The sequence below is a fragment of the Teleopsis dalmanni genome, chromosome 2 (genome assembly GCF_002237135.1).
Source record: "Teleopsis dalmanni isolate 2A chromosome 2, ASM223713v2, whole genome shotgun sequence".
Taxonomy (NCBI): Eukaryota; Metazoa; Arthropoda; class Insecta; order Diptera; family Diopsidae; genus Teleopsis; species Teleopsis dalmanni.
The window spans coordinates 160,348,861-160,493,039 of NC_051847.1; the positions used below are offsets into that span (position 1 = coordinate 160,348,861).

At 29.1% G+C, this 144,179-nt stretch overlaps 12 protein-coding genes across 20 annotated transcripts in view; 8 read left to right on the forward strand and 4 right to left on the reverse strand.

Moving 5' to 3' along the window:
- Nucleotides 1-11,913, forward strand: part of LOC119681083 (E3 ubiquitin-protein ligase hyd) — a 14,604-nt gene extending 2,691 nt beyond the window's left edge. For 2 of the 3 annotated variants that reach the window (XM_038094155.1, XM_038094156.1), the window contains 13 exons: nt 681-4,043; nt 4,112-4,259; nt 4,346-4,579; nt 4,964-5,430; nt 5,486-5,681; nt 5,943-6,635; nt 7,295-8,254; nt 8,309-8,382; nt 8,441-8,769; nt 8,825-9,031; nt 9,418-9,565; nt 11,277-11,507; nt 11,567-11,913. In XM_038094155.1, coding sequence (XP_037950083.1) covers nt 681-4,043; nt 4,112-4,259; nt 4,346-4,579; nt 4,964-5,430; nt 5,486-5,681; nt 5,943-6,635; nt 7,295-8,254; nt 8,309-8,382; nt 8,441-8,769; nt 8,825-9,031; nt 9,418-9,565; nt 11,277-11,507; nt 11,567-11,779 — 7,263 coding nt within the window. In that variant the 3' untranslated portion in view covers nt 11,780-11,913. The remainder of the gene's footprint in view (nt 1-680; nt 4,044-4,111; nt 4,260-4,345; nt 4,580-4,963; nt 5,431-5,485; nt 5,682-5,942; nt 6,636-7,294; nt 8,255-8,308; nt 8,383-8,440; nt 8,770-8,824; nt 9,032-9,417; nt 9,566-11,276; nt 11,508-11,566) is intronic. The other variant, XM_038094157.1, reaches the window with a different exon arrangement.
- Nucleotides 11,914-17,717: 5,804 nt separating this feature from the next.
- On the forward strand, nt 17,718-23,845 carry LOC119681297 (E3 ubiquitin-protein transferase MAEA). The gene is made up of 7 exons (XM_038094450.1): nt 17,718-18,161; nt 18,227-18,332; nt 19,395-19,670; nt 20,513-20,637; nt 22,972-23,114; nt 23,173-23,245; nt 23,301-23,845. Exons 1-7 carry the CDS (start codon nt 17,793-17,795, stop codon nt 23,397-23,399), a joined length of 1,191 nt encoding a protein of 396 aa, XP_037950378.1. The 5' UTR covers nt 17,718-17,792; the 3' UTR covers nt 23,400-23,845.
- A 7,748-nt stretch (nt 23,846-31,593) lies between these two features.
- Nucleotides 31,594-57,280, forward strand: LOC119677898 (protein unc-13 homolog 4B). Of its 2 annotated transcripts, XM_038089472.1 has the most exons (14): nt 31,594-31,737; nt 37,421-37,673; nt 44,824-45,164; nt 45,228-45,275; nt 47,689-47,848; nt 47,900-48,714; nt 48,783-48,997; nt 50,536-50,816; nt 51,955-52,113; nt 52,168-52,533; nt 53,973-54,233; nt 54,302-54,471; nt 56,916-57,094; nt 57,155-57,280. In XM_038089472.1, exons 1-14 carry the CDS (start codon nt 31,661-31,663, stop codon nt 57,244-57,246), a joined length of 3,417 nt encoding a protein of 1,138 aa, XP_037945400.1. In that variant the 5' UTR covers nt 31,594-31,660; the 3' UTR covers nt 57,247-57,280. The 2 variants fall into 2 exon arrangements, with proteins under 2 accessions (XP_037945400.1, XP_037945402.1); XM_038089474.1 differs by lacking the exons at nt 31,594-31,737; nt 37,421-37,673 and adding an exon at nt 43,080-43,364.
- A 902-nt stretch (nt 57,281-58,182) lies between these two features.
- LOC119679593 (dnaJ homolog subfamily C member 16) lies at nt 58,183-82,230 on the reverse strand. 2 transcript variants are annotated; one of them, XR_005252412.1, is made up of 12 exons: nt 82,041-82,230; nt 74,637-74,811; nt 70,723-71,120; nt 70,527-70,673; nt 68,233-68,413; nt 66,192-66,403; nt 65,478-65,638; nt 64,627-64,875; nt 61,317-61,542; nt 59,324-59,706; nt 58,570-58,851; nt 58,183-58,510 (listed from the first exon to the last, which is right to left on the reverse strand). XR_005252412.1 is itself a non-coding variant. In XM_038092041.1 (11 exons), the coding sequence occupies exons 1-11, from the start codon at nt 82,048-82,050 to the stop codon at nt 58,633-58,635; spliced, it is 2,361 nt and encodes a 786-aa protein (XP_037947969.1). In that variant the 5' UTR covers nt 82,051-82,230; the 3' UTR covers nt 58,183-58,632. The 2 variants fall into 2 exon arrangements, 1 of the variants encoding a protein (XP_037947969.1); XM_038092041.1 differs by having other exon boundaries at nt 58,183-58,851.
- A 2,114-nt stretch (nt 82,231-84,344) lies between these two features.
- LOC119681727 (60S ribosomal protein L15) lies at nt 84,345-85,549 on the forward strand. Its single transcript, XM_038094993.1, has 3 exons — nt 84,345-84,451; nt 84,687-85,015; nt 85,202-85,549. The coding sequence occupies exons 2-3, from the start codon at nt 84,707-84,709 to the stop codon at nt 85,505-85,507; spliced, it is 615 nt and encodes a 204-aa protein (XP_037950921.1). The 5' UTR covers nt 84,345-84,451; nt 84,687-84,706; the 3' UTR covers nt 85,508-85,549.
- Nucleotides 85,550-86,197: 648 nt separating this feature from the next.
- LOC119682615 lies at nt 86,198-87,823 on the reverse strand. Its single transcript, XM_038096101.1, has 2 exons — nt 87,486-87,823; nt 86,198-87,413 (listed from the first exon to the last, which is right to left on the reverse strand). The coding sequence occupies exon 2, from the start codon at nt 86,683-86,685 to the stop codon at nt 86,257-86,259; it is 429 nt and encodes a 142-aa protein (XP_037952029.1). The 5' UTR covers nt 86,686-87,413; nt 87,486-87,823; the 3' UTR covers nt 86,198-86,256.
- A 28-nt stretch (nt 87,824-87,851) lies between these two features.
- LOC119682617 (glucoside xylosyltransferase 1) lies at nt 87,852-89,526 on the reverse strand. Its single transcript, XM_038096104.1, has 4 exons — nt 89,038-89,526; nt 88,736-88,984; nt 88,641-88,680; nt 87,852-88,590 (listed from the first exon to the last, which is right to left on the reverse strand). Exons 1-4 carry the CDS (start codon nt 89,154-89,156, stop codon nt 87,934-87,936), a joined length of 1,065 nt encoding a protein of 354 aa, XP_037952032.1. The 5' UTR covers nt 89,157-89,526; the 3' UTR covers nt 87,852-87,933.
- A 2,737-nt stretch (nt 89,527-92,263) lies between these two features.
- LOC119682618 (protein lin-7 homolog C) lies at nt 92,264-93,748 on the forward strand. The gene is made up of 4 exons (XM_038096105.1): nt 92,264-92,513; nt 92,622-92,888; nt 92,945-93,078; nt 93,519-93,748. Exons 1-4 carry the CDS (start codon nt 92,477-92,479, stop codon nt 93,666-93,668), a joined length of 588 nt encoding a protein of 195 aa, XP_037952033.1. The 5' UTR covers nt 92,264-92,476; the 3' UTR covers nt 93,669-93,748.
- Nucleotides 93,749-95,530: 1,782 nt separating this feature from the next.
- LOC119682616 (putative uncharacterized protein DDB_G0282133) lies at nt 95,531-106,889 on the reverse strand. The gene is made up of 13 exons (XM_038096103.1): nt 106,339-106,889; nt 105,787-105,962; nt 105,582-105,731; nt 105,386-105,510; nt 105,074-105,252; nt 104,349-104,713; nt 102,219-102,316; nt 102,106-102,164; nt 98,903-102,041; nt 97,421-97,804; nt 96,966-97,246; nt 96,720-96,906; nt 95,531-95,872 (listed from the first exon to the last, which is right to left on the reverse strand). Exons 2-13 carry the CDS (start codon nt 105,960-105,962, stop codon nt 95,610-95,612), a joined length of 5,406 nt encoding a protein of 1,801 aa, XP_037952031.1. The 5' UTR covers nt 106,339-106,889; the 3' UTR covers nt 95,531-95,609.
- A 7,385-nt stretch (nt 106,890-114,274) lies between these two features.
- LOC119684608 (protein MEMO1) lies at nt 114,275-118,661 on the forward strand. 2 transcript variants are annotated; one of them, XM_038098685.1, is made up of 7 exons: nt 114,275-114,410; nt 115,434-115,515; nt 115,568-115,636; nt 115,697-115,809; nt 117,892-118,003; nt 118,060-118,279; nt 118,346-118,661. In XM_038098685.1, the coding sequence occupies exons 1-7, from the start codon at nt 114,362-114,364 to the stop codon at nt 118,583-118,585; spliced, it is 885 nt and encodes a 294-aa protein (XP_037954613.1). In that variant the 5' UTR covers nt 114,275-114,361; the 3' UTR covers nt 118,586-118,661. The 2 variants fall into 2 exon arrangements, with proteins under 2 accessions (XP_037954613.1, XP_037954614.1); XM_038098686.1 differs by lacking the exon at nt 114,275-114,410 and adding an exon at nt 114,482-114,500 and having other exon boundaries at nt 115,568-115,619.
- A 3,681-nt stretch (nt 118,662-122,342) lies between these two features.
- LOC119685728 (eukaryotic translation initiation factor 4E type 2) lies at nt 122,343-142,926 on the forward strand. Its single transcript, XM_038100093.1, has 4 exons — nt 122,343-122,557; nt 122,746-123,202; nt 142,500-142,648; nt 142,799-142,926. Exons 1-4 carry the CDS (start codon nt 122,526-122,528, stop codon nt 142,818-142,820), a joined length of 660 nt encoding a protein of 219 aa, XP_037956021.1. The 5' UTR covers nt 122,343-122,525; the 3' UTR covers nt 142,821-142,926.
- Nucleotides 129,159-132,566, forward strand: LOC119685726 (syntaxin-1A). Of its 4 annotated transcripts, none has more exons than XM_038100089.1 (3): nt 129,159-129,433; nt 130,499-131,457; nt 132,536-132,566. In XM_038100089.1, the coding sequence occupies exons 2-3, from the start codon at nt 130,586-130,588 to the stop codon at nt 132,546-132,548; spliced, it is 885 nt and encodes a 294-aa protein (XP_037956017.1). In that variant the 5' UTR covers nt 129,159-129,433; nt 130,499-130,585; the 3' UTR covers nt 132,549-132,566. The 4 variants fall into 4 exon arrangements, with proteins under 4 accessions (XP_037956017.1, XP_037956019.1, XP_037956020.1 ...); XM_038100091.1 differs by having other exon boundaries at nt 129,159-129,394; XM_038100090.1 differs by lacking the exon at nt 129,159-129,433 and adding an exon at nt 129,977-130,089.
- Nucleotides 142,927-144,179: the final 1,253 nt, after the last annotated feature.

The following is a 144,179-nucleotide window of genomic DNA, read 5'->3' on the forward strand; positions in this document are numbered from 1 at the left end:
ATCGTATCTTGCTTTCAATCATATTCTTTATCTCAGAACATTTTCAAAATGATGAAATCAAGAATTTCTTAGGAAATACTATACTACTTGTTTTGTCAGTCAACTTTAATTTGTCGGAATATTATATTTCTTATTCCTTTTTGAATATTCTGTCAGGGCTGTCCAGACCAGATGCGATCGCGGGCCTGTACAAATCACTATACAGAGTAGAGGGCCGCATAAACAAATACATACGTTCATAGTTGTTTTCGACAAAAATAAAAATACAATTATAATGTTAAATTTAGTTTTATTAATTTAACAATTTAAATTCATTTATTTGGTACACCATAAAAATAAAATAATAAGTTTTACCAGTACACTAAAAGTAGATTAGTAGATTAAAAACATGCCGCGTGCCGCATAAACATTATCAAAACAATCCTAGGACGTTAATTTGTTGTGTAATCCTTTTGAGGATGGTGAGTCTAGAATGTGGACACATCCACTTCAGTAACCAAAACTTCTACAGTTATATTCATCTTTATCGATACAGAATCTGTTAATTGCTTAGTTGCATTTTTTTTGTTAAATAATAGCATGGACCGTACTCTATTTTTAATAAAACGTTCGGTGAAATAAATGAATGTTTTACTTAGTTTAATATTTAATTAAACCAACAATTTTTCTCCTTTATTTAGGTTGAAAATGTTTATCACCCAAAAACTTTACATTTAAATATAACTGAAAAAATTGAGTTAATATCGGCAAACTTTATCCGATGTTCAGTAGTTACTGAAAGCAATCGCGTAGCTACTTGGATGGATGAACAACTTGGATATTTGGGTGCAAAGCTAGAACATGCTTCAATTGCATTCACAGAATTTATTATGGATCCAATAGTATCAATTAATGTATGTTCTTTATATACAGCTGTTCGAACAGAAAATAATAACATTTATTGGTGGGGAGTACTTCCATTTGATCAGCGACGACATTTGTGGGATAAAGTGCGGACAAAGGCTAAAAAACCATTTAAAACAGTTGCAACTGATATATTGATTGGCTCACAAGTTATAATGAAAAAATGTCCAATATATCAAACTGGATCAATTGGATTTACGTGTAGTAATGGAGTACCTAAAGTTGGACAATTACTGAACTCTGTGTGGGACTTCGCCGATGTGTGTAGATTTAAAATATTAAATATAAATACATCATTTTCGTCTGAGAAAAGTTCAAGTAGTACCACCAATAATTCTAATTTAGAAAAGGAAACTTCAAAATCAACTTTGCTTGCCTCTAGCATTCAAACAACTACCAACAGTAAAGGAAATTCATCAAATACTAATAAAGAAACGACAGACCGGATAGACATGCCACCACCACCCTCACCAGCATCTAGTACATGTAGTGATACCGGCAGCGTAACATCTCATAAACGACCCAAGAGAATGACAGCAAAAGAAGATAATGAAAATAAAAAAGATGAAGAGTTATGGCAACTTAAAGACGTTGTATTTGTTGAAGACAAAATTGGACCAATTGGAAAAGTTTTGAAAGTTGACGGTGATTTTGTAGCTGTTCGGTTTCCCATTACTTCTCAATCAAGTTCTACTACTTCAGGCAATGTGAGCGAAGGGAAAGATGATGATTGGCAGCAGTGTCGCCTATTAAGGAGAGAAGATGTTCAAGTTTATAAAGCTGCGATAACATCTCGTGGACCTGATTGGCTACAAAAATTACCTAAAAAGATTAATATAAATCACGGAAATGATCCGATAAATTTTCAGTTACTTGCTATAGCTGTCGATACGAGAGGAATACATGTTGTAAAAAAAATGTCTTCAAAATTATATTACAGTCTTTACAACCTTCACAGTAGTAAACAAGAACAAAATTGTCAATTTCCAACCGATAGTACTTCATTCCTCGGATCGTCTTTAAATAATATTAGTATGATTTGTAACAATGATGGTAGTGGAAATGCAAGTACAATAGTTCTACGAGACGGTAACTGCGCAATTTATCCACTTGCTAAAGATTGCTTGGGGTCTATAAAAGATCCTCACTGGCTTGATCTTTCCCCTGTTAAAAATGTATCCATGTCGACAATCGCATTACCCACAATAAGTAATAATTTAAAGTCTAAAGTATGTATGGCAGCTCTGCTTTTTGAAAATCAGAAAATTATGCCTCATATTTTACGATGCGATATTAAAAACTCATTAGCTATGCTAAATAGATTGGAAAAAGATTGTTCTGATTTTCAAAGTTTAATAGACGAACGATGTGATGGATCTAGAAATATATTCCATGCATGTACAATAATGTGTTCACCTACTTCAAACAAAGATCCAGAAGAAAAAAAAGTAATAGGAACAACACGTAATACATCTGCAGGAAATTCAACAAACAATACAGTACCTGGAGGAATAGATAGCCCGAATTCTTCATCAGCTATAGGATTATCTACAAACTTATCTACAAGTCGTGAAGGGCGTACAATAAGTCTCCGAGAAATGATGAATCGTCTTGTCAATAATGAATCTGATCATTCTAGTGCACATAATGCATCTACAAATAGTAACATAGAAAGTTATTTCTATATACCTCCATGGTCAATTGATGCCAATGTTAGCAACAACGCTGGTATAAATGATGTGATCATGAGTAATGCTGAAGAAGACATTTCAAAAATAATATCAACTCCATCTACTAGCTTTAATATAGGCAATAAAATTTCTTCACCAAATTATACTTATGATCCTGTTCAAAGGCGAGAACACGCAATTTTAATTCTACAACACATGTGTGCTAATGCTTCCTTACGACCGTATCTACAACAAATGTTAAGTGCAAGAGATGCTCAAGGGCAAACACCATTTATGTTGGCTGTATATTGCCGAGCCTATGAAGCAGGATTAATTCTCTTGAATACAATTCTTAGTATTGTTGAAAAAGATCAGACAGCAAAAGATGCTATGATATTTCCAGCTGGTTCACCACCAGATCAATCACCTTTGCATGTAATCTGTTATAATGACACGTGTTCTTTTACATGGACAGGAGCTGATCATATTAATCAAAATATATTTGAGTGCAAAACTTGTGGTCTGACAGGTTCATTATGTTGTTGTACAGAGTGTGCACGTGTGTGTCATAAAGGACATGATTGCAAATTGAAACGCACATCGCCGACAGCATATTGCGATTGCTGGGAAAAATGTAAATGCAAAGCTTTAATTGCTGGAAACCAAAATAAACGTTTTGCGCTTCTATGTAAACTTGTACATTGTACGGATTTAGTAACAAAATTTAATTCTAAAGGTGAATCTATATTACTTTTCCTTATTCAGACTGTTGGTAGACAGTCTTTAGAGCAAAGACAATATCGTGCAACTCGTGTACGCAGTGTGCCTAACAACAGTGGTAATAGCGTACCTGCAGCACGAAAAGCTGCGTCCATTGATATAGATGCGGACATGCCAGAACATGACTTGGAACCACCAAAATTTGCTCGAAAAGCTTTGGAAAGATTACTTGTAGATTGGTATGCTGTACGTGCAATGATTATGACAGGGGCAGAAGACTTAGAAACCACACCTGGGCCAACTTATTCAGGTGATGCAACGAAGAAGGAAAATTATAAATATGTTCAAAAACAACACGGGACAACGTTATTAGACAAATTTACGCACAATTTATTTGTAAAAAGTTCAAGTGATCACCTCGAAGCACTTTTAATGACTTTAGTGCATGAAATGCAGAATGTTGCTATTCCCGGAAGAATATCGGAAGCGGAAGAAGTGGCTCGTCGGTTTGTTCGGTCTGTGGGGCGTGTTTTTGTTATATTTAATCTTGAAAAATCTCCTAGTCCTGAACGGCGTAAATCGTATATTAATTCCATTAAACATATACAAAGCTGCATTAAAGTTTTTCAAACTTTACATAAAATATCAATTCAAGAACTTTGTGAAGTTTCGGAAGCATTAATAGCTCCTGTCCGACTTGGAGTTGTACGTCCAACTGGCAACTTTCATACTTCTCAAACAAGCATAGATGTAAGTACCATCCAATCGATTATATAATCAGTTTTTTTTAAATTACCTAATGTACTTTTGTATTTTAGAATTCTGATGAATTATTTAGTGTAGAACCTCTAGCACCTACTTCAGCTAATGAAGTGATTGTAGAGCCTGTAACTGGTCACGAATCTTCTAGAGACGAAGCTTCAGGATTTAACATACAATCAAACTACAGTATAGATGGAATTGAAGGTATAAATATTTATTAAAATATAAATTCATATAAAATTTTTATAAAGTATTTATAAAGAATTTAGTAATAATTTATGATTATTAAGGGTTACGAGAGATATCTGAGAACGAAGAGATACCCACGAGAGACAATAACACACACAGTCAAGATGAGGATGTATTAGAAACCACACGTAATGATGAAGGTGTTCAGGATGATGAAAGCGATAACGATTTTACCTTTAATGATGCTGAAACTGAGTCCGATTCTGATGATAATCAAAGCAATCAAGACGCACAACGAAGTGTACAAACTGGGGCAACAGTTGGATCAGAAACAGGTGATTTATGATGTATTAAAATTATTGTTAGTTAAAAAAAAACAAACAAGTGATATGTCAGTAGACCTATATATGTACGTTTATAATGCAGTAGGTAGTCGTTATTTTACAATTGGTTATAATCATTCGTCATTTTTGAAAGCTATGTTAGGTGAATATCAATTTATTTATAATCTTTATCTTTGTTAGAACTTAAATTTCAGAAGCTTTGGTCTGACAATAATCTACTATATTTTATTTTGGTATTTTAATTCAATTGCACGTTGAAATAATTATCTTTTAAGTGATTAACTGATTAACCTTAATTTTTTTAGTTTACATTCAATAAGATAAAATAATTATTGGATAAAAATTATAATTATTTACATATGTTTTAATTTTTAGATATAGGTGTACTGTTTCTTGAAGATGAATCTGGCGATTCTTCTCCTGAAGATGCTTCAGAAGAGGGAGAAACAGATGAACATTCTGATGAATTTAATTTCGCTGATCATCAATTAGAGCGACGCAATACTAATTCAAGCGTTCGAAATGATTTAGCACCACAATCAATGCAGTGGGCTATTCGGGGTCGTGATGTGGTTCGGTCTTCTGTTCGAGTTCCAGCTGGATCCAGTTTAGTGTTTATCGATCCACTGGCTTTAAGGCGATCAACGATGCCTGCTACCTCCACTGTAACAACGACACCTTCAGAACAATTTACAATGGCTTCGACAGCTAGTAATTTAGCTAGAGCATTTGGTATTATTATTCGACAAATTGCAGAACTTTTAAGTTATTTATCGTACCATGTTATAAATGAAATTGAGTTGTCTTTAAAAGTTAAATACGAAGACATAGTTGAATTACAGGTAAAAAATATATATATATTTTATTATTTGCTGTTAACTGTCTTATATATTGTAGGATTCTATTGAATCTCGGCTTCAAGTCACTTGGGATTGGATGCTATCTGTTTTAGATAGTACAGAAGCTCAGCTAAAGTTCGGGTCATATTTATCGGAATATGCTGATCCAAGTCATCCTTCGCATCCACTTAATCTAAGTACTCAAGGTAGTTCCAATCAACCAACCACTACACCTGTTGGAGTAAACGTATTAGGTATTTGATAGACGAAATACTCATAGATAGGTCACATTTATTTAAGACTCATTAAAATAGGATATAATTAAAATACATTTAACTTATACATTATTAATCTCATGTTTAAATGAAAAATTTACTTTTATCATTACATAATAACAAAAAATATTTATTTGATAAACATTTTAGTCATATCAGACAGATCTAGATTTTTAGTTTTTCTGTACCATAACTAATCTAATAATACATAATCATATTTTTTATAATTTATGTAATTAGGACCATCAGCACGACGAGATTTCTTCTCTTATTGCCTTTCACTTATGCGTTCACATACTTCAGAGCATCGGGACTCTCTTCCTGTGTTAGATGTAACAGCACTAAGGCATATTGCTTATGTTGTAGATGCTTTTATATTTTATATGCGAAGTGATGTACATTTGTATGAAAAAAATGATGCTGTGTCTAATAATACTAACAGTTATACATCGCTCACATCCGAAATTGATGATACAGATGATGAACTTCCTAATATAAAAATGTACGATCAATTTGCGGAATCAAATGGATCATCTGCCATACTTGTAACTGAAAATAATATGCGACGTCCTTCATTCTTTATTAGATCTGATTCTACGTTAAGTCTCGGTTGTCTACCACCTGAAACTTTGGATAAACCTGTAGAAGCGGCTTTACCTCTAGCTGATAAACCTCATCTACTACAACCTAATTCAAAACGTACTGATTTATTTTATAATATTCCTGTTAAAGATACAATCAGTAAAGATACTCAAAATGTATCCGACGCCATTGTTAATAAACCATCGCCGAGACTTGGATTTTCCAAACATATTAATCATTCTAAACAATTTGAAGTCAAAGATAAAGATAACTCTGAAAAAAGCACACCAAATGTTTATGTTCAACTGAAAAAGAAACAACTTTCTGAAGACACAAAACCACATGCAGAAGGTAAGTAATCTGTTGTTATATATGGACTTTTTTGAAGGTTCGTAGGTTTTAGTTATACATATTGATTAAAACTTACATGAACAAATTAAAGTATTTGTAATGCTTGCGGATCTTGAGTATTGTTATTATATTTCATGTAAAAAGAAGTATACATTTGCCATTTAATCGAACATGATTGAACGTGTTCAGACTATTATATAGGCATGTCTTTGTAAACGCGGTTAATATTATAAATTTTCGAAATAGTAATAATAGTTTTAGTAATTTCAATGCATTGCACACGCCTCTTGAATACGATTTACATGTTCAGTTACCACAATTCGGGAATGTCTTAATAAATTTATATAATTGCTTTATAAAAAAAAAAAAATTTGTCTAAATGTAGCAGTTTTGATATACTTTTTACACGTAAAAACAGCTATATATAAAATAACTGTATTTTAAAAGAATTAGCTATATAAATTATTTAATAAATTGTCTAATTTTTTTTCTACTCAGTGTGACTCTTAATATTATTCCAATAAAATTAAATTACTTTGATATAATGTATTATAAAAACTTTAATCCTTCCTTAAATTCCTTTTAGAATTTTTATATTAATATATTATATGATGCAAATCAATTAGTTTATATAACATAAAAAATTAATTTGATTTCAGAAATTTCGAATAGTATTGATAAAATTTTACAATTGGATATGAACATGAGTGAAAATGAACACATTACAAAATGCAACGAAGTATTAATGGTGGCTAGACCAGATGTTATAGTTTCCCCAAGCAAGTCTCATCGGGATAAAGATAAAAATATTAGTGCTACTTCTACTTCTGCTACTCGCAGTGTAATAGTTAGAGCTGGTACTTCAAAAAAAACTGAGGAAACCATGGATTGTACGAAATGGTCTGAAGTTGATGATATTAAAAGCGGTCGAACAAACACACCCATGTTTTCATTCCCTGCTAGAGGATTACACTTCTGTAAAAATTCTATGTCTGAGTTTCCATCATGGAATTTATTACTTAATCGATGGAAAGAAGTTCTTGATTTATTTGGTAGAGTGTTTATGGATGATGTGGGTATGGAAAATGGTTCTATATTACCAGAGTTACGTGGCTTCCCAGTCAAGGAGGTTCGTTTTCGTCGTCACATGGAAAAATTAAGAAATGGTCAACAGAGGGATTTAATATTATGTAAACTGGAACGAAATCGTGATAATTTAATTCTTCAAACATTTAAAGAATTGAATACTCAGTTTGGTAATCAAAACCGCCGCATAAATCCGCCTCTTACTTTTAATCGTGTTAAAGTAACTTTTAAAGATGAACCTGGTGAAGGTTCAGGTGTGGCCCGCAGTTTTTATACGTCTATATCAGAAGCTTTATTATCTATTGAAAAATTGCCTAATTTAGAATCAGTGCAAGTAGGAAACAGTAATAAGTATAATGTTCCGTTCTCAAGTATACTACGAAAGCATGGACCAAATCATGGATCAAATCGTGATCCACCTGCTGTGCAAAGGCGCAATGCTACTGGAAGTAAAATTTTGTGGCGAACTGCAAGGGAACGCAGAATGTTAAATTTTGAAGCTAGGCCATACATACCGTCAACTAGCAACAATGGTAAATAAGCTAAAGTATATAGATTTATAAGTTATAAACAATTTCATTTTTTAGATAACTTAACTGAAAACTTAAATGATCATTTATCGGTTCATTTACAACAACTTGGTGATCGACTTTATCCAAGGGTAAATAAATAATTAATTATTAAAATTAATAATGAATTAATTAATAATTTTTTATTAGATATATTCAATAAATCCTGGCAATGCATCTAAAATCACTGGCATGATTTTGGAGATGCCGACTCCTCAACTTCTCTCAATATTGTCTTCAGAAGAAACTTTGCGCCAAAAAGTTACGGAAGCTCTTGATATCATTACTTATAAACAGAAAGCGGAAATAAACAATTCATCCACACATTCAAAAAAAGTAGTACCAGTTGTTTTATTAGATCAGGGACCGTTGGATGATAATGAACCATTATTCTATTCACCTGGTAAATGTGGGTTTTACACACCAAGGCAAGGACTTGCTTCATTTGAACGCATAAACGCGTTTAGAAATATTGGAAGGTATTCACAAATTAGTATAATTAAATCCATTTTATTAACAATTATCTTATTATAGATTAATCGGTCTGTGTCTTCAACAAAATGAATTATTACCATTATTTTTACAGAGACATGTCCTTAAATATATTCTTGGTCGTAAAATAAAATTCCATGATTTAGCGTTTTTCGATCCTGTCATTTATGAGTCTTTTAGACAATTATTAAATAATGCTCATTCTAATGATGGTGAAGAAGTTATTAACCGAATGGAAATATTTTTTGTGTAAGTCGAAAATAAAACAAAATTTGATTTTTATAATTTGTAAAATTATAATCATTAACATATTGTTATTGATTTAATTTTATTATCTACAATCGACATTTTTAATTCAAATTATATCTGTGATAATTAATATAGATATCTGTGAAAGCATAAAAAGCACTACAGTCTAATTTTTAACATTTAAAACGAAATAATAATTAATTAAAACATTAAAATTAAAGTTTCCCATTTTTATACAAAACTGCAAATTTATATAGGTTATGAGCTCTTATATAATTATTTATTTTTTTTTTTTTATATAATAATTATTATAATTAATTAATAATTATTTATAAGAACTCTAATTTATAGATTGTTTTAATATTTTGTGTTTTTTACTTTTATAGCATTGATCTAATGAAGGAAGAAGGTGGTGAAAGTATAGAATTAGTCGCAGGTGGACGAGAAATTCAAGTTACGTCTAACAACATATTTGATTATGTTCGAAGATATACGGAATATAGATTGATTAAATCACAAGAAAAGGCTCTTGAGGTAAGTAACTATATGTAAAAATTAAATTTCTCCAAATTTAAGGTTTTTTTTATTCCAAAGTTAAAACCGTTTTTATAGGATTTAATAAATTACTTAAATTGTAATTACTCGTAACGTTTGAGTATACCAGTATAACGAAAGTATTAATAAATAAAATATATGAAAGTTTATATTTCAAGAAAGTTTATATCTCAAGAATAATTAAAATTTAGGAAACATGTCTGTTGTACAAAATGTTTTATATCTTAAGAACCACTCGGTATTCATTTTGTTTTAGCAGTGAAACTCAACCATATTTTACGGACCATTTCTTTTAAAATACATGTACTAAAAATATTTTTTTTTTATTTAAAAAATTTTATTTTTATTTTATAAAATGTATATTTAATTTTAAGATAAATTATTTCCAGATATTTTTTATCTAGGACTTTGTTGTATGACAGTGTATGCTCATATTATGTTACACTGAATATTTTGAAAACATATACCAACTTTAATCACTTTTAGTCTTAAATGATGCATACAACAAGCTCTTTCATCTCAGTGCCGCATAATAGATTTTTTTTTTTCAGTTTATTTTATTCTTCAAGCAAAGTAATATTATTTTAATAACTGAAACATAAGATTTCAAAAACTATAATATTTATAACCGCTTATTTTATTTTAGTAACTGACCTACAAGATACTAAAATAAAACCATGTCTCTTTCCATCCTACATTTTTTTTGTTTTTAAAAACAATGGCTTATATCAATAGCTTTTCAATATTAAAAATGTTTTGATATAATGGATACTATTATTACATTGAAATGATAAATTCTTAGCAATGGCATACGTGTCCATCATTTGGCTTTAATAGGTATATGCAGAAACCATGTTATCTATACGAGATACCTATGTTATGCACCTATAATATAATTATGTATATAATAGTTTTAAATATCGACTTACGTTAGAAGTCACCTTAAAATGAAAAAAAAAATTTTTTCTCACTAATAGTTAAAAACCTAGTATTCTATCGTAACCATCAACTTTATTAAAAAATACAATTATTGATAAATTGACATTCACTGTTGTTTTGTAACAGATTGCACTTTTATAGAATATGGTTGTTTTCATATTAATTATTAACAGAGCTTAAAATTTAAAATTTCGATGCCGCTTGTAGACACATGATTACTACACAGCCATTTCACACAAAGAGGAAGTCGCAAAAATAGTAGGGACTTATGTAATAATGACTAAAAACTAGAAACTGAACGTAAAAATGTTTACATACCGAGTAATGCAAGAATCTCATGGAACAATAATAATGTACCTAGTCAAAAATTGCGGAATTGCTATTCAAATCAATCAACAGATTTAATAAGGTCTGACAAGTAAATGTTCTGGTCTGGTCTTTTAATTAAAAGCGCAGCAAGGCAACGATAAATTTTAAATACTGTTAAATGTAATATATTTATTTCTTGACAGTGGTTAACACAATACTTTAGTATTAAGCTTCAGTACTAATCATAAGCTGAAATAAGTTGATAATTTTATTTGAAAGAAGTTAATCTGTTCACAAGTTATGAAATTCACAATATCTCATAATTTCGTCACTTCTTATTTATACAATCTTTAAATAATGATAGATTTGAAATTATATAAATTTACGATTACATTTTTTTAAATATGTTTGCAAATTTTAAGTAAAATAAATGTGCTTATAGGCTCTTAAAGAAGGAGTGTATGACGTTCTACCAGATAATTGTATGGGTAGTCTTACATCAGAAGACTTTCGATTACTTCTCAATGGAGTAGGTGATATAAACGTTTCTACCCTTATATCATATACCACATTCAACGACGAATCGAGTCAAGGATCCGACAAGTTAATCAAATTTAAGCGGTGGTTTTGGGGCATTGTAGAAAAAATGAATACATTGGAGCGGCAAGATCTAGTAAATAATTAAATATATATATAAATTGATGGAATAAAATAATTTTTTTATTTTTTAAGGTGTACTTCTGGACGGGATCACCAGCTTTACCAGCATCTGAAGAAGGATTCCAACCACTTCCTTCTGTAACAATTAGACCAGTAGATGACTCTCATTTGCCTACAGCAAACACATGTATATCAAGGTTATATATTCCTTTATATTCTAACAAATCAATTTTACGTAGCAAATTGCTATTGGCCATTAAATCGAAAAATTTTGGATTCGTTTAAACGTAAAAATATATTTAAATTACTTTTTTAATGTTATTATGTAGAAACATATTTAGTACCAGATTCAAAATGAAAGTTTGACATTCCTGAAAGGTATATTTGAAATTGCAATAAAACAATATTTTTAAATTTAATACGTTATTTGACAATAGATTAAATTTTGAAAAGAATGGTAGCCAATTCAAATTCTCCATAATGTATTGTTATGAATTTATTAAATTCGAAAAGCTTTTTGAATAAAACATTAAATAACATACATTTTATTATTTAACTTTTTTTTATAAAAAATTTATAAGTTGAAATATAATAATGAATATTAATCTTGCTATGTTTTAATACTCTAAAAAGGTCTCTGTGTTTTTTTTTAAATATTATTATTTAAATACATTATGTAGTACACTATATCTAATTTTTATTAGCTTCCATTTAAATGAACAACTGTAACAAGTTACCAAATATCTTCCTTCCGGTAGGAAAATATGCCTTCCGAATTAGTCATACGCCTGTAAAAGATGAATATCAAAACATATTTGATTCCTTTGTGTTTTGCAAATAAAATTATATGTCGCAATTACTGCATTGAAATTTTATTTGCATTATTCTAAATAGATATAATAAATTAAAATAATTATAAATAAATGCATATTAAGCATTTTCTTATATGGAATATCGCATATTCAGGTGCAATAAATTTGTTTAAATAATTGAAATTTTGAATGAAATAATTCACTTCGAACTAGTTCGAAATTCAGTCGAATCCAATCTTTGAATTTTATTGACAAGATAAGTTGCAACAATAGCTTGTATTCCAAAGGAAAATCTTGTCTAAAACTCATTGTAAGGTAATTTTAAGTATTTAACACGGACACATATATACATTATATTTTACTACAACAGTACATATTTACCGCATACAATAAGCAACAACATTATATGACAATTATAAACATAATTATTACATGGCGATTTTTATAATCTAACCTGTTAAGATTATCACCGATTCTGAAAATCAAACCGGCGAACGTAATGAACAACCGACAATACTGAGTTATGCGAACAACTCTCCTGAAACTGTATCCCAAAATGATCGACTACATTTATTACTGAATTTGCGAACGCAAAAAAAAAACTACTACGTATACGACAAAATGTTCAAAATTATAAAAGTGTGTCACACAATCTTGGTATACAAAAATAGAAATACAAAAACAAAACAAATGCGAAATACAAAAAATAACCAACCAAAAAAGGAAACGCAATAACTTATAAAATATGTAAAATCAAAATGTATATCGACCCAAGCAGGTATCGACTCTAATTCATAGAAGAAATTCGTAGAAGAGCAATTAATTCTAACTCCTGTAAATAAGTGAACAATAATGTCTTAGACTTAATCTTACCTGAATCGACTCTAATGTTCAAATATATAAGTATAAGTAAGTCTATAAGTAATTAATAATGTACATTAGAAGTAATATTAACTGGGTATAAAATTTGTATTCTCTATACTTTTAGTTAAAATAATATTTATAAAAAAAACCTACAAAAATAATTAATGGTAAAAGATATAGATAGTATAAGTATATCCATAAAAACTATACAAGGATATTTAAAGAAATCTTGAAAAAGAAATATATATAGGAATCTTCTCTAGCTTTACTGCTCATATTAATGAGATTTTAGAAAAATATATGAATGACTCAATTCGACATATTCAGCTATATCAAGTAAATCAAGTATATAAATGAAGACAATAGTACCCGGTGAACTTACAACAATTTTTTTTTTAAATCATGCGCTTGAAAGCTCTCTGCAAACATTCTATCTAATCTTTCTCTTAATGATAAAACAATTATTCACAATATAGTAGTAATTACCAACCAAACAAACGACCTTATATAGAGAAAACAATATTATAAGACAAAATTATAATCCACGTACTAGGTAGATTGATAATTAGCTGACTTCACAATAGGTTGCACTGCCAGACAAAGTCAATTACATTTTGTATATCTGGCAAGTTTTAAATGATAGCTACAAAAGTTTCGACTTCATCAGATATTTGGTTAGGTTTTTGCAAATAATTGAAATAGTGCACCTTAGTGATTTTTTATAAAATTGAATATCGTTCAGCAGTTAAATTCTTCAATTTGAAAAGAATAAACAATGATGCATTCAAATTGGAAATGGATTCTGTTTACGGCAATCTTTCACCATCGTCAACAATAATAATATATTGGAAAGCTGAATTTAAACGTGATCGTACGAGTATTTTTGATGAAGAGCGTTAGGGTCGTCTAAAAGATTTCACAACTAAACAAAACAGTGAAAAAATCCAAGATATTGTGTTGAATGATTCAAAAATTAATTTGTGTGAGATAGAAAAGATGACAAACATATCATATTTACGTGTATCGAATATTTTGCATGACTATTTGGGTAAGAAAAAACTTTCGGCAAGATTGGTGCCGCGTTTGCTCAAAAACGACAATGACTTCGTCATTCAAAACATTGTTTGGAAATGATTATGCACAATGTTATGCTGACTGCGATGGTCGAGTTGTGGCAATTGATGAAAAATGGATCCATTACTTCACACCTGGGATTTAAGTGAAATAATTATCATAGACTATTTGGAAAAACTATTCAAGGAAAAACAACAATATCACACTACCATTGCATATTACTGGCTAAATTAAATGAGGAAATTAAGAAAAAAATGATCACAGTATAACGCACCTGTTCACACGTCAGTGAGAGTCATGGCAAAATTAAATGAATTACGGTACAAATTGCTTCCTCACCCAATGTATTCTTTAAATATGGCCCCAGTGACTATTACTTGTTTCCAAATATAGCTCCAAGGAAATAGATTGAGATCAAATGATGAAGTGGAATTGGAAACTGAAGTATATTTTGGAGGACTTGATAAATCGTATCCAAATGTTAAAAGATCATTGTACTCGGTATGTCAAGCTAAATGTAGACTACATTATATACTTTATTATATATAAATATAACTATATATTATGCATAAAATCTTATTTTCCAAAATAAAACTAAGTAATTTTTATTACTTGAGCCGGATATTTTTCAATTCAAAACAACTTCTAAAGAAGAGAACAATGCCAGTCCAGTATAAATGCTATTTGGCAATCCCTTAAATGTTCCACGACCCTTACTGGTAAAATTCAAGCATAAGTCTGGTGAGGTTTTATCAAGTGACTGCACTGAAGCCTGTCTAATGTTAGGTCGCCGTGTGGGTTGACCGATTTATCTGCCCAACAAATTAGCAAGTATGACGTATTCATCTTCAGTCGGCGCGTGAGCACAAATTAGAGTGATGTTAAAGAACGTTCTCTTGAAGAGGATTGTAACAAACCTTTCGTTTACTGGTGTGAATCAGAGAACTGCGAATCATAATTTACACATTCATTGCGCACTCGTAAAAAACCAAATCTAAAAGCGTATAAATATTTTTCTCACACACTACTTATATGAATTCACATTCGCCACAGAAGTGATTCATAAGTATTTTCGTTAACGAATGCGGGTGCTAATGAATCAGCTTCATAATAATAAATATGATTCATGAATCATAGCATATACTCAGATGACTTGATGACTCGAGTGAGTGCTGTATGAAATTTTGTGTAAGCGATGTTGTTGTTAGCATTGTAATATGTAGCATTGCATATGTTTTGTTTGCGTCAATGAATATTTCTTGTGTATTAAAATAGGGGTTATTTCAGGTGGAAATTATATTTACTTTTATTTCAGGTTAATATATTTTTCTTTAAAAAAATCAGGTATAGTTGTAAGTTAGAACAATAAACAATTTAAATAAATTACAGGTCGATTTCAGGTACATATCTATCTTTCAACACTGAGTATTAATCCTAATTTTTGGAAATATAAATATATAAATTTTATGACTATATTTATTACACGAAAGTTTACTATTATATTATTGTTAAGCAGTTTTGAGGAAAATAATTCCTGGAATACTTATACCCTTTAATACATAGTAATGATTTTCTTTGATTAGTTTTAGCAATAATTATATTGAAGACTTACTTATTATTTCCTTGGCCTTAGCAGAAACGATATTAAAAGCTACACTGTACTTCTTACAGGACACTGTAGACTTAATTACCACATGAAGATTATAGGTGTGCTAGAAAGTGACTCCTGTGGACTCTGTCATGAGGAGAAGGAAACATCAGAACATGTTCTATGCAACTGCCCAGCGGTGGCAAGACGTAGACTCGATTACCTTGGAAGTGAGATCTTAGTCCCAAGTCAAATAGGTAAAATTAAGCCCACAGCAATTACAAGATTTATAAGTAGTCTAAAATTATCCTAGTTGTGCCTTTAGGCGCACAATAAATCTTTTAGGTCGGGGTGCTTTAATAGCCTATTACTTAAATAAATAATAATACTTATTATTATTATATTGTAACTCATAATTAGTTGCTTTTATATAATAAATTCCTAAAATCATATTAGTTTTTAAATGCTTATTTATTTATCACAGAGTTTTTCGTAATAATTTTTCACGAATGTGACGTAATACTTATAAACGATTCATGAATCACTTGCATCATTTTCGTGTTGAATTTTGGTATTTATGATTATCATAGAGTATAAGTCATTATAAGTACTGTCAACTATATGTATATGAACTATATGAATCAAGTGAAGTCAAATCAACGAAAAAGAGAGACAGAATGCGTATAAATGAAACAGTTAATGATTCGAGTGTTGAGTATTCATTGCAGTTCTATGGTGTGAATCGCTGGAAAAATTTTGACAGTCTCTTGCTAACCATAAAATCGCATCTAAACAAATGTCTATTTGCGCAACTGATTCTACCTTAGGAAATCAACGTACAAAACATGTCGTCACATTATTTATAATAACTTTTAAAATTATTTTATATGTTTCTGTAATTAAGAAATAATAAAATTTACTAGGTGATTTTTTTAATAATTTCAAACTTGGTTGCTTAATATCATATGGGTGCTTAAGTATTCGTACCCCGTTAGATCTTCAATATTGTTTCTTAAGGACTTGTATAGCAATTTCATCGATTTACTTTTCGACTAATTCCTGGCTAAATGATTAATTTAATATTTAATATTTTTTGCTATAATTATTTTAGTTAAATAGTCTGCGGCAGCATATTGATTTGTCATTTTTGTTGGAGCTGGGTTGTTGACATTGTGTTAGTCATCATTAAATCTTCACTAAAAAGGGATACTATAGTAAGGGATAGTAGGCGAGGAAATTTTAATTTTATGTTAATTCTAATATATTTTGATTTCAAATTTTTTTTAAAAGCAAATAGTGAGTTTTAATTTTAATCTGAGAAAATTCTTTGAAATATATAGATTGTTCATACGAATTATCATCAATTTGTCTCAGTATTAATAACTAAAACATTTTAAAACTAAAATCAGGTAACAAAACAGTAAAGTATTTTATTTAACATTTTTTAATATTTAATTTTTTTCAGTTTTTGCTGACTTGTGTATGTATGAGTAGCAATATATGAAAAGCATATACTTATTTTCTATAAGTGTATTTCAGATATTATATTTAAATTATGACTTTCATTCATCATATGGCTGTCAGCTTATAGTTCATGTGATACAAATAGTCATGTCCACTTCATATGTAAAATTATTGTTTTAGATACGCATTTTTTTGTGTGAATATAATCACACATGAAAATAATTATCTTTTTATTTTATGCACAATCGAAAAATACTAATTTATTAAAATGTTACGAAATTAAAAATGTGTTATGGCTCTCTGTATAACATCCTTTTTGTCATTTCCAATTTAAATTGAATACATTTTGAAGTTATGTGTACACTTAATTTCAACAATGTTTGAAGATGTATAATCGTTATGCATATTATTATTGCTGTATAATATTTGTTTTGTTTTATTTTCATGTGTAAATGGTGCGTAGTAGTCGTATATAATAGCTTAAAAGATTTTTAATATGTCGGAGATAAAGTCAATGGAATACTCAACATTAAAAGTTCCTTACGAAATTTTAAATAAAAAGTTTCGTACTGCACAAAAATCAGTAGATAGGGAACTGGATCAGTTACAAAGTGTAACAAAGGATGTTGAGAAAGCTTTGCAAAAGGGAAATTCGCCGCAAACAGTTGCAGAAGTTTCGAAAATGGTTGGTTGTGTATTTCAGCGTTTTCAAATGTTAAAAAGAAAATCTGAGGAATGTTTTCAAGATGAATATAACGCTAGTTTAGAATGCAAACGTAAGCTTGAACACTTGAAGTGCGTATCATCACCTAAACATGCAAGCAAGTTTGAAATTTGGCAAGCTTCTGTGGACCAATGGAAAAGGGTATGGTGAACGTTAAATTTCTATATTTTCACTTGCAACTCACATGTACAATAACTAATCTATAGGTTCGAATGGATCGTTTGGTTATTGAACATTTATTACGGATGGGATACTATGAAACAGCTGACAAATTAGCTAAACGCTCTGGTATACATGATTTAACAAATTTAGGTATGTAGAACATTTAGCAAAATGTAGGAATAAAAATAAAAATCTATCACATAGAGAGAATTCATTATTTTTTAGATTATATTTATAAGCCTAATTTGTATAGTATGTAAGGAACTAACTTATAAAATTTATTTTTATTGTTTTGTTTTTAAATATTAATTTCATTTAATTCAGATTTATAATACATTCGTAACGCTTGCTTAATGTTGACAATATAATATCGGTAGAATAAAATGGTTAGCTTGAAAAATCGATCAAATCGCATTGTTCAATATTTCAGACCACGAGCTATAGTCTCCTAAATTCTATAGCTATATTACTGACTGTTAAATATTGATTTAAAAGTAGTCCATAATATATGCTTTTTTCAATTTCGTTGTAATAAGTGTGTATGCATGTAGAGGACATAATTTCAGGTTGTGAATACCACTTATTTGCAAGAATTGGATCGATTCTAATCTACAAATTTGTCTCGTTGGTGCAGTAGCTGATCAAATGAAAATGATGCGAACAATTTTCTCTGCTCTATTTATATCAGATATAAAAATCAAATTCCTAAGATTATATTAATTGTAGTTGCGTTATAAAGTTTCCTTTGGGCCTTTTTAAAATAACTTGGAATTATGTTGAGCCCCAGTACGATTAAATAAGAAACAAATGTCTGTTATATTCGTAGTATACATCGTATATATATCATATACATATATGATATTTACACAGTTTGGCTTTACTCTGATTTATAAGTTGTTCAGAATACTAAACTCAGAACGAAGATTATTTAGGAGTAAGAATAGATTGTGTGTGCATTCAACTTAATTCCAACTGTGAGATATAGTAAAACAATCTACATAATATCTAGGACACACACACATCTAAAATAAAATACCGTTTTAATATTATTTTATCTGTTAGTTGCGATTATGTTTATAGTCTTTTCTAGCTAATCCTAGTTTCTTAGAATATTTATCTTATCACATGTACTTACTTAGAAAATTATTGTGTAAATTATTGAAATTATTTTTTTTTTTAAATAAAACATAAATTTATTTAAATTGATTACAGATACATTTCATACATCTCGTGAAGTGGAAAATGATTTAGCTAAACATAAAACATTTAAATGTGTTTTGTGGTGTATTGATAATAAGTCCAAACTTAGGAAAATCAATTCTAATATCGAATTTAATCTTCGTGTGCAAGAATTTGTCGAACTAATTCGAAATAATCGACGTTCAGATGCAGTAAAACATGCTAGAAAACATTTTCCTACATTTGAAAAGACGCAATTGACTGAGATTTGTAAATGTATGGCATTACTTGCTTATAATCCAGATACAAGTAAGTGTGGTAATATTTATTGTTTGTTTTTTAATATAAGTACAGCTAATTTATGGTACAAATTTTCTGTTTTTGCTTTAAAATTTTTACGAATTATTCGAAAGTCAATAGTGAAAAAAAATTAAAATCTAACCAAAATAATTTTTTTTTCAAAACAAACCGATTAACTAGAAAAAAAAAGAATTTTCAATGCAAGTATCTCTTATAGAATCGGTGTTTACACTATGTAGTTAAATCAGCCATTAATGCCAAATATCTTCAAATAGCTGATTATAGATGGAAAAATCCTGTAACATACAAGATTAATAGGACACTTTAGGTTGGTTACAATATCCTGTTGGAACGGAAATAGGAATAGTAACTTTAAATACTAATAGTAGTAATTACTAGCTTCTAGCCCATTGGCCAAAATGGGAATTCCTCACAATATTTATGATAAAAGCTGAAACTAGACAAGCAAAAGAAATTATTTTCAATTTTCTCCGTACATGACGTCCTTTTTAGAATACCCATTGTAACTACCCTAAATAAGTTGCTATTTAATAATCTTGGAGAGATAGTGTAAAATAATTTTGACAAAGTTCAAACATTTCTTAACTGCACAGACTTGATTAAATCGTGCACATAACTCTGGGAAATACTAATTGGATTCACGGGGGTTACTACTTATTGGTATAAGATTCATCCAACTAAACGTCATGAAAAAATCTTTAAAAACATTATGAAACTTTTGTAACAAGTCTTTCCAAAGGGCATGAAATTATATATATGTATCTTTTTTGAACACTTAAATTTTATTAATATATAATAATATTAAACATTTATATATTAATTTTTTTTAGACATTGAACCATATAAAAGTCTCTTTGATCTAAAACGGTGGGATCAACTTATCTTAAATTTTCGCAATGAAAATTATAGACTATTTCAACTTTCAACACAATCATTATTAAGTGTTGGTATTCAAGTGAGTACAAACATTATTTAATAATTAATTTTATTGAACCAAATTTAAAATGCATATAATCTTTCTAATTTATTATTAATTATTAATTAATTGAATTATATAAACCAATTAGAAATATGGGAATATGATAAGAATGAAGATAAGTAACAGGGTACATACATTGGTAGACTGAGTCCTGGTCGAGATTCAGTTTAATTTGTTATTGTGACAGCGATTAGTTAAACAATAACGTTATAATGCGTATATCGGCGTTGTTTTTAAAAATACTTTTCCGATAACTAATAAGAACTGCGTTTTTATAATGATCCATTTTCAAATACGCGATTTTTGTACGTTCAGTTCGTTTTTGAAATTATTCTTAACAATATTCACAAGTTTTGATATGATAATTGTTGTAAATTGTCAGTTGGCTGTTAATTCTAGAGTGAAAAGCAAGTATATTTACACTTAGACTATCGTAGTTTAATATAGTTATGTAGGATATATGATTTCATTATAATAAGATAATTATGATGGAAGAATGTGGTTTAAAGGAATGAAGACTAAATGTAATCCAATTCAAGATTCATGTATATTGCTACTGTAAGCGACTTTTTCCTGTTCCCGAAACTCAAATTGCCCCTTCGTGGTAAGCGTTTTGAGTCGATTGAATCGGTAAAAGAGAATTCGCCGAAGAAACTAAAAGCCATACCTGCACTGGCCTACGAAAAGTATATGGAAGATTGGGTTAAGCGTTGGCATATGTGTATCGCTTCAGAAGGAGCATATTTTGAAGGAGATAAAATAAATTTGGAATAAAATTTAAATTTATGTTTTATTTACAAAATCCGGGTACTCTTTGAGCTGGAGGTATGCCAAACGATTGTTATCTCAGAACCTTTTGTCTTTAAAAACTGTACTGTATGAAAAGTTGAATTCACATGCAAACTGATTGGGCCTTATAAGTGCAGTTTTTTGACATTGATCAGATATTCACTCTGCAACAAATTCTGTGAGAAATTCACGAACAGCCAATAGTAAATCAACTTTCGATAGCCACATAATATTTCGCGTTTACGCTGCAATGTCTGAGCTCGGTATCAATTAAGGTTAATACGACTCAGAATAACTTTGAGCAGTACCCGTAGCTCCATTAAAGTACGATTGAGTGTGTTCGAATTTTTTGATACGGTTTTGATATTGAAATGATCTTGTGCAGGAGAGGTGTTAATTGGTAATAGCACAATATTCTACAAATATGTCGAACTTTTACCTACAACATCGACATTATTGGGTGTAGCAAGCGCGATGTTACTGCTGGCTCTGTTACTACAGAAAAAGAATCTGCAAAAAGAATCCTAGTGATGAATAAGATTAAAACTAAATATATACCGGCTATTGACAGAAATATGTATAGTAATAAAGACGGCCTAAAAATGAATGGAAGTATTACCATTTTTAATATGTTATACTATGAATTCAGTAGCAAATTAGTATGTAGAAGACTCTTTCGACCGACAAAACTTACACTCTATCGCTTATCCTACCTGTGCTTCTGTGTATGACATTATCATAAAATAATAAAACAAACTGAGTTTTCGAGAGAAAGTTGCTTGTAAGTCCTTTGTTCCTCTAAGAGTTGACGACGACTATCAGATCTCAATGAACCACGAGCTGTACGGGCATTATCATGATATTGATATCATTCAGTGAATTAACATTTAGAAGTTTTGCTGGGTAGGTCTTGGCGTTAGAATGAATAACGATGCTCCGGCGAAAAAAGTGTTTAAAGCAACAGTTGGCGGATGCAGACATAGTGGTAGACTATATCGTTGGTAAAGTGATGAAGTTTATAAAAAACATAAGATCGGTTTTGTAATTACAAACAAAAATAAAATGAACTCTTACACCCAAATGCGATTTATTTTCCTTTTTTGGTTTAAATGAATAGTCAGGCAAGTTGTTTTCGGTTTTGGAAAATAAGTTACAAACAAGGAGTTTTATTTTTGAATACGAAAAATAATATTTAATTTTGATTTTTATGTTTTTAAGACAAAAATAATGATTATTTTTACATCTCAAAGTAAACATCACGATGTATGAATTAATTATTATTATTTTTAAAAAATATAATACATATAATAATATGCATTTTTTTAAAGGCAAATGACAAGATGTATAGGTGATTTTTATTTTTTTAATAACAGTTACTGTCTCTGGTGATAAAAAAAAAATTTCAAAAATTAATATTTTTATGTATATGCACTATTTATGTAATGCTTAAATGAGCGCTGATATATTGCAGCTATTTAATTATAAAATAATTTTCATGCACTAATGTATTTACTGTTTAAGGCTGGTTTATCTGCTCTAAAAACTCCCCAATGTTATGCACTTACGAGTAAAAATTTGAATTGCCCTGTATGCCAAGAAGACTTTAATCATATTGCCAAGCACCTCTCATTTTCTCATTGCGTTCAAAGTCGGCTAATTTGCAGGTAATTATAAATAGCTATGCATAATTAATAAAACTCATTCTTTGATTATTTTCTACAGAATTACTGGACTTCCACTAAATGAACATAATTTGCCGATGATGCTACCAAATGGTCAAGTCTTTGGTCAACTGGTAATGATAACGAAAATAAATATTTCATAAGATTTGTATATTTTTGTTTTTTTAGGCTATTCCTGAGATCTCTCGAGAAAATGGTACTGTTGTTTGTCCAATTACAAATACAAAATTCTCAAATCCTAGAATTGAAAAAGTTTTTGTTATGTAATCTTGAAATTATATTCAGCTGTATTTAATGTTTTGGATTAATATTAATAAAAAAATATATGCTATAAGCTAATTAAAACTTACTCAATTATGCTATAAAGAAGTATTTAATTATTATTTATTAATGTCACACTTGAATAACCTAAATTAATTATTCAATGAGCATATAATTCATACATTTTTTTCCAGTTTTCTAAATTGGAAAATAATAATAGCAGTATGATTTGAGACTCTTTATACATTGTCTATTTTAATTATTACAATTTTAAAAACCAAAATTTTTTTCTAACAATTTGATCCATTAATCAAATTCTACAACAAATATTTTGAATTAAATCCTAAGATAATTTAATATATTTTTGCAAAAAAGTTTAGGAATGTATAATTTTTATGTATTAGTTTGAATTATATAAATGTACAACTTATTAAAATAAAATATATACATATACACAAATTTATATAAAGTATTCTCTTACACTGTATCAATTTTGACTTTGATAAAAATTTATTAAACAAATAACATTATACCTGATGTTGCATTTTGAAGTATGGTTTCTTTGATTTCAATAATTGACTATTATTTCACAAGAAAGAAACTGGTTATTAATTTTTATTGATTGTTTTCACTTTGTATTGTAAAATTTATTATTATATGATAAAATAATTTTTCATATTAAAGTATAACAAGTTATCTACAAAATAATTCAATAATTTATACAGTATTATTCCCAAAATATAATTGTTATTATGAAGAGTAGATAAATCAGATTGAACTGCAAACAGCTAGATTAAGTTGAAACATTTGTTCTGTTTTCGAGTTTGACGTGTGAGATACAATATCTTCGCAGTAGACTGTCATATTTCAGTCTCCCCTGCGGTGAGGGGTTAGAATATTCCCGAAGTAAGGCATGCCTGCCGTAAGAGGCGGCTAAAATCCCGGCGCCGCGCCGACATTTGTGCAAGAAGTGTGCATGGTAGTCAGTGTTCCACCCCACTTGACTAGAAGTGTAAATCTGGTACCTCGGGGGTCAGTAGCCCCCAGCTTCGGCTGCGCTGACGACTTGTGGTTGTGGTTAATACCCAAACTTACATTGGTAGATTGGTTCATTCATTCGGCGTGGAGTGCGTATTTATCACCGGGTGTTGTGATCCAAAGATCAGCAGAGGTATTGGTAGGTCTCGCATCAAATCAAGGTAGAAGTCATTTCTTGCACAAGTGTCAACTACAATAGAATGAAGTACAAAACTGACGAATCAAATAACACTTTGAAAAGATATAATGAACACTAAGAGTAGCCGCTTGTCTATATAAGCATCAATTTGGGTAGCAAGTAAAACAAAATATTATACGCGCTAGTGATGCACACCTTAATGCCCCCGTTGTGTCCACGTATGCTAATATATGCAGCCTCGTTAACCTTTGAACAATGTACTGTTTATTTAGCGAGGGCCACCACACAAGGCATCCGTGTATGTTGCCGTATGTACGACGGTTATGTACAGCAAGAGAATTACTTTAGCCTGCTTACCATACACCTTTTTGCACGCGTAGAACACGACACCTGTTTTTAAAAATCTTTCGTCGATGTTGGCCCTCTAATTAATCTTTGTATCAAGAATTACTTCTAAGTTTCAAGCATTGATGCGATTTGTCGAGTGATGCAGGTCGATATGTTCAATTCTTTGAGAGCTTCTTGAATATTCTTCACCCTGACCTCATTGAAAGCCCATTCTATATCTAAGAAGGCAGCTAAGATAAATTGCTTACATCCTAGGGATTTTTCCATTATGGTTACTAGTTTATGTAGAGCTGTTTTTGTAGACTTCCCTTTAAGATAAGCTTGTTGAATACCCGATAAGTTCACGAAATTAAATACCGATCTGATATAAGCATCGAGCAGTCTTTCCGATGTTTTAAGCATAAATGATCTTATGGTGATCTGTAGTGCTGGGTCGTGTTGTAATCTGTTCTACCTGGCTTTGAAATAAAAACTGCTCTAACTTATCTCCAATTTACGTGACATGATTGAGTGATAGGCAACTGCGGAAAATCGTATATAACGAATTTAAAACTATATCTCCCAGAGATTAAAGCATAATTGGTATGATCTCCCCCGGACCTTGACCTTTATATGAAAAAAGAGTCGAATGCTCATTCTTAAAGCTATCACTGATTGCATAGTATCACCAGTGTTGGCCGAACGATGCAGTATTGCCGTTGTTGGATCATCACAAGAAGCGGGAAAATGAGTAACTACTAACTGTAGAAGAGACTCAGGTAAGGACTTAACTGGGCTTTATGGATTATGAAATAAGGGAGGCTAAAATGGTCTTTTGCTAAAAGTTTAGATAACCTGGCTGATTCTTTCACACATTCACTTTAGAGACAAAGGGAATTTCAGGACATTTTTGTGAATTCTCTAAGCACTTTTTTATATGCCCTTAGAGCACATTTGTATGGAAGCCACAGATGGTGTTATATTTTCGCTGAAATCTTTTAGTGCATTTTCACGAAGCACAGAAAGCTTTCTGTTCCACCACAGTGGACGACATTTCTTCGCATAAGAACGTGGGCACAATGATTCAAAAGTAGATAGAAATTTTTGGGTGAATGAATTAGTTCTGTTCTTCAATTCCCTAATCGATTTCATTGGAGCCAGGTTATCATCAACTTTGCTATTGAAAAGCGTACTGAATGTATCTCAGTTTGCCATTCGAGGATTGCGCTGAGACTGTTGAACTAATCTGGGAATGTCCTTCACAAGCATGATGTACATATGTTCAAAGGACTGCTTGGCTGAGACTTTCATTGATCAGTAAAGAAATGAGAAATCGATAGAAAGGGTAATATATAAAACCTCTTCCCACCCTACATGTTTATGCGTACTAGGAAAATCAAATGTTACAGTGTTGTCCTTATTGCAAACCTCAAGTTTAGATTTTAATATAAAATCGAAAAGAAACTCATCTTGTGGAATAACACGATTAATTGTAGCTTCCAATGTGCCAGGCACAAGCTCTAAGCCTGGCACTTGCAGTCCTAACAAATTATATACGAACTATAAACTAATTAAGAAATTTAAATATTTCCTACCGCCACCGATGATGAGTATTTGGCAATACTCGAAACAGCGTAGTATGGTCAGCCAAATCTCAATAAATTATTTAAGTTTTTGTTGTTGTGTTTTCTTTTCTATTCGAACCCTGCTAACTTTTAAAAAAAAATAGCTTCTTTGTCGACATAAAAAGCGTAGCTTTCTTGATAATCGTTTTTTATTTTCGGAATAAAGCGAACCGTGTTCATTAATATCTCGATAACAACTAACTTACAATTTTACAGTCTTGATTTCCTGAGCCAACGAAGTTTTTATTAATTGCAGAGTAGACGGAATTTAGAGCATTTGAAGTTTCTCACAAAAACATGATCATCGGCAATGCATGTGTGAAACAATGAAACCGATGTTATTTGCGATCCATGTAGTAAACAACATTAATTCTTTCCATACTTGAACTTGGATTGGACACGTTTCGACCAGTTAATGTCATCAAATAGTGTTTGTGACTTAATTTCTTCTCTCTATGTTTGGACCAATATTCTGCTATTGTCACAATTACTATGAGTAAAATAATAAGCTTCCAGTTTTGCTTTTGGATACTAATTTACGTTAAGTTGAGAAATGATTTCTATTTTTAATATGGTTTATGTGGAAAAAAATTTCAAATTTAGGGGCGTGTGGTTCTATATTAATATTTTGCTCTATTTATTGTCCTTTATTCGAAGGCTTTACTGTAGTCTGGATACTTTAGAAATATACCCTTATAGCTCAATACTTACTTTATTGGTCATCACAGCCCTTTATCGGCGTTCGTCCCAACACAGCACTCCTTCCCAGGTGAATCTGCTGCGTGCGCATCTTGTTACATCTAGTACAACGAGTGCGATTTAGCCCTCCTCAATCTGATCACTCCACCAACGACATGCTCTATCTCCATGTCTGCATCCGCCAACTGATGCTTTTAACACTTTTTTCGCCGGAGCATCGCTATTCATTCTTACGCCAAGACCTACCCAGCAAAACTTCTAAATTTTAAATCGCTGAATGATATCACACGTAGGATAAGCGATAGAGTGTAAATTTTGTCGGTCGAATGAGACCTCTAATTTGCTACTGAATTCGTAGTAACACATATTGAAAATGGTAATTCTTGACATGATTTCTAGGCCGATATCGTTGTTGTTCGTGATAGTTGTTAGCCTATAAAATATATTCATCAGCCAGCAGCTCGACTTCCTTACTATGCATTTTTCTGTCAGTAACCGATATATACTTAGTTTTAATCTTATTCACCACTAGGCTTATTTTCGCAGATTCTTTTTCGATAGCAACAGAGGCAGCAGTAACATCACGCTTGCTACACCCAATAATACCGATGTTGTCGGTAAAAGTTGGACTTATTTCTAGCATATTGTGCTAGAAATATATTTCTAGAAATTTGTCAGAAATCTCGATCGTATCAAAATGGAGTAAAATAAAAATGGAGTCTCGATTGTGCCTTAATGGAGTTAAGAGTACTGCTCAAAGTTATTCTGAGTCGTATTAACCTTAATTGATACCGAGCTCAGACATTGCAGCGTAAACGCGATATATTATGTGGCTATCGTTAGCTGGTTTTTTATTGACTGTTCATGGATTTCTTAGAGAATTTGTTTCAGTATGAATATCTGGTCAATGTTGAAACGGCTAGGTCAAAAACTGCACTTATAAGGCCCACTCAGTTGACATGTTTTAATTTAATCTTTATTTACATAACTTTTAATTTAATATAATTTATTTGATTGAAAAATATATTCAAGAACCATCGTTTTTCCGTTAATCCCATATTCTCGCTTTTTGACATTCGCTGTCACTTATATCTTGGGTGACCACATGTTGTTTGAATTTTAAAGATGACCAGTTGTGCGTTTTAGTTGTTGGTTTACACAAGTGATTGTAACTTGTCACACAGTACAGTTTTTAAAGACAAAGGGTTCTGAGATAACTTCGTTTAGCATATTTTCGTCACCAGTCCTGAACAATTTAGCCAGACTTATGATATGATATTTTACTCCCGCCTTGATCTTGTTTCTTCTGTTTGAAGAAGCGACTCTTTTCTTGCCTCACCTTCCGATCATACCCGTACACGACTGACGTAGCTGTAAAGGACCCTATCCTTTCACGAGATGCGTTTTTCGTAGTAATAGTGAGGAAGCACTAGTCATACCAATGATTTCATCGAGGGAACATATCTTGGTGTTACATCGAGGACCTTATAATCTGGTGCCACATACCACCCGTAGCGAAATGAACTTCAGATCATTGTTAGAAGTGGATTCAGGTAGGCGAAATTTTTTTCTTTTCTGATCTTTTAGTTAAATCCACCAATAACTATTTGAATGTCACGACCGGGATGGTTTCTTTGGTTAAGTCGTCATTTTCTTGTGTCAAGTAATATTAAAAATTGTTTCTGTGATGCAGATAGTAGCAAATCTTTCGTGCGTTCTGTGCGATCAGACATATTGCCGAACACAACACAAAAAACAATTTTTGTGCATAATAACTCCAAAACAAACAGGCCGCATTCATGTGTTTCAGTGTTGATGTTCGTTTACTGCATACACAATTTTATTTTAATTAAAATTTTGTAGAAATTTGCTATGTTCTTCTGTTTGTATACTATGTCCAAGAGAACTGCAACTCAAATCGTTGACTGTATTTCATTTATATGCATAATGACTCTTTTTTCATATATTCGACTCTGCCTGATTCATACACACAGATGATAGCACTTATAATGATTTATACTCTCTTCATATTATATTTATAAACACCGACATTCGATAAAAAATTGATGCAAATGATTTATGAATTATTCATGAGTATTACGTCTCTGTCGGGAAAAATTGCCTTGTTATTGTTTACTGTGCATATGATTTGCTACTAAAACAACCCCTAATTTTATGCGCATGAAATATTCAAGAAAATTAGAAAAAAAACAAAATAAATACACTCACAATGCTAACAACAACAACACACGCCAAAAGGATAAAATTAAACACACACAAATTTTTTGCTTAGGAAATAACAGCGCTAACACAAAATTTTTTCGGATGCTACAAGTAATCGAGTCATTCATTTTCGATGAGTATATTCATACTCACCTGAGTATATAAATGTGTACGCATTCTTGCGAATTCATTGGCACTGGCATTGGTTAAGAATATACTTATGAATCAATCCTGAGGCGAATGTGAATACATATAAGTAGTGTGTGAGAAAAACATTTACACGCAATTATATTTGGTTTTTTATGAGTGTACTCTGAGTGTTAAAATTATGTTTCCTTCAGTTCTCAGCTATGTACACAAGTCACTTAGACTATGATATAGTCTAAATATTTTTTTTAAACTGTTTGTTGAAATTATAAGCAAATCAATGTACATAGGACGTTTTTGGTGACTTTCAATTTTAGCAAATAACAGCAAGTTGCTGGCCTATATTGGCTGAAATGAAAGCAAAACAACAATACTATTTTTTTGATCTAAGTCAGTAGTTGTTTACTGGCCAAATACTTCGGTCCGTAAAGAAACAAGTGTTACCAACGCAATAAGCGAACTATTGTGAACCTTTACTGGAAATTCTAACGAATATTGCAATTATATGTCAAAAATCATATAAAAATTCAAATATATGTCAAAAATTTTATAAATTTGAAAATTGGAAAAAAATAAAGTTTTAGTGTTTTGTTTTGAAATTTCATTTTAATTTTCAATTTTATATGAATTATTTTTCTTTACACAAAATGTTTTTTGCTTAAATTTGATGTTTGCCAAAATATTTCACTTGATAGATTGTAACAGTGATGTCAATGTCTCGTTTAACAAATATAGACCAGCATGCGTTTTTTGACACACTATTAAGCCGCCGAAAATGCCTATAGCTATATTTTAATATGCCACATATCTATAAAATATATATATAAAATAATATACAATAACTTAAATTAATATCTATAATAATTAATAATATAAATTCAATATTAGCTGTAATTTTGTCTTTGAGTAGCAAAAAAAATACCCGCAACTCACGAAAGTAAACGTATGAAATAACAACAAATCTCTTAAAATCTACAGTTTGATTTTACTTGCAAAAAATTATAAGTCTTACGTTTCAATACAGTCAAATTCAAGAATCAGTCTATTATGAGGGTTCACGGGAAATATGTTTAAAATTTCAATTATCCCTTAAAATCATATGAACATATCATTTACTAATAAATTCAAACACATAAATACATTAATTGAAGTATGTAAAATAAAAATGCTTATCATTGTCTTTATAATATTCATTTTGTTTTCTTTTATTTAAATTAATTACTTTTTAGTGTTTACAATTTTTATATTTTAATTGCACACAACACAACAAAAAATGTCAAAAAAAGTATATAACATATTTTAAAAGTGATGCCAATTTGTTTCAAATAGACAATGCTGTTTTTCTACAACTCTGAAAAAAAAATTACGGCTATTATATCATTGAATTAATATATTATCAAATTATCATTATTATTAATCAATATATTATCATTATATATATGTCAATTTTGTGTGATTCTCTTTAATAATTTATTTTTATTATTATACGACTTTATCACTATGGCGATCAACCTGACGATCTGGTATTTTGACTATCATGAAACGGTGACAATTCACACTAAGGCCGAGTTCGAGTAAATTGATGGTAAATTGAGAGAAATAGTAAATTCTGTCGGTATGGCAGCGAATGTTGGTATTTACCAGAAAATTAGATAAAAATTAGGAAAAAAGGTTTTACCATTGATAATTTTATAAGATGTTTAATAAATAAATAAATAAATTTGAAATATTTATTTATAAATTATAAATATTTATATAAGTGCAGTGCAAAAAATCCCTAGGAAATTTTAATTTACTTTACTTCAATTTACTCAAACTCGTACACTGCCTAAAAGTTCTTTTTGAATTTAAGCATATTTAAACAACATAAGAGCCAAAGATTAATGTATGCTTTTTGTTAGTGTTTTCATTTCGGATAATACGGCGCATTTAACTTAGCGCATCTTAGAAAAACCTTGCTTAATAGTTCAATTGTTAAGTCGGTGTGATTCATTTCGTTTCTTGATTTTTATTTATTTAAACATTTATATAATAACTATTTATTTTGTGCAAACATAAAATATATCATAATGGGTGAAGAGGTAATATTAAAAAAACTGTTTCTCCAAACGCAACAAAGTGTTCAGAATGCATTCAATGAAAACAGGTAAATAGAATAAATATATGCAGCATTTATCTATGGTGCTTTAATAGGATAATTTTTTGTTTACATTATTAAAAGTATTTTACGCATTTATCATAGTTTTGAACTTTCTAAATTGAGTTTTTATTCAAATGTAATATGGATTTTATGCATATTTTAAATTCCTTTAAAATGCATTATGTGTAAGAACGTTCTTTCAACGAATTGAGTCAAACTGGCTGATGTCAACCAGTGAATCATTAATTTTAAATAGAAATACGTAGTTATAAGCATTTGTTTGTTATATATTAATAAAAATATGGTGACTTTTATTATTCAATAGTTTTTAAATTAATCAAGCATCTGGACCTAAAATAGTTTTCATAATACGATATGTTGTCAAACATTGTTTGATTCGAAACTGAACTCCTTACATTAAAAGTTAATTAATTTAAGATTTATAAAATGGAGCTTATTATGTAGTTTATATTTAAAAATTAGTACATTATGTCACATTTATTTAATATTTTGCGTTTTATTTATTTTAATTACATATAATACTTTTTATTATATTAGGAAATTAATATAATATTGTTTGCTTTGTGTCACTTAAAGTTCGACACGATGTTAGTTATAATCTTTACTAGGTTGCAACTAGGCAACTTAAAGTATTCAATGAAGTAAACTCAAAGTCTAAGTTGAATTTAAATTTATTGATTAAATTTACACAGTATTTATACTTATTTTAGACCAAACACTAACCTGTCTGAATATTATGTTCTCCTAATATTTTGCATAGAAATATGCTTATTATGCATTTTAATTAATTTTAAATAAATTTATTTTATTATTTATAGATTTGGGCTAAATGAAATTCCAATGCAAGTTAATGCACTTTAAGAATTTTATTTGCGCAAAACAAAAAGATCATATTACTTTTCTTTTTCGCTTCTTCACATTGCACGTGTGTGACCAATGCAGAAGGCAGGTCGTTGCTCTTGGCATATGCCGGTACATAAACTTGTATTTGCATTTTTTAATATGCGTGGGTTTAGGTTTGAGGTAGAAAAATTATTTAATAGAATTAAAAATAAGAATTAAGTCCCAAATTGTACATAGAGTCATATATGGACTCGTCACGTCATTTTTAAGCATGTCTATTATACCGTAATGACGGGTCCTTGATCATTTTCTATATTGTCCAGGGACGTTTATAATTATCTTACAACGTTTATTCCTTTTGTAAGGGAAAGACTTGTAGTCAGTGGCGACCTGTGCCCTATCTGGAATAGTGTGCGACCCTTCTACAATGTTGTTTTTACATGTACTACTTAAATTAAAAATGATAAATTGGAATATATAAGATGTTTTATTAATGGTAACTATGTTACATTAGGCAACAATATATTCACAATATAACATTTAATAATTCATTAACAAAATAACATTAAATAAATAATTTATATATAAGTTTAATATTATATCAATATGGAATAAATACAACTTTTCACATATATCTTATAACATCAAACCAACTTTTTTCAAACAAAAGAGTTTGTATTTAGAACCATACATGTTTATGCAGTGATCAAACACAATCGAACACACTTGCAACGTATAAATGTGCGGCCAGCTACTCCGCACACAAAGTGGTAATTATTCGCTGAGCAACAGCTAAAAGGGGAGAGACGAAATTCGAAAGAAATGTATGGTGATGTGAGCTGCAAACTTTAGCCGCACATCTAACCGCTTCGGCAAGTCAACATGTTGGATTCTTATACATGCAGTTGATATTCGAATAAAACAGAAAATTACTCTCATACAATTCCCAATCTCTATTTCTTATATTTTAAGCTAGAGCACACGGACATTATTTTGTTCATTCTATTTTTGTGCACACTTATGACAGAAATTTATGAATGCAATTGCGTAAAGGGACTATAGTAGATAAGAGAAGCAAATTAATTGAGTTTTCATAGACAATTATATTTAATTGTTTTTGCTAAAACTTTAATCTTTAAAAATATATATATGAAAATGTAATTAATAATATTAATTCTGGATATAAAGATATTTAATAAATTTATATATATAATTTTTCTCTATAATTTTATATATATACATATTTTCTCTTTATTTTATATTTATAATATAAATTAAAAAATTACTGTATATAACTTATAACTACAGAGACTACTTGGGGACTGCCACCTTGACATGTTGAGGAGGCACAATAGTTACGTAGAGTCTTCGTGCGAAGCCGGCGTTAGCATGCTACTGGTAGGGTCTCCCTTGCCGGTACGTTTTGTTCCCTTCTTTAACTATTTTCTAGAAATAAAGCATGAGTCTAAACCCGATGGTTTTTCAGTCTCCAAGTAGTACTCGTACATATACGGCAAATCCACCTGCTTCGGCAGCTCTCATAACGGATTTGGAGGGGGCGAAACTCACGTTAAAATAGAATCTTTTCGTTAGGTACAATTGTAATCACATGACCCAATATTCCCTTAGGAACACAAAAGAATGAAGAATATTTCTCTCAATAAAAGTTTCGATAAGTATCCTGAATTTCAGAGTAAACGACTCCAGACTTTCGTATGCTCCTCTTACTTTAATGAATTAGTGGCGCTCTTTTAAAGTCTTTTAATTTTAGGTTCCTATGCTTTTAGTGAATTGGTAGTTATTCTCAATTTAAAATATGGGGTCTGCGACCAATAATGATAACTTCGTTGTACAAGACCGTAATAATACCAATAAACACCTATATTTCCTTGGCATGGTGGCCAAAGGTAGATCAGACGAAGGCTGCTAAGATGACCCTTAACATGATTCATCGAATAGCCTATCTAAACGGAACGGGAGCAATGCATATTAATTACAGAGTGTAGTGCACTCTGCAAATTAAATTGTTGTCTTTATGTTAAAAAGACGCAAAAGGTTGAGCTCAATATGAACCTCAGTGAGAGAAGTCTGAGATTAAGGCCCCAGGTTTTGCTGTGGAAACTTCTAACATACAAATCCAACTAACGAAAGTAGCGTTGCAAATTACGTTTTCGAAATGAATGTTCCAGTTGAGCCGTTTATTTACTGTATTTATCTGCTCCATTTGTTATATATATGTAGTGTACATATACATACTGCTATAATATAAAGTCTTTTTTGCTTGTTAAAAGTGTTTTACGAGCAACATTATATCAATATTTTGATTAATTATGAAAGTTTCTAATTCATGACTGTAATACAGATCATTTACATTTCATATTCCTAATTTTAATGTTAACATACCTAATGTTATTCTAGAGACGAGTGTTGTTAATATATTTAACAATCTGTAAATGGGGTATAAAAAGGTTCTCAACATGTCTTTTAATACAAACGTGTTATTGGAGCATTCAATTGTTGGTTTCGTATTTTGAGTTGTAGTTAAATCTTTTAATGCTTGGCCAACATAGACATATGTAGGGTGTAGTTATATCTTCACTGAAGTAAATGAGACAACATTTTTTGCTTGACTAAGTTGGTTCTGAAGTGAAGCACGATGGACAGAATACATTTTTTGCTGCAAGTAAATAAGGGAACATTTTTTGTTTGTCTGGCTTAATTCTCAGGTGCAGCACGATGGACAGAATACATTTTTTGCTTCAGGTTTTCATTAGTTGTTCAGCCATTGTAATTAGGTGCGTGTTTATGTAACTATTTCCGAATTTCGAAGATTAATCTTATATGTATGTAGTTTATACCTGTTACTTAATTGCTAATGTTACAATTATTTCTACGAGCAGACTTATGTTATATGCTAATTTTACATTTGTGTTTTTGCCCGTCTTAATTATTTATTTTATTACTCCAAGAAATGTTACTTAATTTAAAATATTAAATGATCTGCAGATGTAACTTTCCTACGCATATATGTGTATATACTTGTAAACATACATAGGTATATACCACCTTATACATATATGTATATGATGGGATTTTAAAGGGTGCGGGATTTGAAATTTGGAATTTATGACAAATTTATTTTGGTTGGATGGCATATACAAAAACAAAATAAAAATCTATTCTAGACCTGTCACTCAATACTTACAACAAATGCTGGAATCGTTATTGACTTATCCAATATGATTCCAAATATTCTAATAAAATTAGGAGGCTAGATCATCCCTATTTTGGAGGTAATATACTTATCCAACATTAATTTTAATCATACCATCAGTTTATAATTTGAATACGAACAACACTGTTAATCACTATATATAATTTTGCAAATGATTATTATTTATGTAATTAATTTTATTTAACTATGTAAAAAAATTTAGATATCACATAAAATTTTACTAAAGAGGGTTGATCTAAAATAAAATTAAATAAAATAAACTGAATGTTTTATTTATTTATATTTGTCGATAAGACTTACAAGAAAACTCAAGACTGAACACAAAAACAAAAAATATATAGTTTTTATTTTATTTATTTTATATACATTACTTTCAAATAAAAATTTGCCAGCGTTTTAGTTCTATTTAACTACTTCCTAAGCGTAGCATTTAATAGGTGTCTTGTTGGGATAACAATGTTGTCTCTTTGTCTGTTGTATTTCTGTGTTCATATACCTAATATGAGGATTATTTCTATTTACTATAGAAAATTGTAAATTTCAAATTTTTGAGGTTGTTTGTTTTTCACTCAATGTAGTAATGTTTTCTACTTGATTTTTCTTTGGGTTAGTTTTGTGATGCATCAAAAAATTTGATAAGAGGTCGATAATTCTCTCAAGTGAAATTAGCTTCTCATACCAATCAAATTTCCGTTTAGTGCGTTGTTCCAATACTAAGTATATGTAGTATGTTATGATGACAAAAGACTGAATATTAGATAATGTCATTATGTTTGAAATATCTGTTGTTCTTTAGATAAAAACTTGAAAACTTTAAAATATCGTTTATTGCTAAGTTATATATATTATTTAAGTATGTTTACTTATGTCTTTTTTATAAAAATAACCATTAATCTGCAAAACAAAGTATTTGTTTTTATTTGAGATTCAACGATAAGGGAAGTTTGGAGTCTTGGTTTTTGATGTTTATCAAATTTTTAACATTTTTTTTATATCATTGAGATATATATTGTTTCGTGTTAAGATCCTCGTTTATGTGGTTTTGTTTATACAGATCATTCCATCTTTTGTTACTTTCTAATAGTAACAAACCATATTGTTTTGTATGTGGTATAAACTGCCCCAATATACAGTGTTCAACTCAAAATGATCAAATAAATAAATTTTGAAATATTTCACTAATTTTTATTTATTGAAATATCAATATTTAATTTATTTAAACATTTTTTTTATTAACAATTCTTTAAATATTATGTAAAAGAGAAAAGCAGGCTCGATTTAATTACTTTTCGAAAAAGGATTTCGCGAATTTATCTTGTATTGTTTTTATAATAAATAAATTTACTGTCAGTACTTTAATAAGGTTAACTAAAGAAAAAATTGAGCTGGAGCAAAAAACTTTCTAGTCCAATAATCCATCACTAATACTCATAAGCATGCATGATATATTAACTTACGTTAACTTGTTCCTTTATTTTAATGTTTAAAGTATATCACTTTTTAATATTGTATATTTCTATTTTGATTTAGTCTCTATGTTGTTTTATTTACATTGTTCAAATGTTTGTTTTTTTTATTATATTAAATTAGATTGCAAAATGAAGACGGATGCTTTTTTGAAAAATTTGGATCACTCTTGGGACAAAATTTCCCAAAAGAAAACAATGATTTAATGTCAAATCTTTCTTTCGAAGTCAAAGAAGATGAAAATAATTTAGCAGAATCAGCAATTTCGAATGCTGATTTGTATATCGATTACGACTTAAAACTTCAAAGTTCCGAAGATGGATCCTTATCGTCAGAACAAACGGATGAACTCGTAACAGAAGCTTGTGGCATGAACGTAAGTCAATTAGATATTACCATATACATTTACTCATTTAATAACATATATGTATTTAACATATTTATTTATTTACATATTTAAAGTATAATATAAAAAAAAAATTTAGTTATTAATTAAGGTCAACATTAACTGTTAATGTTGATATTTTATAGTTTTAAAATATAATAAATTCAGTATCAGTAACAACTGTAGACATTTTTAGACATTATATTTCTTCAATTGAGTTGGTTACATCTTTAATTCACAGTAGATTAAGAGAACTTTTCTATCGAAGTAGATAGAATTATCGATAGAGATATCTTAAAAAAATGTCTATACAATATTGATAATTATATTTACATCTTAACAGTTAGTCACATTAAGCTATAAATATCTATTCCCATGCAATACAAAGCAATTGTACTAAAAGCAAGAACCGAAAATATCTTTCCTAGAGATACGTATTTTAAGAAATTCCTAATTTCTAAAGAAGTTGATTGGGTCTTTTCTGCAAACACTAAACTTGCTGCCAAAGAAAATTGTCGTGTTCGGATATTAAATACAATTGAACACGATGTCACTCTTAATAATTAGATTTTTACAAACCGTCCTTTGAGACATTACAACAATATCGAAAGGAAACATAAAATAGAATATACCCCGGAACGATTACAAGAACTTAGGAAAAGAACACAAATATAATGATGAGACACTTATCTCATTGGTATCTGAATATCAACATATTTTTCTGATAGGAAAACTTTTATTATGCAATAATTTTGAAACGAAATACATTACCGCTAGAGATTTTCATCAAAAACTAGGGATTATAAAATACTCAAAGAATGACATCACGATGACGTTATTGAATTTGACAAAAGCTTAAAATATCATAAAATTAAAAACAAAATTCTTTAAGATTGAGCGATTATAATCTCAAGCTCTATCCTATAATATAGAACATTCTAAAATACGAAGTCACATATCTATGACATTTGATTACAGAACGTACTGTTAAGACGAACCCCACAAAGCACAAAGTCATACAAAAACACACAAGCCCACAAATATTGAAAACTGCGATATATGTAATCAGTTTTTTACAAACATTTTATTACAGGCTGCAGATAAAGCAAAATTATTAAATTAATAAACCATTTCTTATAACAACGGAGGCCATTGATTACATACTTTGTGCAGTCATTTCTCAGAATGAACTTAGTTTATATTTGCCAATATGTAACGTAAGTAAAAACTCTATGTAAATAATTCAGTTATTGAAAATAATTCTTGCGATACATAGGGCAATAAATTGTTTTCGTCCACATGTCTATGGTAAATGTTAGACCCATGTTGTGAGCGTGTGCCTTTAAGCGACAGTGTCAAGGAAGTTTGTGCAGTTCAAGGAAAAACCTAAATAGATTTGGTAAATTTCTGTTGGAGGCCTTGCCGTCTGTCCTTCTTGTGTTCGATAAGACATGTCAAAGGTAATATTACTTCCTTCCACACTTTTATATCTAGAAAAATAGAAGAAATTAATATTATATTATTTTCGGGTTCTCGTGAGTCAATGAAAATCTTATATATAAGTCCATTTGCAGTAGGTTTTGAATGATCTTTCCTCAAGTTCCGTTTCATTGTTCATTTGCAGCATCATTTAACCCGTAGTGCTCTGTCGTTGAACATTTTCTCATGTACAGTATCATTATTCATGAAGCCATTTTCTTCAGTTGAATGAATGTTGAAGTTGTTTTTTTTTTAGTTTTTGGTACGTAGTATAGTCTTTAACATAATAGGAAAGGTGCTATTAAAATCTGGTAGTTTGCTGGTACTTTGTATAGGTCAAATGAGTGTGCTCCCAATTGCACTTTCTTATTAGTTGTGCTGGATACTGTGCGTCTATTACTCATCATCCATGCAGATAAGAATGGGTATGCTATGTTTGTAATGACAACTTTTCTGGTCATTTTCAAAAAATGACGCGAATTCACTTGTTTTATAAGAATTGTTTTAGAAGAATTTATTGAATAAGATGTGTGACACCCAGGAACTCACGAAACTTTAATTCTTATCGCAGATCCAGTGTGATTTGGGTATCCAAGTATGCTCTTTAAGACCTCTATACATATTTCTCAGATGTGTTTGTTATCAAAGAACAACATTTATTCCAGCACCATGTAGTCTTCTAAGTAAGAGTCATCTTCTGAGCACGCTCTTCTCTAATACGTTTCGTGTGGTGGGTCCAACGTTTTTAGGTTTTACACCGCTGATCGCTATAGATACCTAACTTATCTATCGCTATAGATAAGTTAGGTTAAAAGAAAAATTGTACTAAAAACTCACTCCACTGCAATGTAGTGTAATAACAAATTTATATATAATCTATATTTTTTTTGATATGCATTAATTTTAGCAGAATTTTAAACGTCTCCCTACTGTAATTAATTGCATTCAATTGTCAACACAACTAGGCCTGACTTTGGAATCGACATATGTTTTATCAGAAAGTTTTTGTCTTGGAAATTCAGTAAGGTGGTTCTCCCTACAAAACTTGCTAGCGTTTTACAAACTTATATATTTTACATAAAAACTACAAAAAACAACTTTTTACAGAACATTGTAATGAAAAACGATTGAATGATTTTTCGTTTATGTGTACGGAAGATTCAGCAATTAACAGCAAACATCATTTGCCGTTGTTATTATTCTTGCCCAAATTATCTTCTGTCTCTACTGTTGAAGTAGTTCCATTGTTACAAGTATATACAACGCATTATTAAGTCAAAAATTATGTGGGTTACTGAGCATAAAGGCATTAAAGGAAATTAACAAGCCGAGAGAACTGCACATTTCCAGGGGATATAGGTAAATGCAGGAATTAGTCAGGTGTGGAACATTATTTTGTGAACTTTGGCAAAAAATTTTCGAAAACCACAATACCAAAAAAATATTGGATGAAATGCCATTAGAGCATGGATTCGATTACGTCTTGGAAATACAATTTTCACTCATCCACACTTACTTTATTCTAAATCTAGAATAAGGATTTATTTATTATGCCAATTTTCACACACCATTACTTGCTTTATTCTAAATCTACTGATTTACTACAGAACTATCTAAAAACAAGAATGGTGTACTCTTTTTATGATATGACAATTCCTCAACTAATCTCCAATTCTAATAACACTGACTCCGAAACTCAGAGCTATGTCCATAAACAAATTATACGACTTCTTACGTACAGTAAATAATAATCATCTTATATGCGACTTACATTGGATATAAGAGATAAAGTTATGCGAGGCTTGACAGCTAGACTCGTGTATATTGATATAAGCTTTAATTAATTGGTAGTTTTCAAAAATAAAATGAATATATTTTCAATGTAGGAAAAAAAAAACAATAAAAGAAATATAAAATAACATAAAAATAGAAAAAAGAAACAATTTTTGTATACGACGTGTGTAAAAATGTTTAGCAATTGCACATTAAATTTTTTAAAATGAATAAAATAAAATTTTAGTTTACCTAAAGTTTATATATGTATGTATATATACATAGAAATTAATGGTATATTTGTGCAACTTCTGTATGAAGCCATAGAACATAATAACCCAGTAGAAAACGGATCGATCCGTCATCGAAGACGTCTTCAAGACATGGATGCATACATGAAGACCGATCGATCCAAATGTATGACGGTCTTTGAAGACACTTTCATACAAATTAGCCAAATGTCTTCAATGAATTTTTGCGTACATGTCTCGAAGACCGTCTCGAAGACCATGTCTTGCATAACGGACGCATTCGACAGAAAGTTGTGCGCTCTTAGTGCAGTGCTCATATAATTTTTTCACCCTTTTTTTTATTTCTACTCTTTTATTGCACTCTTTAAATTTTAAATGAATTTCAATTTTCTCTTTAAATAAGTAGAAAGAAATTGTTGTATTTTGTACTTTTATTTATTTTATATAATAATTACTTACATTACATTCAAAATTAAAAGTTTTAAAAGTAAATTATAAATTTTATTATAAATTATTATAAATTTTATTAAGATATTAAAAATAAACTAGTAAAAACTAGTAAACATAGTGAAAATTAATTTAAATAATTAACTTAATATAACTTAACATATCTAAAATTAACTAAAACTAATATAAAATAATTTATAGCATTTCGCTATCATCTATTGTTGAAGTTTTATATGTTTTCAAAAGCGTTGAAAAGGATTTTGGTACAATTAAACCTTCTGATCTTAAGAGTTCTAAAATATCATTACCACAACGCCTGTTAATCCTGTGTTTTTTAAATATAACAGCTAATTTTTCATAAGTGTTTTTGGTTTTTTTATTTTCAACATCATTTGTTTCGTTTCTTAAACAACTTTCACTGGAATTATTGTCTTCAATATTAATATCAATATATTTTCCAGGAACTAAGTCAATATTTCATTTGTTTTGATATAATTTCTTTTTTTTAATATTTCATAGTTTAATGATTTTGTTTCTTTATTCATTTTGATTTTTTTAATATTTATTTCACAATATGTTTATTCACTACACTTCAAAATTATTGCGTCACTTCATTTATAAAACATAGCGTCATCTGAGGCAAAATTCAAATACGTTGCTATGAACACTAAAAATGAGAGAGAAAGCAAAGAAAGAGTATTTACATTCATGTTTTGAGCAATTGTTTTGCAAATTTGCTTGAACATGCGGACGCGGTATCAAAGACCGTCTTGAAGACAATGTCTTCGAAGACCACTTTTTCTACTGGGAAGAATTAATGGAATCATACACACTTTTTCAATAATATCCGATTGATTCGACAAAGTTATTGTACTTAATTCTATTTATATATCTATTTGCGTAAGTAAACGTACTTAGGTAAAATATTTCAAAAATTGTTCTTCGAATTTTGTATACAATATTAGAAGAACTTAATTTATGTATTGTATGTTTATTTATTTACAAGAGTTATTTTTTAAATCTCTTAATATTGTATTGTATCTTAAAGAATGTTTTAATAGCAAATACTTTTAAATTTTTTTTTTTTCGATACATTATAAAAGCTAATACATTCATATAAAGCTAACCGTACATTCACAAAATTTAACAATTTGAGCTTTTCGATTAAGGCTAAAAATAAATGCTTTTTATTCAATAAAAGCGAACTTCTCATCGTAGGAACTGTAATACATAGATACGATATAAATAAATAATCGCTAACATTCGCAGTTCATGGTTACACTTGAATTATATTTAATGTGATATTATTCATTTCTGTATTTAATGAAATATTCAATAATTATATTAAAAAAATAAAATATCTTAATAATTTATAACTTAATATGTGAAATAAAATATGCAAAAAAATATAAAAAACTTTCTTATGCGTTTAAGTAAAATCAATTTGACTTCAGTGAGTTTATAAACGAAAATGAGTAATGACTGGATAAATCAATCCTCACAAACATTAAATAAAAAAAATAATTATGTATCAAAACACCTTAGTTTATGCTTAAACATAAATAAGTTCAGATTAAAAGCACACAAAAAATCAAGAAGCGTTTCGACATTATTGGAACCGTCACCAAAAAACATTTTAAATAAAAACGGTATAATATCCTGCCAACATTTTCGAGGAGTTCCACAAACCCTTATAGAAAGTCACACAAAAAGCGTTTGCAATGCGATGACAGTAAGTGCAAAAAGAACAAATAGCAAATTAAGAATATGTTCTAGTTATATAAAAATATTTAAAAATTTTCATATTTAAAAAAGACAACAAAATGTTCCTTTAGTTTTATAATTTATAATAAATATTTACAAAGCATTTGTGTCCAAAATATAAAATGAGTCTTAAAAGTAATTATATTCTGAAATTTTCAAACATTTCTTGTAATATGTTTTTTCAAATTATATCCCACATCAAATATAATTTTCTATTTAATTTTTCAAACCTTAATTGGAATACAGAAATTAGATTTTCTAAATAAAAACTACTGGTTTAATCCAAATTGAACTGCATTTAGTTTGTTTGGAAAATGTAATACGAGTAAGATTTGTTGTTATAGCATACACATCCTAATGAATTAATCAAATATTTCGAAACATTAATCATTTTAAATAGCAAAATGGCCACACGTAGACAATTAAAGTCCATTGTGATATAGATCAAAGTCTTATTTCACACAGGATGCGCGTGTTATTAGCGAAATATATTAAAAGTTCAACAGCAACCTCAGGCATGTACTCTAGTTTGTAAAACTGACAGCCCCAATTATTTTTATAGAGTTCTCGAGAGAGCCGGCAGGTACGCAGAATTTCCTTTGCATCCGACTCGCGTTACATTTCTTATAAGCATCGCTGCGAATTAAATTTAGTTTGAGCGGATATGATGTGATCAACAATGACCTGTCAATACCCCAATTAATGTTCTACAGTATAAAAATTCTAAACCAAAAAATCATCACGGGATCATTGACCAATCACTGTAGATTGAATAATCACCTAACGAAATTAGGAATTCAATCGAACTCAGACTGCTGATACTGTAGAGAAGAGAGAAAAACTGTATACCATGTTCTTGGGGAGTGCCCGGCACTAATGCACAAGCGGAAGAAACACCTAGAAGGGTATTTCATGGATCATAAGGATTAAGGGATCATAAGGATTCAAGACTATGAAAGATAGGCTCTATACTGTCTTTCATTAAAGAAATCGAACTTGGAGAAACTCTAATCCAACTAATTGGCACAATAGGTCTTTTAGGTCGCAGTGCACTACCCCTTTTCAAATAATAATAATATGATATAAAAATGCTATAAAAAATTTGTTATCTAATAGCATCAACAACACGCAGTCAAGATGAATAAGTATGTATTAATGGCATATGTACATATTTCGAAAAGAATTAACCCGTTAATCAAAATTGTAATGTTTATGATAATTGAAATGTTATTAATAGCTTTAAGCACAAAGTGAATATGAAACAAAAAACATAATGTACTCGGATATAAGTTATTTCAAATATATTATACATTATATTATAATGTATAATTAATAATATATATATTATTAATAATATTATATAATATAATATTATAATTAATAACAATAATTCATAATTTGAATGTATGTTCCGTTTTTTATATTAGATTGATGATCTCTACGAAGAAATATTATATGAAATTACTAATAATGTTGGTTGTGAATCGGAAAGTGTATGCACTGAAACACTGCTTGAATTTGCCCAACAGGTATTTAGAATTCCTGATGAAAAACATGAAGAGATTCTAACAGCCTCAAAGAACAAAGAACCTCCAAAAATACGATTAAATATAGAAATAATAAAAGCAGAAAACTTGATACCGAAAGACTCTAATGGTTTATCAGATCCATTCGTAACGCTATTTCTAGAGTCCAATTCTACTCATCGGTACAACTCATCAGTAAAACCCGATACTTTGAATCCAATATGGGAAGAACATTTCTCATTGTAAATATATATTAATTTTAACTTATTATAGCAATAAATAATTTTCTATGAAAAATTTTTCAGGCCCATCACAGAAAATCCGCGAGAAGAAAAATTAATTGTAGAAGTTTGGTAAGTTTTTAGTTTTCTGTAAGAGCTTCATATAAAATCTATTAAGTCAGATTTGGAGATTTGAAATTAGCAAGGGTGATTCAACATAATATCGGCTTTAGTTTCTTAAACTTTAACAGTAAACATAATTTTAGCAAATTTTAACCAATTTTAGCAAACAAAACGAACAAATTCTTTTAAAAAATCATTCAATATTACATCTGTTTTAAGGGAAAAACTAAACTAAATGACTATTCATTGCACAGAATTGATTACAATTTGTTAATTTCAGAATTATCAGTTCACAAAATAGTTATTAAATCATGTGTATCGATAATCATATATGAACAGGTAAGAAACGAAGGTGGAAAAACATTTAATGCAATAATTTTGGCAAGTATTCGAGACAATGAGTCAGGAATTTCTTCAATTTTCAACGGCTTGTGACAGGTAGTATATCGGTTCAAAATTGTGAAATTTTACAGGTCTGTAGATCTGATGATCTAACACTAGATCATCTAGTGTTAATTAGAAATGCAAAACTGGTTGTAATTCTGAAAAAGTACAAACAATGCTTGAAACATATTGGTTTTTTTGGTCTATTGTTGTAAGCAAATGTTGCATGTATTTAGAAAATTTCTTTCGCATCATCAAATGGTCATGCAAAATTTCGCCTAAACTGTTAGTCCCATGTTATACAGAAAGTCACGGATTCGTCAAAATTTGGCTTTTTTGGGTTAAACTTCCATAATTTGAACTTTTATAACTCGAATTTTCTATAATTCGAACCAAAAACAGTGCACCAAGGTTTTAGAGAGCAAATTACATGCAATTCTGCTTCCATAACTCGAACTTCTATACATTAAGACTGAAAAGTTTTCGGAAATTCTCATTTAAAATTCGCGCGCTGTATATTTTTCGATATTTTAAGTTTATGTAGTTTGGCAGCACTGTCCTTAATTACTATGCAAAAAATGAGAGCGATCTGTCAGACAGTTCGTTTACGGCAGCTGTTGAAACCAGTTCACCTCAGTAGTGCGTTGCGAAATGTCTTCGACGGTCGTACGACCGTCCTGAAAGGCTTTGTACCACTCATAAACTTGAGTTTTCGATAAAACTGCTTCCCCATAAGCCTTTTGTAGCATTCGCAACGATTCCGCACACGAAATTTCGTTCGAAACACAAAATTTGATGCAAACTCTTTGTTCAATATTTTTTTCCATTGTTTTTTTCGCAACGCACTACTGAGGTGAACTGGTTTAAACAGCTGCCGTAAACGAACTGTCTGACAGATCGCGCTCATTTTTGGCATAGTAATTGTCCTTAATTGCTGCCAAACTACATAAACTTAAAATATCGAAAAATATACAGCGCGCGAATTTTAAATGAGAATTTCCGAAAACTTTTCGGTCTTAATGTAAGTCGAATTTCTCTATAACTCGAACAAAAATTTTGTTCCGTGCTGATAGGAATATAGGAAAGTGCATTCTATAAGTCGAATTTTTGTTTTAAATGTAAATGCATTTTTCTGTTAGGGGAAGTCCCTTTTTTTAAACCAAATGTTTAATTTTTTCTTTTTTATGTTACTTCTTTGTTCAGCGTGGTTTAAAGTAAATAAAATAACTTCCAATGCTACTCTTAACGATTATATTGAGCTTAACAATGAAATTTGTACATCAAGCTTTCCTGAAGATAACGATATTATTGAGCATTATAGATCTGAATTAGTTTATCCAATTCTAAGCGCAACGGAAAGTAATGATGAGGGTTCGGTGGATGTAATTGTTCATCAGCCTTCCAAGAATGAAATAGAAGACTCATTCAAAATTCAGAATTTATATTTGAATGGAATGATATTACAACTGATAATCACTGTAAGAGTATAAATAAAGTAAAATCTCTTTATACTGAAAACAAGAAAAACATTAAATTCCCAAACCCTAATTTCTGAATATTTTACTTAACTATAACTTCTGTGCTTTATTTGATTGCAAATAAATAAATATCTTAAAATGTAATTCGAGTGTCTTTCAAAAATAAAATAAAAAATTTAAAAATCTCTAACTCGAAGTCTCCATTTTTTTTTTGCAACTGCAAGTACCAGGAATTGAACTCGTGTGCTGCAAAATTTAAAACTCAGAGTCAGCGCTCCTTAACCAACATACCAAAAGCCGTACTTCAGTTTTATATTCGCACATTTTTCTGGAATTTTGTTAATTTGCTATGAAAGTTCTATTAACAAAATCGCTTACTGTGTTTATATTAGAACGAAATTATAAACTAGCTGTAGAATAATTGAACTAATTAAATATATTTTTATATAAATATCTATATATTTTATTAATACTCATGCGATGTTATAGACATGAACCTAGTATTAAATAATCTTATCTGTTACAAAACTTATAATATTTTTTTTTTCTGTAAATTTAAGGGATTTTGATGCGGCTGAAAGCGTTAAAGAAAAAGTGAATAAAATTTTTGAGGTAAAAGGTGTACGAGGCTTACGAAAATTGGTTAAAGAAATAGCATTAACAGCTTCTACTGGAAGGCACGATAATGAATTAATTGGAAGAACTACTATAACATTAAAAGTATGTTTTGAAATTGAAGTTCAGTATACTATTTCAATCTTTGATTTTTAGTCTGTTCCAATTTCTGGTTCAACAGTCTGGTTTAATTTAGAAAAAGGATCAAAAGCAAAAAATCGTGGATCAATATTAATCAGCCTTTCATTAAGTGCAGAAAAGAACAAATATGTTGCAATACAAGAGCACAGGCATTTACTTAAGCTTTTATTTATCCATGAACTGGAATCATTGAAAACAACTAAATTCTGCTGGGATGGAAAATTTAACCCTAATTCTGAGTTAATTCGAACTCAACATTCTGTTCAAAGCGGTCTTAGCAATTTCGAATGCAGCTTAAGTCAATGGGTCGTTTATACTTCTTTTTATAAAGAGCATCCAATAAGTTTTAAAGTTTTAAACGAATTACTAGAAGTAATTACTCCGTTCTTAATATGTTTGCAACGGAACTCGGAAGAAGTTAAGCAATTTCGAGGTGGATTAAAACAGATTTTGCCTTCTTGTTTTTCCGTTCTACGTAAATTGCGTACAAGAAATGACCAGCAAGCAATTACCACACTTGTTGAAGTGTTGAATTTAATATCACAAATAAAAGAATTCGTCCTGCCAATAGATACTAGTTTATTTCCTCAAAACGAATATACTTGGATTCCTGAGAATACTGATATTGAGGAATATGATATTAATGATATTGCTACTTTTGCAATTAATAGTGGAACTAACGATTGGCTTGAGTACATTGTTGAGGGGAGTAAACCCAAGAGTGATGATGAATGTGATGAAAGTATATTACTATATTTAATAAAATTAATACAAATGATAAGATCTGATTTACAAAAAGCTATGGAATATTTCGATAAACATTTTTATCAGTAAGTTGATTTAAATTAAATTTTATTTAACAAATATTTATTATAAGATCATTTTTTTTTATTTATAGCAAACTACATATAAATTATTCTACAGTGTTATTTAAATTTTACGATAAGAAACTAACAGAAATAATCGAACCTATTATTGTAAAAATATCTGCAAATATGGAACGATTGAATGTACCTGATGACCGGTTCGAGTATTTACCAAACATTGATAATGTTAATATGGGCACAACTCTTTTTGAACTTTATATTGTACTTAAACGCTTCTTAACATTAGGTAATTTTATAGTTTTTATTTACAAATAACAAAGATTTTACATATGACATTATTGTATACAAACGAACTTAATTTTCCCAAACATTGCTGAAAGCGGTTAAGTGTATATATCCTGAAAGTAGTGCTTTTCTCTATTTTAGATTATTGGATATCATTTTATTTTTTTAATATATTAAACTTTATTTATTATTTTTAAATAAAGTGTGAGGTAATATGAAGAAGAATATAACTCTTCCTAATTAGCAGCTTATTTGAAAAACTTATCTGCGAATTACATTTAATTGCTGCTTCCTTTATTATAAGCAATTATTTTAATATACTCATAATTTTAATAAATATGTTTTAAAATTTTTTATAGTTATAGCACCAGTGATATTCCATTTACAGATATTTTAGGCTACTCTTATTTTCATTTAATTGCTTAAATTTTAAATTTTAATAACAATAACTATGTATTTTTATTAAATAGAATATCATATGCAAATTAATTCATTAAAACAATCACCTTTTGTAAAATGTTGTCAAAGTCATATGAAATGAATTTTTTTCATCGATATGTGATAATGGATGAAGCTTAGATCCACCACTTCACTCTGCAATCAGAAAGTCATGCAGTCAGCTGAGTGGACAGTGATCAGTAGTTTGAATAATGAAATTGCACGAACTAAACTCAAATTGCTTCCATATCCTCTTTATATTGTAAAATTCGTCCCCAGCAACTACTGCTTATTTGGAGAAAATGCTTTTGAGAAAAAATATTTGTCTGATAAAAAAATCATCATCGAATTAAATGCCTACCTTGAGGCGCTTAAATTAACCCAAAAGAAGGTGTTTTTATAACTTACCCTTGAAAGTTTTCAGACAATGTTCTCCTCAAAATTATAAGAAATTTAGAATCAAAAAGATTTCCTACATAATTAATGAGGGCGAACCTTTTCCACTTCGCCTACCTTACTATTTGTAGCATTATAAATATTATGGCACTTTAATAACATTTCTTGCCAACTTCCATCACATTTTAGCAACACAGTTTTCAAGTTCAATTAGCATCACTTAATTTATTTGTCTACAGAGATCTCGTAAATATAGAAATATATATATGTACAATTAAGAATAAGTGCAATATATATGTACAATATATTAATATATCAATCAATTTCCAAATTTCATTTGAAAGATACCACAATTTAGACGAATGGTATCTATACTAATATAAATATTATGTTAATTATTAATAATTTATTAATTTTGAATCCAAAAAAATTTACAATTTTACATAAATTTGCGTTGAAATATAAATATTTTTATTAATTAAGAATTTTATATGATATTTATGTAATTATTTTTAACTGTTCTGAGCGCACGTAGTCTTTCAAGTATAGACAACAACTTTTTATAAAATTTAGAATTACGCATTTTTTTTCATAATTCGATAGTTTAGTATTAAGTATATAATTTAGACTAAATATAGATATAATAATATAACTTCAAATTTTTCAAAATCGAATAAAAAATGCAAAATCTAAACTTTCATTTAGGCAAATCATTATTACCAAATGAACAACTTGATATAGAAAATTTTTACACATGGTTCATTCCTGGAGTAACACATTGGCTAGATATATCCATATTGAAAGCCCTAAATCGTATTGACAAAGCAATTGAACTTGATCGACTGAAGGCAGTTGATGAGACTGTGAAATATAGTTCCTCTGCTGTAGATACGTTAGCGATATTCTATCAAATCAAGATTTTTTGGCAACAGCTTGATTGGCCTGATGTTGAAGGTGCGTACACATTTGTAGCAAAAATTGTTGATGTAAGTACAATTTTAAAATCTTTGAACTTTTAAAAGTTATTTTGTTTATAAAAAAATTTACTAATTCATGCAAAATTCAATAAAAAGAAATAAGCTAATAATATCTTGTAATATCTTGCGGCCTTGTGCTCCTCCTAGGAGTTAATGGATTAAATATATCTTGTAATATCTATTTTTGCTATTTTTATCGGAGGGGATTTCTTCTTTAAAGTTTCTCCTAAAAATATCATCGTAGGTGGTGCTATGATTTTAAACTTTAATATGCATTAGCTAGTTTTTGGATTCCTGTTTGTAACTTGTCTAATTTAATTGTGAATTAAATTTAGATAAAACTATCTAAGTTAGTCCATACGTGAATTCACAAAAATACGAAAATGATACTTTCTTATTGGAAACATAAGTCACGTTCCCTACTATTTATATATATGAAAAGACAGGTACTACAATTTTCTGACTCAGCAAAGCAGCTTCTTGCTTAATTCCAGATAGAAAATTCAGTTGGCCCATTGTTAAACTGATATTACTTCTTGGCGTAGTCATCTACAAGCCATCATTCAAAGGTAAGGTTGCAGAACAAGACAGAATTCAAAGAACGGCTAATTTCTTAATTGCAGGATGCTAACGATCAACTTTCTCAAATGGAATTAATAGCTTTCGGCTGTACTGCCAATGTAGCAATCAGAATGAACCGCGTCCAAGAATAAAAATGACCCATTGCCCTAGCATTCTGAAGAAAGTTTTAAATTTAATAAGTAACGAACACACTTAAGGTATCGTATAGAATACCAAACTCTGCCAGTATGTTTTAAATGGAAGTGATGACACTTAAAGTTGCAGGTGATATGATATTAGAAAGAAATATATCAGAAACTTATATTAGATTCTTTACTCGAATTCTTCTAATGTATGTCCACTCAGTCCACAAATTATACATAACTCTTATTTGTTTTTATCCAGCTCACTATAAGTCGCTAGTACATACCATTTACGGAAATACCTAAAGCAGCATTTTTCATTTTCACGAAGTTTTCTATTTGGTATTACTTTTAAATTACAGTACTAATATGGGAGACTTTACTGATTTTTTATATTAAAATTTTTGACTACCATTTAGATTTATTAAATAATTTGTTTAAAGGATATTTGCAGGTGCTGTGTATTTTATGCTCAAAGAATGTCAAAACGTGTGGAATACTTAACTAAAGATAATACTGAATTATTTATTGTGTCCACTGAATGGTGTTTTGCAATAAATAACATTGATTACATTTGTCAAAGTTTACCAGCATTTATACTAGTAAGTAGAATTCAGGTTTTATTTTTAGTTTTTTTAACATTAAATTATACTTAGGAATTGGGAGCTAATAAAGTTATTGAACAACTGGGAGAAATTCGAACGCACTTAGAATCCGAACGTTGTAAAGCCACAATTCAAAATGTCATTGATAACGCTTTGGACACTGAAAGAAATCAAATTCAAGAATTAATTGCTGTTGTTGCTAGGAAAATGGCCCCTTCAATTAAAAGATTTTTAGCTGAAGGTTCAGAAGTTCTTTACAAGGACTCAAACTCAATGGAAAAATTGATGAATTATATGGAAAATTCGTTAAGCACTCTGTACAATATTTTGAACGAGGTTAATTTTGGTAGAATGTTGGATTGTATTTGGGCAGAATTATCCATTATAATGTACGATTTAATTCAATCTAATTTAGACGTGAGTACTTATATTTTAATAATAAAATAACTTTGAATTATTTCTTAAGAAAACATATTGTATGTTATTTTTAAAAAAATTGCATATTTTTTTTTATTTCGTATCAATATTATGTTATTGTATTATATATGTTATATCTATTTATTATATATTATAAATGTGTTTTTTATGTATGTTATATCTCCATTTATTATATATGTTTATTATATTATTTATTATATATTTATAATCAACACAAAACTTCATATACAAGTAGTTTCATCCCTAGCGACCGTCGACGGCCTCGTACTTATAGGAGCCTGACAGAAATATTTTACATATTAATTAAAACTTAATATTAAGTACTGAGTAAAAATGATTTTTTAAATAGAACAAACAGTAACTAAATGTAATACAAGACATATATTTCGAGAAAATTTTTGAGTTAAAAAAAAATTTTTTAATAATCAAGTGAATTCTTAGGTTGACCATAAAATTGCTTAGTATATCGCCAAATATCCATCATCAGTGGTCTTTAGAAAAATCTATAAGTTGAATAATCCGTATTTAATATCAAGATTGAAAATGTTACGACAGGGTTAAATTATGTCAAATTTGAACAGTGTATCCATCTTTTGGTACATTATATCAGAAACTCTGTATGAAGTTGTAATATATAATAAAATATACCAATAAGTAAGACCATTGATTACAGTTAAACTAAAAATTGAAAGTTAATAATTCCTTAATATCTTGTCTCTACAAGCATTTTTTCTTTATACAGTAAGATCTCGATTTGCAATCACATTTCTCCGTATATTTAATTTCCAAATATATTTTAGTTTTTGATCACTTGTTGATTTAGAATTTCCTTTTAACTCATTGAATATCGACAGAGCCTTATTCTGAATTCGCAGTTGGCATTATAGCATTCTTTTTTAATTCTGATTTTAATTCTGATCTATGCAAATCGATAGAAGCATTTTTTGCAATAAATAGACTTTTACGTTTGTAACTTGTTTGACCTCCAAATGTGTCAAACAGCTTTTCCATAATACTTTATATTGTCCGCAATATGATTACAAGTAGTTTTTACGGTAGTTAGAGCTAAATTCACAATTTTCCTAATGTTAGTAGGTTTTTCTCCAAGTTTAAAATGTCTAACTTTTGTTCCAAGGAAATTTGTTTTCGCTTTTGACCTATTTTTATGGTATACTTTATATGTATATCATAATTTCATTAGCAATACTATGGGTATTCATGCGTGCCTTGTGCACTTTAGAGTATATTTCAAATCATTTAACGTGGATGTCTTTCTAAGCTCTGTGGTTTTTAAAATTTAGTGTTCATATTTTTCTGCCAATTATAAGGATTTTACTACATGTAAAATTCAGTTATCTTATTAAAATAAAACTTGTTTGAAGAGATATCATAAAAACTAATATACATTTTAATTTTAGAAACGCCGTCCACCTGCATTTTTTCAAAACCTGAAACACACTCTTCAAGTGATGGTAAAATGTTTTAAAATGGAAAATTTTGAAACATCTGATGTTGAAGTGTTAATTGAAATTGAAAAACTCCTAAATTTGCACGGATTTGAAACTGCAGAATTAATTCATCAGTATTATTTAGAACGAATGGAATATCAAAAGGAGATTAAGAATTCTAAATTTGGTCAATTGGCGATAAAGGCATATTTTACAGAAAATAGTTTAAAAGTAACTCAAAAAAATATTTTAATTTCTAATAATACTAATTATAATAAACAACTAATTCCTCATTTCAGCTTAATATATTAAACGGAAGAAGTTTAGTACCAATGGATTCTAATGGATCATGCGATTCCTTTGTAAAGGTGCATTTCTTACCTACAAATAAGTTTATTGGTGTATCTGCACTTAAAACTGCTGTTAAAAGCAAATCATGTTTTCCCCTATATGACGAGCACTTTTCAATGTAAGTTGCAAAAATTAAATATTGATTTTATTTATTTAGTATATATATTAATAATACATAATGTATTGATAGTATATAATGTAAAATGCATAAATGAAAAGTATTCGATAATAAATTAATCAAAATTATAATTGATCGTAAGTGATAACTCTATCTGCATTCAACTTATATAGTTAATGAAAACATTTTTATATATTACATCATTCTATCTGAAATTTTACAACAAAAATCAAACTTTTCGAATTCGAAAAGACGTTAAATTGTTTTGAATAGATTTACATGCGAAAAGCGATACGTTTTTATACGTAGTTAATATGCAGACACTAATTTAACGAGGTTTTAGGAGATTATTTAAATGCTATATAAAAACTAATTCAAACATTTAATTTAAAAAAATTCCGAACTTCAGGTCCGAACTCCGAATTCCCCTTTTTTTTGTATGTATAGTTGAATATGTGCATTAAATATTTCGGAGGGCTTGCGCTTATCAAATGTTACAGCATTCCGTACACGGTACTATAATAACTGCAGTAGTATGTTTTCTGTTGAAAATTTTGTTTACATAGGTTTTAGGAAAACGATTTATTAATATTATGGACATTGTAAATTGTATTTTTAAAGCAAATGTTGAGTATTTGATACATGATATATTCAGTTTGATGGAAATGATGCCAACAGAGACAGTTTTCAGTTGGATTTGATATTTTCGATCTATTTAGATGAGAAGGCAGAGAGCGTTTGGTGTATTGCTGTAATCTTTGTTTTTCTGCTATTACTGATTGTAAAAGTATAAATAACAAAATAATAATAACAAAAACAATATATTTCTAAATGCATATATATTAATATTGTCAAATTTTTACATATATTTATATAATTTATATTATATTTCGAGTTTTCATTTATACATCATTAATAATCATTAATACAAAGTCTTCGAGTAGGTGTAGTAAAAAGAAATCCATTATTTTTGCAAGAAATTGAAGGTTTATTTTCCATAGTTAGAATGAACCGATTTAGGTCACATATGCGTTGTTTTGTTTGATAACTTGTTGCCATTTTGAAGGTAATTTCATTATGTCTCTCTTATAGAAATCCTCATCCCTATTGGCAAATTGGCGGTTTTCACAAGCCTCTCTTGAAACGAATTTTTACTACAAAAATCGTTCGCCATTGACGTTACTGCAAATTTTTTTAATTAAAAGCGTTTAACTTACATACAGATGTTTTCATATCGTTGAGTCTTTGCATATTATAATAAATTGCTCAACACAGAAAAATGTCAGCAACTGAATGATAGCCTGAAGCGGCTGTCCACCTTCGTTTGCCATGCAGTTGTCGAAAATGTCCCTATCACCGGAAACCCAGAGCGGAGAGATGTTAAACTGCGTCAAAATCTCATTCGAAAATGTGTAGCAACCAAAAACAGTCATAGGTGTTAATTGGACTAAACTCAGGGACTTTAAAGTAGCTACTTTTATAATAATCACTTGCAAACATTATACAACTTCCTAATAACAATGACTCCCATCTGAAAAAGACTGCAATGATCAAGAAGCTTATAATAAATAGATTTATCCAGTTCCTTCGAGAAAATTACATTACTTACATCACAACCTATTTTGAACTTTTAGTATGTATGGTTAAATCTCCTCTTAACGAGGGACTTCCAGACAGCGAAATGTCTCTACATAAAGAATCAATATAAATTTCAAAATTGAGAATGTGAGAAAGCTATATTGGACATTCTTTAGATAAGGACTGAAGAATGTAGCCGCGGCCTTAAAAATCAGCCTTTTACTGTGAAGTTGCTTTAAATTTATTAGTATAATCTACTCCTAACCGCAATTTTAACCTTTTGAGATCAACCGGCATTAGGAGAAACATTAGATTTAACACAATGGATGGAATGGTACTTAATGCACCAATAATACAAAGTTTAGTCCTATGCTGCACTCTGTTGTGTACCTTACTGTTCGAATTTTAATTATTATAGAGCTTTTTATTGAATTACGTGTCTAGTAATATTACCTCGAACCCTATTAGTGATAAAAACAGAATGAAGGCGTTAATATAATTTGGATTCTTTAAATCTCTATGACCTGTTTTTGTTATGCAAATTGATCTCCAGTAAACAGGAAAATTCTTGGGTAGCTTTATATACACTATTTGCTTACAATCAATCGGAAGGATCCTATACTACCCTTGTATATCAGTATAAATACGAAATTAGTTACAGTTGAAATATATGTGAAATATTTTTCTAAATCGTTTTTCACCAAAAGATTGAATTACAGATTTGTTGGATTATCACGCCTTAAGTAGAAATTTTATAAATTATGACCAGTTAAATGACTAAGTATCTATTTTTAAGTGGCAAATATTATATATGACTAAATTTATTACTCTAATCATTTCAATTTCAAATTTTTTGCTTTTTCTAGAAATTTAACGGAAGAACAGCAAAATAACCAAGACAGTCTTATCTTATTTAGCATCAAGGATAAGGATTTGTTTGGTATGACAAACCAGTACATTGGTGAATGTTACATCACATTTGCAGATATTGTGACTTCAGAACAAGAACAAATTCATATGGAACTATCCAGACCTGAATTAACAAGTAAGAAATTTTATTCATTTTTTAGAGAAGTGATTTTTTGAAAATTTAATTACGATTTAGAATCCGATGTTGTAAGAGCGCTGGAGTTCAGACAAGGAGACAAACAAGCGAAGGATTTTTTAAAAAAATTAAAAAATAAATCGTATTCTTAGCATCGAATATTTTATAAAATTATGTCAGCAAAAAACAAACTAATTATTAAACATTACTAATGATGTGAATTATTTATATTTTCATTGATGTATGTGAATAAACTATTTTGAAATATAAACCATTGATTTTCCAATTCAAAATAACGTTGGATTTTTTTGGTTCCTTTTACAAACAATTTTATTTTTTTAACAATTTTTTTCGTTTTATTTGGAGAAAATGAATTTAGAAAAAAAAGAAATAAAGAATAAAAATATACTCTTGATAGAAAATTTTTTTATATCTTTTACTAAAGACATTTTATAGTTTTCTTTTTATTTCTCTATGTAACACAAACAAGATTTAATTGTTGGCAATAGTAGGAATAGTAATGTCATTACCGTTGTAAGTTCTAGTGATAAATAAGTTATTACAAATTTTATTTTTTTCTTAAAAATATATAAATTAAATTAATTTAATTTAATTCGTACAAATGAAAGGTACGAATTGAAAAATGAAAACATTGAATTGAAAAAAAAAAATAAAAAGTGTTAAGAAATAGAATAAATATTTAAAAAAAAAAATGGTTTTTTGAGTCCTACTAATTTACAAGATCACTAGAGCAGACAATTTTTTTTTTTTTTGTATCAAAACAAATAATGTAATGCTGACTTTTCTTCTTTAAAAAAAAAAAATGTGCTGAATTGTTTTATAGTTTAAACATAACTTTCCTATTCAAAGTTAAGTTCTTTATTTTTTTAATCGAACAAAAATGAGATTGCTTCTTAAATTTTAATAACTTATATTTAATTAAATGATTATAATCAATAATTAACTAAAAAAATAAAAATAAAAAAAATACATATATAATATATAAAATATAATATAATAATAAAATAAAAATAAAAAAAAAAATTATAAAAAATAATTCAAATACAATAACTATGTTACTACAGTTAATACTTGCTTATTAACATTATTATTGTATGAAAAAAATAACTTATAGTATATATTTCACGACGAAAACGTGAAAAAATAGTACTCATTGGCTGCCATTATCTGTACTAACAAGTCTTGGTGACTTGTTAGTTTATTAGACTAGAAAAGTCAGCTTTGTAAAAATTATTTAACATTGCCAAATAACGCATATAGTCTTTTTTTAAGTTGGTATTTTATATTTCCGTAAAGGCAGTATTTCATTTCTTACATTGATTTGTAATGTTCTTAATTAAACCTTTTCTAACATATTGAATCGAATCTTAGAATAGGCTACGTCTTTTTAATGATCTATTAATTTACAAGAAAAACAATACATTATTATTATTATTAATTATTTTTATATTTACTATTAAGTTTATAACATAGCACAGACCATTATGTGCTGTGTTAAAAACGCAGTTGCTTGAAAATTATTTTGTAGGAAAATCCGGCCAGTAGTTTATAAAATATCGCTGTGTACTACCTTCAAATAAACGATCCAACCAAAGATTTAATCCATCAAGGAGATTTCCTTCTAATAAAATTTTTTGTTCCGCATCTGATTCATCGGAATTTTCATAGTTTATGATAGAACCAAATTCAGGATCGTCGTATTTTTTTATAAGTCGTTTAGTGATGCTTAATATTCTCTGAAAAACGAAAAATAAAAATTATGCAATAATAAAATAAATAAAATAATATAAATGCATACGTACAAGAATATACAACAAAAAATACGATCGAAATAAAAGTTAAAATCCTAAAAGACAAAACCGACTTTAAACTGTTTTTAGTTTTCAAGAGAAAGATTCAATAAATTAATTTAAGTTCATGAAAAAAAAAATTTTTTTTTTTAAATAAAAATACACTAAATATTTCACTCATATAGATTCATTAAAAGAAGACTGTTCAGCAAATAAAATTCATCTATTTTTACAAAAAATATTTTCTAAAGTTAATACATGAATTTCATTACAGAAGGGCTAATATTATTAGAAATTTTAGAGTAGGTTTTTTTGATTTAAATCTGCGATTGCATAAATACTATTATATTATTTTTAATAACAATAACTTAAGTAAATTACGGTATAAAAAATAATTATTATATTTTTAAAAAGTTACCTTGTCACCTCTGACTGTTTCTGGATGTTTTGCATGATATATGCAGAAATATTTACGATGGCCATTTAGTGCAATAACAGTTCCAACACAATTTCGGGGATTGATTTCCAAATCTTTGTTTTCACTCAGGGATAAACGTAATATTTCAGAGTACCACGACAATCCTTTTTCTATTAACATGTGACCAAAAAGAAGGGTTTTTGTTTTCCTGTATGGCCAAACCGATTTATGAAATAAAGGAATCAATTTAGGTCGAGTCTGCAAATCTGTTATAAGAATAATTGTTCTGCAGCCAGGTTTGAGTAATCTAACCATTCCATTATATTTCTCTGCTCTTAATTCATACAGTTTTAGTTCAGGTATATATCGATTTTGATTCACAGCTAAAAATAAAAAATAAATTATTTATGAATACTTTTTTGGTAATTTTTTAAAAATTCTTTATTTCTTACAAAATACATGCAGAATAAAATATATGAAATATGTAACCCATACAGAACTCTTTATTGCAAAGTTCTAAAAACGTATTGGTTATTCTTTATTGCAAAATTTGAAGCCTGGAGAAAATATAACATACAAAATTTAAATTAAACCAGAGTGTTTAACGTTGTAACGGTAGAAACACGGAGCAACAGATCCATGGAACTTAAATTTATATGTGCAGTAGGATAATTGAACATTGGCAACATTATACGCACTGTAGTTTCAGCACACCTAAGAAACTCATTGAAATAATTAGTGGCAATCCTCTGACATCAGTTCAGTCACAATAGTTATTGTTGGACATGGAAGTCTCTCTTCCTTGGAAATACTGAGAACCGAGTTGCTATATTCGAAATTTAAAAAGGATACTGCATCGATATGAAGAACTGACAGCACTTGGTAGTCAATCTTATTGATGTTTTATCGTTTGAGGTAGTTATCGATATATTCTATATATAAAAATGGGGACTCAACAAAAAAAATGCGGCAGGACTACTTCATTAATTACTGCACCATTTGGATGTCAATCTTTATGACAATTAACGAGATAGCAACTAACTATATCCTTTATCAAGAATCAGTTTGGATTCGTATGTTGGTGAGGAATATGCGATGAGCAATAACATCAGGTTCAAATTCACAGTGTTAAATTTTGTCAAGTTTGAATATTATTGCAGGTCATATGGTAGAACTAGAAAATCCATATTTATTTGTTTTTGTTCAATAAATTTTTTTTTACCCACATGCTAACTGCAAATGCTTTTAGTGGATATAAAAACACAAAAATACAACTCACTTCCACTATTTGTTTACTCAGTTTAAATTTTGTCTGTCTGCTGATTCGATCTGGAATTAAGTGGTTTATCCAAGTTTCGTCCTTTGTCAAATACCGATACAAAACAAATCCTAAAATAACAATTCTATTCTAACTTATTCTTCAATATTTATTTTAATTCATTCCAATTGATAGCCATCATTCCAATGCTAGAATTTTAACACCCTTTGCGAAATTTCTTTCTGAAGTCTTAGAAATAGTGTCACACGGTGTCACATAAGATGAATACGGTGCTTACAAAATTATGTTCTTTTAGATTAATTATACTCATAAGACGCTAAGTGGGAGCAGATGGATTATCATAGTTAAGAAACCATGAGTTTATTACCACATTTCTAGCCATTTACGAGGAATGTCTTCCTTCAAACGTTGCAGTCCGCCTAAATAAAACTGTATATAGATTGGTTGTTCCTTACGAAAACATTCTTTATGGTAATTTGAAAAGGATCGAAATAATACTACTAATATGCTTACATTTTTAAAATATACGACCCAGATTCCATATGAAAAAAGTTACATAGGAATTATAGATTTCAAATAAACATATTTGATATATCTCTAAAAATTCATGTCTTAAAATATTTTTTTTTAAATATATACGATGAAATATTTGAATGCATGCAAATGCTAAGCAATTCAAAATTCAAAAATATTGGCAAATTAATTTATACTTACAACCATTTTTGGCCAGACCACCATTGACTTTTAACTGTTGTTCCTCTACGCGAACAAAATACACCATAGCATAGCCAATCACAAACATGAATATAATTGTTCCCAGTAGAGATGCTATTGCTAGTACGTGTTCTTGTTCCATATTATCGCTTAAATATTCAGTAATATAAATAAATTTTGACAACAATTTACTTATAATTCCTTGTGTATGTTCGTCAATCAATGCCTATTAAAACAAATAAATGTATTATTTAATATATCAATAAATTAATAATGTATTTAGGAAATATATATATATATTTTTTAAACATAACTTATCAACATACAACTTTGGATATTTGTCATGGATCAGAGGAAACGCACAGGTATTGATACACACAATGCTGAAAATAAGGAGTATTCAGTCAAAATTAGGCAACACAACATAAATATGATATTATGCAATTATCCCTTTGGATGTCCTAAACGCAATGCTATATTTACAACTTTTTGACATTCATATTATACTATAAAATATCGCTTGGAACAGCGCTGTTAGAGACTGAAAGCAACAGGCATCTATGCAAAAAATACAGATGGACATAGCTGGATTTTAGACACAGTTCCAAACTGTCTGTGCAACATCGGATTATCTGACTCCATAATTGTGTTTCGAAAGAAATTTATAGACAATATTTCCGTCAAGAAATGAGTGAAAAGAAGGAACTTTCAAAAAATCTACAAAGCATCTATTTTCACGAATGTTTCAAGAATGCCTTATAAAGCAATAGTATAATAAATGAATAAATGAAGTTCATAGAGCACATTCTTCATTTTACAGTCAATATGATCGACCTAGAGAGCCAGCAATTCGTTTTCGAACTAATTATACTCTTCTCGATTCAAAACCATCAACATCAAGAAAGGTGTAGTACGTTGAAGAAGTGTTGAAGAAGACGCAGAAATGTCAATTCATTATCGTTCTCAAATTGTTGGTCTTTATTCTTCAACTACATGGAAAATTTCATGTAAGGATCTTGGCTCGTAAATAAAATAAAATAAAGCTCGTGCGAAAATTGAAACCAAAAGACCATCGTTTGCGTCGCATTTTTGATGATTGAGCGAATTTGAATTTGGACGAAGATAAGCATTTTTCACACATAATTGTGTTTAGTGATGACGATCATTTCTGATCAAATAGCTACGTCAATAAGCAAAATTGTCGTATATGAAGCGAAGATAATCTTCAAAGCGTTAATGAATCACCATTACATCCATTAAAATTGGATGTTTGGTACAGTTTACATACAGACGGCATCATCGGTCCTTATTTCTTTCGAAATTAGGAATGAGTTGCAGTTACGGTGAATGACGAGCACTATCTAATCATGCTGACTCTGCTGAAGTTTCGTTTCCAAAAATTAATAAGTTAAACATCGACAATATTTGGTTTTAACAAAACGGAATTGGTCTAAATTACAATACATCGCGTTTAACCATAGATTTATTGCGAAATTAATTTGGTAACAACTTAATTTTCTGATGTAGTCCTGTTAACTTACGCCCTCATTCGTGCGATTCGAGATCACCGCCTCTCTACTACTTTTTATAGGGCTATGCTATGCCAATGTTCATATTTATTAGAAAAAAATAGTCAAAAATTGGACTGATGAAGTGGATCATGTAACTCGTAGTCGCGGGGAACATATGCCAGAAATCATATTCAAAAAATAAATGCCATCAAATTATCTACCAAATTGTATGTAGTAAAAAAAAATTTCATTCGAAGAACATTTCTTTCTTGTATTATCATTTTAACTTCTCATGCAAAAAAAATATCAGATATAAAACAAATTTAATTATTATTTGAATTTTATTTTGAAACGGTTATGTACACATAGCAGAAAAAGTCTGCGTTCACCCACAAAATGTTTCTTAAATTTCGCATAATTTTTTTAATTTTTACTCAAATTGAATTTTGTTTTCTGATTTATTTTAACCAAAGAAACAACAATAAAATTCAAGCATAAAAAATTAACAGTTACTATTTAAAAAAAAATTAAACGGTTGTGTGCAACAGCAACAGTTTCTGAAGCAGAAAAAGTCTGCGTTCACGTCTAAAGATTTAGATTTACCGTTAATTAAAATTCGTTTGCAAACACAATTATGTATTTATATGATATTAAATTAACAGTTACTTCCTAAAGAGTCTAGAAATTGATCATTTAAAAATATTTTTAGATAAAAAATTTTTACAATGTATTTTGCACGCAAAATTAGTATCAGTGAACGATAAGATAACAAAGATAACAAAATTGTGTGGAGAAAATCATGTATAGCCTATGATAAACAAAACTTAATTTCAACGGTAAAAATTGGTGGTGGAGGCATAATGCTTTGGGGATGTATAGCAAGTAATGATGCTGATAAACTTGAATTTATACAAGATACAATGAATAAATATGTGTATCTAAATATGCTATACATAAATTTAAGGGAAAATGACAGAATGTTGGGGCTGGAGGCAACCTTTTTGTTTCAGCAGGACAACGACTCTAAGCATACAGCAGCGATAGTAGGGATTTGGTTGCATGCTCCTAGGCAAATTCAAACACTACGAGAATCACTAAACCTTAGTCCTATAATACATCTGTAGGTTTATTTGAAACATAATATTTGCCAGCACACGATTTCCAGCAAGGATATGTTAAGAAACATCATCAAGGAAGAATGGTTAAAAATAAACGCACAGGATACTGTAAAGCTGGTGGAGTCCATGCAAAGAGACTTAAAAGAGATTATTAAACCTAGAGGTTATCCTACAGGCTATTAAATATAATATTTCTGTGAATTTTAATTGCTTTAATTTAAATATTTAGAAGTGAACGCAGACTTTTTCTGCTTTGAAAACTGTTGCTTTTGTATACAACTGTGTTTAATTTTTTTTTTAAATAGTAACTGGCAATTTTTTGTGTTTCAACTTTATTGTTGTTTCTTTGTTTAAAATAAATCAGAAAACAAAATTCAATTTAAGTAAAAATTAAAAAAGTTATGCGAAATTTAAGAAAAATTTTGTGGGTGAATGCAGACTTTTTCTGCTGTGTGTATGTAACGCATGCATGATATTAAGGATGGAAGTTGTTAAAATTTCAACTATATACTTAAATAAGTATTTAAACAACTTTTTGTTACTGCTTTTCTTAAAAATTTGTGAAACAATTATTATTTTTAGTCCTTTGTTTTTAAAAATTTTGAAAACACAATTAATTGTTTTATGCGAGTGTCAATATTTATAAATACCTTCAATTATACTAATTTGAATTATATTTACCTCAACATATGTTTCATAATATAGAGCCTCTGTTGTTCTTAACAATTTTTTTATTGTATTATCAAGTTCTTTTTTTATATCGTTATTTTCAGATATACTAGATGAATTAAAGTTGTTACTCAAATTGATATTATCAATCCATTCATATTTAATTCGTGAAGAATCACGGCGCCATATGACAACAATGCGTAATAGTTTGCTGTCAGAATATCCATTAGATATAGCATTTACAAATTCTGTTTGTTTGTCCTAAAAGCAAAAAACAAAATTAATAGGGTTACTCGCGTAACTGATTATTTGCTAAGGTATTTAATTATTTAAAAAACTTTATACAAATCAGGTTGATTATTGTGAGTACCCTTACGTGTGGAATTTACAAATTTGCTAATTAAGTAATAATTTATATTAATATTTCTAATGCATTTTAAATCAGAATTAAATGATATCAAGCAAAAATATACTAATATACTAATTAATTTTAAATTTATTTATCGACCTGTTTTTTTAATAATGATTTTTATATATTTTTTATCCGGCTATAGGTCACTATATATACAATACACTGAAGAGGATGACGCTTAGATATAGATTTCATTAATATTAATTTAGGTTCGATCCTTATCCTAATGATGACTCTCAAAGAGAGTCGAAACTGACATATAGCCAAATAAAAAATATATAAAAACAATTATAATATATAACAACGACAATTGTATATAGACTTGTAGTTGTGGTATAAACTTTTTTTGATGATCTAAAAAGGTGACATTTAGTTAAGTATAAATGACATAAAATTAGACACAAAATTTTTGTTAACCGATGAATGTAATACGAGTAATTTATAAACTTACCATAAATATATAAGCGAAACGAACTCTTTGGGAACTAAATTCACTTGAAAGAGCAATTTCCCTCAAAGTTCCTCGTGCAATATCATGACTTTTACAATTTTTCGTAATAAGTACAACACACAAACGTTTTCGCGCACGATTCCATTCAGCTGGGCATAAATCTAAAGTTTAACAATAAGACAGCACTTTTTATTATCAGATATTTTTTAACAATATTTTATTATTATAAGTAAATAAAGTACTAAATATAGTATATAACTACTTTAGTTATATGAGAGAAATATTGTCCAAAATATAAAGTGTCAAAGAGTGTGTCAACACCCACAACTGGGCTGAGAACAGATACATATGAGATAAATGATATATGATAATGATAATGTCAGAACTATATGGTGGATACCTAAAAATTTCATTTACTTGATTTTTAATGAGAGCGATTATAGAATGTCAAATTTTTGCTTTGTAGCGGTAATATACAAAAAATGCTTTTGTCAAAATTGAACATTTGATTACTTATATCAAGTATAAAAGATAAATTAATGTTGAAATTGGTGCAATTCATGGGACACAAAAAGGTTCACTACGACTATAGCTTATAATAGCATTATTTTATTTTAATAAGTTTTTTTAATAAAACATTTTTTTTTTACTGTTTATAAAAAGTTAAGATTTTTACTAAAGCAGGATATAGACGATGCTATATGCTTAACTTACCATCAAGTATTTCCTGTGAAGATAATCTTGGCAAGGTTAAGAACTTATTTGTTAAAATTATATTATTAATAGTTTGTAAAGGTATATCAGCCATGGTGATAGCAGCAACTGGACGTTCACAATATTCATTGAATATTAATATAGTGTCTAAATTCGGTTGGATTTTGTAGCGTTCTTGTATTATTTTGGAACTGTTACTTAAGAATACAAATCTGGAATAAGAATTAAATTTGTTTATCATTATCATTATCATTAGAAATCAATAAAAAAGCTTTTACGAACAATATAAAGTAATCGTTCTTAACATTAAAATGTTGAAATGATTGTAATATATTCAATCATGGCAACACTGTATGAAGAAAAAGGTAAAAAACGAAAATCAACAAAGCACATAACACTTATATTTTCATATAACATAATATAATACATAAAACATACTAACAAGATTTGTTTTAAATGTTAATTTATCTGTAATGTTATATTTCCACTCCTTAGTTAGTAAGTTACTCAAGTAACTTTAAGTTTTTATCGTTTCCATTGACATAAGTTACTTATTGCATGGGAAAGAACTTTAATGTGTCAGAAAGTTCTTTAAAAGTTTTAAGAGGGCTTCTGTTTGTTTAGGCAAATTTCACTCAATAATGTATCACACAAAAATTAAATATATAATTGTTATATTAAATCATTTATATATATTTTATAAATCTATCACATTTTCTATTAATAAAAATAAAGATTAAATACTCACTTTCTCAAATAATTCGAATTTCGGTCATTTTCCTTGTGGAAAATGTATTTTTTAGGGTTGCATTTAGCATTTTTGGTCTAATTTTTCTTTTTTTATGTTAAGCTAAAAAGCTTAAAAACTTTTTATATGGTTAATGAAATTTACTTAAAAAGTTGGACTTACTAAGCAACAGTGGAACATACTATAAGCTACTAAGATTTGCATAATTTCAGTAAATAATTGGCAAGTGACTTGCTTAAATTTTCGTCGCCGAAAAATAATGCCGTAAAATATAGAAAAAACATTTTTTGAAACAAAGAATTAAACTTCTGGATATTATCAATAAACTAAAGATTAAAGCGAACCTTATTGGTTTACATAGATGACCTTATATTATTTTTAATTTTTATGAGAGCTGAATACTGGTTCAGTAAACCCGCATACGTCTTTATAAATATTTATTAATTATAACTCAACAATAGTAATAAATTAGCACATATTCAAAAACTAAAAAATTTTTTTTTGCTTTCTGTAGATGGATTATAAGAGTTATTAAAATTCATACTCTTATCTTTATAATAAAATATTTTCAGAAAGTATATTTCAATAATGGAACAATCTTCTATCTATTGCTCATCATCATTAGTGTTCGTAGGAAATATTCAAGTATGTATTTAATTAATTTATAGTACGTATATAATTTGTTGGACTGCAACTGAGATAAGGCGCTATCATACTAAATAATAAAAAAATTTTGTTAACATAGGTATAAAATAAATGTTTATAAATAAATTACAACCGCTGAAGAAGCGCGATATGTTAAGTAAAAACAAAAAAAAATACTAAAGATACACTAGTTATTTAAATTAATAGTAAAAGTATGATGTATATTTAGGTTGTGTGCGAGTTTAACTTAATTTACTATACTAAATTAATATTTTAAATAAATAGTTCATAAGTTACTGAATAATATGCATACGGAAACGTCAAAAATTTTCACAATTACCATACAATAATTACATAAAGTATTTTTTTATCAAAAAAATGTTAATAATATTATATGAAATTGGTAAAAACAAATATTAACAAAATTCGTTATACAATAATACATGTTTATAAGCTTTGCTATTTTTGACTGCATTATATTTAATCTGATTGACAATGCATTATTAGCATTTTGATCTCAATTTAATCTACTTGAAATATTGCAACATTCTATATTTCACTTCTTGTTGGTAAGATTTAATATAATCATTAATTTTGTTAAACTCGCACACGAAAATAATTTATAATCTAATTTATTTTTTATCTTACCCAAATGCTATTCTTGTTCTATATCTGAAAGCACTAATTATATATCGTAGTCTTGTTTGACTTCTGGGTTCAAATATAAGTGCTCTTATTCTGTTGTCTTCCCAACCATCCAGAAAATTTTGAACGTTTAAATCATTGATGTGATGAACAATATTTTCTGGCATTTTTTTCCGAATAAATTCTATGAAACAAATAGATTTTTTATATTTAAAATATTTCACTTCGTTAACTTAAAATCAAACAAAATTTAAATTAAAATAACATCATGATACAACAATTTATTAATAGTTATAATTACTGATAAGTTCAAAAAATATAAGGTTACCTAAATATTATCTTAATAGTAGAGTTAACGGACACTCGCTAATTTGTTTACATAATCAAGTTAACAAAAGATTATATATATTATTTCGTAGTCTAGATTTAAATTCAGTTTCAGTGACATATACTGAACAGAACTGATATTTATTATTTAAAAATAATATTTATCGATAAAGTAAATTATCTAGATTTAAATTCAGTTTCAGTGACATATACTGAACAGAACTGATATCTCGTAATAATGTGCTAAAAGCGCACGCAGGTTGTATTTGGGGCAAAGATAAAGAATTCCTATTGAGCACATACAAAGCAATAGGTCGTTCTATTGCAGGCTATATAGCTCCAGTATGAATCGCGCAACTCTGGGAGACGCAATGGATTAATATCCATTGCGTAATATCCATTATGTCAAAAGACAGCATTATAGATTGCAACTGGCTGGCATCGCATAACGCATGATGACCACCCTTACGCAGAATTGAAAACACTGCTTGAAAAGGACTATAATTAACTACCGTCCAAGCAATATCTGCTTGGTTATTACACAGATGGACTTCCCAATGGCGACATAGATAGTAGAGCCCTCCCTCCTAGATGCATTCAAAGATGCAGTATCCTCTTCAAAATCTAGGTTATCTGACAACAGGTTTCTCAATAGGCCTCTGCCTGACATCTGTCTGGAAGAACGACATATCAGCAAGATAGATATGCAGCAAGAACTGTCCTAGATCAATTGAGATCAGAATATAGCCAAGTGCTAAACAGTAACTAGTCACGCATAAACACGTCTATATTCAATGTGTGCTTTAACTGCAGCTTTTCTCCCCATGACGCGCCTATCTTTTCTCCTGTCCTACCACTCACACAAACCTTCGTCCATTTGACCTTTGGACCTACCCCATTAAATTGGCCAAGTTTCTCCGGCTGGATCCAGGTTAACGTTCAGTTTCAGACCACCCACACAACCCTGTTCATCCACTTCCCCAATCCATCTTCCCCAACCACTACCTACCCACTTTCCTACCCATGTAATCGTCTTGTATATCCTTTCATGTTATCTGCTTACAAGTACCGGCGGGTTACAACAACAATATTCATTTAAGCTAATAATTAATGAATTAACATAAAAAAGCGGTTACTTATTAAGAAATAAAGAGATAGAGGACCTAGGATATAAAGTCCTATCTGAAACATTAGACAAAGAAATAATAAAAAAGAGTTGTTCCTTATCTCCACAACAGTAAAATAGGGAAATAGATAAATAAAGTACTCTTTCGAATTTCATTGTTAAATTTGAACAATCGTTAAAAAGAACCAAAAGTTCTACAATGTTCTACACCGCTCGCGAAATGCCATATCAGTGCATCTACAATTGCTTATTCACTTTAATGAGAAATTTTAATTTTATTCATTTTGAACATATTTTTCAAATTGTTTGCAAACATATTTTATAGGTGACATTATGGTGTTTTGCAAACATTAACGAATTTATTCGAATCAATTTGTGCAGTTTATGATTTAACCATCATCGGACGTATTTATGAATATTTTCTACAATTATAAAATCATAAACGTATTTAACAACAGATTTAAGCACTTAAACCGGCTTCAGGGAGTTCAATCGGTTAATCTGTTTGAAAAGACTATAGAAACGCGGAGTTTTGCAGTTACAAGCAAGAACCGAACAGAAGTTATTTCAAAAATTTTAAGAAAAAATACAAAATCAAAAATAATTAAGATTCTAATTTAAGTATGTAATTATCATTGTAACAACATTCATCCTTCATATAAAATATGGGTTATATATATTGTCTACGCATTTATGTCGACTTCAATAGTAAATTAATTTAGATTTTTGCTATTGTATTCCCTTTATTATTAAAACTTTAGAATGATTAATGTTTGTCTTAATATTTGCATTAACAATGAAGAATGGAAAAAATTATGTTAAAGTATATAAAAATAAAACTTACCTGAAATCTTAGCAGCAGTATATAGCGATTCACGATATATATAACTATGTCCATTAAGTAAAAGAATCAAAGAAGGAACATCAGTAACGCCACTTTTATGAACAACATCCTGTTCATAAGCTGCGTTTATTGTTGCCACTTGTACTCCTAAAATTTTAAATTAAGTTACATTTTTTAAAATTATTTTTTTAATTACCGTATGGCTCTAAAGTATCTTTCAGTTTTTTATACGCACTAGCGCGGCGCATACACTCAAAGCACCAGTCGTTATAAAACAATATAATAAAAGGCATTTTATTACTTCTATGTAATATAGTTTGATGAAAATATTTTGAATTAACTGTTAACTTATGCAGTAAAGTAACGTCATGTTCAAAAAACATTTTAGTTTCAAACAACTCTTCAAATGGATGTGAAGAGTATCGATTATACTGACTGTAATCGTGTTTCTTTTTAAAATATTGTGAATCTTCATTTGTAATACCGTACTGGTTATAAATACGTCGGCGATCATTATCGCTTAAGATTTCATAGGCTTTTTTTATTTCAACAAATTTTTTCTCAGCTTCTGGATTACTGTTTTTATCCGGATGCCTATAATATAAAAATAAATTAATAAATAATAAAATGTTTAAAAAAATCATAATATCATATTGCTACAAATTAGAATCTAAATAAACCTAGAAATAGTTTCGTGAAAATGGCTTTTAATAAAGCCATTAAATAATATTTTTAAAACATTTATATAAATCAAATATAATTTAACATATTTTTGTTTTTATAACACATCTTGGCACTATTTCACTTTTACAAGAATTCAAATGTAGCGGCACACACCTATCGAAATTAATAAATTTCAAAAATTCAATTCGATATCGCAATAAGAAGTTCCTCACGCCTCTAAAACCAAAAGTAACAAAACTCCAGAAAAATATGCGAACAAAAAAGTCAAGTACGGCTTTGGATCAGTTGGTTAAGGTGCGCTGATTCTGAGCTTCACATTTGGCAGGACCCGAGTTCGATTCCTGGTACTTGAAGTCTCAAAAATAATTATTTACGAATAATTAAATACAAGAATTATTTCCAAGACCACTGATGATGGGTATTTAGCAATATTTGAAACAGCTGTATGGTCAGCCAAAAATTTAATTAATTAAAATAATATAAAAAAAAAATAAAATTTTTGTTGTTGTATTTCACTACTGTTCGAAAAAACCACTTTAAAAAATTATTTTGTGAATAAAAATATTAAAATGCAACATTTTAAAGAATTAAATTAAAAATAATTTAAGTTTTAAGAATTAAAATAAGAAAGTATGGTAATTTTAAGAAATATGAAATCTTTATATAATGAAATAAATGACATGTTGCTATTATCATCATCTCAATTCCTTAAGTTTCGATTACTATTTTGCAATCTGTACTTGCTCCGCAGTTGTTCTGTACGCTGTAGAAAATAAATCAAAATGAAGTATGCATACCTTGTTTCAAGTGTATAGCAAACCGCATACTTGAACTTCATACTTGGTGTGCAGATATGTAGCATCGTCTATATTATGCTTTACTCAAGAAATACCAGAGTAACGAATACAGAGTTTTTATTGTATTTGTTACTTTTACTCATTTTACCAATGAGTAGTACCCAGTAGAAAAAGTGGTCTTCGAAGACATTGTCTTCAAGACGGTCTTTGATACCGCGTCCGCATGTTCAAGCAAATTTGCAAAACAGTTGCTCAAAACATGAATGTAAATACTCTTTCTTTGCTTTCTCTCTCATTTTTAGTGTTCATAGCAATGTATTTGAATTTTGCCTCAGATGAAGCTGTGAAGTGACGCAATAATTTTGAAGTGTAGTAAATAAACATTTGTGAAATAAATATTAAAAAAATCAAAATGAATAAAGAAACAAAAGCATTAAACTATGAAATATTAAAAAAAAAGAAATTAAATCAAAACAAATTAAATAGTGACTTAGTTCCTGGAAAATATATTGATATTAATATTGAAGACAATAATTCCAGTGAAAGTTGTTTTAGAAACGAAACAAAGGATGTTGAAAATAAAAAAAACTGAAAACACTTGTGAAAAATTAGCTGTTATATTTAAAAAACACAGGATTAACAGGCGTTGTAGTAATGATATTTTAGAACTCTTAAGATCAGAAGGTTCAATTGTACCAAAATTCTTTTCAACGCTTTTGAAAACATATAAAACTTCAACAATTGATGATAGCGAAATGCTATAAATTATTTTATATTAATTTTAGTTAATTTTAGATATGCTAAGTTATATTAAGTTAAATATTTAAATTAATTTTCATTATGTTTTCTTAGTTTTTAAGTTTTATTGTTTAATTTAATTTATTTTTAATGTCTTAATAAAATTTATAATTTACTTTTAATTTTGAATGTAATGTAAAAAATTATTATATAAAATAAATAAAAGTACAAAATACAACAATTTTTTTCTACTTATTTAAAGAGAAAATTGAAATTTATTTAAAATTTAAAGAGCGCAATAAAAGAGTAGAAATAAAAAAAAGGGTGAAAAAATTATATGAGCACTGCACTAAGAGCGCACAACTTTCTGTCGAATGCGTCCGTTATGCAAGACATGGTCTTCGAGACGGTCTTCGAGACATGTACGCAAAAATTCATTGAAGACATTTGGCTAATTTGTATGAAAGTGTCTTCGAAGACCGTCATACATTTGGATCGATCGGTCTTCATGTATGTATCCATGTCTTGAAGACGTCTTCGATGACGGATCGATCCGTTTTCTATTGGGTAAATAAATTATTTTGCCTTTTTTTAAAAAAAGTTAAAGTGACTAAAGGGCCCCTTAGACAGCATCGTTCGTTGTCAACGCGCGCTTGCCATTACACAAACAATTTTTTAAACACGCCCCAAATAAAACAACAAATATACTAAAAAATCGCTCTCACATGAGAATTTTTTCTCCTACTTATCTCCTACTTTGTGAAATGCGAAATTTGTTTGTGTAATAGTAACATTTGAAATTTTAAGAAAAGCATTGACGAAAATCAAAAAATTTTGATATTTCTTCAAACACGCTCGTGTTTTTGCATATACAGTCGGATTTAGTCGGCATGCAAAATTTCATTTAATTTGAGAAATGGAAGCGTAAACATCGTTTGAATGCACGCATGATTTGTCGTTAGCATGCGAAGCTTTGCAAATATGAATGAATTGTATCTTTTATTTTAAATATTTGTATTTTCTACCTAGGTAAAATTTTTTAATTTCCAAAACATGTTATTAAGAAGAATTAAAATATTAATAACCTTGGGCTAACAAAAATACATATATAAATAACCAAACATTAAATTACAATGAATATTTTATTTTAAATATTAATTGCATTGTGCACCTACGGAAAATTTGTTGTTAAAATATACCAAAAAAGAAAACCAAAATTAAATAAAATATATAAAAATAAATATATAAATTGAAATTAAAAAAATAAATATATAAATTAAAATTATATGTAAAGCATCACATTTCGTAACGAAATTACGCAGAGCAGCCGCTGTTGACACTTCAGCGATTGCTTTAATACTGATGAGTGAACAAATTTTGCATTGTTTGCTGGAGGCGTGTTTAAAAAATTGTTGTAAAATTTGGCGAGAGAAGACTTCGTGCGTTGTCAACGCACGTTGCTGTCTAAGGGCCACTTAAGATTTTCGAGAAAGTTATTTCATATGGTTTGTAAATGTCTACATAGTGACAAAACAAAATGGAATCACTTGCGTTTATATGTTATTCATCGCTGAACCTACCCAATCTATTTTAAATTGCTCTATACAAAAATATTCCAAGAAATCTTTATGCTCTGGTTGTGCCCAAAGTATTTATGTATTTTAATTATGTTGTTCCAGAAACACCCTATTTTAATTGTTAGTATATTTATATAAACAAAATCTAGTTTACTCCTTTTTTTAATACACTCCTCCATTCGCCTTGAATTTTCTATTGAAAATTTCAGCATTATAATTATTTTACAATTTTAACCTCACTGTTATTATTACAATTTATAATATTTTTTATTAAGAAATAGAAAAACCTTTTTAATTTTCTTTTTAATACTTACCATTTTTTCGCCTTTTCTTTGTATGCTTTCCGAATATCTTGAAGTGTAGCATATTTATTAACGCCAAGAATATTATACGGATTATCAGAAACTAATGACGCTTCAATTATTGTAAGGAGTATTATTATGAAACTAATAAAAATTGTCAATCGACATTTAAACGAACCAAAGCTTCCTGAAAGCAGAAATATTGTAAAATTAGTTCTTAAAAAAAAAGCAAATTATAAAATATAAATATATATGCATAAAAATAATAAATTTATTCACAATATACACTAAAAATTAAATAGAACCGCTGCACATTTGCGACGAATTGTATATAAAAAAGTGGCGCACATAGCTTGTATAAAAAAATATAATTTATAACTATATACAATAGGCGTTTACGGTGACTCACAAGTATGGTCAAAAACGCATGCTGGCCTATATTCGCTAAGCGAGACATTGCTATCACTGTTACAATCTGTCAAGTGTTGTGTTTTGGCAAATAGCAAATCTTGTATATGTGCACATAAACGTGAACCACAACAAAGCGAGAGCTTGCGAACAAACAAATATTCGCAGGTAATCGTACCTGCAAAAGTTAGTTCGTTCGCAAGCGTTCGCTTTGGCGTGGATGCATCTTAATGCATCAAATTACATTTTGTATAAAAATAAATAATTAATATAAATTGAAAATTAAAATGTTTACAGAATTAAAAGGAATAGTAAAAATGTTGGACACTTTAAAATAAAACACTGTGTTTTTTTCATTTTTTCCAAATTCTCAAATTTATGAAGTTTTTCAATTTTATTTGAATTTATGTTTACATACGATTGCATATGAAGTGAGTGGCCAGTACAAAACTACTGGCATAGATAGAGAAAATAGTGTTGTTTTGCGTATATTTCGGCCACTATAGGCCATCAACTTACTATACTTGCGAGCCACCGAAAACGCCTAATATATAATTAAAAACTAAATTTATTAATTTTATTTTAATATTATATTTTATTAGTTACATTTGTATATATAATATTATAACATTTTTTTAATATATTGCACCCGTGATTTGTTCTTTAATTTTTTGAAAATGAAATTTATTTGACCACTTAGTGTGATTTATAAAATTTTATATAAATTAGTAAACTACCTACATTTTATCTTTTGATATAGGTTAAATAAATAATTTATGTCAACAAGGCAATGAAAGTGTGCTATTTAACACTAGTCGAATGGATTAGGTACACTTGTAACTTTTGCACTTTCCAACGGCTTGAAATTTTATAAGTTCTCTACACTTTTGCTTTAGATGACATTCATATCATTCATATCTTGGAGAGATAACAGCTCTCTAAGATATGAAGTTGAATTGATTTCACTGTCAGTAAAGACGTTTACCCCCTCGAGGGATCACTACCTTGTCGTAGATAGGGGAGTTATAGAGACTCTTCGAGGTATACCGGTCAGGGCAACCCATGCCGGGAAGATCGTAAACAAACACCGAGGTCAAATGTGATCCAGGCATTGAAGAATACATCGTGAAACATGCAATCGACACAATACATATCAGAGTAAACTGTAAATCATTCCAATTCGGAATAAAACGTGTCCATCGGATTGCTGTTTGTAGTCGGGGTTAACAGACTGTATAAGAGGTGCATCTCACTGATACCTGCCCGCCTTAGTGATTAACTATGAGAGCTAGACTCTAGTTCGAGAGCATCCACTTTAGATCAGGTCTTATAGTGGTGGACTGAGCGAGCAAAGATACAGCCGACAGGACTCGTGAAGTGATACCAGTTATTAAACTAGGAACGTACTCAGCTGACTACGTGCATCGGGGATAGTATACCCGGTGTTCACCTAATGACAGCTTATCTACCAATGGCAGCAGGCGTCAAAAATGAAAAACTACTAAACTTATATCGCAGGCTCCACACACATCTGTGGAGGAAATTCATCAGCAAGTAGCTGAAAAACGTGAAGCTGCTAACGAACGGAGATCGCGACCGATTCTTGGAGGCTATAAGAGCCGTAAACTGCAGAATTGCCTAAACAATCAGCTCTATCTCCGTTCATCTCTACAAGAACACGACGGGTGAAGACCACAATACCTAACAATCCCGACAAGCCAGATCCTGGGGTAGATATAGTAGTTAAAAGCCCCAAAGAGCTCTTACAGTATTGAGAACAGCGGCTCGATTTAACCGATCCAAGGATGCTGGACGGAGTATAGAAACGCTCTCTATAATAAGGAAATAAGGAAAGCGGAAACAGAAAGTTTTAGGAAGTTCTGTATGACTCTGCAAAGTGTTGGCTACACAGAAAACACTATCTGTAACCAGTCTAAAAAAGGAAAATTTGCACAGAAGAGAAAAGAGGAAAGTGAAGGTGAAGAGGAAAGGATTCAACTACTTCTGGAAACCCACTTTCTAGGACCTACGCGTGTAGGGGAACAAAAAAGTGATGACATCATTCAGAGAGATTGTCGTATAACAGAAAGAGGGGCTGGACTATTGCTAAAGAAATATGTACAATAGCCAGGGTTAAATGCGCGGTAGAACTCTTTAAACCGTTCAAAGCACCTGGCACAGATGATATACTTTCGGCGGTAGTTTAAAATGGATTAAAATACCAATTAACCCCGCTGAAGAAGATAACTAGGTCCGCTTCATACCAAAAACAGATAAGAAGGACCCAGTCTACCATAAATCCTTTAGACCCTCACATCTTTCGAAAAAGTTGTAGATAACTTTATCAGGACGATAGTCCTTGTAACCACACCATTACACCCCTGCCAACATACCTACAGAGCGGTAAGATACACTGTAATCGCGCTGTTTGAGTTGACAAACATGGTATAGAAAAGAAGAAAATACCAATATACGCTTTTCTAGACATAGAAGGCACCTTTAACAGCACTTCTCATGATCACTGATAAGCAGAGGAATTATTTCTATTCTACCACGGAGGCTGAGCAACATATTCCGCACTAGGAAGATAGAAAAAGGCACTAGTACGAGCCTAAAAAGGATGAATATCACACGAGGAGATCCAAAGGGTGGAGTACTCTCACTGCTCATGTAACCCATACTAGTGGATGAACTACTTCACGAGTTAGGAAACAATGGACTAGCCGTGCAAAGTTACATTGTCATAAGAAAGTGTCCAATCTTAAAACAAAAAACTGGTGCAACAAGATAGGACTGAGTATAAACACAGCTAAAACTACAGTTAAAACATTACAAGGAAATACAAACTCAAACATCTGACCAATCAGGCTCGGTGGAATTCATAGTGTAGAATTAAAATAGACATAAGAACACTATTCTGTAGAAACGTAAATATAGTAAATTGAGTCTGTTTCAAACCGTAGACAAGAACGGTCTTATATGTTAGTTATATATACCTATATATCAGAAATAAAGAAAACGTATACGTATACGTATGTAGTGTATACATTTTGACCAAAAACTCAACACCACATTGAGGAGGTCACGAAGAAATTCCCTAGGGCTCTAATGACCTGTATATCCAAAGCAGGTAAGAGTTAGGGACGGACCTTTAATCTCATATGGGCCATTTATCTGGGAATGTGGAACCAGACGACAGAATGTCAGTTACGAACTAAATCGTCTGTAAAGAGTGCGGACTTGTCCAACGGCAGTCCTTCTAGAACTCACACCCTTGTCGATATACACCAGGTCCCAAGCGGAAACGGCAGTTCTTAAAATAAAGAAAGAAAACCTAATAGACAGTTGGCTCAGTCAGAAGAGGTTCATAAATCTTACCAAACAGTGCCCAGAGTTTTTAATGCCTTGGTACAGCATGAATTCAAAATTCAGCTTTAGAAAACTTTTTAAAACTAAACTGTGCAACTAAAGAAGCTGGGAGGGGATTAAACGAACCTATCAACTAATGGATCGCATTATAGCACCGACGGTTCACTGACGGGTCATTTACGTAGGAAGGTGCCGGAGCAGGCATACTCGGACAGGAGAAGAAGCATTAAAATGAGCTAGGAAAAAATATTAGCATCTTTCAAGCGGAAATTTAAACAATATCTATATGCGTATTTTTCAACATTGAACGAAAATACCCGGAAAAAAATATTACTATACTGACATACAACTAACCGGCTATCAAGGCACTAAACTCGCATCAGGCGACTTCAAAAGTGGTGCAAAAATGTATTGAAAAGCTAAACCTGCTCGGCAAATCAAATCACGTGTCGATTCTTTGGGTACCGGGACGTACTGGCATACGCGAAAACGAATACGCACACAAACTAGACAGGTAAGGAGTAGCCACAACGATGGTAGGGCCACACCTTTCTGCGAGCGGGGCGGGAACCTTTCTGCGGATCAGAACACAGTACTCTTCTTTCTCTGATAAAAATGAAGCAGCATCAGAACAAAAAGGATTACTGGGATGATGTACCAAAATTAAAACAATACGATTACTTACTGGTTCCTATAACAATAGGAGATACCAGGATTGTAGGGACTTATCAAATGAAAAACTTACAATCGTCACAGGAATTTTAACAGGACACTGTAAACGAGATACCACTTTACGAGACTGGGCATATGTACGGATGCAAACTGTAGATTCTGTGAAGAAAATGAAGAATCAGCCACACATGCGCTGTTAGAATGCCCTAACGCCAATGCACATACAGAATAGACTCCTGGGAATGTGTACTCTTACGGAATAGGCAATAAAACTCTGTAAATTAGGTTCTATACTACTCCTTATCTAAGCAACAGGACTCGGACCAACACGGCTCGGAGAACCTTGATTAATGCTCTCTGTAGATAATATAAGATGTCAATCCAGCGATACCAACCACGTTACGGAACATTGCCAGAGGCCAAGGCAACGTTCATCGTTTTACTGAGTATTCATTAAACATTTTATCAATCACGTCGACGCCACCTTTATTTTTATTATAAAATTTGATTATCTCTGCACGTTAATTTACATAATGAAATCGAATAAATCTTAGCATCTTAAAGCGGTTGTGAGACATTGCTGCTCGTATGAAAGGCATCGCATCAGCTTATTAATGTGGCTTCAGCCCTGGCAAATACACCCTATACTAGATATTCAGTGCGTCAAATGCTGGAGAATACCTACGAAAAACAAATAGAACCACTTTTTATGTGGCTAAATTTAAATTTGGTATACCAGCAAAACTTATTCGGCAATGTAAAGTAACTTGGAGCAATACCATCAACCCTGTTAGAATTGGGAAAAACCTCTCCAGGCCATTTGATTCCAAACAAGGTATAAGACCGCGTCGCCAATGGTGCTTATTCCAACTTAAAACAGCTTATTAATAAGCTTACTAATGTGGCCTCAGCTCTGGCAAATACACCCTATACTAGATATTCAGTGCGTCAAATACTGGAGAACACCTACGAAAAATAAATAAAACCACTTTTTATATGGCTAAATTTAAATTTGGTATACCAGCAAATCTTATTCGACAATGTAAAGTAACTTGAAGCAATACCATCAACTCTGTTAGAATTGGAAAAAACGTCTCCAGACCATTTGATTCCAAACGAGGTATAAGACCGCGTCGTAAATGGTGCTTATTCCAACTTAAAAAAAACAATCGAAACAAATTTGTGTTGTGATAAATGAGGACAAAACAAAATATTTTATGTCTTAAAGTTAGCCTGGAGATTCAACGAAGAGAGAAATGAAATCCTTTCCCAACAAACAAAAACCACGCTCTATAAGTCTCTTATCGCGTGTGTCCCGCTGTATGCTGTATAATTAAGCGCATAAAAATTCAGCAGCTTCGTTGGCTTGGTCATCCCATACGAATGAAAGAAAATGTTCCACCTTGAAACGTGTTTGATTCGTTACCCGCTGATGGAAAACGCGGTAGAAAATATCATCTTCGGTGAAAAGACCAGGTGTTTAACGATATGAGGGCGATCGGTATTGCCAATTGTCGACAGAAAGCTCCCCCTGCGGTGAAGGGATTACAATATTCTCGCGGTAGGCATGCCTGTCGTAAAAGGCGACTAAAATCCCGGTACTATGCTCACACTTGTGTGAAAAGTGTGCATGGTAGTAAGTGATCCGCTCCACTTACGACACCTGACCAGAGGTGAGTATTTGGTACTACGGTGGTCAGTGGGCCTGCAGCTTCGGCTTTGCTGACAAGTTGATGTTGGACCCATAGTGGCAGAGGTTCTAGATGGGCCTCGCATCAAATCAAGATGGAAGTTATGCCTTACACACATTTCTTCATTGGCATCGGCGGAAATTTAAATTTCCAATGGAGCGTTGATTGACGCCTTTTATCAATACATGTGTTATTAGACACCGTAATATTAGCCGCCAAGGCATGAAATCTTTCGTTAAATAACAGCAGATACGGTTGTCGACAGAAAACCACTGATCGAACTGTCTGTCAGAGGCTACTTAACGCTGCCAAGGCTACTTAACGCTACCAGTTTGGGAGGAATGTTCCAAAAGACCTTTAACCGATTCAGCTACCCAAATGTACGAGGCAACTAATGGATCAGTTAAACTTGTAAAAAACCATTTAGAGTTGTTTACTATATGTCTTAAAAACATACAGACGGATCTACCCTTTCAAAAAATAGATTGACAAGTTTTTTGCTTTATAATAATTGAAAACTTTGATAAATAAGAAAACTGAAAATAAATGGAAGTAGGCAATACATAGTAATGGATGTAATCTCTATACAAAGATTATTTGATTAATTAAAAATTAGTTGACTGCGTTAAATTTCACTACGTTGAAATTATCTAGACAATACATTTAAAAATATAAGACTGAATATACCTTAGTATTGGCAAGCTTCAGCTAAAACTAAAAATACATTAAAATGGTATTATTCTAATTAATAATACACATATGAATTAAAATTGTTTTTGCAACCAAACTTTCTCGTATTTTCTAAAGAAAAGTATTTACACAAAAATCAATAAAGTCCATATTAAAACCTATTAAAATAGTAAAATATATGGTACTTGATAAAAATATATACAATGACCGTACGTCAATAATAAATTAAATAAAAAAAAAATAATATTCAATTCCTAGTGTTCTGGTGTATTGTAGATTACTTAATAAACAAAATTCATTTATTTTGATATTTCATAAAAAAATATGTTTAAATATTATGTATTTTAATTTAAGTTCAATTTTAAAAAATAATGTAAACTGAAGTTCTTTTATCTGAATTACTCAGATGGCATGTGCTACAATTAGTTAAAAGAATTATAAAAAAAAAACGAAATAAGAATTCAATCAAGATAAAAAAAATTTGCTTAATTTATAATATTTCTATTATATATGGTAAAAACTTTGAATGAAAAAGATAATGCATGTAAAGAGTTAACATACATTTGTTTTAAACAAATTTACTCACTGGTAATCATTACAATTAGGTCGATTTATAAAATCGGATAAACATTTATTTATTTCTTTATGATCTCAGTTGGAAGCATTATTTATGACCAAAACGACTTTTCAAATTAGCTCTATATATACCGAAATACAAAAATAACTACTTTATTTTGTTTAAAGAAACGAAATAAATCACATAACTGAACATATTGATCGAATGTTTATATTCCCTATAACCAAATTAGCAATACTTTAAGAAGAAATGAACTGAAAATGAAACTATGCAGAATTTTTGAAAAACCAAGGAATAACTAAAAGCAAAGAAAACCTTGATTATAAGCATCAAAATTTAAATGTGTAAACAGGGTATTACAAATCATACCTTAATGATGACTTGGTGCACCAAAGTTTATATGTTAACTAAGTCTTATGTGTGAAAACAAAATTTGTAGTTATGTCATGCGAACTGACGAAAATCAATATATTTTTGATTTTGAAACAAATGCTACAATATTAATATATCATATAAAATAATAAAAATTTTGTGATATCAGCCCTTAGATATAATTGCAGAAATGTATGTGCAGTATGTGAACAATAATTTTTCACATTGAAAAAAAAATATATGTTTATTATTTACAAACAAATCTTGACATTTATTACAGAACAATCTGCTTTGATTAAGCGACAAGTCACAGATAACCTCGTCTCGTTGGCACAAATTTGACCGGCTTTTAGGTTTTTCCTTCCTCTCAATTTTATAATTTGCCTTGAAAACAACAATAACATTGATTTTGACGAGCCCATGATTTTCTGCAGAACATCGGCCTAATAGCAAACCTCATCATACCAAGCCAGCACCCAAATAGTCCGTTAAATGTCAAATATATATATTATGTAATAAGCGTAATTTCATTCAACCAAATACGTGATAGAAGTTTAACCCGGGTATTATTTAAAAAAACAGTCTGCGGTATCTAAAGATACTGATTTAAATGAAGAATGATATGAAAAATCTATCAACAATTATAGCAATGAGTGTATCAACAATGGCAACAATGCAAGGAATGAGTAAAATTGTCTATAAAAATGTCGTAGATGAACGTCCACAGAAACATCTCTAGACGAAGTTACCACAGTGGAAAAATATTTAGAGTGTAAGCAGTTCACATTCGTTACGGTAGATATAAATGGAGCTTTTAATGTGAGTGTGGAAACCATTCAGAAAGCTCTTAACATAATATGTATCACGGCATATTTCCCTTAATGATTTCAATAGTTTGATCATAATTTAATTACGTAGTATTAAATTTTTAATATAACATTAAATTTAATATAAACAAACTTACTGAACATTTACGAATACTTATTTGTCCTGCTATAAGTGTTATAAATATGTGTTAAGTGTTATAAATATTTTTCGGTAATTATAAAACTCAAATGGATTAGAATTTAAACTATATAAAAGCACTCTTTGTTGAATATTATCTCTTATTATCTCTTACTTACTTAAAAAATAATTTTAGCACAAAATGATTTTTAAAATATATAAACTTCTTTAATGACTGTTTGTAGCACCTTTTTTCAATTTGCCTCTTTTAAAGAAAATAAATGTCTACAACTTTTTTAATTAATTTACAATTTTTTTCCGTGATCTTTGCTCGTCCGACGCTCACCAAAATTCTTAAATTGTGAGAAGTCTGCAGATTTCGATATACACAAGTAGATATGTGTGCAGACTTAGCATATAATTAAAAAGTTTTAATTTTAACGCATACATGTCTCAGACCGAAATATGGTATGAAAACTTAAATATAAACGGTGCAATTTGGTAGCACGCATACCTTGTCTGCAAATATATAGCATCGTCTATATACTGCTTTAGTACGTTGGACCAATATGGTATAAAAAATAAGATTATATATGACAAATATTTGCTTATTCTTATAAAGGAGATTATCCACTTTTTAAAAGATCTTCTCTACTGTTAGTTGACTAGGACTCCAATACTAGCCTGTTAAAATAAGAGACTAATGTTAGTGATTTACATACAAATTGCTGATTTCAACAGGAGACCTTATGTTTAGTCATTTCAAAGAAGCATGATACAGACAATTTTGGTGAAATTTAATTATGTCTAATGAAGTTTATTATTTTAACATTCTAACAAATTGAAATAAATGTGCTGAAAGATACAAATGGAAACAGCTTTAATAACAGAATAAAAACAGTTTTAAAAATTTTTTTATACACTGTTGAAATAAATGACAACTTTCTTGGTAATAACTCATGCTTGTAAGCGCGGCCGGCTGGTGTAAACAAAAATAAAATGTATCGATGAATAAAAAGATGCAGAGGTGAGCTAGTAGCAACTAACTTCACGACTTTCCTTTCTTTTTTAGTAGTTGTGGGGAATAGAAGTGCTCTTCGGAGGTAAAGTACCACGTGTTTTACAATTATTATACATTTATAATAAAAAAATAAGCTTTTATAATGATGATTAATATATTGGCCTTGCACCATTCTGAAATTATATGTTTGATATGGCTAAACTGAGTACATATTATATTGTTATGCAAATACAACAATTAAAATATGTGTAGCTTCATACAAATGTGTTTAATAGACCGATGATGTGACTACTAACTAAATCTAAATTTGTTACTAGGTCTATTCCAAGTATTCAAAATGGGTGCATATCGTTATATGCAGGAACTGTATAGAAAGAAACAAAGCGATGTGTTAAGGTATTTGCTTCGTATCCGAGTTTGGCAGTATCGTCAATTGACTAAGCTTCACTCCTCCCCCCGACCAACCAGACCAGATAAGGCTAGACGCCTTGGTTATCGCGCTAAGCAAGGATATGTTATTTATAGAATAAGAGTTCGTCGTGGAGGTCGCAAACGTCCGGTACCTAAAGGATGCACATATGGCAAACCTAAAAGTCATGGTGTTAACGAGTTGAAGCCTTATCGCGGCTTGCAGTCAATTGCGGAAGTAAGTATATTATATATATATAAATTTTCTTCGTATATATATATATAAAAGATTTACTGATGAAACTTTATTTACAAAATATTAAATGTTGATCCAAACTTCCTTAGATGTCTGATTAAAATTTAATATTAAATTATTTTTTTGTTTGCTATGTATCAATTAAATAATTTTTTTTTTTATTTCAAGGAACGTGTGGGTCGTCGTTTAGGTGGATTAAGAGTGCTGAACTCTTATTGGGTAGCTCAAGATGCATCTTACAAATATTTTGAAGTTATACTAATTGATACCCATCATAGTGCTATTCGTCATGATGCCAAGATAAATTGGATTTGCAAACATGTTCACAAACACCGCGAATTGCGAGGTCTTACTTCAGCCGGAAAGAGCTCACGTGGTATTGGAAAGGGTTACAGATACTCCCAAACTATTGGTGGATCCCGTCGTGCAGCCTGGAAACGTAAGAATCGTCTTGATTTGCACAGAAAACGCTAAATGTATTTATTTAATTATTTAATAAATACAGAAATCCAAAGATTTGTTCGTTTTAAATAGCAAAGTTCACGTATTGGTAGAGTTTGAAGTTTGTAGGCAATTTTAAAATCTATATTTAATTTGCGGTACGAATACTTCATACGATGTTAATAGTTACACATGTTAATGCTATTTTTTATTCCTTTAAATATCATTTCAATAATGTAATGAGGGATTTTTTGCGAAAAGTTTTGTAAATAAAATTTGGTTGAGATAATTAACTCAATTAGTAGTTGATATTCATATCGTAAAGAATGAGGCTTTCTAAATTTCTATATAGTATAGAACAACATATAAGTTCAATTGGGAAGTATCTGCTAACAATACATAAAAGAGCGTTATTACTAAAAGAGCTGGCAAATGTGTAGAAATAGTGTCGCATCATACCTTATAAATGTAAAAATTTTTTTGATAATTTGGCGGTAGCACAACTTATGTTTCACGAAGAAGTGATTTGAAGTGTCGCTATTATCTATTTGAAATCATATAAACATCGAAGATAAGTTACATATTTTTCATTCAGCCCTTAAATGTTAAAAAAAGAAGAATTTTAAATAACAAAACAAAAGTAAAACTTTATTAATTCATTTAAAAACATAAGTAAGACTAGAAATTCAACAAGAAATTAAAAATAGATACAAAAAATAAATAAATTATAAAATTATTCAAACTGTAGACGAGCTTGTGGCCGTTGAATTCTTTTTTTTTTTTTAATTTGTCCAAAGTTCGCTGAACCGCTTGTTTTTTATGTAAAGTTCCTTGTAACAATTAATACCATTTCCTACAGCACGAGAAACTGCACTTCTTTCGCTATCAGGATCGTATTTTGAAAAAATTTCCATTGCTTTAGAAATTTTCTGTGAAGTTAAATCTTGATGCTTACTTATATCTACCGAGCTGTCTTCTTCGTTAGCGATTTCCAAATCCAATTGCATCAATTCCTCATTAGACATTTCTTGGTTATGAACTAGCAATTCATTTATGTCAACTTCATCCATCCCTTCAAAATTGGACCTTCTTGCTAAGTGAGCAATTTCATAACAAATATTATCCGCTTCATCATCATCAACTTCTAAAGAGAAACTTACCTTTTTTTTTGTGTACACATTCTGGCTATTTTTTGGCCAAACACCGTTCATGCAAAATGGTTTTACTTCCTCCTAAGATTTTAAAATAATGTTGATTGCCTTCAAAATATTAAAAGATTTCCAGAATTGCTGCATTGTAAGCTTATCGGGTCCATCAGTTTCGCTCAAAAGAATCTTAAATGATCGGCGGAGATAATAGCTTTTAAAATTCGAAATTACAGCCTGATCCATCAGCTATATTAATGATGTGGTGTTCGGTGGTAAAAACACAAATTTAACATTTTCAGATAAGTCATCTATATAAATTGGTCATCTATATAATGTGTAGATTGGCACGAATTTTGTATCTCTCAAACCAGCCATTACCAGCTTCAAAATGTTCTTTATCAGTAGCACTTGCATCGTCGTTATACATAGATTGGATTTTGATATAATCAAATAAGCTTTTTGTTTATCCTTACTTAATGGCATTTTCTGTGCAATCTGATTTTGAATCCAAATAGAAAGCAAGGACTTCATTTTAATCATAAAACTACTTCTTGTACGAGTCATCGTCTTGGCGTCTAACGATGTAACAGACTTAGCAGCCTTTTTAATTTTATCCCGAGCTTGAATTGTTCTGACAGTTGTTGCAAGCAGATTAAGAGCTTTTGTTTTGTCTACAGCCTTTTCTCCATTATCAAAGCGTCGTAAAATGTGCAATTTTATTTCCAAACGCACAGTTTTTTCTTTTTTGTAATTCTACCAACACGGATTTTTCCACTCATGGTTATTATGCTCTAAAAAGTTTAAATATATAAATAAATAAACAGAGTAACAGCCTTTCATTATTTAAAAAATATTTTATTTACCTTAATTTATAATCAAACTTCCACTGCACTTTACACTTTCCACTTTAATCAAGAATCAAATAACAATTGAATGAAAACTTAATGTAGGGATTCCCCGAAATCCAAACAGAATTTAAATTTACTGAACAGAAACCATTTAGAAAATTTAAAAATGATTCTCTGAAAAATAAAAAAAAAACATCGCATTCGCAAAACAACGCAATTCGAAAAAAGTACGACTCAACGAAAATAAGTCTTAGCTCAGTAACGACGCAACTTCGGAAAAACGCAAAACGATGTCTTACTGTATATTTTAAACTATGGATTCTAAGCAATTAGCATACCAAAATAAATCCTTCCCATATCAAAATCAAACAATTAAGTACAAATATGTTTATTTTTCTTAAACTAAATAATAGAAAAATGTATACTCTATAAATACAGATTTATTTACAAATACTTAATAAAACTATGTTGCATAATCTAAGTCGTTGACAGTTTTACTTAGTAATCCTTTCAGCACTTTTCCACAATTCGACTCAAAAAGGTGTGAATCCACCATAGCTTCTTGCATTGGTAATACAAAGTTTTGGTAAGGGCTATTTTTAAGTTGAAGACTTTGAATCGAACTATAGAGTATTCGAAATGGTTGCTTAGCTGAGTGGAAATAACCTCTATTGCCATGCAATATTTTAACACCATTTTTTGATATATCACATACATTCATATACATACAATGATCTGCTCGATAGTTGTAATTGCAAGGCATTAAATAAAGTTTTTCTGGATGATAATAAAATAATATGTTTATAATATCTTGGTCCCCCCATGTAATTCGCAATTTATACTCTTTATAAATCGGTAAAATTTTTTCATTCCAACCGAATGTACGCATTCGAGTAAGATTCATCAGCATGACACCAGAATTCACGCCCAGTTTTCCATAATATGGATGGCGGGCGAAACGATTATACCAACCAATGTTAGAATCTTCATGTTCTGCAACAAGAGCAGCTAACTGTGTACTGTTAAACCGATTGAAAAAATCCCAGATATCAGAAACTGGTGAAAAAAATAATATGTCAGTGTCAACATATAATATACTATCCACATCAGACAAAAGAGTCTAAACGAAAGTAAATATTAAAGTTTGTATCAATAGTTAGTAAAACTTACCGGTAAAAAAAGACGCTGCGCAGCACAAGGTTTGAACAAGCTTGAATGTTTTAAAATTAATTTTGATTTTTAATTAATTAATTGCAAAATTATACCTGTACCACTCCTCTTTTTGGTTTGATGGAAACCGTAGTGGTAGAATTTCAAATTCGAACATTTGTAACGCTTGCCAATCACTAAGCTTTTCGCGAAACGCGTCAAATAATTTATCTTCAGTAAATATTAAAAATTTTAACAATTGTGTTGGCTCATTATACAATAGCGCAGATTTTATCATCACTAAAGTTTCCTCCAATCGCTGTCCACAAGCTACCACGGCAATGTGTAAAGCATTTGAAATGGTTCTAAAATAAAATTATGGTTATTACTACGAAAATTATGTATTAAGTTACTTTACGTTTTTCGAGAAAGTATAGTTACTGGGCTTTCATTTTCCTTTAAGTTTTGATATAGTACGTAAATCAATACTGTCGTAGTTACGACTAAGATGCAAAATACATATTTGGAAGAGAACATTTCATAGGCATGTATTACTAACGAATAAAGCAATTGTAAAATGAAGTACACATAATTATTCCAAGCATTCGCTACGTTCTGAGCTCCACTTTGACAGAATACGGTTATGCCGTTTAGTTTATGTACATTGTCATCTTAGTATAGTGTTTTGCACCATCCTTTATTTCAATATAAAAATCAAAAATGAAATCTAAGCTGAAATATAAACAACACTAGACGCAAGTGACGAAATAAACAGTTTCAACATTATCTAAAAATCGATAAGATCCGATAATAGCTAACCTAAAAGTTATTGAATTTGTTTAGTATCATTATTATTTGATGCATTTCGCTCAAAGAACACTTTACAAGAACGGCAACACTATTCTGAAAAACAATTGCCATTTTTGAACCATTTGACTGAAAATTTTGAGTGTTGAAAATAGATTACACCCAGCTCAAACTACTATATTTTTTTTTAGCTTTCGCCATTTTAAACATACTTGAAGCAGTTTTGAGAAAAATGACACGCTTAAGCAATTTTCTCATATTGACTTTTTCAAGCGTTGTATTCATTTTTTTGTTTTTTTTTAGTTACTCATTTAAAATGTTAATTTGCCATTTCAGTGGCTCGCAAGAATGGCAAAAAGCAGCTCGTTACTGACCTATACTGGTCGAATGTAATTTGCTTGCATTAAGCTATTTTTGCTATTTGAAAACATAACACTTGAGAGATTGCAACAGTGATACCAATGCATCGCGAAGCCGATATAGGCTAGCATGCATTTTTAGCCATAGTTGCGAGCCACTGTATTTGTGCCACATAGAGTAAATCTTAGCACAGAGGGAGGAGCAAATACTTTAGATTAGCCACGGATTAATTGCTTTGTTCATTACCTCAAGAATCATCCTGGTCAGAATTAGATTTAGATCAAGGATGCGTAAGTAAATTTGAGTCGACAATGAGTAAATATCATTTTCGACACTGTGATCGAGTTTCGTTGGATGGAACCGCCGTGACTGCGTCCCAAGATATTCCATTCCATGCGCTCTTCGGTATTTAAGTTTAGTGACAATTTTAACTGATCGGTATATCCCGTCATAGTGCTGGAATTTTTAAAATTTTGGACAACATTGTTGTCACTTATTGCACATATTTTTAGTAGGATGTCGGAGGTGATTCGATGGTGATCGCTAAAAAAAACTACTCTACTGCGATTCCGTACATCCATGCCATGCCATTTCTAAGAGATGGTGATGTGGTCGATTTGATTTTCAGTTCCATAGTCAGGAAAAACGCATGTGATTTTATGTATGTACTTGTGTGGAAATATTGTCCCGCCCATACAGCTTTCTAAGCGTTAACTTGGACATTGAAGCCGCCCATGATGATTAGTATATCGCCTCGCTGAACACATGAAGTAGCTCTATCAAGGATGTTCCTCCTTAATGGAAAAGTCTGCATTGTCTGTGTAGCATTGAATGCAAGATAGATTTCTAGCTCGGCTCCGTAATCTTATGGAAATGACCCTGTCTGAGAAAGCCTGCCAGCTCATCAGTCCTTTACGGGTCTCTTTTGAGACAAAAAATCCGACTCCATTCCTTCGGGCTGGTTTATTCCACTACCAGGGAAAATTATGGTGTACCCGTTTGCTGTTTTTTGCTCACCAGTGTCAGGCCACCGTACTTCGGAAAGGCCTAAGAAGTTAAGTTTGTAGTTTTGAAATTTGTTTCACAGCTGCACAAGCCGTGAGGATTCAAAAGCATCCTTACATTCCAGGTTTCGAATCGTGTGTTCGTTTTCATAATCAGAGCCGTCATCGGTAAGTTGTTGTCATTTCCATTATTACTTATTTCGGTTTCGTTAATCAGTTGGTTTAAGATTGGCACGCAATTGCTCTACCGCATTCGATTCTGGTGTTGGGGCTACCTCCAGACGGACGGAAAAATATTATGACAATGCTCCGCCGCCGTTGACTAGTTACGGTTTATCCTGCGCCATTTCTTGCAGATTTCTGTCTAAGCATGCAACTTTATCTGCAAACTACGACTTCAAAGTATTCAGCGGGTAAGGATTTTCAAGGAAGTTACCTTCTTCCAACTATTTGGTCAGCGGGAGGAATTTTATTCTCTCCTGCTACCGGATAACGGATAAGACATCCGCTATCCGTCACCTGTAACGCGTCCTCTAAAGGTTACAGTCGCCATCGAGGAGATTGTGTGAGATAGTTCATGACATAACCAAGCATTTCGCTTCGCATGCTGAAAGCGAACAAGATAAATTCATTGTCTACACAAATTAAAAATTATCTCCCACATTCAAAGAGAGGCAAACCAATTGAATAGTCCGCAACATCTCTACGTCAATATATTTATCTGTTTCATCATCCGCCCGTTCGCAAAAGCATTAAATATTTAATCATTTCAATAATATTATACGACTAATAAGGATTTTGTTGTGTTGTGTACAATATGAAATATAAAAATTGTACGCTAAGAATTAATTAATTTAAATAAAAGAAAACAAAATGAATATTAGGTTGGCAATGATTGGAGTTTTTAATTTATATATTAATATATATATATATGTATATATATTAATTTATTTACTTGTGTTTGAATTTATTAGTACATGAAATGCACATATGATTTTGGATATGATTGGAATTTTGCAACATATTTCCAGTGAACTGATTAACTGATGTTTGAATTTGGCCGCACTAAAACTTAAGATGTAAAATATTTTTCAAGTAAAATCTAAGTCTGAAAATTTTAAGAACGTTGTTGTTGTTTCACATGTTCTCTTTCGTAAGTTGCTAGTATTTTTTTGCTACTCTGAAAAAAAAGATTACAGCTATTGTTTCAAGTGGTAAAATAAAAGTGGATTCATAACGATCATTCATTTTTTTATTAGTAATTTACTTGTACCAATTTTTACATATCAATTTTATTATTTTTAAACATATATTTATTTAAAAAAAATTAATTTTTTACTAAGCAAAAAAGAAGTTTTGAACATATGCAACTGTAAATGTTTTTGATATGTCGCGCTACTAAAGCAGTATCACTACAGCTCTTTTGACAACTCCAACTTTTGTACAGGCAGGTATGCGCAGGTTTTATTCATACATGCATTTGTGTTTGAAACAAACTGAATTATCGTGTGTGGACACAAAGTAGAATGTTCACTATATTTTAGAAAACCAGCCTAATATATTATAGTACTTAAATTTACTATACTAATAATATACAGAAATTGGACATTTTTAATTTAAGTGGCTTACACGTCTAATTGTTTGGTCTCTGTTAGTGAACAATTGTGTTTTCAATTTGTGTTTGTGATGGCTGAAATATGTGAACCATTGACATTAGTTAGAGGTAATGTAATATTTTTTATATTTTCTATATTGTTACATTGTAATGATTCGACAGAAACATTAATGTAATGTTTATCAAATCACATTTAACTTAATAAAATATGCTTAGATATAAAACGTGCGGTAGATTTGCTAGAGAAGTTGCAAACTAGTGGTGATTTTCCTACTACGAAATTGGCTGCGTTGCAAAAAGTTTTACAAAGCGAATTTTTGAGTGCTGTACGGGAAGTTTATGAACATGTTTATGAAACTGTAGACATTCAAGGTTCGCAAGATGTAAGGGCTTCTGCAACAGCTAAAGCAACTGTAGCTGCTTTTGCTGCCAGTGAGGGTCATGCACATCCAAGAGTGGTTGAGCTCCCAAAAACTGAGGAAGGTAAAATTAAATGATCATTGTTGCAATTAAAGGTTTTTATATATTATTTAATGCAGGTTTAGGATTTAATGTAATGGGAGGCAAAGAACAAAACTCTCCAATATATATTTCCCGTATAATACCTGGTGGTGTGGCTGATAGACATGGTGGATTGAAGAGAGGTGATCAACTGCTGTCTGTTAACGGAGTGGCAAGTATATCTATTTATATATAAACTGCTATATAATATTATATTACATATAATATATATTATGAATAGCTATATATAATGTAATATAGTTACATAATATATTATATATAACTACATTATATAAATTATATTAACGTTGTGGCGTTACAATGAGACATTTATGGCACGTATTTTTTATTTGTGAAACTATTTCAATATGTTAAAATACATATACACATATTTAAATAGTTTATTTGACAAGGATGCAGTATCTTATTTAGTATTTGTAACAATCTGACAAAAAATTTATCCACCCCATAGGGGTGTCCATTAGGAGAGCTTTGATTGTATAGCATATATAGTTTGTTAAAAATGTGTACAGTTTTAACAATTTCTGATATCAGTTTTATTAGAATATTTATGTCAACTTTTGATATTTGATTATATATCTTCTTTTTTAGTCGGTTGAAGGCGAAAATCATGAAAAAGCAGTCGAATTACTTAAACAAGCAGTTGGCTCTGTAAAACTAGTTGTTCGTTATACTCCAAAGGTTTTGGAAGAAATGGAATTACGTTTTGACAAACAGCGTACTACACGTCGTCGTCAATAAACATAAATGCGTTTTGTCCTAAGTTTTGTTCATATGCGTGCTTATTTTAAAATTGTGCTATTTAGTATTTTACGTATATATGCATTCACTATGTAAAACCAGAAAACTAAATATATTAGCAGTTTAGTATTGCACTTTTAATTTATTGCAATTTATACATATATTATTTAAATTCATTAAGAAACCCTAATATTATATACAAAAGCTAGATATAATCCATGTTATATTAATAAACAGATATATTAAAATTAATATTAATATTTATTTATATTTGTATGATATGTCATTCATTAAAATAATGATTTAAATAGTGTGAAAATCGGAATAATGGTTTTAAATCATGCACAAATCATGCAGATTTTATTGACTCAATTCCCATAATTTATATTAAATATTTATTATTTTGTATTGGGTTAATTAAATAATTACTTTATATAAAACGAAATTTTTCACGCTAATTTTTGCTTAAATCAATATATCGATTTAAATCTGAAATAGTCTTCAGGAAACTTACAATTATATATCAGAAAACCAATTAACATATGTAAGTACATAATAGTGGACAAAACATATCCATAAATATTTCAATAATTAATATAAATGCAAATAAATCAAGGGCCTCTTTATTGATGTATATTTCTTTTCTATGTATGTTTTGTCCATCGTTACGTATTTTAATAAGTTAATTACCCAGTCCAACATAAAATTAACTTATGTTCGTAATACTTGAAACTGTTCCACTTAAACAAACTAATGACGTTGTTGTTGTTATTGTTACAATATCACTGAACAGAAATAAATATTTTATTTCTTATTATATAAATCGTTTCTTGGAACCAATTGTTTAATTTTACAGCATTACAGTACTCTAATGAAGGGAACGTATTCGGAGGTTTTTGTTGTCTTGATGTTGAGTTGAAGTGCAATAAATTTGAAAATAATTTATTTATTTGCGAGTTAACTTTAAAATTTAAATTAATTTTAAAGTTAGCTAAGAATAAGGAACTGGACTACTATATCTTTCGCGTTGTGTTTATATTCATATTAAGAATTATATTTAATTTTTTATTTAATATGGCTTTGGCTAGGTGTAGTTTTATTATATTGTAGTCGCTATTCTTGATTGCGTTTAAAAGGCTGGAGTCGTCGGTTGAGTTGTTATAGCAGCTTATGAGATGCCTCATGGTTAAAATATATCCACAGTTGAGGCATGTTATTTGTACATTCTTTTTGAGCAAGTAGATGTTAGGTTAGAATGAGAACGTAAGATGTGACTCTAAAAAGGGTAAGATGTGATCAGACATAACTATAAACATTAGAGTAGTAGTATTTCACTTTTTCAGTTATTTTGAATTGATATAAAGGCTGAACCGAAAAAAATAAAAGCTTATAGATTAGTTTTTAATTTTGTATAGTAGTCTATGGAACTATCGCAGACGTTTCTCACTTCAAATCGCTATTGTAACATAATGAAATCGAGTCATTTTTAAAATATATAAAACATGATAACATGAATAAAGAATATGTTTGGTTAGTTAATTAAAACAAACCCTGTTACTTCCAGTTTGCGCTATTTTTGCCAAGGGATACTCTGTATTTTGATTTTAAATAACAAAAACTTTATGTACTTTATACACGTTTTAATTAATGTATTTTAACATAATAAGGAAGTTATTAAGTTATGATACAAATATTTTATTACAAAGTTAACGAATCTTTTTTTATATATTACATTATTATAAATGTAGGGGTTTCATTAAAAAAAAGTTATGCATATTCAAAATAACATAAATCTAACATATTATTAATTTGCAATATAATAACTTATATATATACATTAAAAAATATATACTATTATATCAAGTTTTTAAACTTTTACTTCTCTATCATACTATTAGTTACATAAAATAAACAATTCTAAAACCAGATATTTGGCATTGTTCATATTGCATTGGTTTTATTTTCGTCAATTTCCTTTTCATCTAATGGTCCTGTAATACTAATAGAACTCAAATTTTGTATAAAATTATCCATATAGTGCTCGTCAGGTAGTTTCGTAATCTTTTGCCAGTTAGAATTAATTTCATTTAAATGATTAAGATCACTGTCTTTGCACTGAAATGATTCTCTCTGTATGTGTTCTCTAAAAGACTCATCAGTATTGTTGAAATTAATGATATGGTTTTTTGATGATACTAAGGTATCTGAAAAGATATATATGTATATTAGCAAGCAATAATGTAAAGAAATATATTATCTTTGTTTATTGGTATTTCTTTGAATCTTAATACTTATTTTACGCATATATTGGATACGTTACTTCCAGCAAAATCAAATAAAAAAAAATGTTGCACAAACCACCTCTAAGTCGGCTATTATTTTTTTACAAGATATAGCTGCCAAAATTCAAACCTGGTGTTTTGTTTTATGTTTATGCATATCATTTAAGCCCATTATTTTATTATTATGTTGAGGATAGTGAAGTCAGTGCACTTGAGCATTTTTACTCTCTATTAACTGCGAGGTTTCTTCATAACCCCTCTCTACGCATTGACTGGAATATTGTTTATCATTTCATCAGACTAAGCAATAATTGACCTCGGATCTGTATACCTCCGCGAGGAGCCTGTAACCATTCTGAGATTCGATAACGCGGTGTTGGTAAGCCTATCAGTTTTTGTTATTATATATCAGTTATTATCAGTTATTATATATTTTTTGATCAGATCAATCTTGAGGTTCCTGAGGATGTCATTCTGGGTTTGTGCCATTTCTAGCTGGCGAATAGTAGTGTTTGAGGCATTGCTAAAAAGGTATTTAAGAGAAGTATAAACCTTAAGTACAATAAACCAGATTTGCATTTTGGTTTTGGTAGCTAAATCCCGTGTAAAAAAACGGTAGCGTAATTGATGAGAAGTTTGTGCGGCGTTCTTATTCCTGTCGTAAGCAAAGAATTTTCATAAAGTTAAGAAGTGCGTGGACTCAAATTTTTTTTAGATATATATTTCCTTTATAGTGTTCACTTACAATTGTCTATAGAATATATATTACCTTTTTCAGTACTGCAAAAATTGGTTTGTGAGTTAGTTGAAAACTCCGATTTGTGTTTATCAAGCTGAAGTAAATTATTTTCCACTTTCAATCGATTTGTATTAACTGGTGTTATTTCAACTTGATTTTCAATAGGCATAAAAAAACTGCATTTGGAGTTGAAATCGTTTAATGAATGTATAGAAACCTATTATTTTAAAATATATTTAGTTTTTATTGCATTTATAAAATATTAACTTAACGTACCTCACTATTAAGATTATGTTCAGGAATTGAATTTGTCAAGTAATGTATATTATCAGAATTATGAACTCCACCGCTAGAAAAGTTTTTAACACAGGACTCAAGTTCTGAACGTTGCAGTAAGGGCAATTTATTGTCGGACCCACGTTTTGTTGAATATGAAGTTTTGAAATTACTTGTATTAGTGCAAGATGATTGATTTTTCAATGCATCTACCGAAAATGCATTCAAACCACTATAATAATTGGATTGCTCGTACTTTTCTTGCAGCGAAATTTGACTGTCTAAATAAATTTATATGAATTTATATTATATAAAAAATAATCATTCTCAATTTAAAGCAGATTAAAAGTATTCAACTTTAATTTTAATCAATATAAATACTTTTCCATCGTTGTGTACTTTTAATCTTAATTTATATGAGACAATAAGAATAGTGTTTTTTTCCGAATATTTACTTGTTAATAATTTTTGTTTTTCATGCAAATTGTTATTTGCTAAGGGCTTCATTGAAGAACATGTAATTGTTACAGTTTTGCGTTTTTTTCTATTTTCACATTCGTTTTTACTCATGGAACTTGGATAGTAAGAATAAGATGGCTTATTCATGCAATTATTAACCGTAGAAATATTTTGATTTAATCTGGAATGCTCCACTTCCTTGGGAGTATAATAATTAATGTTGTTAAATTGATTTAATCCTCCAACAGCCAACCCACTTGTAACTGCTTGATGCAATGCTGGATTACGAATAGTAAACATGCCATTTTCGTTTTTAAATATTGCTGCTGGCTGATCAAATGGCAAAGATGATACCAATGGTATATCGCTTAATGCTGTATCTATACACAGAAAATAAAAAAAAAATATATTAATATGTTTAATTTAATATGTAGCTTTAATCAAAGATAATTTTCAATTATTAACCAACTTAGAGAATTTTTATATATTGAATGGTTTTATAAGTTCTGATTGTGTTTTTTCAAATGCATACTATTTTATATACCTAAGTTATTTAAAATTTTTTAAAAAAATGTATGACAAATCTATAAAACTATGCTGTTATAAGATTATTTGGAATAATACTCAAATATAAAACTAGACGAAACGAAACTTATTTCATATAGCCATTTATAAGGACGATTTTAATAAGAAATGTTTTTGGATTCAGCTAGTATATTTTTGTATGAAATAAGTTATATTATATATAAACAATAATAAAGTCTAATAAGATTACAAAATAACGAATGTTATCTACAAAATATGAGACTTTATCATTTAAAATTCTTAAAGAGGTTTTCGAAAAGTAGTGAACTACAACAACAAAAATTCTTTTTAATATTATTTTAATTAATTGAATTTTTGGCTGGCCATACAGCTATTTCGATTATTGCCAAATACACTTCATCAATGGTCTTGGAAATAATTCTTGTTTTTAATTAATTAATTAATTTAATTATTCGTAAATAAACATACATTTCTTTGAGAGTGCAAGTACCAGAAATCGAACTCGTGCCCTGGCAAACTTGAAGCTCAAAGTTAGCGCTTCTTAACGAACTGATCCAAAGCCGTACTTGACTTTTATGTTCGCATATTTTTCTGAAATTTTGGTACTTTGCTGTGAAATTTTTATTAACAAATTAACTTACTGTGTTTATATTAGAACGAAATCATAAACCAGCTGTAGATTTTTAAAACTCCTTAAATAATTATAATCAAATTTTTTAATGTAATTAAAAATAGATCTCTAAAAGGTTTCATATTTACAGTCAGTAAATATTCGATTTTATATAAAAATATATTTGATCTTAATAAAAAGATTAAATTTAATTTTTCCCTGATTTATTGGCACAATTTAGTATTGAATTTAATGTTCAGTTATCAACTTAGTTCAACTTCTACTAGGTCTAAAAATAGAAAAAAAAAATAAATTAAAATACCTTGAATTAGTTCCGTTTTTTGTGGAAGCGAGTCTACATGGCCAGCTTGGAACATCGGATTACGTAAAGTTATTGTTTTTGATTGCTCAACGGAATTCGGTTTAATAAGATGTTTACGTTTTTTTTTTGTTTTTTTCTTTTTAATGGTATCAATCTCATCTGTTATTGTTTTTTCAGTTATTAATTTAGATCTATTTTCTTTTGAATTGGTTGAATTGGTTTCTACCATTATAACATTGCTTTCGTTCGTTATTGGCGCTGAAGCAAAACCAATATAATTATGGTTTAGGAAACATGAAGATTTCAGTTGAGATGTGATAATTTTCGGTTCGACGTATTTATATGAATTTAGAGCGTTTTGTTGCAGTAAAGGTTTTGTAATATTATTTATAGATTCAGATTTTTGACGTAATTCTTCGCTTTTAATAGGATCCACTTTTGTTAGTGTAATACCAGGCGGTAAAGAGAGATCCTCTACTTGAACACCTTGATTTAATTGGTCCATAATGCTAACATTTGTTAGGGAAACTTTATTTTTAGTTGAATTGTAAAAGTAATTGTTATCAATTTGTAAATTACACAGTCGCTCTGTTAAATTTATATCATTAAATTGATCTTGTTTTTGTTCTTCAATTTCAGTACTTGGTTGGTTCTTATTAGATGAGTATGGACAATTGTAATTGTCATTATATTCAAAATTTAATTTTTGTTTTTCATTTTCTTCACTTATTAAAATATTACTTTGTTGTTTATCTATTAGTAAAACATTTCTACTTGTTGATGTATTCTTTTTCTGTTTAGAATTTTGAATATTCGAGGAATTGCTAACTGTTTTTTTATTCTTTTTGTTTTTTGTATTTGTACAACATTGGGAGTTACTGGTATAAAGTTTGTTGGAAGAGTTAGAATTAGTTATATCATTTTGAGTTAAAGAATTAGGCGGTTTTAAAACTGACTTCTTTTGTTGGTAATGTTCCCTTTTTTTTGAAGTAATTTGATTTCTAGTTACATTTTTGTTCTTTTTTATGCTTTTTTCTTTATAATTTTCTCCATCGGAGTTATCACACGAAGATGCAGAAGTTTCATTTGCTGAGCTATAATTAAAGTTTAATGATTTGAACGGATTATTGTCAAATTTGCCGTCATCAATTGTACTAGATTTTGATTGTATTTTTTTTATTTTATTTTTGGTTAATGAACTTCCTTCTGTACAACTACTTGACTTCTGAATTTGCGATTTTACCACATTTTGTGGAGAAATTGATGTATTGGTGTCGTTTATAGATAATTTTGTTTTTTGTTTTCCATTTTTAATTATATTTAATCCTATTTGTTGTTCTTCGGTTAAGACAGTCCTTTTACTTATATTTGAATTTTGTTTTGGTGTGATAACTTTTTTACGTTTATTAGTATCATTACTTGGCAGAGATGTTTGTAATTGATTAGATAAGGATTTTGAATCAACCATAGTTTTCAAAGCATTCGTTTTATCTGAATTCGAGATTACTGTAATAGGTTTTATTAAATTTGATTTAGAAATATTATCAATAGAACATTTATCTTTTTGGATCGATCGCTGGCATCGTTGATTGCCTTTATTTTTTGAAGTTTTATTTAAATTATTATTTTGCATAAGTAGGGCATCTGAGCGTGATTGTTCACTCAAATTGTTTGGAAACTGTGTTTTTGATTTTTTTATAGAACTGTAGGAATATAATTTATCAGAATTTTGATTTTCTGTTATGGGTTGCAAACTTATAGATTGAACAATTTGACCATTAACAAAAGTGTAGAGCAAGCGGTCTTTATCTGGTGTTGTACCCTTGGCAGTAACTGTTACTTGTGGCTCAGGAACATTGGGTAAATTGATTCTACGAATGGTTACAATACCTTGAGATGATTCACTGTTTATACTTTCATTAGAATTACTTGATAATGAGAAATTTATATTTGATCTACCATTATGTATTACAGACGGTTGATGTAGTTTATTTGAGCTCGTTGAACTTTCAACACCATGGCGAGACTTCGACTCATTTGAAACTAGATTGCACCTTTGTGCACTTATATTTGATTGATTTAATGGTGGTGGTTGTAATGTAGGATTTTTGCATTGAGTTAAATTCGATTGAGTAAGTACCGCTTCATTATTCCGTTCACCTGAATTGTTCATTTTACTCATTCTTTCAAGCTGTTGTTCTTTGGTGGGAAGGTAAGAAAATTTGAAGTCAGAATTTGTTTGTTTAACAGTTGCGATTAATTCTAGGATTTGTGTTTCTATGCTGGCTTTAGATCGCTGCAATTTTTTAATATTAATTTCAATATTACTTTTTTTCTTTTTGTCATGGTTCTTTACACTTTTCATAGACTTCAGAACATGTTTATTTGTAAATTCTTTAAAATATATTTCCAAAAATTGATGGCGCAATTTTTGAAGTTCAACAATTTGTTTTTCTGCTTCTTTTCTTTGCTTTTGCTTTACTTTTTTTGCTGCTTTTTTTGGATTTGATGGTTTTGGTTGTTGCTTATTTTGACTTTTATTGTGAGAACCTTCTATAAAATATAGAGTTTTATCGACCCACTTTTTTACAACTTCTGGCTCGTTTGTTAATTTATCACAATTTTTCGAAACATTGTCAAAATGATCAGTATTCTTTGAAGAATTTATATTTGTATTAAGTTTTTCTTCTGTCTGAATTTTATTATAAGTACATATAGAACGAAGAATTTTTTTTTTAGGAACATCGTTTTCTTTATTTAGAAATGGAACTGATTTATCAGAGTTTAGTGACAAATTGTTAAGCTTTTTGTATATACTGCTGTCTGCACACAATTGTTCGTTTGCGATGATATCGATATTTACATTGTCAATACTACGTTCAAAATTTAATTTATTTTTATTAAATTTTAATTGTGGTTCAATAGCCGATAATTTCGAGTCAAAGCAATAAGATTTCTCTTCTTCATTTACCAATTTATATTCGTTTAAAGAAGCAGAATCTAATACTGATATTGAATTTGTTAAAGGCATTTGTTGCTGCCGTTGTGTAGAATTTTGCTCATTATCTATTTTTTTTATTTTTTGTATTTTTCTTCGTAATCTATCACGGGTTTCGATCACTCGAGAATGCATACAATCCTTTTACCAAAATCATTAGAACAGTTTATTTTACAAATTTTTTTTTTATTTTCATTCTACTTACCTTTTTTGAGTCTTTTTTCTTCGCGTGATTTTCACAACAATGGTCTTCTACATGACAAACTAAAAAAAAAATTTAATTAAAAATAATTAAATAATATATAATATTATACATACATTTTTGTAATGGTTCTTTGTCGCACTTGTTGGATTCATCGGAATCCATAATTGATTTAAGAGATGAATTTTCATTCTCATTTGAAATGATCGGAGTTCTATATAATATACAAAAAATGTGTGTACAAATAATGTTTGTATGAAATTTAAGTGCTACTATTTTTTATAAATATGTTATATATTAATATATGATATATATAAAATATATAATATATATATATAATATAATATATTAAGTTTGTTGAGAAGTTATAAGAATGTTATTTTGAATAATTTAGAGCAAAGTTAAAAATCCTATCACATTTGTAATTTCAAGAATATCCAATTTCGCGGCGGACATAAATTCAATGAGTAACAGTTCAAAAGTAATTAAATTTTCTGCTTTTGGAAAGGCGGAGTGAATGTGTACAGACAAGGCGGACATAGCAGAGAAGAAACATGCTTCTGCTTTAGCTGGAATGATTGCGTCCTCGATAGTCTCCTCTAACAGTTCCTATTACTACCATTTGTAGACCAGGAAAATTTTACGATTATTTTTCGAATTAGACAAAATATTGTCAATTCATGGAGACTTGGCATACATATTCCATATTTAGAACATAGAATTCATCCAGAGAAACAAAATGAAAGTTGATAAATAAATATAAACAAGATACTGGAGTGAACAACATAAAATATCGCAAATTCTGTAAATCAAGTTCATTTATGCCCGAGAAAGAATTACATGAACACTTGATTCTACTGCTTATATTCAAATATGTAAATGTGGAAGTATTCACACAATAACAACTCTAGTCTTTAAATCAAGTGATTAAACAGTACCAAATTTTCTTTTCAAACTATGGAAAATGTATAATCCGAAAGATTTTCTAGCAACGACTTTTCGCTTTACCTACCTATCAATGTAAAAAAATCGAAATCAGTATAACCAGTTTTGCCCATTATTTTTTTTGTATATAATTTAGTTTTGCTCTACATCATTTTTTATCATTACTTAATTATTATATGATGAAGGATTAAAAGCTTTTGGCAAAAAACATTTAGTATGATTAACAACTGATTAGCAAAATGTCAAAATTAGTTAAATAAATAAATACTTAATTATATGAGGAGTATTCACGAGTTCGAGTAACGCGCTCGGTAACCGAGTGCAAAGCAGCAATAACAAAATTACGTTAGTTAAGACTTTGCTTTTACCAACATTTATGTTGCACTTTTACTATATTTTCAATATCGCCATCTTTCTTATATAAGTTTTCTCCGCAAATGTATTTATACTAAGCATTTTGTATGGGCAGCATTTAAAAATGGATTTGATTGATATTAAATATTTACGCATTTAATTTAAAAACTTAAATTGTTCTTTATATATTTTATATCCGACTACAGGTCACCTCACCTCAAAGCATATTTTCATGTAAGTTTTGATTAATTCAATAATTCATTAAGTGTTTGTAGTTGTTCAAGAATGAATATAGCTTATTTTACTTTATTTATAAATTATTTTCTAATATATTTAAAACTTGTTAAAAAACTAATATATAGTATAATAAAACCTCTTAATTTGTGTTAAATTTTAAATATTAAAAAACGCCTTTTTATCCTATGTAGACTATTTTTTTTTTTCTCAAAATGACAATTTTGCTTTTTTCACTTAACTTCGGCATAATATTGGTATTTATATCAGAATCTCTTTTGTTTTCACAATAATTTTAATGAATATTCATTAAAACGCAGCTGTCACAACTAGGAGTGCTCACGAGTTAGTGTAACTGGCTGCACTTTTTCGAATTTGTGAATAACCCTATTATTTACTTTTTAAAAAAATGTTTAACAATATTTTATGAGCCTTTTTAAATTAATTATAACAAATACAAAAAATGTATTGCATTGTAAGTTTAATTTTAACAAATAAATAATTAAAAGACGGCTTAAAAAAAACAATAAAGAACAAATGTTCTTTATTTTAGAGAAAAATGGGGATACCGTAAGATGAAACATTATTGGTTTAATTGATAATGATGTTAAATATCATACTAATACATATTAATATCATTTTTAATAATCATCTACACTTAATTTATGTATAAAAACAAAATAATATATATACAATATAACATTTTAACTTACTCTTTATGTCGTTCCAGCATACTGTGGTATACTTTACATTTTTCATTACATATATGTGTTTTTAAAAATCCATTCCGCCATTTATTCTTTTTATATAATAATATATTATGAAGAACAAGATCTCTGTCATCAACGTTGAAATTGTACAAAAATTTGTTTTTTGAAAAAGAGGTAATTTCCATAATAACATTAAAAACATATAATATGTCTTTTACGGAGTACTTTCTTCGAGAAACTTTGTGTAATAAAAATTTTTGCAACTCGCTCCACACCTTGACCCAATATTTTCCAAAGTAATTAATTTTTTTGTCAATATTAACCTGTTTCAAAATGAGACATTTATCTTGTAAATCAGTTTCTTCCATCTAAAATGAAAAATTAAGATACCTTGATATTAGTCAAAGAAAAAAACAGAAATTGTCGTAAAGTATATATATTTAAGTCAGCAATATCGGGCCTGTTCCTGATATTACTTACTTGCGCAAGTGCAAGTGAATCGAATTTAAAAAACCGCTATTCCGAAAATGGGAATAGGTCCGTTTAGTCTAACTTCCTTTGTAATATTTTTTATTAAAAATGAAATTAGAAAATGTCTTGCTTGTGGGGTTGTAACATCATTAACGGTAGAAATGATTGTTCTGTTCGATTCAAATGAACGAACAAAACAGCTCTAATATAGTATAGCAATATTGTAATATGTATTAATCAAGAAAATAAATACTTACTTTTATAAAAATATCGAAAACATTTAAAAGCTCATAAACATACTGATAAATAGGTGTACACAGAAAGATTCTCGTTAGTGAACACTGTTCTAAAAATATATCTTCAAATGCTTTAAAATGAGTCCAGATTTTTTTAGATTTACGATGACTGTCGTCGTCCCTGTATTTTTGTATCAAGTCTGCAAAAAAGTATGTTCATGCATTAATTAAATTTAATTAATTAGACTTATAATACAAATTAATATGATTTATTTTATAACCAAAAAATTATATGGAAGATATATAGAAATAAAACTTTTTGAATATACTTACATGAAATTATTTTTTCGGTTGACTTTGAATATAATTTTTTTTCATGAATACCTTCCGCACACGCCTTTATAAAGCATGTAAAAGGACATGATATTTGCATAAATAATGGATTATTTACCACTAACCTATTTAATATAAGACAAATTATAGATTTGGAATCAATATATATAAATTAAAATAATAATATATTACTTACATTATACTAAAAAATAAAAATTCTGCAATATCGGTATTTTTTTCAGTATGTATGTGATCCTTTTTGTTATAAATAAGCCTATAAGATTGCACATCATGTATAACACTATTTGCATTTAGTAGTTCTTGTAACTTGTACGTTATTGACTTTCTATAATTATATATATGTATATTAATATATTAAATTAACCATCTAGAGAGCATACTTAAATTTGTGTTCATTAAATTTTAAAAGCCTATTAAACAATATTAAACCCACATCTGATTCACTGAATTGATCAAACAGAAATCGAATTAATATTTCCCGGTTTTTAACACATACTGCACACTTGCAGAATGTAAACGATTTTTTGATATCATGTTGAGCGCTGATATTAGCCATCTGCAAAAATATAATTTAATCGAATTATATATATTCTTGTCATAAGACTTTAATAATATGTATTAAATGAGGCCTAATGTACAGTAATTTTGTAAGCATTATTTACGATTTTAGGGTCCAAGAAAAATAAAAATTGGGATTTAACCTGGATGTTGGTAATCTTGTATCAGTTTTTGTGCCGTTCCAATATAAATTTGAACGTTTTTTTCTTATTCCAGGGAAGAGTCGATGTAATAGAGTTATTGTTTTATATTTCACACAAAAATTACTGGTGCAAATTTATAAATACATGCATGTGAATATACAAATGTGAAATATCCTTGTCAAATTTTTAAACAAATTATTGAGTAGCGAACATTGATTGTTCCATAATTACCTTTGATATGTATTGAAGGTTCAGCAAAGACGAAGTAAAATTTCTTCAAAAATTCTCTTTATTTGATTTTGAATTATTTTATGTGTAATTTAAATTTCAGAATTATATTTCATCTTCATTTTCACCAAACAACAACCATAATACGCATTTCTCAGTCAAAATATATATATTATAATTTAAATAACTATTTGTTTTTGTAAACAATCAAATAAGTGCTTTCTGAATATAATAAGAACACATTGAAACTTCTGTTAAAGATATATCTCTTTTAGTAGACGGTAACGAGAAAATATCCAACAAGAAACGGTTTTCCATATTTGTAAACAGTAGTATTGCTTTAAAATATTTCTAAATGGTTACAGTATTTTGTTGGTTTGATGCATATGGTTCTTTATATAATTTTGTATAGTCTATTGAGTATTATAAATTTTAACGGATATATCGATAATACATATTATTTGTTACTTAATAGCAAATTTACACATTTTCTTTTCAAATTAAGTGATACTGTGTAAAATTTTTATAATCATATTCACTTTAGCATTCCCATTGGTTTAAAATTTATGTGTTCGATGTCATTTAAGTATTACCATCACAAAATTTTTAAGGTTTTATGTAGCAAAGAACATTGAAATCAGCGAAAAGGAGAGGTGCAAAAACTATGCAATATATATGTGGCGGACATGGCAACAACAGCTAGTTTATAACACGCGAAAAGCATGTCGGCAACATTGTGGCATCACAACCTAAGGATGGTATAAAAACAGAACGCAATAAAGTATCGCTCTCTTTTTACATCCCAACCGGTAACGAGCACGCACACAAAAGTTAAGCTATAGTGGAATTAGCAACCCACAATTGGTGACCCCGATCAACGTAAAAGAAACAAATAAGTCATTTTCACGACTAAATAATTGAAGAGATACAAAAACAAAATTCGTCTTTACGACTGAATAAGTAAAGAGGTACAAAAAACAAAATTTGGCACACAATTTTTTTTTAATTGGAATCGTTGGCGACTTACATCATGAGCATGACAGAAAGCAGTCAGCAAAACTTGGCAGCTCTATCAGCACCTACTCAAGCCGTACAGTGACGGAACGTAGATGGATAGGCGTGCTCAAGCTACCTTCTTTCGTTCATTCTGATCCTGAATTATGGTTTACGCAAATCGACGGGTTACTGCATGTTAATAGAATAACATCAGACGTAACATCAATAACATCAATACTACACGGTTATTACGACACTCGACGCAAATAGTCTTGACCAAATAGAAGATATCGCAAAGAAGCCTTCAGTGTCCGATAAATATACAACATTAAAAGAAGAATTGATCTGGTGCTTTGGTGAGTCAAAGCAAAAGCTACTCATTAAATTGCTGACAAACTTAGAGCTGTCAGACAAACGACCGTCACAATTGCTTTGCCCATCGACGTTAGATGCATTTTGTCTGCATGCGACGCTGGAGATTTAGAAAGCATGGCTGAATTAGCTGACCGTATCATGAACAATATACCAACACCACAATACGATATGACTGCAACTTCAACAACTGGCACTCATTTTAATCAATCGTCATCGCCATTAGTAGCGAGAATACTGATATTAGAGACAGCAGTACAGCAAATTATATGCAGCTTGGGTGAAATAACGACACAATAAAAACCTAGTAGTCGTTGTAGAAGTGCGCACCGTCGTCACAAAAGAAGAGATTGCAGGCAGAGTAATGTTAGAAACAAAGTATGCAGTTACCACACACGATTTGGGTGCAGGGCGTATAAATGCACTCCACCATGTGATTTTAGCAAGGCAGCTGGAAATCACACCTCAACACCAACAGTGGAAAACTAAAAACGTTGTCGCAGATAAGTGCGACATTCGATAACGCACCTCCCAGCCGTTGACGTTCACTTTTCAGCAGAAAGCCAACAAGGTATCTTCTCGTCAATCACGCCATCTGAGCTACATAGCAGAATTCACGATCGAGATCGTACATGTGTCAGGCGACGACAATATAATAACAGACACACTCTCGCGGATCAACTCGATAGCTATACCAGAAACTTTCAGATGATGAAGAGCTTAAACAGTTGTTGTCCACAAGCACGAAATTGCAACCGGAGAAATTGCAGTTGCAATCGAACTGTGATGTCACTACGGAGACATACTGTGAGGTCACTACGTGCCAGTTAAGACAAGGCACCAAATCGTAACATCAAATTACGTGTGGCCATCAATGCGAAAGGACATAAAAACATGGGTTCGAGAGTGTCAAGGTTGTCAGCAATCCAAAGTCACAACAGAATGAAGTCAAGCCGAAAACCGATCAGCGATTCGACTATGTCCACCTGGATTTAATTACATTACCGGAGTGTCAGGGTTATAGGTACGCGTTTACGATGATTAAAAGCTTTAGCCGATAGCCAGAAGTGACACCATTAAAAGAAATGACCGCAGATACAGTAGCTGGGTATCCCGGTTTAGCGCGCCGTTTCAAGCTTTGATTAACCTGTTAGGAACCAAACGAATCCGCACTACGCCTTATCATCCAGCAGCGAATGGCATGGTAGAGACGTTTTATCGAACGCTAAAAGCAGCACTAATGGCAAGACCGAAACATACATGGCTCCAATTACTCCCATCAGTTCTTTTAGGGCTACGAGTATCAGTGAAGGAAGACGTAGGAGCATATGCTGTAGAGATTTATTTATTTATGGTATCAACCTCTGTCTGTCTAGCGAATTCTTCGAACATAATACTCAATCATCTTCGTCAATGCCTTCTAATCAATCAAATTTCCTGAACAAATTTCGTGAATATTTGCGTGAAGTACGACCAATGCCAGCAGCACATCATAGCAACAGGCCGATTTTTATATACAACAAACTCAATAATTACTCACACATTTTCTGCGTACAGATCACATTAGAAAAGCACTAGAACCACCATATACAGGACCGTATAAAGTCTTGAACAAAATTAGTGAACGAGTTTTCACAATTGAAGTAGGTGACAAAAAGTTGAACTTTTCAATCGAAAGATTAAAACCAGTATTCCTGGAGAATACAGATGTTCCAGCAAAACCGGAGTTATTAGAAATTTTGTTACACATTCCTAGGCTAAAGCATAACACGCCACCAGTAAAAGGTAGGAGGAAAAATAAAGAAGACCCGCTTCAATTAAACAACAGTCCATTGCAGTCAGGGTTCGATAAAAACCTCTCTATTCAAAGGGTTGAGACGTGCTGATATAGTTCGAACATTTGTTATGTTTTAAAACATTTTCACTTACTTGTTTTTCGAAAATTAAAAGTAAAGTTGTTAATTGATTATCAATGAAAAAATATATACCTAGTACCCAAAATGCGACAAACGTTATTCATTTTGCATATATTTTCAATAGAATGTCATATGTAAGTATTATTTTACTGTGATTTTGCTGAATTGTTTAATGTAAATTGCATGTAAAATGTGATTAATCTGTTTCGTTTTTTTGATTAAAAATGTTTCCACGAACACCTTAAAATGGTTCAAACATATGATTTGCATTTGCTTTGTTTAGTATGAGTATACAAAATCAAAGTATTATATATTTAGAGGGTTTAGCAAAGAAAGAAAGTACATATATAAAGATTTAGTTAAATTATTGAAATTTGGCTGACCATACAAAGCTGTTTCGAGTATTCCCTAGTACTTATTATCAGTGGCCTTTGGAAATATTCGAAATTGTTTTTAATTAATTTATAGTCCATATATAATTTGCTTGAACTACAAGTGCCAGGATTAGAACTCGTGCCTGTGAAATTAGAAGTGATGACTAATCGTCTTTTTCCACAAGTAGGTTTTTTTTCACTTTTTATTTTTTTAAGTGACACTAACTGAAACACTTGCCGTGATTCAAGTTAGAACGAGCTTATAAACCACAGCTTCATTTGGAAACACAAGTTCAACGAAAGTCAACTTTTGAGGTTGCCTATTTTTATTTTTCAAAGCCATCCGTTTTATAGATACATTTGTTATGCATATTGTTTACTTAACATACTATATGTAAAGCACCTTTTTGTGCTTTCTACAAAGTTATGCAATTTAATTAGTGCAGTTACATAAATGGTGGATAAAATGTAGAGCGAAAACAATTTATTATTTGTTTTCATCGGCAAAAGTCACAGAACGCATCCAGCACAAACTGCAAGTATTTGTCAGTAAAAGTCTCCGTCGTATATTTAAAATTTTCTAGCCACGGTTAATCTCAAACAACAAACTTTTCGCCATATCCAAAAATGTACTAATAGAACTCAAGTTTAAAAACCGGAAGTGGCGTTGGATTGGACACGCTCTCCGGAGAGCCAACACCGCCATTTCGAAAATTACCTTTGAGTGGAACCTCTAAGTTAAGCGTTGATATGGCCGCCCACGAGTTACCTGACTGTGCTCTATCCAAGCTTCATATCGGCAGTTTGGTAATGGAACGAAATTTGGCAAAAGGCAGACAATTATGAAAAATCGTCTCCGCCCTATGCTCTTACTAAGAGTGGTGTCTTTACCCATTGTATTGTAGATAAATACATTTTAAATACACTAAGAAAATAATAATAAATATCTGATCAATCTTGGAGCTACTAATAAGGCTTAATCAATGAGTTGGCTGGAAACTTCAACCTTTCATAAAATATAGTCGAAAGTACATTGATGGGACAGATATTAGACTGATCCCGCGATATTTGGTGTAATCATCCCGTCGCCTTTTTTCAAGACAAGACAGAGGATACTGAGACTCCAATCGATGAGCATACAAATCATATGCAGCAAGATAAGCTAATACATGCTAACTATAGGCACATCGCCGCCGACCTTCACAATTCTCCGAGAACATTTCTCCAAAGGCGGAATTTATATTATCATTTCCAGAATGTAGTTCTTTCCATATTTTCAGTACACTTTCGGGATGATGCTCCATGTTTAAAGCCTTAATTCAGACGCTCAAGTTTTTAATAAAATTTACGAGTATCATTCCTGTTTCTTTACACTTTGATTTCTTCTCACTCGCGCCTTTTTTGATTTCGTTTCTGCATAGGCGGCGTTATAAATATTAGGGTGCGGGAATCTGGTACTACTATGTTTCGCGGCGCACCAAAACAAATTACTTATGTATAATGTAGAGCGAATATATGGTGTATTTATACAATTGAAATAAAAAACAAGAATACACGACATCTTATCCAATTTAAAAATACATTGTATTTACGTTTACTTCGACAGAAACAAATATGTGATGACAAATTACATTGCACATTTAGTCATAGATTTAATCATTTGAATTTTTGTTTTATGCATAATTTTCACCCTTATTTAGTTTTGTTTGCGACCTCAACAATTCACATTCAGGGCTCTGTCCCTTATGTAGTCATCATCAGGATACTATGTAATACCAATAGAATGCAGCAATATTTATCCTCTTCCGGATTTGTTGAAGGTATTTTCACACACCTGAGCTATACAGTGTAGTAAATCAGTTTTATAAATGAGTACGTTATAACTAGGAGTTTGTAGGGCAGTTTGTAGGACGTATTTGTTGGATATTTTCTTGGTGTAACAACTTTACATTATTTAGGTCCGACTCATGTTTTGATCTGATTCAAAATAAAGCCAGTGGTGTGTTGAACTCAATATTCGCGTTTTCAATTTGATTTTGTTTACCAACAAATACTTGTTTGCATATGTTGGATCCGTCACCTTTGAATTTGATTTGATAACCCACATTGTGTTTATTCAAAGTGTTAATTTTTGTTTTGGTGTTTGAGTATAGCGTCTACATTGTGCTTTATATCCTATATTTTGTTTTATAATGTTGTTTGTGACATATATTAGATGCTGAAATTTGATTTGAAAGTTCAGCGACGTATACAACAATTTTATAGGTTTGGATATTCTGGTTAATTTGTTAATTTCTTTTTTTTTCCAAGATTTTAGTGATCATTGGGTTAGGGAAATTATTTAAAAATCTTTCTAAGAGCATTAGAATTAAGTAAGGCAATTTTCTACAGGAAGGTTAGAAATAACATCAAAAGGGTTAGTTCAGTTCCGATATTTCGAGATCTATCAAATGTCAACTAAATGGCAAAGGAGTTGAACGTATCGCGAGAAAGGATACAAAACATTTTGAAAAATATGCTTGAACTAAAACAATTGAAGTAAAACAAAGTGCATGATCTCATTGATGAACAAAAAAAGTTAGAATCGAAAGAGTCAAAGGGTTAGTTCGTTTGGTCGAATGTAGTGGGTTGCCGAATTTGGTTTTTTCTGATGAGTCACCATTGAACACTACGTAAAAAAGCAAAATTATTGAGTTCACATGTCAGAGAGATCCATTGAAAACATACGATTGGCCACCAGAAAACAGGTGCCACCGATGGTGATGGTATCGGGAAATTATTTTAGAGGGAGTATTAAAGCTCTGGACAAATGAGCATTTTGGTGGCAGGCGTTGAACATTCCAACAGGACTCAGCACCATCGCACAAAACACGCGTCAACCAAAAAAAAAAATGCCTGAAAAACAGATGAGCATTTCGGTTGCAGGAGTGGCACATTCCAACAGGACTCAGCACCATCGCAGAAAGCACGCGTCCTCCAAGAATGGTTGAGAAATAACGTTCCGTGTTTTATTTCAACAACACAATGGCCACCGTGTTCATTTGATATAAACCCCTTAGATTTCTGGTATTTTACAAACTAAGGTAAGCTCTACCAAAATTCGTGTGGCGTGCGATAGCTTAATTTGCCATTTGAAGGCCATAATTCATGCTAGAGGTGGCCATATTGAACTAAAATAAAATTACAAAAATTTAAAGTTCTTTTCGCATTTTTTATTTATGTTTTATTAAATAAAACAAAAATTAACAAAATAAAGCGTTTTACTTTATTATAATTTTCATCAGCAACCTTGTATTTGTCAAGAGCATATGACAACTTGACAATTTATCAAGAGAAGTGCTTTTTTACAGCTTTTTTTTATATAAACCTGACAAGTGAATTTGTCAAGAACACCGAATAAGGGGGTTAGTGTTGGCATTTTCAATAGATAACTCTGAATTCAATTTAGATGTGTTAAATTTCGTTGACCAATTGAACATTTTTAGTGTAATCTAAAATTTTTGTAGTAGTGTTAGTAAATAAACAAATTGAATTGAACTGTTCACAGTAACTTATTTTGCTTTGTAGTTGTTCACAACATTTACCCAAAATCTTCTACTTTTTTCCGTTTTTGCAAATGTTTGAAAGTTGAAAAACATACCTTCATTTGCATATGCTCCCAAATGTATTATTATCTTGATTTTATATCTTTCTTCAAAATTATAGCCAAATACATAAACAAACAAATTGGGCACATTTGGAAACGAACCACACTTCTTTATTTGTCAAATCATATAAAATAGCAGTTAATTTTAAGGAAATCTTGTTACACTGGCTAAATATATAGAGTGTTATACATTAATCTCGAGTGTATATAGATTTGCCAATCGAAAATGGCACAAAAAACGAATCTCGATTAAAAAATTTACCCAGGGATTTACCTACCGAAAACGCCATATGTTTCTGTTACGATATAAAAAACAATAATCGTAACGAATATGGCATTACTGATGTGATCGGCTGTTTATTGTGATAAGAAGAAGCATGCAAGTGAAGTGAGGAGGTCGGCAGAAATATATAAAAAACGCGTGCGTGAGATATATATATATACATATTAGATTCATTTAATTATAATAATGCAATATATGATTTCTAATAAATAAATAAGAAAAAACAAGGAATCATAACATATAGCTCGAAAAATCAAATAACACTTTGGGAACACCAAATAGCTATAAAATTTCCACAATCATGATTGTAAGCATGATTACAAAAGTAAACACGACATAACTACCTTGCACTTCATTCAATGTTTGCTGTTGCAAATGATTATTTCGTTTTTAGTACAATACAATATATGAGACAAAGATAAAAATTAAATAAATTAGAATGTCGTCTAGAAAAGCAACTCATGCAGGAAGTTGGTATTCCAGCTCTGGTAAGTGTTATTAATAATGCAGCAGAATGTTCCTTAGGTTTAATCGATAACATCAAAATATTGAGTCCAAAATTATACCAGCAGTTTTGTGTAAAATATGTTTCTATATACAGATTTAAATTATATACAATTTGTTTTAATATATATACATTGAACGGATTTATCTTTTGTATAAATTTTATATAAATTTATAAATTTTTTTAATACTTAGAGTAAAATTTGTTAATCGAATATTCTTATTGGAGAAATATTTAGATTGATCAACGTAATTGATATGTACAAATCCATGCAACAATAGGGGTATTCAAACGTTTTTTGTAAAACGACAAAATTTAACAGTATTTGTTTTTTTATGAAATTACAATGCGTCCACAAGTTAATGAACTTGGGGGAAAACATCAGCTGATTCTTATTATTTTGCATTGTTGCACAGATATTAATTTTAATTTAGAATATTAAGTAGTCAATACAACAATAAATAAAAAATATTGAAGATATAAAAAATTATATAAAAGAACAAGTTTCACCCAATTTCTGAATTTTTTTTTTTAATTTTACTTTATAAAAATTAAAAGCTTTCTTAAGTTTCTCATATTATTATTGTACCAAGTTACCAAGCAAATTTCAAGTACGCCTAAAATTTATTGTTGATCATGACGAAGTCATCGTAAAAACTATGGACATTGTTTAAATTTATCTGGTGGTTTTTTGTTGTAGTTGAAGCGAGTTATATAAAATTCTTGAACTGTGTCATATCAATATGAGTGTGGGTTTTCTTTAAACAAATATTAAATTTGTTTAATAGAAAGTCATTTCCGAAGTTTCGTTAATTACTTAACAGTATATTTAACTTAAAATTTCTAATATTTATCGAATCCAATATAGAAGTTGTAGTTTCTAAGAGGTTTATGATTTATGATTTAAGAGATTTATGTTAGGAACAGGGTAAACAACATAGTAGGCAATATAATTTCTTGGAACTTTTTCTAATATATTACTTAAATTAATATATTATATATATAGGTGCTGAACTTTCTCAACAACTTGATGTGTGGTTGAATACGGCAGAATTACTTCATGGTCCTGCACGAGCAATAATTGCACCGTAAATATATTCAAACATTTGTTAATATTGTTTAAAAATATCTTTTTAATAGTCATGCGGGTTACGCGTATTGCGGTGAGTGTGGAGCATTTGCTTATCGACAAGTAAGTCCAGCTGTTGTGTAAGTATTATAATTAAAGACAATGAGTTATTTTCGAAAAATCTTTTATTTTACTTATAGGAAACGGATATTTATATTAGGCCCTTCCCATCACGTGCGATTACGTGGTTGTGCGTTAACTACAGCTAAAACATACACAACTCCTTTGTATGATCTCAATATTGATACTCAAAGTAAGTAATGTATACATACTAAAGTACTGCATGCACGCATTTGATTTCAGTTTTAAATCATTCTATTGTGTTGAGAATGGTAGCATACTCTCACTCTCAACGAACGAATACGAATGAATACGCGTAAAAACAAAATGGAATGAAATGAATATTAGTTTTGTTTTTTTGGAGTACTCTAACTCTAAACATTCTCAAAGTAGTTGAAGTATTTAAAGGTACTCTAAGCATTTGATTTTCAATTCATGCAAAATGAACTTATGTGTTTTTAAATAATAAGACACAAATTGATTTATTTAAGTTTTTTTATTAATTAAATATTATTTAAAATGTTGACAATACTAATTTGTTAATTTTATAATTAAGCTAATTACATATATAATATGACTTAATATATTTATGAAATATAAAAAAAATTTTGAACAAAAATTTATTTAAAAAATTATAATGGGTTTTTTTACAGTTTTGATACAACAAATAGGAGAAAAAATAGTACTCTATAGTAATTTTAGTTAGCTTTTTAACTTAATTTAATTTAATTTAATATACAAATGAAATGTTTAGCATCGCCTGACTTAATTTTTTTTTTTAAGATTGTTGTGTTATTGAAAATCCATATATTCATATTTATATAAAAATCTATACAATATATATAGAAATATATGAGTACACATAGTTTACCCTTTGCATTAGATCTACCTGTTTAAGCATTTTTGGATTATTGCGTGCCACCAGGGACCGTAACAGTTATCATAAAAAAAATAAAAATCATCTTATAACTGTTATCATATGCATTTTAAAATAAAACTCAAAAAATAATAATTAAATTTGATTTTTATTATATTCATCAAAAATAATAATTATTATATGCCTTTTATTTTTTTCGCGCAGAAATAACTCTTAAAATTTGCTTCTTATTTTAAAACGCACAAATAACTGGTATACTTGCGTTATATAATATAAAAAGCAAGAGTATCGCGCAAATTCTGCGCGATATTTTTAAAATGAAAATATAAAATGCAATTTTCATACAAGGTAGTTGTTTTTGTAATTCCATAGAAAATGTTTTAAAAGGTTGGTGCAGGTAAAGATTTAGTTCAGTTTTTTGTTTTTGTATTTTGCATACAAATTTGTACTCATAAAAATAAAATATAAAGAAAAAATATGAATCCAAAATACAAAAACAAAAAACTAAACTAAATCTTTACCTGCACCAACCTTTTAAAACATTTTCTATGGAATTACAAAAACAACTACCTTGTATGAAAATTGCATTTCATATTTTCATTTTAAAAATATCGCGCAGAATTTGCGCGATACTCTTGCTTTTTATATTATATAACGCAAGTATACCAGTTATTTGTGCGTTTTAAAATAAGAAGCAAATTTTAAGAGTTATTTCTGCGCGAAAAAAATAAAAGGCATATAATAATTATTATTTTTGATGAATATAATAAAAATCAAATTTAATTATTATTTTTTGAGTTTTATTTTAAAAAGCTCATATATAAAAAGCATGCATAATATTAAGGATAAAAGTTATTAGAATGATAACTATTTACTTAAATAAGAGTTTAGACAACTTTTTATTGCTGCTTTTTTTCATAAAAAATTTTAAAATAACTGTTATTTTCGGTCCCTGCGTGCCACTAATAAAAAATTAAACCTAATTTACATACTTTGTTGTTGCATTTATTGCAAATCTCTACGCACATCCACCTTTTTTTACTTTTGCCCAGGCAACCGAATGCACACAACATATATAAAATATTTCTTTGCAAAAATAGAATTATTTGAAATACTCTTAAAGTATTTGAAATACTCTCAATTATTTGTTTATTTGATTTTAAAATTCAAAACAAACGATTATGGAAAACAAATCAACCCTCACTCCATTGAAACGAATGCAGCACACATTCCATTCCATCGGACCGTTTACTCTCATTCATTCGTATTCGCTTTAGAAATAATTTGTGAATATGGTACACATTTGAGAATGTAACGAATGACCGCAAAAACGAATGTTTTGATGCAGAACTTTAATACATACCCGCACTTCCAGCAATTTCAAACTGTTCCTTTCAGCCAACACTGAATTAGAAAAGACTGGAGCTTTTTCCTGGATGGATGCCAAAACAGACGAAGATGAACACAGCATTGAAATGCATTTGCCATTTATCGCAAAAGTTATGGAAAAGTAAGACGTCTTCTATGTTGAAAAAACTATATAATTTAATGTACTATAAATTTAAGTTTTAAGGATCAATTTACTATTGTACCAATCCTAGTTGGATCATTGAATCCTGATCAAGAAGCGTTATATGGGAACTTATTAGCTGACTTTTTCACTGATCCGCAAAATCTGTTTATAATATCATCAGATTTTTGTCATTGGGGTAATCGTTTCAGTTACACGTATTATGATCGATCATGTGGACAAATTTATAAATCAATCGAAAACTTAGATAAAAAGGTATTTTATTTTATATGAGTTTTCTGCTTTTTTTTTCTTAATATAGATTAATTTTTCATTTTACAGGGGATGGATATAATAGAAACATTAAATGCTGATGCATTTACTGAGTACTTGCGAAAATATAATAACACTATATGTGGACGTCACCCAATTGGCGTGATGCTGAGTGCTATCAAAGTTTTGGAAAGAAAAGGTTATCTTATGCATTTCAAGTTTTTAAAATATGCACAAAGTAGTCGATGTAAGGAAATGCATGAATCAAGTGTTAGTTATGCGTCTGGTTCTTTAGTGTTTGAATGTTAATTTCTATACACTAAAACTTGTAGCAAATTTAAATATTTAATTGAAATTTTTGTAAAATAAAATAAGCTATACATCAGAGATAACAAATTATTTTAATTAAAAATGATAATGATAGTTACAATACTGATGATGATGATACTTACAAATTGAACTTTTTGTTAATATATTTCTCCATACAAAGAATTATGTTTATATTATTGATAAATTTACGAAATTTGAACGGATATTTATTTTCGTATATCCTCTTAAATAATTTCAATATATCAGAAATTATTCAGTATGTATCAGAATACAAATTGGCAAATAAAACTGTGCCAATTTGATAGTTTTGGTTTAAATAAAAACTATTTTTGTTTTAAAATATGTTTTTTAGACATACATATATAGTATGTATGTGGGCTTAAAAATGTATATAATCTGTAGGTTTCTTTCTCATAATTGAAACATCGGTTTGACGATAATCTGTCAGATAAAAATTGATTCGCTTCTTTACAGTGATCAACATGGAACTACATTTCATATTAATTGTATGTCGCTTATAGCGCGGTCAAGCTGCACTACTAATTACAATTAACAGGATTTATTTCAATATTCATTAAAAAAGGCATTTCACTTTCTCAATGGTATATTACGTTTTTAGAATAATTTGTGCAAATTGCAATACTTCTATTTATTTCCATAAAACAGTTTTAGCTTAAACAAGCTATTTATCGTCATCCTATCATAATGAGCAAGAATATATATAAATAAATTAAAATGCGCGGTTTGATTCGGTCTTCAAAACATAATAGAATAATAATATACTTAAAGTGAGAATAAATATAATAATTTGATATAGCAGAATTTAGTGGACAATGACTTCCCATCGAAACTGTCAACCTGTAGTTTATACTGTGAGAATGAATTGTAAGCAAATTCTGCTAATCAGTATTGCTAAGGTGCAGTATATGACCATAAGAGCTCTGATATCTCCTTAACCACATTGGAAGCATTTTGATGAAATTATATCCTTTTGATTCTGTTTGAACCTATAAATGATAAAATATTAATAAAAATAAATGTCCTTAAATTGTTTTTCTATGTCAAAAGAAAAAACGTCTCCATTTCTATTATAAGATTAGAATTAACAGATTTACTTTCCTCTTTGAGTATAACAAAGATACAGTTATCGAAAACAATATTTCTGGTTTCACCACTTTCATTAAGTATATATGAATTTCGGTAAAAAGATATATTGTTTTCTTTCAGGCGTATAGTATAATTCGCTGTTATTCCATATTATCATATGTTATATTCAGTGTCAGTAATGGAATATTGATTAGTGCATATGAATGTTTGCGCTTCACAACCCAGCAGTTCTTTAGGAGACAAATGTCACTAGGTACGCGAAGTAGTCCAAAGGAACTAGTGAAATGAGTAGTCCGTGGGGATGAGTTAAATCAGTTTTTTGTACACAATTTAATAGTGCATTCTATTATTACCAAAACAAATGAGAAAGAAAAAAAGAGTTATTAAAGTTATTTATTTTGGAACCAACCCCTGGTAATGCAACAATTCATCAGTTGAAACAAAAATCCACTGCTTAAGCTTGTTGTGTATAAACAAATTGAAAGCAATATGCTTCGTTCTCTTGTTTTTAATATTATGTCTCTTTCACAATAGAGTGTTGATTTGGCGAATATGTAAAAACATACAACAACATTAGAAATATGCTTAGGTGACTGTGAACCTATGAAGGAAGAAGATCAAGTAATTTTTTTTTTTTTTTTTTTTTTAAATTTATTTTGATTTTTATTGAATCTTCTAAAAATCAACTTAGAACTAACAATAAATTTTCGCTGCTAATTGCTGTATTAAAATATTTGAAAAAAAGAAAAATAGATAATTAATTGTCCTTAGCTTCGTCCAATTTCGTTACCATGTCGGGCGTTATTCTTGAATAGCTGGGTTTAAATAGTTTTTTTTGAGTCGCTGTGTACCAGCGCTTTGGGTAAGGTTGCTTGCAAGTGGATTTTGATGGTTCCTAAGTTTGATTTTGTACTTTTGTGTGTTGCTGGTAATTACATCTGTCACTGTGTCAATTCGAAGATCTCTATGAATATTTGCGTTTTTTATATACCAGGGGGCACCGACTATTTGCCGGAGGATTTTTGATTGAGTTCTTTGAAGTTTTTCAATGTTTGATGGAGAAGCAGAGCTCCAGAGTTCAATTCCGTAGGTCCATATGGGTTTCATCATTGTGTTGTTAAGTTGCACTTTATAGGTGAGATTAAGTTTAGAATTTTTATTTATCAGCCAGTTTAGTTCTTGTTGTTTGAGTTTAATTTGGGTTACTTTGGTTTCTATATGCTTTTTCCACGTAAGCCTTCGGTCGAGATGCATTCCTAAGTATTTTGTGTCATTGCATTGTGGTATTACTTTTCCATTAATACGAAGGGCAGGGCAGGTATCTCGTCGTAGAGTGAAGGTTATGTGTACACTTTTCGATTCGTTAACTTTTATTCTCCAGAAGAAGATCAAGTAATGTTAACATTTTTACTACTATTTTATTGCAAAAAATTTTAAAAATTTAATACAAAAATATGTGAAATAATTTATAATATCTAGAATTAATATAATTAATAACAAAACGTTATACATAAGTCATTAAAACACGCTACGATAAATACGAATGAATGTGACAAAACTCCTTATAAGTACCAAATTCAGTTAAAATAATAGCGCACAAATCAATTTTTTTTTTATTAAAGACAGCATCATCTGTAGATCATCAGTTAAATTCCTAGACGATCTGATTTAACTACAGCACAATCAGCTAAAAAGTAATTTATTAATATAAAAATATTCAATATATATATATATACATATATTAAAATAAATATATATAATAATAAATAAAATGCACATTTTATTCATTATTATCTAAATCAAGAACTATTGAAAAGACTAGTGTCGCGGTGTATGATACGGAGACAAATAACATCATTTTACCGCTTATGAACTAGTGAAAGTACTAGTAGGTGTATCGTACGGGTACAATTGGCATCGGCAATGACAACTCAATGTTAAAATTCGCCAGTTGGACCCACGTAAAGTGGATTATAAGCGACTAGTACTAGTACTATTCACTAGTTCAGAAAACTATTAAAGGTGTTAGTAAAAAATTCACTAACACTAGAGGAAATCATTGAAATTTTTCAACTTTTCTGATACTTTAAATAATTTTGAGAACGGAATTTTTCGAAAATTTTTATTATATTATAAAGAATACACTTTGTAAACAAAAAATAAATTTTCGTTCATTGAAAGGTATTCTTCGGTTTCGATGCATAGTAAAATAGATATATGCTAAGTTTGGTGTATTGATTTAGGTTTTATATATTACTGATAAAATAATTTCGACCAATAACTCAAAAAAAAACAGACCACAAATTATCAAAACTATAAATATAAATTCAAAAAAAAATATCTTTTTAAAAGCCTTTCACTGAACATGATTTTGATTTTATGTGGCATAATAAATTTGTAAATTTTTATTAAAATAGACAAAATATTTTATTTTTTTATGCTAAACGCGATAATAGTTTTCTATTCCCAAAAGCAACAGCATGCGATTATGCAAATGGGTTTAAAAGAAGCACGGAGAAAATGTGTTTGTTTAAAATAGAGTTCGGATAAGTAACGCTTCTGTGATACATATTGAATGGTCTGCTTAAAATTGAGCAAATGAAGTGTCAAAATGAAATGTCAATGTGATTCTTACTGCAGGAATTGTTATGATATATATTTATCAAAATATTTGTAACAGAAGTTTAAGTACTATAAGTAATAAAGTAAATGTATTTAATTGTTCGTATGAATTAGTGTTATCAATCACAGTTATAAAGCCACCGAATATCTTTTACTGTTTTCTAAGTAATAAGTTTTAAAAAAGTGAATAATGGAAAAAGTTCCAGGAAAACAGTACGAAACGTAAGTCAACAAAACGGTAATGCAATCCCTTATATTAAATAGCATGCCTTTGTCATAAATAGGTTTTATAACTTATTCTAATTCAATAAGTTAATTGTCATATAATAGTATTAAAAATAATAAAAGAATTGATATTAGGAATTATAATCTAATTTTTTTAATAACTACATTCTTTAACTATTTTACAGAAAAGTATGGCAAGATATAGTCGATAGTGATGACAGCGATGTTGAAAACATTGTTGATATCGAGAAACTTCCTCCATTAGAAATAGCACCAAATGATAATCGTTTGCAACACACATACTGTCTTTGGTTTTCCCGCAAAGGCCTGCAGCGCGCAACTAATTATAGTAAATCTCTGCATGTTGTTGGACGGTGCGCGAGTGTTCAGCAATGGTGGTCACTATATTCACATTTAATTCGCCCAACGGCATTAAAACCATTCCGGGAATTAAGTTTGTTTAAGCAAGGGATTAAACCGATGTGGGAAGATCCAGCTAATTCAAAGGGAGGACAGTGGGTTATTCGCTTGCCTAAAAATAAAATAGATCGTGCCTGGGAAAATGTTTGCATGGCTATGCTAGGTGAACAGTTTCTTGTAGGTGACGAAATATGTGGTATTGTTTTAATAACTAAACACCCGGTAAGTCAATTTATTTACTTTGTTGCTTTCTTTTTGAACTTTCCTTATGAAATTAAAAATATCAAAAGAATTTTTTAGGAAAAAAGTAAATAATCTCATGTATGATGTATAGGAAGGGTTAAAGTAAAAACGCAATTATTATATTGCGTTTATATATAAAGTATAAATTCATATAAACAAGCACAATAGAGATGTATAAGTCAAAATTGGTTGTTTTAGAGTTTATATGTTAAAACCGTGAATGCTTAATTATAAATAATTTTTTTTTATTTTAAAAATGTTTGCCTTTCATTATATACGACATTTGACGTGTATATATCTAAAAGTATATATATTAGAGCAGCGTGACATAGTCTTATTTAATGTGAACTATAATATGCACAACGCAGATTACAGTCCATTTCACTCATTTAGAAATATTTGCCAAGTTGTTATGGTTAATATTATATCTATATAAATCAAATGGATATATTGTAAACGTACGCAGCTGTTTTGTGAGGTGTAACAACTGGCTTTCATAGTCATATGGACTATACTAATAAGAAAATCTCTCTTTCAGTGTACCAGTGCTAGTTTTTCTCCAATTGATGTGCGCTACTCTCACTTGGCATCCCACGACCCAATTACGTAATCCTATTGAGCTATGCTTGTAATGTCTGCTTCATATTGAATTCGTTTTAAATCTTATTTGGACAACAGTTATCAATACCTAACCATATTTGCGCCTTAAAATTTAACAAATTGCCTTTCCTTTTAATGGAAAATTTAATCGACCTAGGTGTTTTCATTTCAATAGCCTAAACTTTTATCAAATTCTCACTCTCTACATCCTCAGGCCTGCCAAAGCGACATTAAAATTGCAGGAAGCTTCTTTATTCTGGGAATCGGTATCATGTAATAAGTTGATCACCCATTCATGTAATGAGATATATAGGAAGTTGTGAGAAACGGAAAGTCGAGTTGCCGTATCAGTTGTGGTAGGTAAGATTAAGGTATTAAATCCAAAATTTTCTAGTGAAAGTTTACTGTTCAACAATAATGCCTCAAATTTCAATGAAATCCAAAACGTTATGCAAACGAATTTACCAACTTTTCTCTAACTCTTGCTTTCCTGTTAAAGTTGAGTAATCCAACGTGAGAAAAGACTGTCTTGGAGTCTTAAACAAGGCTCCTCATCAATATGGTCTCAGAAAATGCGTGGAACTATCACTGTCCTTTGCAAAATTACGTCCTGAATTTCGTATAGCATTAAATAGAAGCATCCCTGTAATTGATTTCATCAAACTGTTGGGTAATGCTGGGTGTTCTCAATTATCTAATTCTATCGATATTAACACTTTCAGTTTTTTTATTATATATTACCTCATTAATTTATTAAATTTTTCTTTATATGTATATGTTTTCCTTAAGTTGTTTCAGCACTGCGTTAATATATTATGCCCTACAATGAATCTTTATTTTTCGTATTATTTTAAATTAAAGTTAAATATCTTTAATGAAAATTTATTTTATTATAATAAAAAATAATAATTAATATATTTGTTGCGTAAGCCTCAATCCAAACATAGCCCATTACCTTTCTATCTAGTATTCTGGTTTTTCTAGGTATACAGCTAATTAAATAAGCAAAATCTTATATATAGATATAGCTAGAATTATCTCTATAATTAAAGAAAAAATATTTTCTATTAATTATTACGAGAAATTTATTAATATTTTCCATTCAGAAAAATGTATTAATATTTTCCATTTGATTGCTTACTTTAATTTATATCAATTCAAAATTAAATAATCAAATCAAAAACATTTACATTTCAACGCTAATATTATCTGATTCGTTAATTATTATTCAATTTAATACCTACGGCACAACAAACAATTTTAGACAATTACAGACAAAAAACAAACCAATAACTATTTGAGCATGATAAGAATACAATAGAAAACATTTAAAAAAACTAGGGGTATTAACTCTTGCAGTCATTGCAATGTGCACGAAATGCAAGAATGCCATACTAGAATTACAAGAGTGCGAGTACCCCTCTATTAGAGAACTGCAACATCAAAATGAAACAGCTGTTTTTGCAGCATAACCCATCTCCATGAGAAGCAACAAATGTCAAAACAACTGTTTTTTCTTCTTTTTTGTTTCGTTGCAAGCATATATACATGGGTTTTGGTATAGCAAGATTGCAAGCAATAGCAAGAAACTTTTTGCGTGTATTTTGTTGTTATCCATTACCTGCATACCTCTACTGATTTACAATGTAAAAAATTTTTAATGATGAAACTGTTATACAGCAATTGTATAGAAATGTTTTTTTTTAATGGCACCTTTATTTTTTTCTGTTTTTTTTTTAAATTTGTTTGCAACTTTTGGTATTTATTGCTTCAGTTTTTAATTTTTATTTCATATATATTCTCACCTCTTATTTGATAACTGGCACTTTAGTTCTTGTTATTATTACACTTGTTATTGTTTCATGTGTTGTAAAGAGTAATATTTACTCAATGGAAATGGCTTATAGCTTGGTTGTGCATGCGCATAAAAGTTAAAATCAAAGTTAACTTATTTAATTAATTACAATTAACTTTTTTATTTAATTTAAAATTAAATTAAACTAGAATGGGATTTAAATGAAATACATTGTGTATTCTCATGAAAGGCAAGTGTAAGTGCGCATACATATGTACTTTTCTCATATGCTGCTTATATGCACCCATACTCACCACTCACAAATAAGTATTTCCGTTAGTAAGTACCAGTTTCGATGAATCAGCATCACTAGAGTGCGAATAATTTTTTAAGTAGTGTACAGTACAAGCAAAAGTACTCATCACATCATGAGTATACTCTACTAAAGGTTATGATTGTCGGATCTAGCATTTTTACAAATTTTGTACGAATTTTGCTTGAGCGTTGTTATGGGCATAAAATTTTTATTTTATTTTTTTTGTGTTATGCTTTTGGTGGTTGCTGTTTTTGGTAACCAAAGAAGATAAAGAAAAGAAACTGAGAGGAAATTTTGAATAATGGTGCCTCTTTGTGTAATATCGCAAAGAAAATCTCTTTTACTTATTTACCATACCAGAATTGTCAAATATTAAAAACGGTGTGGCTTATAACTTAAATATTTACTACATTTGTGGTTGCATATTAGCATGTAGCCATTTCTTCTAATTAGAAGAAATAGTATAAATTATTGTTTTTGGAAAATCCATTGTATATATTAATACGATTATAATGAGTAAATATAGGCATGATTTTTTATATCAGTTTTACTTCAATTTTCATAAAAGTTTTAAATGCGCTATATAAATCAAATATAAATGAAGAATTGGTAAACTAAAATCAATAGTAAATATAAAGTAGCTATTATTGATATATGTAAATATGTATATATAATTAGTCATGTAATTGTTTTAATAAAGTTAAAAAAATTGTATCGTATTTATTAAAATAAAAGTTCTTTTAGTCATGTTGCACATATACGTACTATATTTATATATATGCTGAGCATCTAATAGAAAAGTTAGTATGTGTTCATACATTTCGAGTATTAGGTTGCATTGTTTTAATATTTTGTTTTAAAAAGATTAATATTAATATAATTTTTTAAAATTCAAAAAAAGTTTGGTATATTGTAATACAATTTTTGCTTGTGCATCAAATTTTTTCAAAATAGAAAATCGTGAAAATGTATATACTGTTTACTACTACATATTTTTTGTAGTTTTAAGCAATCCTTTCAGTAAGGTGAAATGTATTTTGTATATGAAATTCAAGAAATTCTTAACTAGTTAATAACAACATTGTAAACAATAAGGATCAATTTCATCGCATAGTGTTAGAAGAAATATTAAATATATTAAATATTTTTAATGCTTTTATAATTGAAAACAAATTCCGCCTTATATTTCTTTTAGTAATGTGGTATTTGTGCACTTAATTGCAACTTTGGCGCATTTTCTTGTAACGGATTTTTAATGTCAAAAAACCAAAACAAACAACGAAATTTCTCAGAAACCTCTCTTACTTTAGCAAATATCGTGGTGAGTAGGGACCGGGTGGGCAAAGTAACAGGGTCCGGGTGGGGAAAATATTCACGCGCCATTATGTAGCATTAGGCTTTTTGTTATATTTTCACCTCATTACACAAAATTTTTGAATATTTTTTGAATAATCCAGAAAAATTTATACACAATTTTTCGAGTAACTCTCAGTTTCTTTTCTTTATCTTCTTTGTTGGTAACTATGATAACATGTTTATGCTATTAGATAAAGATATTACATATGCATTTGCTGAGAATAAATTAATGGTTATTTTAGTTCGAAATTATATATTATTTCTGAATTGGTAAATTGCAGTAGTTATATTAATTGTTATATTTATATTTATTAGCAAAAACATTTATTTCTCGAAACAGCGAATTGCATATGCACGCAAAATTTTATTTCATAATAAAACGTATATAATATATATCAAATAAAACCTGAAACCTATTGATATATTTTAAAATGTCCGTATGTGACTGGATTACTTGAGTTGCTATGACAGACCGTAACAGTTATAAAAATGTCTTTAAACATTTATACGCATTAATATTTGGTTTTTTATGAGTGTATTCTAAGATGGCAATATTATTGTATCATAAAGTTCTGTCAAATTTTTACCATCTGGGTCCGGACTATTAACAAAGCAGTGTAACAAAATGAGACGCCTAAGAAATCGTTCTCATGTCCTTATAAACACAAATTAGTTTTTATAGTTTATTTAGTTTATAATAAAGAAAAATTCAATGTTTGTCTTAATTACTTCATTAAATGATGTTGGTGATTCCGTTCTTGTCACAAATTGTTGCTAAATGTTCTCATGTATACTTGCAGTATGTGAACGAAACCAAAATCAAGTAGTGATCGAATTTGTAAGAACGAGTTGTCATTTCATACTATTCCAGTAATATCTAAAAACATCTGATTTGTATTATTAATATGAACATGACAATTTAATTACATTTTTATCGTCATGGCATCAAATTTATATGTTGAAATATATTTTAATTTAATTGAATCCAAAAGTGGAGATTATTTGAATTTAATTAACACAATAAATAAAGTATGATTTCTTACGTGATGGCCCATTAAAATTAAAATACAGACGTGTCACGGGCACGACAAAATTCGCACTTTTACACATGCCGTGCCCGAGACACTCTGCATAACATAGCACTAATATGTAATATATAAAATCTTCTCCACACATATTGTAATATAAAATAATAGGGGTATTCAGGCAACTGATCAAAAACTTCATATAAAAAAAATTTAGCATTTTGATGTTAATCAGTTACTTGAATGACCCAAAATGCGTAATCTGATTAGTTTGTTGTGTGTAAATGCCTTGGCAGTACTCGCATCAACAGCAAAAGTGAAACATACTTGTGTTTGCAAAATTGTTTACACACAATTCAAACAGCTGAGATAGACAGCTAACAAATTTCTATACTAAAGTTTATTTTAAGTACTGGTACTGGCAGCACTATTAATCAAATTTGTACTAATCTGAGAATCACCGAAATAGTTGATTCTCTGCTTAGTTTCATTTTTGTGTGCAAATTTTTGTTGTAATCAACAACTAAGCAACTAATCAGTTGCCTGAATACCCCTAATGTTTATATAAATAAAATAATTAACACATATTTCACATATTTATATTTGATAGATAAATAAAACTAATCTGTTGTCATAATTAAGATTGTAGTTAATAAAAAAATACATATTCAATTTTAAAAATAATATTTCTTTATTCAAAGAAATATGCCAATAGGTATAAAAAAATATGATTTACTTGTCTTGTAAGCGATCTCGTAATTTATGCGTAAACTGGTTTTTTCAAATAGGAAATACGATTTTATTGTCATTTTTAATTTTTAATATGATTTTTCTTAAAAACTACGGGAAAGATCTAATAGCTTTAAGTTAGATTGATGAATAAACAAAAGACATGACAGATGAATTTACACCATGCTTGCAAGCATGTTTGCGAATGAAAACGGTATAATATTGATACAGTGCATATCAAAAATTGTGTATTACTTTGTGTTTTATGTGTAATATATGTATAGGAAGCAAATAAATGTTTTTTATGTGAAGTGGCAACATTTGTCAGATATCAGACTTATCAATTTTAAGTAATCTTGTTACTATGATTTTAAATTGATCAAATTAAAGTAATAATTAAATATGGAATATAAATATTTTTGTTCGTAAATATATTATTGAATTAGATGTGACTTTCGCCCAACAGTCTAACAATCTTTATACTTTATGTAATAGTAAATATACATTACGCAGACTCTATCTTCGCATGCGAGAGCAAATAAAAATGGATTTTTATGAGTTTTACTCATTCAAACATTTCAATCTTGCTAAACAAATAGCATTCGAATGTTAAAATCGATTTTTAGCTTAATGTAAAAGTTTAAAAACTCAATTTAACAAATTAAAGTGCATTAAAACTCATGTAAATTACTATTATTAAATGTAACAAATAAGAAATAAGCGTATTACTATATAAAGAAAAGTTTGTTAAAATTTTAAACAGATTTGTTTTCTCGCCTTTTTAATATTAAAGTGAACAATTTAAATATTTTAAGTTAGAACATTATAAATGTCTGTGTAAATTAAGTGTTAATTGAAGTAAATACAAATAATATATGGGCGCTATTGGTGAACAATTGTCATACAAAATTATATGTGACGAAATTTATATAAATATAAATTATAAAAAAATAATTGTAAACTATGAGTCACCAATTTTTCGGTTTCACAAAATAAACATTACGCATAGAAAATATTAGCAGTTAAAAAAAAAATGCAGACATAGGTGTGTGATTTTGTTATGCATGAGCTAAAAGTCAAACTATTCTCAAAATTGTATGCCTAATTTGTGTTTAAAGTAAAATGTTTAAATCAATAAATATATTCAAATTGACATTTTTAAAATTGTAGAAATCATTGCGAAAAAAAACTTAAATATCCTTCGCAATCCCACATGTTTTTAACAAATAAATTTAACAATTGCAAGCAACTATATACCTTAAACTTTAATTACCATATGTAAATACATATTAATATGTATTTAAATAGTATTAATATATATTATTAATACTAGTATTAAACACATGTATTCATATATATATATATAAATACATATATGTGCATATATATTTTTATATATATATATATATATACATAAATTTATAAACTATAATTTTAATTATTTCAACTTACAGTTTCGATCGAACGGGTATTGAAAAGTTAATACTAAACAATAATAATTAAAAAAAATTTAATATCTGTGTAGTCATAGTCGTTCTATCATGACAAAGGATAGATTAGCTGCCCTTCACGCTGCGCAGTCAGACGATGAAGAGGCGGAAGATGTTGCTGTTAATGTTGATGGGCACGATTCCTATATGGATGATTTTTTTGCTCAAGTTGAAGAAATAAGAGGCATGATTGACAAAGTTCAAGATAATGTTGAAGAAGTAAAAAAAAAACATTCCGCCATTTTGTCCGCTCCGCAGTCTGATGAAAAGACAAAACAGGAACTTGAAGATTTAATGGCTGACATTAAAAAAAATGCAAATCGTGTCCGTGGTAAACTTAAAGGTATTGAACAAAATATTGAACAAGAGGAACAGCAAAACAAATCTTCTGCCGATTTACGTATACGTAAAACTCAACATTCCACACTTTCACGAAAATTTGTTGAAGTGATGACCGAGTATAATCGTACGCAAACGGATTATAGAGAACGTTGCAAGGGAAGAATACAACGACAATTAGAAATTACCGGACGTGCAACAACTAATGAAGAATTGGAAGATATGTTAGAACAAGGTAATCCAGCTGTTTTTACTCAAGGCATCATAATGGAAACTCAGCAAGCAAAACAAACTCTTGCCGATATTGAAGCAAGACATGCAGATATAATGAAATTGGAAACTTCAATTAAGGAGTTACACGATATGTTTATGGATATGGCAATGTTAGTAGAATCTCAAGGAGAAATGATCGATCGCATAGAGTATCATGTTGAGCATGCAATGGATTATGTACAAACTGCCACACAAGACACGAAGAAAGCGCTTAAATATCAAAGCAAAGCTCGACGAAAGAAAATTATGATTTTAATATGCTTGACAGTTTTGGGTATCATAGTCGCTGCATATGTTAGCAGTTATTTTATGTAAATGCAATTACTTACCATTTCATTATCAATCTCTTAATGTTATTGTTAAACTTTTGAATAATCACTTATAACTTAATATTTATATATCAGCAATTATCAATGAAAATGTTGTTTATATTATAGAAAAGTAAGTTTTAGGAGACAAATTAGACAATTAACAACTCATATTATTAAAAATGTATTAATTAAAATAATGAACTTACATAAAATATATAAGTTAAAAAGTTATAACTACAATATGCAATATGACTGTTCTTGTATCTATTCCCCTTTTATTACTGTTAAACATATAAATGCCATTGCTTTACTCTATACTAATTCAACTAACTAATTAAAATTTCATTATAAATTTATAATTCGATGTGATTATAATCACTAATCTATATAATTCAGAAAGAGATTACATTGTAAAAATTCAAGAATGTTTCATTTTCTATCCATATTTTCTTTTCTTTCTTTCTTTCAAGAAGTCAATTATTTCTGTATTTAAGCACTAAATTTCATTTATATAATTTTTAATTGAAGTAGAGTTGTTCGTAAATTAATAAAAGTATTGGTTGTATTAGAAAATAGTTATTTATTTTATAAAAAATTGACAGACCAAAATAATTTAAATTATTTTTGCATAGGAATTTGCTTCAAGCATATATGTTTCGTTGATATATTTTTTTTTACTTTTTGTTCCTTCATTATTTTGCTTATTATATATTAATTTATAAGTGAGTAAATATTACAAATATAATATTACTGGCATTTTTATAAAAATAAATATTTGAATATCAATAAGTATATATAATAAATATTTATTTAAAAAAATTGCTATTAATATTGTTTAGAAAATATAATAAAATTTCTTGTTTTATAGTCCATTTGTACCTACATTCATTTTTGTTTCATTTAGAAGTTATTATTTTTTATAAAACTTTCTTAATTTTTTTCCGTTTTATGTATTGCTTGGATTACTTACTGCATGATGTCTTATAATTTTATATCGAACTAACAAAAAATGGTGCTCATTGCGTAATTATAACAATTTCTATAAAATAATATATTAAATAAAACAAAAAACCGAAAGAATGAAAAAATAATAAGCTACAAAAATATATATATAAATTCAGTTGCTGCTTTGCGGCTTATAAAAAAAATTGCTTAAAAAATATATTGTTGAAATGTTATTTTATGTATGAATATTGCTTTGTTAACCGTAAAATTGCTTTCAAATACCTAAAAAATATAATTTTAATTTGTACCATTAAATTTGGTCACTATATAAAAATCCTCTAAATATCACTAACCAACAAATAAAATCATCGCCTTTCAACAAATGCAATAATATAAAATTCATCAAAAATTAATTGTAAAATCAATGGATAATTTTTGATGTCTTCTATCTACGCTACAATGTAAAAAATATTGTACAAAGTCCTAAAAGTTTTTGTGTACATTTCAATAAACATCGCGCGTTTTTTCTAATAACAGAAAAAAAATTCAAGGAACAATTAAAAAAATTTGAGGTAAGTAATATTATTATTTTAAATAATTTTTTGTTTTATATTTACACTAAGTGCAAACAACACAATTACATTTTATTACTTCAAACTATAACAGTTATTTTAAAATAAAAACTGTGATATATTATATATATTATTTTTTACTCCACACTAAAACATAATCTTTTCTCGCCTAGTAATTCTCATCTCACAACAATTAGACGTATAGTTACTATTTTCTTTTTTTTTTTGTTTTGATTGTTTATATTAGTTAAGATTCACAAGCTTAAAATTGCTTGATTAAATGACTCATTACTTTAGTGATTAATAAACTTGCAATAAAAATTACTCATTTCCCGGGGGTGGACACAAAATAATTTCATATTTAAAACTGATAATATTCAAAAATATTTTTCACGTTCTTGTGTATGGAGATATGGTAAAAAATAAATAGAAAGTAATCTTTAATTTTTTGTTTAGATAACTTAAAATCACAAAAAAATTTAAAATGCTCACTAATAAACTCTAACCCATTTTTAAAAATTAGTATCCCGCACTGGGTGTGATTTATTTTAAAACAGCGATAAAAAAAAATGATCCTGAAAATGAAATTTCGCTGTTTTTGCATTTTTTTATTTATTGTGTTAAATGTACCCAGTGGTTGAGTAAAAGTACTTTATTTTTGTCTATAACTCGACACTAAGAATGACATCTTTGAGATTTAAAATTAAATTTTTTAAATTTCTTTTAATTTATATTGAGGATAGTTGAGTCAGTGCACTTGAGCACTTTTAATGTATTAACTGCGAGGTTTTTTCATAACCTCTCTGTACGCCTTAACTGGATTATTGTTTATTACTTCATCAGACTAAGAAAAACTGACCTCTGATCTACATACCTTCCCGAGGAATAGAAGTAGTGTTTTATTGCTAACCGATCATTGCATATACAATTGTAAAAGCATTTACTAACATACACCACAACAATAGGCGAATATGTTTTTTTACGCTTTTACAACAATTAAAAAATCACCCTGATTATTGTAAAATATAATGGTTGGGGTCTTATCAACAAATTGTTAAAATAAATTTCCTACAGTAAACTTCGAGAAACGGACTCTTCTTCCGCCACACAACGCGATATATTTATATTGCATTTAAGCTTAGCGTAACTACATGTTGCTTTTTTGACTTTTAGACCATAGCACCTAATGAATGAACCAGATTAAGATTTCGGGTCTATAGCATCAGATCACCAGACAGTAACTGTAAAATATTCTCAATTTTCATGATCAAATTCAGATTTGATGGTACCCTTTAAGATATCACAGAACATGCTTAGTTGCTAATATGAGCGATGAATTAAGGCAATTACACTACAAATGCGTTATGTAAGCGACAGTAAGGTACATTAACACTATTATTAAATTCTGATTATAATTCTCAATAACTATAATTATTTTTATATTTTTTTATTTTCTTGGTTTTTATTCCCAAATAATGTTTCACTGGTTCGCGATTAAAACTTTAAAATAATATTTTAAAGCCTAAGTTATATGTAGATTCAGGGTAATTTTCATTTTCAACTTTCTTGATGTAGGACATAATTACCGATTTATCAATCCCATTTAATTGTTAAAATCCCATTTCGTTTAAAATGCATGGAAGCTCACCCTAGTTTTTCTGTATGTGCGTCGAATCAGATGTTTTTTTACGTAGTATATTGTAGCTTTAGTCAGTTACAGATCATTCTACACTTTTTTGTTTATCATTTACTTGATCTGTCTAACTCCAATAGTTTAGTGTGCTGAGAAATAGTGCCTTTTCGCAATAATACTTTTTAATAATGAATAAAAGAAAATGTTTTCTAGATTCAGAAACCATTTAATAATTTTGTTCGAACATCCTGAAGGACTGTCAATTCATTAACTTCACTTATATTTGTGGAAGAAGTGGAGAGTTCATAACGTCCAAATATATTAAATTATGACCTTATGAATAGATGACCTTTAAGATGGTATTAAATGAAATCATGAGCCTGCTGAAGTGAAACATCTTATATCCTTTTTTGGTAAAAACGAATTTATCTAGACATTTTGCATAGTGCACCGAAGATTTTGAACGACCCTTTCCGAATTAGACAACTAACAACACGCAATACCTAAGACCTTCACGCTTATATTCAAATCTTTATATAATAACATATTTTGCAAATATGATTGAACGAAACGCTCATAGTCAGAGTAAAAAATAGCCTTTTATATACTTTTATTTTGATATTTTTGTTGGTGACACCAGTTTAATTACATAATGCAGCTCATAGTCCCTTTACACTTGATCAAATTCGCATGTAACTTGCACTGCGTATTTATTTTTAAAAATAAAAATTGTGTTACTGCACGATATTCATATTCCTTTAAGACAATATTTGTCTTTATTTTCCCAAGCAGCAAGTCAGCCAATGTAAAACAATTATTAAAAATAATTTTGTCACTAACGACAGATGTCCTTCACATTTTAATAGAAGAGAGTTATTCAGTTATATTAAACTACTGAGTAATTAAAGAAGTATTCGCGATTCTGTCATTAGATGGTATTAGTACCCATATATTTGGGAACACTAATCTGCTGTGTAATTCGTTATTCGGCAACTAACAATGCCTTCCAAACACAGTGGTGTCTAGTTACTGGAAATATTCATCAAACTTTATAATTAGCACTACAGATCACATAAATAATGGAATAATTTATCCAGATATAATAGGATAAGTAACTCAAAAATTAACCAAGCCATATAAATAGATATATATATTAATGAATATTATATAAATCAGTAAAATAAAATAAGTGAATAAATTTGATAAAATTAATAGATAAATGAAAATAATATATAATTAAATAAGCATATAAATAAATATATTCTTAATTAAATAAAAAAATATATAAATATATAATATATAAAAATAAGCCAAACATTTGACTGCCCACTTCCTTTCTTGTTTTTCCATATTATAGAAATAGTGGAAATATCAATAGATATTTGAAGGCTGTACATACATGTATGTCCTCTTAGGGTTACCACTGACGCATCTCACCTAAAAACCACCGTAGGTTCTTCAGTGTGGCTCAATAAAAACATATATAAAAATCTGTAATTCAGTCTTTAAAATAATAAATAATAGAGAATACTACATAAGAATAAGTAATAAATAATAGTTTAAAGAAAAAGTAAGAAAATAAAAGTAATGGATGAAGTAACAAACAGAAAAGACAAAAAATAATAACAATAAAATAAAAAAAAAACAACGAATAATAGCAAAATAAAATATGATAAAGTAATAAGTAAATAAAAATGGATAAGGAAATAAGTATTAGACAATGAAATATAATAAAAATAAAAATAAAACTAATCGAGACATAAAATTGGTACTTAACATCAGTGGTGTCGTTTTTCCAAGGCCACTTTTACATACTAAAATACTTCACCATTGCGATAACGTACATGAATCATGCATATTGCAGTCTGTGGGTGGAGAAGGACTCCGTTTACAATACTTATGTGAAATTATAATATATGCTAGTACTATTTTAATAAAAATAGTATATAACAAATAATTTTTGTACATCATAGATTTCTACGAAGCATGATTCATAGCCCCTCCCCCTCGCATATATAAGTCATATATGCATGGGCATTGATTTAAAACCATGAAAATGGTTATGGAACTACGAATTTAACAAAACTCCAGTTAGCTCGATGACTGGAGGTTTGTACACCAAATAATAAATGATTGAATTAAATTAAATTCTTTGGTACCAAAAGTCCCTGTCAATTTTATAGATCGAATTTATTGTATACATACATCTAAATTTGATTAAATATTTCTCATTAATTCGTATTTAAATAATTCTAAAAAGCCTCAAAACAAAAGCTTTCTAAGAGAATTTAACTCACATTTTATAATTAATAAGCGGATTAATGAGCTTAATAACAAAGTAACAATGCGAAGTGGAAAGTTTTACTTGATATGTGTTTTCCGGAGTCGCGTAGCAAGGAATGTATCAAAGGTAGTTGATTTACTGGGGAATATTTTTGTCTCGTAGAAGAGTTGTCTCGTAGATAGTAAAATAAATTATACTAATAGTCAAGGCAATATCTTATAAAATCTTACAATAAGTTGCTGTAGGCCACTCTAGAACGTAAAGTTGAAAAATAATTTATTTGATATTTGTCTGTTCTTTTATTAACAAACATATTTTTAATATTTAATAAATGTATATACAGATATATATATAATATTAAGTTATATAAATATCTTATATAACTTAATATATTATAAGTTATATAAATATCTTATATAACTTAATATATTATAAGTTATATATGAGTTATATGGAGGCTTTCGACTCAGTGATAAGTTAATTATAGAAATTTATAAAAATCTCTAATATGTACTAAACATGTACAGTTGTATAGGATATCATTAACGTTTATAATCCTCACGTAACTTGTAAATAGGTAGTTCAGAACCAGATAGTAAATGTAGGTATGTTCAATTGTAATTCAAGCGAAGATGCCACTTAACAATATAATATATATTTCCCTTTTTTTATATATATTTTCACACATTTCATTATCCATATGCATATATTTTCATTGATTGTTTGCACAAACTAAAATATAAAAAATATTTTTTTTAATTTTAGCTTATATTTATTTGTCTTTTTTCATTTTTAAGATGCAATTTTTTTTTAAATATCCGAAGGAACTTGGATGGACTCACCAAAGTTAGCAATTTATCGAAAATGACGCAGAGAAAATCAAAATAATTGTCCAGTGTATACACATTTTTTTTCAATTTTATTAATTATATTTAATTAGCATTTAGAATATAATCAAATTGTTTTCTTTTAATTCAGGATATATATATATATCCTTTTGTGTGAAAAATAATAAACACATTTGAAATATTAAAATACCATTATATCATATTTAGTATGGTTCGCAATTGCTATAAAATATTTAACACTGTTAATATATATGTCATGTAAAAATAAATAAAATCAAACGCATTACACATTTCGAAGCAAAACAAAAATTCAAAAATTAAGTTTGTTTAAATAGAAATTTACAATTATAGTAGTGGGTTAAAATACTAAATTGCATTTGAAATATTTATATAAAAATTACATATAAATATCTAATAAATAGTCGAAAACTAATCTTATATAAATTTTCATATTGTATTTTAATATTTCATCTTTTTGTATAAATTTACTTAGTAGTTATGAAACCTATTGCTTCACTCTGCAGTATAATATATAATATATACATTTAATAATTTATTTAAACTTTAATATTTATAAAACTCCAAAATCAGAATAGTGATGTCATACTGCTTTTATTTTGTCAAATATCGCAGCGGCAGAATACACACAAGCGTGCATTTAGAAAACTGCAGTCGTCATATTGTAACCGACAAAAGTTAACTAATAAAAATTATGTATTATTATATGTATTGCGTTTTTTAAAATAATTGTATATGAAAAGTATCACAAAAGTCGATGTTATTGATTATTCAACTTTTAGCAAAAAAAACCCATCTACTTTACTAAAAATAATACAGTCAAACTTCCATAACTCGAAGTACCATTCTGCAAAGAAAAGGTTCGACTTATGGAGACTATGGAGTCTTTATTAATGTTATTCAAGATACCTAAAGGAATGTCGTCCTGTTCGTCCCATGTAGAAAACTGGCCAAATCCAGCTTTTTTAAAGCAGTGCGCTATTGTTTGACTACTTACATCAATATATCAAGTTTTTGTTACATGATTTATGCAATCCATAAGTGTAATATCCTACTTTTTGTTTGCTTCTATACGCTTTAGTGCCTCTTTTACGATTCTGTTGTGATAGTTAAACTCCCTGATGAAGCGGTTGCAATTTAGAGGTCATATTCGGCGGAAAAATACCAATTCTACACATTTGCACAAAGAAGCAATATAAGAAAGAAAAAATTAAACATTTGGTTTGGAAAAAGGGACTTCCCCGAACACCAAAATGGATTCATACTTAAAACAAAAAAATGTCGAATGCACTATCCCGTATTTCTATTAGCACGTGTCAATATTTTTAATCGAGTTATGGAGGAATTCGAGTTATAAAAGTTTGACTGTATTTGATTTATTTGAAACAATTATTGCAAATCTTTCAAAGCTGATGACAAATACTGTATCGCACTGAGAAACTATAAAACTCGGTTTCATTATAATTCAAAAACTATAAACCTGAGACCATTATAGAAAGTACTGTGTTACAACGTCAGCTCACATGTTGTTTCTTAGATTTTACATATTGTTAGCTTACATTAAATGAATTACAATTTCCCACATAACACTTGCGACGGATCTCAGTACAGATTATTGCAATACGTAAGAGAAGTGTATATACAATTAAATATATACTCGTGTACTTCGAGTATTAAATACAAATCCTTTCTTCATTTTTCAGATGTGTGTATGCTTTAGCTGCGAAAGCAGTGTGCACTGAAAAGGGTAGTAAAACGCAATGTACTGGTTGGTATCAGGACATGAAGTTTGTTGTACATTTCTTAATATAGCTTTTAAAATTTACTTAAAATTTAAAATTTATATAATATTTCTAATACTTATTATTATTATTCTACAACGTCAAAGTATTATATAATGTTATTTCTGTAAAATAAATTATCAACAAACTTAAAATTTTATTATTTACTCTAAATTAAAATATTAGCTGCCAGTGCTATCGGTTATCGATAATATATAGAAATTTTACTTTATGTGATTCAAATTTATATTTAAAAAATTATATATATATATAGTTCTTTAAAAAAATATTTTTTAAAATATAGTTAAATCAGAAAAATCAAAAACATAAAAAAAATTAAGTAGAAATAATTTTATTATTTTTTATAGAAATACAAAAAAAAAATAAATATAAAAGGCACAAAGCGAATCATTCCTTGGCTAATATTGTCTTAAGAGCCATTTAACATTTTGCACATATAAGAATAAAGTAGTTTAAAAATAATTATACGTTACAAATTTATAGTGATATATATATATATATATATTTATATATGTATATATAATATATAATCTATATACATATATAAATATATATATATCAAATATGCAATTTAATAAAGAATATATATGATGAAATAATAAATGTATACACTAATAAATATATGCAATTTTCAGCTTACAATACTTTTTTAGTTAATAAAATTTTTAATTTCAAATAAATTTAATAAAATTGAAACTTTGTTACTTATATATAACTTCCTTGATACATCTTCCATTCAAAAATAAAATGCACTATTCAGTACAATATGACCGTTGTTTTATATAGTCTCTTCACACGATATGAGTTAATCTTCATTAACTGCTGCCCTGAATTATTTAGTGTTGTTCATATGTTTATTATTTTCAAATCTATTTATCAAAAATAGGTTTTAGGAAATGATTTTTATTTTTCTTCTTTATATTTCTTCGCGATTACGCAGATCTGTGCAGAAAATTCTCTTACGCTCGATTTTCTACAACAAAAATAACTACTTTGTTCTTATATTACATTATTATATGTTTTTATTTTCGCTTGCTTCTCTCAAATAGTTGTATGCCGATTATATCTATAATAAATTCATGAGAATGTTTATTTAATTATAATTCCAGGACAACAATTAACTTTTGCTATGTGAATTGGCTATAATTTAGTTGTTACCATCTAAAGAATTCAGAGGGCAATTAATTAAAGAGAGGCACACACTAAAAAACTATAAATTCTGAGTTTGGTTTTTCTTGTACTTCAACATTAAAATAAAATTTTTAAACTGCTTTATTCTACTACTTATTTATAATATTATTATATCCCCAGTCTCTAAGTGCGAAACAATTATAAAATTTTAATTTAACATTTAAACTTCTTTGAGTAATATAAAAAATAAAGATTTATAGCGTTTATTGAAAATAAACTTTTTCTTAACTGTAAACTGTTTCTAAAATGATAAAACGAAATCACTCGATTTTCTATCTAATTCTGACTTGAACTACAAAAAGAGATTACTAAGAAAGAGATTTCTAATGTGATATAAATTGATTTTAGCTAGCCTGTTATAATATGTATATGTATTTATAATACATTATTTATTATAATTTTCCATAAATTCGGTAGTTTTATATAATAATAAACCCTATATAAGCAGTTCGATTATATTAATGATTATATAAACTTTCTATGTGGTGAAAAAAAATAAAAAAGATATTTTTAAAATAAAATAAATTAGCTGCTAAATTCTGTTCAACATATGTGTGCAAATTTTTAAATTACATATTATATACTATAATCCTTTTTTAAAGCGACAAACATTAATTATATTATATTATATTATATTATATTATATTATATTATATTATATTATATTATATTATATTATATTATATTATATTATATTATATTATATTATATTATATTATATATTATATTATTATTATATTATATTATATTATATTATATTATATTATATTATATTATATTATATTATATTATATTATAATTATATTATAATTATATTATATTATATTATAATTATATTATAATTATAATATATTATATTATATTATATTATATTGATTTTCGCTCTTTCAGGCTGGATTTCATAGTTTGTTGCTTAGATTGTCTCTATATAGTTTTTAAATTTTAGGTTATATGAGTTTCAATAACTAACATATTCGTGTTGAAAAGATGTCGCCTTTTTAAGCTCGTCTATCATTGATGAGCTTTAACTTAAATTTGTGTAACCAAGCCCTGTAAAACTGGATTGTACATTAATATAAATTAATAATATTTATTGCAAAATAATTAAACTAGTTCTTAAAATTTTGAAATTTAGAACGAAATTAATAATATACTCAAAATATTAATACTAAAAATTTTGTTTTTAATAGAAATAAAAAAAAATAATTAATCATATACAAATATTAATCTAAAGATATTCAATTATATAACTTTATTTAATTTATTTTATTAGTAAATTTCAAAAAAAAATTGTTTTTATATTATTTAAATAAACTTTTGCAACAAAATTACATTGTTATATTTAAATAAAATCAAATAGTTATTGTAATATTTAAAAAAACAGTACTTACTGTATTAAATTTCTCAAAATAATTGTTACAATTAAATTAATAAAGAGATATTGGCTATATATATAGCTTGATAAATAAAAAATGAATTCTTAATTATTTATAGTTGTTTTTGTGTAATAGGAGTTCACATATTTACACACAAGAACATATTCACCTTTATTTAAAAAAATATTATATTGCATTACTTTTGTTATTTTTTTTTTTTTTGCAATTTCTCATCCTGGTAAGAAACCGGATACATCATACATGTACTGCTACATAATTGTATATTCTTAAGTGAAAGTTCAGCAATAATTAAAATTTAATTATAAATACTTTTGTGTATTATTTTTAATTTTAGTTTATTAATAACTTTTAGGAAGATAGTTTATCAGTTTGGAACCGTTCAGCTTCGGATCACTCTAGCACAACTCGTATTCGTGATACTTTGAGAAGAATATTGAATATACCTCTTACAACTGCAATGGAATATAAGATACACTGTGAAAGTCTTAAATATGTAGCAATGTAAGAATACTAATTTATTTATTTTTAAATTCATTTTAAAATTCATTTAATTTTTTTATTACATCAGAAATTATTAAATATATATAATTTTTAAATAACATAACTAATTATTAAATTTCACTAATTGAATAAAAAAATTTAATTTTTTAGAAAAGGCCCATTGAAGAGCTGAAAAGTAATGAAAGGAAAAGTGGAATAATTTCTTAACTCAAAACAATTACAATAATTACAAGCAGCATTGAAAATTAACAAAAAATAAAAAAAATTCGTGAAGCAAATTCTGTTTGTTTTATTTATGAATTATTATATTGATCTATTTAAAATTTAAAATTAAATTTTCAAATAACAGTAATAAGTGTATAAAACTAGACTTTATTTAAATTTTTCTTACACTGGAAAACTCGTTTCACAGAAACCCCCATCACAAGGAGAGCAGTTATCTTAAAACGTGCCCAATGGGAAATCGACGTGATATGTTACCTTTCATCTCTAAAACTAAGCTAACTTAATCTTGGTTGTATACGTTCAAGTTGTTTTTACCGATATTTAAAGTGAGGATTTTCAAAAAATATTAATTCGTAAGCGTGGTGTTTTCGTTTAAATTTTTCTCTAAGATTCATGACATGTCAATTGAACTACAATTTAATGGGTTTAATTTACGCGAGAACTATACAACAACAATATAAATGTTTTCATTTTGAGCGGAATCTAAATAAATTTACAAAACTTAATTTATTACACAATCAATCAAAAATGAACAGAATCATAATGACTCCAGCTTTTTTTACCGGGTATTTAATTACATTCACAAAGATTTATCACTGTTCTCAGTATTGTAGACACCTTGTTCTGTTAAGTATTACTTGTGTTTAAATTTAATTAAATATACAGTCAAACCTCTCTATAGCGAACCTATAGAGTGTATTCAAAACGAAGTTTTGTTGAAGACACAGCGATTTTCATATATTTCAATCTCTCTATAGCGAATCTCTCTATAACGAACCTCTATAGCGAATTCCTCTCTATAACGAAGATTTTTGTAGTCACCAATGATTTCGTTATAGAGAGGTTTGACTGTATTTCTAGTTTGGCTAGCGATTGTAGCTCATGATAGCGTCCTTAAATTTGATTGACTATTTATTTCAAAAGTAGGTTTTGGAATCGTCCCTTTTTTTTATGTGATGGTTTTATACGTGAATCGCAAGAAATGATATTTTTGGAACTATATCGCTAAAATGCGATCCACAGTAAAATATTAGTCCAAAAACGTAGAGATAGTGAAATATACCAAAACGACTAAAATAAAAGGGGTAATAAATCAAAAATACTTCAAATAAAAATAATTGTGAAGATATGTTTTTTATATACAAATATATGTGAATATTATGGGTTACAGTTACAGGTGCCTACAGTAGTCGTAATATGATGAACTGAACTATTACTATAAGTAATAGTTTATTTTTTTATATTTAATTACAGTTTACGTAATGCCTGGCTGTTGACTTTCTCTACTATTTGTCTATCCTATTTG

Coding starts and splice junctions, on each gene's coding strand:
- LOC119682618 (XM_038096105.1), top strand. CDS start 92,477: ATGGCTGAAATATGTGAACCATTGACATTAGTTAGAG. Junction 92,514..92,621: donor ACCATTGACATTAGTTAGAG/GTAATGTAATAT, acceptor AAATATGCTTAG/ATATAAAACGTGCGGTAGAT. Junction 92,889..92,944: donor GCTCCCAAAAACTGAGGAAG/GTAAAATTAAAT, acceptor TATTTAATGCAG/GTTTAGGATTTAATGTAATG.
- LOC119679593 (XM_038092041.1), bottom strand. Junction 71,121..74,636: donor AAAGAAAAGGCGAAAAAATG/GTAAGTATTAAA, acceptor TTTATATTATAG/GCATCCGGATAAAAACAGTA. Junction 68,414..70,526: donor TACTGCTGCTAAGATTTCAG/GTAAGTTTTATT, acceptor TTTGTTTCATAG/AATTTATTCGGAAAAAAATG.
- LOC119685728 (XM_038100093.1), top strand. CDS start 122,526: ATGGAAAAAGTTCCAGGAAAACAGTACGAAAC. Junction 122,558..122,745: donor CCAGGAAAACAGTACGAAAC/GTAAGTCAACAA, acceptor ACTATTTTACAG/AAAAGTATGGCAAGATATAG. Junction 123,203..142,499: donor TTTTAATAACTAAACACCCG/GTAAGTCAATTT, acceptor AATAACTTTTAG/GAAGATAGTTTATCAGTTTG.
- LOC119682615 (XM_038096101.1), bottom strand. CDS start 86,685: ATGAACGGTGTTTGGCCAAAAAATAGCCAGAATGTGTACACAAAAAAA.
- LOC119682617 (XM_038096104.1), bottom strand. CDS start 89,156: ATGTTCTCTTCCAAATATGTATTTTGCATCTTAGTCGTAACTACGACA. Junction 88,985..89,037: donor ACTATACTTTCTCGAAAAAC/GTAAAGTAACTT, acceptor ATTTTATTTTAG/AACCATTTCAAATGCTTTAC. Junction 88,591..88,640: donor CGCAGCGTCTTTTTTTACCG/GTAAGTTTTACT, acceptor ACTTTCGTTTAG/ACTCTTTTGTCTGATGTGGA.
- LOC119681297 (XM_038094450.1), top strand. CDS start 17,793: ATGTCGGAGATAAAGTCAATGGAATACTCAACATTAAAAGTTCCTTAC. Junction 18,333..19,394: donor ACATGATTTAACAAATTTAG/GTATGTAGAACA, acceptor AATTGATTACAG/ATACATTTCATACATCTCGT. Junction 23,115..23,172: donor CAAAGTCGGCTAATTTGCAG/GTAATTATAAAT, acceptor TATTTTCTACAG/AATTACTGGACTTCCACTAA.
- LOC119677898 (XM_038089472.1), top strand. CDS start 31,661: ATGGGTGAAGAGGTAATATTAAAAAAACTGTTTCTCCAAACGCAACAA. Junction 37,674..44,823: donor CAGAAGCTTGTGGCATGAAC/GTAAGTCAATTA, acceptor TTTTTATATTAG/ATTGATGATCTCTACGAAGA. Junction 48,998..50,535: donor TAAACGCTTCTTAACATTAG/GTAATTTTATAG, acceptor ACTTTCATTTAG/GCAAATCATTATTACCAAAT.
- LOC119684608 (XM_038098685.1), top strand. CDS start 114,362: ATGTCGTCTAGAAAAGCAACTCATGCAGGAAGTTGGTATTCCAGCTCT. Junction 115,637..115,696: donor CAAGTAAGTCCAGCTGTTGT/GTAAGTATTATA, acceptor TTTTACTTATAG/GAAACGGATATTTATATTAG. Junction 115,810..117,891: donor TCTCAATATTGATACTCAAA/GTAAGTAATGTA, acceptor TGTTCCTTTCAG/CCAACACTGAATTAGAAAAG.
- LOC119682616 (XM_038096103.1), bottom strand. CDS start 105,962: ATGGCTAATATCAGCGCTCAACATGATATCAAAAAATCGTTTACATTC. Junction 104,714..105,073: donor TTTTCGATATTTTTATAAAA/GTAAGTATTTAT, acceptor TTTTCATTTTAG/ATGGAAGAAACTGATTTACA. Junction 97,247..97,420: donor AAAACAAAAATTATTAACAA/GTAAATATTCGG, acceptor AAATTTATTTAG/ACAGTCAAATTTCGCTGCAA.
- LOC119685726 (XM_038100089.1), top strand. CDS start 130,586: ATGACAAAGGATAGATTAGCTGCCCTTCACGCTGCGCAGTCAGACGAT.
- LOC119681727 (XM_038094993.1), top strand. CDS start 84,707: ATGGGTGCATATCGTTATATGCAGGAACTGTATAGAAAGAAACAAAGC. Junction 85,016..85,201: donor GCTTGCAGTCAATTGCGGAA/GTAAGTATATTA, acceptor TTTTATTTCAAG/GAACGTGTGGGTCGTCGTTT.